General features: G+C 37.4%; 13 protein-coding genes and 1 long non-coding RNA gene across 17 annotated transcripts in view; 11 read left to right on the top strand and 3 right to left on the bottom strand.

Moving 5' to 3' along the window:
- The window catches only part of LOC132145346 (actin-binding protein WASF2-like), an 8,203-nt gene extending 2,823 nt beyond the window's left edge, over positions 1 to 5,380 (top strand). The window contains exons 3-8 of one of the 2 annotated variants that reach the window (XM_059556271.1): positions 415 to 568; positions 723 to 840; positions 978 to 1,102; positions 2,288 to 2,452; positions 2,551 to 2,999; positions 4,471 to 5,380. In XM_059556271.1, coding sequence (XP_059412254.1) covers positions 415 to 568; positions 723 to 840; positions 978 to 1,102; positions 2,288 to 2,452; positions 2,551 to 2,999; positions 4,471 to 4,628 — 1,169 coding nt within the window. In that variant the 3' untranslated portion in view covers positions 4,629 to 5,380. Of the gene's footprint in view, positions 1 to 414; positions 569 to 722; positions 841 to 977; positions 1,103 to 2,287; positions 2,456 to 2,550; positions 3,000 to 4,470 lie in introns of both variants that reach the window. The other variant, XM_059556270.1, reaches the window with a different exon arrangement.
- Positions 5,381 to 7,399: 2,019 nt separating this feature from the next.
- On the bottom strand, positions 7,400 to 10,578 carry gpr3 (G protein-coupled receptor 3). Its single transcript, XM_059555292.1, has 2 exons — positions 10,288 to 10,578; positions 7,400 to 8,950 (listed from the first exon to the last, which is right to left on the bottom strand). The coding sequence occupies exon 2, from the start codon at positions 8,946 to 8,948 to the stop codon at positions 7,968 to 7,970; it is 981 nt and encodes a 326-aa protein (XP_059411275.1). The 5' UTR covers positions 8,949 to 8,950; positions 10,288 to 10,578; the 3' UTR covers positions 7,400 to 7,967.
- A 4,074-nt stretch (positions 10,579 to 14,652) lies between these two features.
- On the top strand, positions 14,653 to 18,571 carry cd164l2 (CD164 sialomucin-like 2). Its single transcript, XM_059555291.1, has 6 exons — positions 14,653 to 14,746; positions 15,312 to 15,416; positions 16,993 to 17,070; positions 17,169 to 17,198; positions 17,721 to 17,874; positions 18,040 to 18,571. Exons 1-6 carry the CDS (start codon positions 14,671 to 14,673, stop codon positions 18,053 to 18,055), a joined length of 459 nt encoding a protein of 152 aa, XP_059411274.1. The 5' UTR covers positions 14,653 to 14,670; the 3' UTR covers positions 18,056 to 18,571.
- A 6,194-nt stretch (positions 18,572 to 24,765) lies between these two features.
- si:ch211-199g17.2 (uncharacterized) lies at positions 24,766 to 30,315 on the top strand. Of its 2 annotated transcripts, XM_059555289.1 has the most exons (11): positions 24,766 to 24,873; positions 24,952 to 25,009; positions 25,583 to 25,663; positions 25,769 to 25,859; positions 25,950 to 26,587; positions 26,722 to 26,880; positions 26,989 to 27,131; positions 27,302 to 27,415; positions 27,503 to 27,560; positions 27,674 to 27,757; positions 29,659 to 30,315. In XM_059555289.1, the coding sequence occupies exons 1-11, from the start codon at positions 24,823 to 24,825 to the stop codon at positions 30,243 to 30,245; spliced, it is 2,064 nt and encodes a 687-aa protein (XP_059411272.1). In that variant the 5' UTR covers positions 24,766 to 24,822; the 3' UTR covers positions 30,246 to 30,315. The 2 variants fall into 2 exon arrangements, with proteins under 2 accessions (XP_059411272.1, XP_059411271.1); XM_059555288.1 differs by having other exon boundaries at positions 25,769 to 26,587.
- Positions 30,316 to 32,659: 2,344 nt separating this feature from the next.
- On the top strand, positions 32,660 to 33,647 carry LOC132145345 (uncharacterized). The gene is made up of 3 exons (XR_009434459.1): positions 32,660 to 32,945; positions 33,238 to 33,330; positions 33,598 to 33,647. It is a non-coding gene; the product is annotated as an uncharacterized LOC132145345 (long non-coding RNA).
- Positions 33,648 to 34,628: 981 nt separating this feature from the next.
- On the bottom strand, positions 34,629 to 40,578 carry fam83hb (family with sequence similarity 83 member Hb). Its single transcript, XM_059556268.1, has 5 exons — positions 40,087 to 40,578; positions 39,503 to 39,667; positions 39,299 to 39,423; positions 36,397 to 39,202; positions 34,629 to 35,914 (listed from the first exon to the last, which is right to left on the bottom strand). Exons 1-5 carry the CDS (start codon positions 40,534 to 40,536, stop codon positions 35,894 to 35,896), a joined length of 3,567 nt encoding a protein of 1,188 aa, XP_059412251.1. The 5' UTR covers positions 40,537 to 40,578; the 3' UTR covers positions 34,629 to 35,893.
- Positions 40,579 to 53,326: 12,748 nt separating this feature from the next.
- On the top strand, positions 53,327 to 67,717 carry LOC132145343 (dyslexia-associated protein KIAA0319-like protein). Of its 2 annotated transcripts, none has more exons than XM_059556267.1 (21): positions 53,327 to 53,628; positions 55,017 to 55,143; positions 55,247 to 55,364; positions 57,123 to 57,439; positions 58,662 to 58,896; positions 59,060 to 59,158; positions 59,236 to 59,333; positions 59,430 to 59,517; positions 59,646 to 59,738; positions 62,056 to 62,188; positions 62,431 to 62,659; positions 62,758 to 62,881; positions 62,970 to 63,102; positions 63,911 to 64,059; positions 64,218 to 64,369; positions 65,087 to 65,225; positions 65,658 to 65,817; positions 66,052 to 66,194; positions 66,287 to 66,409; positions 66,506 to 66,596; positions 66,677 to 67,717. In XM_059556267.1, the coding sequence occupies exons 3-21, from the start codon at positions 55,268 to 55,270 to the stop codon at positions 66,960 to 66,962; spliced, it is 2,889 nt and encodes a 962-aa protein (XP_059412250.1). In that variant the 5' UTR covers positions 53,327 to 53,628; positions 55,017 to 55,143; positions 55,247 to 55,267; the 3' UTR covers positions 66,963 to 67,717. The 2 variants fall into 2 exon arrangements, with proteins under 2 accessions (XP_059412250.1, XP_059412249.1); XM_059556266.1 differs by having other exon boundaries at positions 54,997 to 55,143.
- A 1,417-nt stretch (positions 67,718 to 69,134) lies between these two features.
- On the top strand, positions 69,135 to 78,614 carry LOC132145340 (adenylyl cyclase-associated protein 1-like). The gene is made up of 13 exons (XM_059556264.1): positions 69,135 to 69,293; positions 71,931 to 72,035; positions 72,445 to 72,545; positions 72,643 to 72,720; positions 73,258 to 73,401; positions 74,681 to 74,766; positions 74,861 to 74,966; positions 75,049 to 75,223; positions 76,039 to 76,211; positions 76,467 to 76,590; positions 76,674 to 76,756; positions 77,200 to 77,343; positions 77,426 to 78,614. Exons 2-13 carry the CDS (start codon positions 71,933 to 71,935, stop codon positions 77,507 to 77,509), a joined length of 1,401 nt encoding a protein of 466 aa, XP_059412247.1. The 5' UTR covers positions 69,135 to 69,293; positions 71,931 to 71,932; the 3' UTR covers positions 77,510 to 78,614.
- Positions 78,615 to 78,913: 299 nt separating this feature from the next.
- Positions 78,914 to 83,206, bottom strand: LOC132145341 (palmitoyl-protein thioesterase 1-like). The gene is made up of 10 exons (XM_059556265.1): positions 83,076 to 83,206; positions 82,577 to 82,705; positions 81,581 to 81,690; positions 81,363 to 81,490; positions 81,196 to 81,266; positions 80,740 to 80,842; positions 80,545 to 80,635; positions 80,366 to 80,464; positions 80,225 to 80,296; positions 78,914 to 79,326 (listed from the first exon to the last, which is right to left on the bottom strand). The coding sequence occupies exons 2-10, from the start codon at positions 82,689 to 82,691 to the stop codon at positions 79,204 to 79,206; spliced, it is 912 nt and encodes a 303-aa protein (XP_059412248.1). The 5' UTR covers positions 82,692 to 82,705; positions 83,076 to 83,206; the 3' UTR covers positions 78,914 to 79,203.
- A 45-nt stretch (positions 83,207 to 83,251) lies between these two features.
- On the top strand, positions 83,252 to 89,122 carry LOC132145339 (sialin-like). Its single transcript, XM_059556263.1, has 11 exons — positions 83,252 to 83,436; positions 84,108 to 84,266; positions 84,855 to 85,075; positions 85,199 to 85,432; positions 85,530 to 85,704; positions 86,755 to 86,873; positions 87,113 to 87,274; positions 87,354 to 87,486; positions 88,143 to 88,290; positions 88,610 to 88,700; positions 88,808 to 89,122. The coding sequence occupies exons 2-11, from the start codon at positions 84,170 to 84,172 to the stop codon at positions 88,952 to 88,954; spliced, it is 1,527 nt and encodes a 508-aa protein (XP_059412246.1). The 5' UTR covers positions 83,252 to 83,436; positions 84,108 to 84,169; the 3' UTR covers positions 88,955 to 89,122.
- Positions 89,123 to 100,250: 11,128 nt separating this feature from the next.
- LOC132145337 (elongation factor 1-alpha) lies at positions 100,251 to 103,500 on the top strand. Its single transcript, XM_059556261.1, has 8 exons — positions 100,251 to 100,398; positions 101,031 to 101,187; positions 101,526 to 101,705; positions 101,793 to 102,089; positions 102,204 to 102,354; positions 102,432 to 102,688; positions 102,771 to 103,005; positions 103,090 to 103,500. Exons 2-8 carry the CDS (start codon positions 101,044 to 101,046, stop codon positions 103,212 to 103,214), a joined length of 1,389 nt encoding a protein of 462 aa, XP_059412244.1. The 5' UTR covers positions 100,251 to 100,398; positions 101,031 to 101,043; the 3' UTR covers positions 103,215 to 103,500.
- A 245-nt stretch (positions 103,501 to 103,745) lies between these two features.
- Positions 103,746 to 107,765, top strand: LOC132145338 (elongation factor 1-alpha-like). Its single transcript, XM_059556262.1, has 8 exons — positions 103,746 to 103,839; positions 104,540 to 104,695; positions 105,087 to 105,266; positions 105,385 to 105,681; positions 105,780 to 105,930; positions 106,673 to 106,929; positions 107,013 to 107,247; positions 107,349 to 107,765. The coding sequence occupies exons 2-8, from the start codon at positions 104,552 to 104,554 to the stop codon at positions 107,471 to 107,473; spliced, it is 1,389 nt and encodes a 462-aa protein (XP_059412245.1). The 5' UTR covers positions 103,746 to 103,839; positions 104,540 to 104,551; the 3' UTR covers positions 107,474 to 107,765.
- Positions 107,766 to 108,456: 691 nt separating this feature from the next.
- On the top strand, positions 108,457 to 112,453 carry LOC132145336 (cyclic GMP-AMP synthase). Its single transcript, XM_059556260.1, has 7 exons — positions 108,457 to 109,289; positions 109,750 to 109,851; positions 109,940 to 110,154; positions 110,663 to 110,891; positions 111,173 to 111,436; positions 111,530 to 111,629; positions 111,716 to 112,453. The coding sequence occupies exons 2-7, from the start codon at positions 109,830 to 109,832 to the stop codon at positions 112,215 to 112,217; spliced, it is 1,332 nt and encodes a 443-aa protein (XP_059412243.1). The 5' UTR covers positions 108,457 to 109,289; positions 109,750 to 109,829; the 3' UTR covers positions 112,218 to 112,453.
- Positions 112,454 to 124,584: 12,131 nt separating this feature from the next.
- Positions 124,585 to 126,805, top strand: LOC132144724 (large ribosomal subunit protein uL5). The gene is made up of 6 exons (XM_059555287.1): positions 124,585 to 124,678; positions 125,260 to 125,410; positions 125,539 to 125,645; positions 125,829 to 125,960; positions 126,493 to 126,603; positions 126,721 to 126,805. Exons 1-6 carry the CDS (start codon positions 124,673 to 124,675, stop codon positions 126,748 to 126,750), a joined length of 537 nt encoding a protein of 178 aa, XP_059411270.1. The 5' UTR covers positions 124,585 to 124,672; the 3' UTR covers positions 126,751 to 126,805.
- The last annotated feature ends 396 nt before the right edge of the window (positions 126,806 to 127,201 follow it).

The raw sequence follows: 127,201 nt of genomic DNA, 5'->3' as shown, positions 1-127,201 counted from the left end.
CTGTAATGTCATGCACAAAGCACAGTAGTGCGTCTATAGCTGTATCTGAATTCACTCCTGTTTGCTCATGTGGCATTTACTGTATTAATAGGCTGTATAAATAGTACATTAATTTTTCTGACGCACTTGATGGGTTCAATAAGCAACATGTCAAGAGCAGAGGCAAAATTAGTGGTTTTCCCCATCTACTCCCCTTTATCTCTTGGCGTCATAGTCATTACTATGGCAACACAGATTTGATATAACCATTTGCAAAATGGCAGTAGCCATAAATATCTAATCGGTGTGCGGTGTGAACAAAGCCTTAATTTGTGATTTTTGGAGCAATGATGCGAAATGAATTAATTACAAATGTCATTATCTGTCTTTGTTGCTTTCTTTTTACTTCCTCCTATTTTTGCTTTCTCGTTCCAGTTTCCCTTCAGGCCATTAACAGCCGCAAAGCCTTCCACTCCAATTTCATCCAGGATCAGCAGCTCTTCATTAGGGTGTCACTACCGCAGCCTATCCATGAGACCTATCTGACCTGCAGCCAGCCACCCCCCCTCAACAATCTGAGCTGTTACAGGTAAACACACCATCAGATCTGATGACCTCCATGTACTGACCACATAAAGGCATGTCAAACTCTTTATATTCATCAAAATATATTAATTGTATTTCTTCAGAATATGGTAATTTTGTTTCAGTATGAGGTGGTTAAAGTGTTTTCTGTTTTCCAGGGAGGATGGAAAGGAGGCTCTGAAGTTCTACACTGATCCGTCTTATTTCTTTGACCTCTGGAAAGAGAAAATGCTTCAAGATACCAAGGACATTATGAAAGAGAAACGCAAACATAAGGTGGGACATGAGAGTATGAAGCATGTGCACACATGTACAGCAACATGATATGTATCAGACGAAATATGATGATAAAATAAGAACCAGAATGCATGAGCTTCTGTAACGGTGTTTATTTCTGTGTTCATTGAGAGCAGAAGAAGAAAGATGACAACCTTAACCGAAGGAACTTGAACCCTCGAAAGATCAAAACCCGTAAAGATGAATGGGAACGCCGGAAAATGGGGGAGGAGTTTGTGGTCCCCAAAAACGATAGCATGGGGTAATGAAAACTAGGTCCAAACTGAATATATTTTAACTTCCAATTTGATGAACCAGTATTGCAGGGCTTCAGGCTGTGACTAAAACGCTCCAATTCTTTGTGACTCTATATTTCAAACTGGAAAAGACATTTAGTTTCCACTTTAAGTCAACCTTAGTTCCCAGGTCATCTACAAAATGGATTAAAATGCTGATAAAGTCAAGATAATGAAAATAGTTTCGCACCTAGGTTTTTTTCCTTATAGGAGCCAGTGGCTTCTTACTCTAATTCTTTTTTGTCTGGAGCCCTGATTATTGATTCTTAAATCCCAAGAACCTGACTTTTGGTCTATGTGCTTTTCAGTCTATGCTTAAAGTAAACATTATTTGAAGCATATCTTCCATTCCTTCAGTTTGTAACAGTCCAATCTTTCAAATTCTTTCAATTTTATACCAAATTCAATTTATCAAAGTCATTTTGAAGCTCTTTTTTTGTGGTGTGACAGATCACTGTAGCTGTTTCAGCTCAAGCAGCAGTGAACCGGTCGTCTCTTCCTCCTTTACCAGTTATGTTGAAAGTAACAGTATAACTTAAAATATCATGTTTCATGCAATCACTCAGTTTCAACCATGGAAAGAACAGCATGTCACATAATGCAGCATTTACTTCAGTGAAGCCATTCAGTGTCCTTAGTTTGTTAGTTAGCTAGAAAAAAATAATTTATTAGTCTTCATTATTTAAGTTCAAATAAATATTTTTTTTTTAACACCATTTAGATTTTTATATTTCAGGGAGTTGGAGTAGAAACATTTATTCAAATATGAAAAAAATGCAAAAATGTGCAATTTAAATGTTTGTATTAAACTATGTTTGTATTTTTTTTTTTTTAATGTTGATTATTATATACAAAATTAAATATACTGTATATGGACTCTTTTGTTAATTCTAACCTTTAATAGTAGTAATCTACCAACTGACAACATTCCCTTTTTAGGTTACAGCTTTAGTTGAGAGAGATTTTATTCCTGAAGTAGCATGTACTCTACCTGATATACATTATGTCCAAATCGAGCCTAAATCGACTCAAAAGCTTTTGAATAGAATTGGCTTGTAAAATCTGTCAATGCTATAGTATAACACAGCGTGACTGTTGGATGAAATGATTGATATGAATGATTAATATTTCTCTTTATGTGTCTTTAACAGCAATTCTTCAGAAGTGTTGAACGGCAGTATCGGCTCTGGTGATGATGGATTTAATCACACCGATGACTATTTGGAACAAAGCACTAACTCCTACATCTATGATCCCAACTCTCCTCTTCCACCTCCAGTGCAAGAGGACCTCCCCCCACCACCACCTCCAGACGTGTCGTGAGAGTCTTTAAATAGCTTACCATTTCTTTCTTTTTGAGCATCAATTGCAGATTGATTTTTGAGCTGACAAGCGTTTATCCTTCCTCTTGCAGGTATAATGATGTATCTGGTGGTCCTCCTTCGAAGCGTGGCAGTCTTTTAAGCCCCAGTCATCCACCTCCAGCTCCACCAGTAATGCCTTCTTCTCCAGGCCGTCCGACTGTTGCTCCTCCTATGGCACCACCACCACCTCCTGGTGGCATGAGCCCACCTCCGCCACCTCCAGGTTTTGATTCGACCCCTTCTCCTCCATTCCCCAACAATGCTGTTTCCATCCCACCTCCACCACCCATGGATGCCTGTAGTCCAGCTCCTCCACCGCCACCCATGGCAGGAGGACCACCTCCCCCTCCCCCTCCCCCTCCTCCTCCAGGTCCTCCTCCACCCTCTGCTCCAGCCCCACCTCCCTCAGGAGGAGTCTCTGCTCCGGCCGCACCCAAAGCCCAGCCTGCTCCGGCCCAGGGCGATGCTCGCAGCGACCTTCTTTCAGCTATCCGTCAAGGTAACATTACTGCATACATTCACACTCTTTAAAAGTTTAGGTGAAATCCAGTCATTCCAGTAGGAATCTGCACTAGAGTGAGGGCAAAAAAGTTCTCTAAGCAGATTTCAGATTGGTCGTGTGAATTCGCTGTGCAGATCACAAGACGTAAAAAATGTTTTATATATCTTTATTTATATTGACTGTGAACCTTTTTTTCTTAATTTTTTTTCTAATGTGAATGCTCTTTTAGTCTGCCTGAATTTACATTTTTTATGTTGGAGGTACAGACCAAGATAATGAGATTAGACTAGCATGAATTAAGTCCAGTTTTATTTCTAGAGTACGGAACAAGGCCAACCAAATTGCTGCACACAGTAAAATACAATAAGAGTAAACCGTGCAATACAATAAAGATTGAAAAATCAGTACAAAAATTAAAACCATATAAGAACCACACTTTGCTACATATTAAAAGGCTTATTAGACATTAATTGTCCGTGCATGCATGCTCCAAAAACAACGCACATTGGGTATTTTATCATTCAAATATTTGATTGCGCTTTACATCCCGATAGTTGACAGACTATAATTTGCAAAAAACCTGCAGCTGCATGATTATAACGTAATGTAAACATGCTGACTGTAAATTTACTGACTTGTTTACACCTGAAATGAATATGTTAAGGTGATTGATCTCAAGTAGCCAGAGCTAAATTTAGGTGTAAATGGGATATAAAAGGGCATTTGTAAGTCAGAAATTTTTCCCCATCGCATTTGTAGTGTGCGTGGACAGAAGTGAAGGGCTGCATTTCTTGTCTGTCTGTTTATTGTGCTAAAACAATGGCTTTAAACAACTTTGTTTAACTTAGCGAAATCTTATCACTGGAGGTTATTGTGATGCACTTAAATGGTTAGTTCCCCCAAAAATGAAAATTAGCCCATAAATGTATCACCCTCAAGTCATCCTAGGGTGTATATCACTTTCTTCTTTCAGACGAATCCAGTCGGAGTTCTATTAAAAATGGTCTCTGATATGTCAAGGTGTTTGATGCAACTCAGCGGTTGTTGCAGTGCATCAGTCCAAAAGAAGTTAAATAAAAATCGCCCATTTATTTAAAAAAAAAAAAGTGTCTCACACGGCTCCTGTGTACAACTGTTGGTGCAAGCTACATTAAAGTCATAATTACAGTTTGAGTATGGATATTTTTCTTACAAAAATGCATCGATTTGCTACAGAAGGCCTTAGTTCACTCCCCGGAGCCATGTGAGACACTTTATTTTTTTATTTTTTTTATTATATTTTAAAATCTTACTTTTGAACAGTAGCGTATGCATTGTATTTGAAGAGTAATTTCTTACTGAACACTTGTCTTACCTGAAACCGATACAGTAATAGCACAAGTTGACAAAGGATTCAGATCATTTCTACACATATGAAATGTTTATTAAAATGTCTCTGAGCTTGCTGTTATTGTGTCTGTGTGTGTAGGATTTAACCTGCGTAAAGTGGAGGAACAGCGAGAGCAGGAGAAGAGAGATCACAATGGCAATGATGTCGCAGCCATCCTGTCCCGCCGCATTGCCGTGGAGTGCAGCGACTCTGAGGATGATTCATCCGAATTTGATGATGATGAGTGGTCTGACTAAAGCTATCGCCCCACTCTTCGTCTCCTGTGTGATGACATTAAGATCATTCCTTTAAGACCTCACACTTCTCATATTGTTTACCTGCAGTGAGGCCAAACGCAAAAAAGGGGAAGAGGGCCAAAAAGTGTGTTTTTGTGTTTGTGTGTGTGTGTGTGTGTGTCCAAAGGGTTGAGTCTAATCTAAATGAGAGAGTGAATTATTTAGTTTATAAGCCTTCTCCTGTTTCAGAGCACCTGTGCCTCTGTATAATGTGGCCAAAGGTAAACCGAGACTGTGTGTGTACTTCCATACTTGGTGTGTGCTCCATCAGTATCGTTTCTATTAAAATCCCACATGATTGAACCTTACTCTGTATTAACTAATCAACTAAAGCCTTCCTTAAAGCAAGACTAGACACACTTTATAATGCAGATATTTAAAATAGTAAGATGGTTTTTTTTAATGATAGTTTTTGCACCTTAACTTTGTATTTCATTGGAGTACATATTCACGGTCCATGACCAAAAGTCGTTATCTGTTTAAATGGCATCCGGCTGTGTCTGTGCTGTTTTCAGAGCCTCACAGTACTACCAGTAGATTTTTCTTTAAGCCCAAGTGCCTGCTTCATAATGCCTGTGGTTTTAATGCCAAAGTTTTAGAACATATGCAAGATTTTGATATCAAAGAAAAGTGAGATTGTTTTATTTGATACATGTGGGTAATAATTATGAATTTTTTTTCTATCAGCAACTGAAATAAAATCTTAAATATAATACTGTGTCCGACTGTTACAAATGTTTTAGAAGAGTGTTGTGTGCATAGCTGAACTTTTTTTCTACATGTATGAGCTTGCATGTGCAGGGGCTTTTATAGACTTCAAACTGTACAGCTGCATACCTATTATGCTGCTTAGGCCACACAGGTGGTCTTGAGCTTAATTAGTAGTTTGAGAAATAATAATTTATAGTTCTCTATTATAGATCAGTGCATTTAACTTAATATATATAGATATTCATAGCAGTGTTATTTTAGTATATTAGAGATACTGGTAGTTATAGTTTTATTATACAGGTCCTTCTAAAAAAATTAGCATATTGTGATAAAGTTCATTATTTTCCATAATGTAATGATAAAAAATTAAACTTTCATATATTTTAGATTCATTGCACACCAACTGAAATATTTCAGGTCTTTTATTGTTTTAATACTGATGATTTTGGCATACAGCTCATGAAAACCCAAAATTCCTATCTCAAAAAATTAGCATATTTCATCCGACCAATAAAAGAAAAATGTTTTTAAAACAAAAAAAGGCAACCTTCAAATAATTATGTTCAGTTATGCACTCAATACTTGGTCGGGAATCCTTTTGCAGAAATGACTGCTTCAATGCGGCGTGGCATGGAGGCAATCAGCCTGTGGCACTGCTGAGGTGTTATGGAGGCCCAGGATGCTTCGATGGCGGCCTTAAGCTCATCCAGAGTGTTGGGTCTTGCGTCTCTCAACTTTCTCTTCACAATATCCCACAGATTCTCTATGGGGTTCAGGTCAGGAGAGTTGGCAGGCCAATTGAGCACAGTAATACCATGGTCAGTAAACCATTTACCAGTGGTTTTGGCACTGTGAGCAGGTGCCAGGTCGTGCTGAAAAACGAAATCTTCATCTCCATAAAGCTTTTCAGCAGATGGAAGCATCAAGTGCTCCAAAATCTCCTGATAGCTAGCTGCATTGACCCTGCCCTTGATAAAACACAGTGGACCAACACCAGCAGCTGACATGGCACCCCAGACCATCACTAACTGTGGGTACTTGACACTGGACTTCAGGCATTTTGCCATTTCCTTCTCCCCAGTCTTCCTCCAGACTCTGGCACCTTGATTTCCGAATGACATGCAAAATTTGCTTTCATCCGAAAAAAGTACTTTGGACCACTGAGCAACAGTCCAGTGCTGCTTCTCTGTAGCCCATTTCCTGCACACGCCTGTGCACGGTGGCTCTGGATGTTTCTACTCCAGACTCAGTCCACTGCTTCCGCAGGTCCCCCAAGGTCTGGAATCGGTCCTTCTCCACAATCTTCCTCAGGGTCCGGTCACCTCTTCTCGTTGTGCAGCGTTTTTTGCCACACTTTTTCCTTCCCACAGACTTCCCAATGAGGTGCCTTGATACAGCACTCTGGGAACAGCCTATTCGTTCAGAAATTTCTTTCTGTGTCTTACCCTCTCGTTTGAGGGTGTCAATGATGGCCTTCTGGACAGCAGTCAGGTCGGCAGTCTTACCCATGATTGCAGTTTTGAGTAATGAACCAGGCTGGGAGTTTTTAAAAGCCTCAGGAATCTTTTGCAGGTGTTTAGAGTTAATTAGTTGATTCAGATGATTAGGTTAATAGCTCGTTTAGAGAACCTTTTCATGATATGCTAATTTTTTGAGATAGGAATTTTGGGTTTTCATGAGCTGTATGCCAAAATCATCAGTATTAAAACAATAAAAGACCTGAAATATTTCAATAGGTGTGCAATGAATCTAAAATATATGAAAGTTTAATTTTTATCATTACATTATGGAAAATAATGAACTTTATCACAATATGCTAATTTTTTGAGAAGGACCTGTATATATAAATATATATTTCATTTCAAGTAATGGTAGAACTATAATAACCTTGAGTCAGCCAATTTATTTGGGTTAATACTTCAAATGAATCTTAATTTAAGTTAAAACCACAAAATTCCACACTAACAAAATGATCAAATGATTTTTTTTTTTTTTTTTTACAAAAAATACTACAGAAAATGTACAAAAGTTACAATTTATTCATTATAAACATATTCCATAAAACATCTCATTTGAACAATAAAACATTCATTCATACATTTGGACATTTTGTGCAACATTAATACATTGTAAGTGCAAACGACATTTATGATGTCTAAAAACATCAGTCAGACTAACAAATGGCAAATAATCTGATCATTAAATACAAACAAAATTCAAACAAGTTTCATATTAAAAGTCAAGTCGTTGTAAAGTGCAAATTATTTTTTTTCCATCAGTAAACTCTGAACTTCAGAGGATGTAAAATGAGGCACAAGTCTGAGACATTAAAGTGGACTGGAGGGTTTCTTCAAAACAGTGGCAGTCTTCTCAGAATAAAGTAAAAAAAAAAAAAAAGACTGTTACATTAACCCTTTTTAGCATTTCAAAAAATGATGCAGATTGACAGTGGTCGTGTTAACAGCACAGAGACAGGAGATTTGGCAACTGGCACAGTAATATTCCCAAACAGGAACAGATATAAAACTTGAAAACGGATTTTGTATGGCACCATAGAATCTTCCAAAGTGTTCAGGTGTACTCATGATGTTAGACATCACTGGGAGTGTGTGTGTTTTTGTTGGGTGTGTTAGGTAGACAGCAGCAGCAGGCTTGTCGCAGCACTCTCTGTATGTATGTGTTTCTGTAGGCATAGATCAGAGGGTTCAGCAGGGAGTTTCCTGTGACTGGAACCAATGTGGCGTAAGTATACAAAGCTGGAGACGATCCATCGGCCAAGAGACCATACAAGGCAAAGGGCATCCAGCAGCTGGCGAATGTGGCAAGGATGAGAGCGAGTGTGTGAACCCGACGGCGCGTGTGTGTGCGCGCAGATGGGAGTGTGTGTCTCTGGAGGGCGATTTGGTGCGAGTGGCGAAGTACGACCCGGCAGATACAAGCGTTGAGCTGCAGCATCAGGGCCAAGGTGAGCAGGAAGCCACCACACAGGGTCGCCAGGTGCACTCGGGTCAAAGGGCGAAGAACGCTACAGGATTCTCCATCGTGCAAGCAATTCCAGCCCATGGCAGGCAGGGCACCTTGAAGAGCGGCAAGAGTCCAGCAGATGGCCAGAGCGCAGCGTGTTTGCGTGTGTGTGCGCCGGGATCCGTAGGTCAGAGCGTGATGTAGTGAAAGGAAGCGGTCCAGAGTGATTCCCAACAGAGAGAACACGGATGCACTGAGTGCGCTTACTAACAGACCCACGCTGCCCAGCTCTAGAGCTTCTGAGTACACACACTGGCGAGACAGGAAGTGCAAAAGGAGTCCCACCCCTGTCAGGAAGTCCGCCCAGGCCAGGCTGCCAATTAGCAGGAACATAGGAGCCCGCAGAGATGGTGAGGAGAAGATAGTGGCCACGACGATTGCATTTTCACAGCAAATCAAGGCTCCTGATACGCACAAGGCCACGTCCCATGGAGTCATCGCTGTGGCCTCGAGGGGTTTAGGGGTGACATGGGAAGGGGTGAGTTCCAGCAGTTGGTTCATCGCCAAGATGACTTCTAAGCCCACTTCAGAGTCATTCAGGGCCATTACTGTGGGAGAGGGAGACAGATTTAGTCACACAATTCACAGCACGGTGACTGTCACGTATTCTGTTGAGCACTAGAGCTCCTGCTCTCCACTCCAAGGCCTGACCTCATAATGACATGCAGAGTAAGATGAACTGCAGTTAATAGCATCGTATTCAATCTGACATTCCTAGTCTGCACACTACGAGTACTACTGGAGATGCTGGAAAGGGCAAGAGCTAATGGAACACTTTATGAGTCAGTCTCCAAATGCATACATTGCACATTTGATTTAGATTACATTATAATTTTAATGTAAAAATAATATTTAATTATAATATATATAAGAATTCTGCACTAAAAACCTGTTACGTAATGTAATATAATGTAAATATAATATCATAATAGGTTTGGGGTTGGTAAGATTTTTGTTGTTGTTTTTAAAAAAGAAGTCTCTTATACTCAACATCACATAATATAGTGAAATATTAGATTAACCATTTTTTTAATATATTTTAAAATGTAATTTATTCCTATGATTGCAAAGCTGAATTCTCAGCAGCTGTTACTTCAGTCTTCTGTGTCACATGATCCTTCAGAAACCATTCTAATTTGCTGCTCAAAAAGCATTTCTTACTATAATAATTAAGATTGAAAACAGCTGCTGCTTTGTTTTCCTAAAATTCTAAACGACTTTGCTGTCACAGTAAAATATATTACTCATCAATTTCTATATTAATATAATACAACAAAATATTTTATCTTGTTTTTTATTTTATTTGTATATCAGGTAGCTTATTCATATTGGGTTGGTGAAGGTTACATTTTATTTTGTCGATTAACTGCATATTAAATTATTTTAGTGTTTTAGCATCATGTGGTATACCCATTGTTCACTGAAAGGCTAATTTTGAACTTTAACATGTAGCCTATTTGCCACCTATTATTATCATCATCCAGAACTATAAAGTGTTTAACTCATATTACAGTACTTATTCATGTAGCATTATCATTAATATTTATTCAAACAAACTTGCACTAATTACAAAAAAGTCAGAATTTCAGTAGGTTTTTAATAAGCAAACTAAAAATGTATAAGTATCTCCTGGATCCTGAAGGGTTAAACGTGCGCCTGGCTGGGAATCACCGTTTTGAAGTTCAGAGCAGATCTGAGCGCTCCTCAAGCAGCCTGATACAACATAACAAGTTATGTAAAATATACGCGCACCAATAACACCATCCCTTAACGTCTTTAATATTCTCGCTGAATTTTCATAGCGCTTTTCTGACATCAAAGCTAGTCACCTTGAATTTAACAATAATTTCAAGAGTATCTAAAAAGATGCATAAAACAGACTTACGGAAGCTGTAGAAGATTGCAAAGCTGACAGTTCTTCACGCCACCATCCAGCTGAAGGTCTCTTGGAGCTCGTGCTGAAATCTGAGATTGAGCTGCCAGTGAATCCCGGGGTCCGCTGAGGCGCGAGCAAATCCAGCTCTTTAGAAAACGATATCTTGCTCTTCTTGCACCGCGAGGTTTCTTCTTAGCTCCTCTGTATTCGTTCTATCGCTTCTGTATAACACTCAGCTCCGGTGGGCTGCGAGCTATACCTTCATCGATTCCCCTCTGACGTCACGATGATGAGGGGCGATTCTGCCCCGGCCGACCAATCAGGAGACTCTCAGGGACACCAGCCTCTGTCGTAATTTCATTCATAAAAATACCGCATTCTTTCACCCCGCCCACTGCGACGGCGGGAGAGAGGACAAAGTGTAATCAATCAACCTTGTTTAAGGCAGTACGTGCGTGGACCAAAATGCACTTGGACATCAGAAAAATCACTGATGATAAACATTGACCTAGTACGCTTATATCAGAATAGAATCAGCTTGCGTGTGATCGTGTGTGATTGAGAGGGAACGTGAGAGTGAGTCACTGCTGTCCAAGGTGCTGAAAAACTTGCACGTTTCGTTGATTGTGACGTAAGTTGTGCCGCACTATTGGTACGTGGCACAACTCTACGACACTCTTGGGCTAGTTACTCAAGGCTAATATATTACTCATTACATTACTCCTTTCAAAAGTAATATTGTTACTTATTACTTTCTGGCGACAGTAACTAGTTACGCTACTAGTTACATTACTTTTTCTTCACGCCCCACAGAACTGTGTATCTTCCACATAACATTATTCAAGAATGTTACTAACCACATATTTCGGCCTCATCATTTGACCAAAATCCACAATGGATCGCAGTCAGAGGTTATTACAAACACTCAATAGTAACATTCAAGTAGAAGTGTTGTATTTATCTCATTAATTGTCATGTGCAGCTTGAAGCTAATTGTAATTTCTCCGTTACACATATACGTTTATATTTCCTAATGCATTTTAGCAAATCACATAAGTTTGTAAGACACTGTTTAATTTTCCTTAAAGATTTTTAATTATAATAATATAATTTACCACATGCTGATCAGAGGGATGTGGTTGGGATATAAATAAATGCCAGAGTAAAGTAAAGCCACAACTTACACAACAGTGTTCAGATCATCTTTTTTCCTGACAAAATTAATATAATGCAATATTTCTGTCTGCTCAATGTAAGCTTTTCCATATTCCAAGCTTGCCTGCTGCATTGGGCACATGACGTGCATGTGAGAGTCGTGAAAATTATGAAAATAAATCTAGGAATTATTTGGATTTTAAATCAGCGGGTTGAGGCATCAAAAGTAACTAAGCTGTTTTATGGATGATAACTGTAATATTACTGAAATCTTATTAGTAATTAGTTACACTACTAGTTACTGCAAAAAGTCGGGTAATATACTCCTCTGATTATTATATTATATTATATTTCACATCTACCATATCCCACGTGTTCATCTATAACCTTGTATAAGTGACAAAGCTAAAATATAGCAAACAAGAACTCGAGCACACGCATCTGCCAATAGGCTTGTTTACCATTTTTATTTAAATGCTACTATTCGGATGATTGAAGGTTATAACTATGACATAATTTCCCCGCAGATGATGGAGATTATGGCGCTTCCCGGCAGATCTGGCGCGTGGGCGTCGCAGTGCTCGCGTGGCTCTGCATTTCAATGAAGCAGGTGGGCGAGCGCTACAATACTGGGGAACTCTCCTGTTCTCTATAAAAGGACACGCACTTCCGGTGGTCACCAGCTGGTAGATATTATAAGCAATACCCCCTTAAGCTTTCTGTGGTCGGGGAGAGTGTCTGCAAGTGTCAATTGAAGATACTGACTGAAGATACTGAACAATTTATCAAGGACTTCTAAGGCTGACTAAACTGGTGGCTTGTTGGGAAAACATAGTCTAATAATAATACATTTAAATTAACAGTATTATATATTATATGAAATAACTCAATCAACAAATCAAATGCATTAGTGAACACCAACAAGAAAGACTAGAACAACCTCCTTAAGGTAATTGCACCATGCTACATATATATATATATAATGCAGATTTATATATATATATATATATATATATATATATATATATATATATATGTATATATATAAACCATATATATATATATATATAATCCATATATATATATATATATAATCATAATAATTAATCCATTATAAACATAATCCATTATATATATATATATATACATATAATCCAAATAATTCCTAGACTCTCACATGCACGTCATGTGCCCAATGCATCAGGCAAGCTTGGAATATGGAAAAGCTTACATTGAGCAGACAGAAATATTGCATTATATTAATCAACAAATCAAATGCATTAGTGAACACCAACAAGACAGTTGGTGTTCACTAGAACAACCTCCTTAAGGTAATTGCACCATGCTACATGTTTCTAATGCAGATTCTCAGCTTTTCCAGCTGGTGCCTTTTTTGTATTTATTTTATCCATCCCTGCTAGTCTGTAGAAATCTTTTTTTTTGTAACAATTGTATGTTATGCAGTAATGCATTATTGGCCTCATACACTTAATGTGTCTCCAACTGATTCTGTGGGCTTATGTCAATCAGAGAATCAATTGAAAAGGATGTTTAGAAATAAGAGCACAGACACTGTTTATCATTCCACCGTTATATCTCCTTGAGCTCCTTTTTGGCGGGAAGTCAAAGTGTGTGCGCATGTACTGGGGGGTGTACTGCGGAATTTCTCGCAGTTACCTAATATCTGCAGAGCGCGTGCGCGGCTTTATCTCTCTGCACCTAGTTCTCCCTAGAGGAGGACACCCACTCTCTCTCTCTCTCTCTCTCTCTCTCTCTCTCTCTCTCTGTTCACACGGTTTGGCACTATTGATCTGTCTGTGTGTCATGAGACATTACAAAACAGTTTAAGGAGTGATGGTGTGGGTTAGGGAGATTCTCGGTGGGTTTTAATTGAATGGTGGGTAGGCACTGAATTTATTGCAAAAACAAATGCTGACCTGATTTGCATTGATCCCCAGATGTAGCAATGATAGTGGTGACTGTTTCCTCCTACACAAGCAGTAGTCCCGCACCTACATAAATATCATCGCCTCCGCTGCTTAGTTTATTATGCTGTGACTTTTAATTACAATTAAATACTGAGCATCCAGGAGCATGGCGAGGATGCAGAGGGATTGAAGGATAAATAGAAAGGATAACTTTTTATGTAACTATGCCAAACTCTGGCTCTCTTGCTCTGGCACTGTTCTGTTTGTTTTTCCTGGCTTAATATATATTACAAATGTTAAATAATTATGTTGTACAAAGCACAGATTTTGTTTAAATCTTCAAATGCCTAAATATATTACAAAATGTACTTGAGTGGAGCAAGAAAATGTAATTCCAATTTCAAAATGCATTTTAGGTAAAAACAAAATGTATTTTTTAAATGAATGTTGAACCTGAAAATATATTTATGCAAACACATTTTAATGTAACAATTGTACACATATTTTAAAATATATAAAAAAAAATTAATTATATATAAAATATTTAAGTGCATGGCATCCACACAGCCTTTTAGTCTTTTACACTACATTGCTTTCCCTAAAAACATTTTCTGAGCCACCAGAGAGACAGACAATCAGAAAGAAGGTCAGAAGAACCAGTATGGACATGCTGCTGACTGTCTATAATGATCTGGGCCACAGGAGACCTGCATCTTTTGGGAATTAGATGTGACACATTTCTGAAGCCTGCCTGTGAAAAGGCAGAATGTCTTCAGTGGTGTGGATATCAAGAAATGGTCATTTGCCATTTGGTTGCCATGTTACCTGTCTCACATTACACAGCTTCCAGTCTCGCTGAATCAGAGGGCATGACGTCAACACACACACACACACACACACGCACCACATGCTCCTCACAGTTCACAACGACCTTTCGTCTGGAGGACACAGGCATTTAGGTCTGGATATTTTCTTGACAGGAACATTTATGACTCCTACTCTTTAAGTTTTTAGTTTTACCCTTTCTGAGCTGAGGTAAAGTTGTTTGTGTTGTGAAAGTGTTTCACTTTCAACTTGTTGGCATCTAGTGCTTGTATCACACTTTAGTTACATTATTGTGGTAAGTGTTTCACAGAGTAAGTCTGACTAGAAAAAGTTAAGATTGTAAGACTGATTCAAAGATAAATTGTGTTTTACTTATAGGTTAAGTTGTTACTTTATTGTTAATTTATGTCAACATTTCCAGTTCGAAATGAGGAACTTTGTGCATGTGTTTATTACAGGAGGGATTATTGACGATTTTTTGAGAATGAGGTGTGTGTGGGCCGCACTCTGTGGGATTGTACTGCTAACACAGGTTATTATAACCAATTCACAAACCTCAGGTAAGTGTCACTACAATAATGAGCTTGTATATCAATGCTGAATAGCTTTAACTTAAAAAAAAAAAAAGCTTTTTAGCTAAAATATTTAAATCTGCATATCTAACCTACTTTGACAACTGGACTATTTAGCTATGATGTCTCGCAGCCATTATATTAAATTTCAACTTTTCTGTATTTTAATTTTAATTTTAAAGATTTTTGCTCATAAAAATAAATGTTTAAAAATCAACCTAATCTAAGTAAAATCTTATATGTGAGTTTTGAATAATCAGTTCTTGAATTAAAGCACAGTTTAAGAATCAAATTTTTAAAGTCAGAAGAAAAAAGACAGTATTAGTTAGAGGAGCAGGTCTTGTGGTAGATGTCCAGTCTGTTTTATTCTGCTGCATTTGAGTGCTGCTGAACAACACTTTTTGGTATCAATTCAGAAAAGCATTTCTCTCTTTTGTACAATGTGATTTATCTATAATTTATTTGATAACATTTCTTACTTTTTCTCTCAAACATATGTGAGTGTTAGGTGAGAATATAAGCTTACATCTTTAATCTCTTGACGGCCTCACAGATTCACCCATTGGTGACTGTTCTCAGTTTGGCTCGTGCAATGGCTGCATCAGCGGAGACCCGGCCCTCAACCTGACACGATGTGTGTGGAAAAGTTGTAATGACGGTAAAGAAACACATGTTGTGTATGAGTTTAAATGTATTCTCCGATGCAATGTCTCTGTTGTTTGTGCACACACACACACACACACGCACCGAGGATCCCACTGAAGGACATGTGATCCTGGCCACGGAGAGCCATCTCAGGAACAACCCGGTGAATTATTCAAGCACAGGCAGACATGCAGTTACAGCTGCCGTCCACACAGACATCAGTCTTAGTAAATAATTCAACACCATTATCTAACCTCCTGGAAATAAGTGTGAGGAGACATAAAGAGAGAGATGTTCAACAACAAGCAGCATCTTTTAGTCTATTCATGCTCTGTTGCCAAGGCAACCAACTCTGTAACCCAGTCTCTTTCTCTTTTAGACCCATATCTAAAATGCAGCTAGGTTTATGCTCACTTTGCTTTACATACTAAAATAACTAAATTACATTATAGTGCTTTCTACTTAACTACTTGTCAAATAAACAAAAACTTAACTTGAAATATTGATTAAATTTTTTATATCTGGGAATACTAAATTCATCATGTTTTCATTGTCATGTGACCTACCTGTTGTGTCATCGCTTCACTTTCATTTACAAATCCTCTCCTGTGGCCTCATGCAGTAGTAAACTGTCAGAAGCAGATGGTCATCCGGGAACTTTTCGCCTACTTTTTATGAATACTCTGACATATTGCTCTTTTCATATTCTATTTTTTCCCACCTATAAATATCTTCTAAGTATTTATGCAGCACATTCTGAGAGACACAAGGTTGTGCCAGTTGCCATCATTTGTAACGTGCAGTAAATGGTAAAATGAGTTTTATTTATGATTATGTTAATAATGTAAATTAAAGTAAAATGACTACAAGTAGCTATAGCGAACTGTTTTTGTATAGAGAAAAGTAACCGGTGTCACATATTTAAATTTAAAATGGCCTTTCCTGCGCTTACTTTAAAAATAAGGCCAGTTCTATTAAGTGTGACATGACATACAGCCAAATATGGTGACCCATACTCAGAATTCATGCATGCACGAATAATCTGCACAAATAATCAAGGAATGTAACTACAGAAGAGTCAAGTTTTAAATAAGTTAAAATATAAAAAGTCTTTGGTCATTTTTGAGTGCGATGCTAATGGTCTAATCAGATTCAATGATCTATGTTAAGCTAAGCTAAAAGTGCTAACACCAGACCTGGAGTTCGGCTGAATGGATATGAAAATGGTAAAACTCAACTGTTGGAAAATGAGCCTATTTTCATAAAAAGTGGAATTTTCCTTAAAATTTTTCACAGGAATGAAAGTGAGGCTGACTGAGGGGTAGAAGTACAGTGTTCATTGGATTATACTGCTGTTTAATACAAACATATTGTTTTGATTTTTTCTTTTTTTTTCTGAAGAAAAGCTGTCAGTAATAGTTTTGAAAGTTATTATGAAAATTACGTGATTTGGGATCTCAGTTTCATCTCCCTGACTTAGGGTCTATTGACCCATCAGAATCAAATGTTCCAGAGCGCTGTGTAATAAAGCAAATCAGTTCACTTATCTGACGGTGACTGAATGTCAGTATTATGTATTTCATTTTCAGGAAATGACACAAGATGCATGTCTGACACTGAAGACTTTGGAGGCTGCTCTGTCTACAATGAGACCAGCATGTGCCAAGGCAAGTAAAAATGTACGTATTTGCAAATGAATGTGTGTGTGTGTGTGTGTGTGTGTGTGTGTGCATATGCTCATGTGTATGTTTGTTTATTGTAGCAGATGGTGGGTCTGCTGATGGTGGCGGCAAAGGTGAGGCATTTGATTTTCACTATATAAATCCTATTATGCATATTTTGGTTGTTGATGCAGGAGAAAGAGATCAAATAGAAACAACAGAGTTAAGCTATCTTCTTACAAATACCAGCTCTCGCAAAATAACTTCTAGTATCACGAAAAAAGAAGACAAATTTAGCAAACATCTTTGCATATAAAGTATTTTACAGGGAATACGTTTCCGACCTCCTGTCCAAAAATCACTTAACCATGACAAAATATAGGCTACCTTTTATCTGTCAAATGAAGGAAAAATATTACATCAATAGAATATGAATATGAGTACAACTAGAATTACGAATATAAATGCATAATACTTGAGTAACTGAATAGGCTATATGAATAACATAATACAGTGATATGAGTATAGTGAAATAAAACAAAAAATAATAAGTCATAATAAGTATACTGAATGAATGAATATGAACAATAAGGAAACCGAACCTTATTGGAAACTCTGATACACCAGTTGTTGTTGTTTACTGAATTCTCATTTTCATGACACAACCCCTGGGTCAGGCCCTGATTTCTCTCAAGCATCATTTGACCTGTCCAGCTTCATTGGAGGAATCATCCTAGTGTTGGTGTTGCAGGCTGGGGCTTTTTTTGCCATGCGGTTCCTCAAAACGAAAGACAGCTCTTATGAAACTATGTGAGTAATAATCATTAACTGAATGTGAGCTTTTTCTTAATTGATTTTGTCCTTAAATTTGTAATGCAGTATGTAAGAACAACAAGGGCATTTATAGGGCGGAGGGATTTCTTCTGTATGTGTTGATCATTAACTGTGTAACTGTTTTGCCACCTTCTCTTACAGTGAACAACCTCAGTGAGAAAATGAGTCATGGACGGGTGAGAAAATTACAGAACAAAACACAAAGAAAAGCAGATACTCAAAGGACTGGATGTTGCATTGGGGAGAAGTCTATAGACACTGTTTTCTCTTTTTGCTTGTCCTAAAGCTTCATTAGCCTGTTAATTGCTTCACCATTTCACCATCACCATTTGTTAAATGACAAAAACTATTTTTGTGTGTACAGAAGGGAGAAATGTGAACAGAGAATGATATAGACATGTGGTATGACAAATATACTATGAAATTATTCACATTTGAGTGTGGCAATGTGATTATCTCATATCTGTTTAAGGTGATTGAAAACTCTGGTTTAGCTCTGTTTCTGTTCGTTACTTTGATTTTAAAGATTGTTGAACTATTTTATTTGATTTCTTGAATAATTGCATGCCCTTGTATCTGCTTTTTATTAAATGCTATGTTTTGTAGGTAGTTACCTGGACTTATGTAGCATTGAGATTGAATGTAAAATGAAGCAATAAAGTAATTAGACTCTGAATGTTATACAGTGTTAACCCTGTAGGTGTCAGTAGAACGAAATTTTTAAAAACCTAAACCTCTCTAGAGGATGCATCCATCACTTAAAAGAATGAACATATTTTGTGCTTTTGACAGTATCTTAAATGGTCCTTCGTTTATTTTATTTAATATATATATATATATGGTTGCTGACGTTTTTAACCATCAATTTAATAAGACGTGTTTTACAGTGCACATGACAGTCTGAATTTCAAATCTCATGCATCTGTATTCCTCACATTGGGCTCCTTCTCTCATTCTCTTGTATTGGATTAATAGACACTAATTCCACACACTTACCATGTATATGCATTCACTCTGTCCACACATTCAGAAAGAACACATGAAGAGTTCAGATGCATAAGCCTCTAAGTGTCATCTGAATTTGTCTTAAAATTTGCATTTTTCTCAGGTTCCTATATTTATGTTTAGTTATTTCACTTGTAATGACATTGAACAGAACCTATTAATTGGCATTAAAATGAAATAACTGATCCCACACATGAGATCCTGAGAAAAATGCTCGTTTTGAAAGCAAATTTCAGATGGGACTTAGAGGCTTTTGCATCTGAACTCTTCACATACTCTCACATACACACTGAATTCTGTGAAGGTGGTTTCCCTACAGTGATTCTGGCTGTAGGACTGCCAAATGACTGAAGAAACATTGTTAACATGATGATATAAAACTGTATGTCTTGTCTATCAGCACACTTTACTGAAACCACCAATCATCACAGTTATAACAAAACTATATAGAAGGTAAGACTGCTAGAATGTGACACTACTGCATTGCAGTAAATAGAACTTAAATGTTAATATGGAATCAAAACTAATTTGCACATACACTTTAACTGAAACAGTTTAATATCATTAATGAGAAGTTATACTTGGTAATAGATGCATGAAATTATACACAGGTACATGTAATTTCCACTCAGCTTGTACGGGCAATATTACCTGAGAGATAAAGAGAGAGCAAAAGACAGCTTTAGGTAAAAAAAAAAAAAAAGACAGAAAGACGTATATCTTTGACCTATGGCTATAGGCCTGTGGCTTTTAACCCAGCTAGGAAGCCAAAACTCAGATAGAAAGGACGAGAAGGAAACTGTCTTTGTTCATTTTCAAACTTACAGTTCGTTTTGTCACACAGCTTCTCTTTCACTTTTCTCATATCTTTCAGATATGCAGATGTCTGTTGTTTTTGCTCACTCTGTGAGGGGGTGGGGTGTGAGAACTGTCTAGACGAGAGACGAGAGCATAAGAGGAAAGCAGACATCTGCTCTGTACTACTGCTAATAAGCCAAATCGGTAAACACATGCTCTCTGACTACTGTCCTTTGCAATTCTTCAACACCAAAAGGTACTCTTTTAATCAAGGTATAGTCCAACAAGGTTTAAAATAAACTGCATTAAACTGTATAAGTCTTATAAGGATAAGGAAAAACTAATTATCAGATTATGATAAATAACATTACATATGGAACTAATGCAGTGTAAACCAAGCAGATGATCCAGACAGTCACAAAAAAAGTAAATTCAAGAACAGTTATCAGACAAAGCCTGATAATAATGATAATATAGTACCAAATAAATCAATCAAATAAGCATAAACGTTGTAAAACCAAAATTAAAAAGGAATGAAAACATAAATCAAATATGACCCATAATGTAAGTATAGATAAACAAGGAGGAAATATAGGAGAAATGCCAAAAGTCTTCTAAAATACATTAAGAAAACCAAACATTTTATAGGCTGTGCTACATGACAGGGAGAAAGAGATTCCCCACTGAACTATCTTAAACTTCTCTTGCAGTGTTTCAAAGCTGAAACATTCTTGCAGGTGTTTGTGATCATGTTTTTCTTCAGTCAAACTGATGTATTAAGCGTTTGTAGTTTTAATACTATTTATGAAATGGACATGTAATAAAATGTCTCCACCGAAAACATCTGAGCATCAACATAACATGAACATATGAATTGTACCATGTATGGAGATACAAGCAGGAGTATCTCTTAAGGATATAAAATAGGCATAAAAACACAAGATAAAACAAAATGTAACGATTACCTGATGATAATTTCTGTAAAAAAATAAATAAATAAATAAATACATTATTAAAGATCTAAGAAATCAATACAGTGAATATATTTTCTACAGTAAATGTATGATGAATATATGGTATTGAGTGAACATGTGGATATTTTAAATGAGAAAGATCAAATTAAACACCAGGCACCGGGAAAAGTGAGGAGTTACTCTGTTTATCTCTCACTCAGATAACATTGTTCTTTCATTGTTACTTTATGTCAGGTCTTAAAGAAACAAGAAAAGGAAAATATATATTTGTACAGCATATAAAAGTATGAAACACTTTTAATCAGAGAATAAAAGTAAACACAGATTATTAGGCAGGTTCATCAAAGGTAACATTGTTTACATTAACTGGCCAATAATCTGTGGTGGGATGATTGTTTTTTTTTTTTTTTTTTTTTTGAGAAACATGGGAGGATGGAGAAGACTCTCATGTCAAATAATCTTTGAAGTCAAAAAGTTACACTGCATTCTTGTAGAGCATAGTTGTAACCCTTCCTGAGATTTCATCACAAGTTCATATGAGGTCACCATTCCAACCAATCACATGCAAATAAAAAGCATCCAATCAAACGCACAACTAATAGCTCATGCAGGGTGGAGTGAAAGCTGTTTCATGACTGTTATTAGCACTTGTTTGGGCATTTATGGCTTGTTGGGGCTTATTGTTTCAGGCTGAAAACTGGAATGTTTCTGATTTGATGCCCACCAACCTCCAAATCATGCTCAGACTGACTGGCCTTTGGTTACTAAGTACTCAATGTTGTGCATGAGACCAGGAAATTATTTAGTTGTTTGTCACATACTTAAAATATCTTACAGTCTGTTTCTGTTTGTCCTCTCATAGCTGTAAACAATACCTGAAAACAAACACAGAAGTATCCCATTCAGGTTTGACGGTCATCAGGACAGACATCCACCAGCTAAAAAGAAGTGAATCAAAACGAGATAAAATGGAGAACAACACATCCACACTGAGTTTATAGAAACATTCTCTTCATGAATGCATACAGTATGAAGCAACCAATCAAGCTGACAAATCTGAAAGAGTAAGAGATATTTTTTGAGCTATTGACCTGCATGACTCTAGGCATAGTTGGAATTTATGTGTGGGGGTTCAAAAGCATTCCTCTTGGCCAGACCCCCATTCACCACCCAGATAAAACATGGCACGAATAAATACACTTAAAAAGACTTGAATGGATATTTTATTTAATAATACAGTTTGTAGCTTTTTTTTCCAACAGGATAGTTGCACCATCTGTTTTCTTCTACATTTCTGTATTAGCCACTGATCTATAACAGAGAACATATATAGATATATCGATCAGTGATTAGAGCCTGTTTTTCAGTTCAAATTCTGTTCAGGACACCTTATTCTTGTCTTCTTGTTATTATGTTTTGCCTGTGTAAGCAAGACTGAAAACATCTGTGTCTTAAGAATAGAAAAGAGAGAAGTGGTGCAAGCCTTCGAGACAGACGAAAGAAATGCTCAGAAGAAGTTTATAATGTACTGTGAGATTAAGGTGAAAACATACATTTAGATGAGGAATATATATAGCCCACACACACACATTTAGGAGATTCTTGTACTTAAGCCAAGAAGAGTTAGCAGCAGTAACCCCTTTCTTTAATCTCTTTAGGCTGCGAAGGTCACGTTGGCGTTCAGAGAGACAACACATTACTTTTGGATAGTTTATCACTTCCTCGGCCTTGAAGGGGAAGGAGCTCACACTGCAAGACACATTAAATAAGCAAAGACGTGCTTATTAATGTGAATTGTAAAGATTACGTATAAGATTAAAAAAACAAAAGCGAGAAATAGTGATACCTTAAATAACTATGTTATTTACTACAAATATACATAGATTTTTTTTTCTTCTTCTAGAAAATTCTAATTAGTTCATAATTTTTAAATACCCGCCTATTTTTAGCTCTTGGAAGTACAAAAGTTCAGTTTCCTCATTTCATTTCAGTGGAAAATGATTTACGAACATTTCAGTTTATGAATATTCACGAGGTTTTGCTGACGTGTTAATGAATATTCATGAGTCTACACACCTCCAAACCACGCAGCAAGCCTTTACACCTCACTTAAGAATAAAGTACAGGTAGGCCACCAAATTATCACTTTAACCCTTTGAAAAAAAACTTCTTAACCATTTTTGTTTGATAAGTTCAGAGTTTTTGTCGGACGAAATAGACAAGCTAATCGCACGTGCTTAGATGGTAGCGGGAGCTCTTTAGGAATCACAACTAAACGCGGTCACACTTTAAGGATACTTGATGTCTCTTTCTCGTATCGAAGAAATGTCGGCAGTTTCGTGTCATGTTTGGTTTATATCCATTTTCTCTCTGTTACTCAACTAAACGTTAGTACTATGAGTTAGAACAGATATAACGATGGGTTGCAGTTATTTTCTGACGGTTGCACTCACTAGACTTGCAAAAGTTGTAAATAAACATATACCTTACGTTCGCAAGGGAAAACTACTTAGTGACTAACGTTACATCATCATACTGTGTACTGTACAGTAACGTTTAACATAGTAAAACAGTACATATTATAGAAGATTTCATTCAGACATTGCCTCATTGGTGAGAGGAAATTGGCATGTTCCACTCAGTATAGAGTACTGTGAGATTCTGCTTGTGCACGTGAACATCTTGTGTTAAAGGACATTGTGTGATGAAAGTATGATGTGCTAAGATTTGAACCTTAATCTTGTTTCATGATATATGATTGCCCAAAGAAGTCAGTTATGCTTATTCAGCTATTATTTGCCAGACATTCCATTGCCTCACTTCCTCTCAGATGCTGTATAAAAGTGGCACCCAATGCACAATAAAGTTGAGCTTAGAATAAACTGCACCACTTGTGTGTCTCATTCTTTGGTTCCTGGTGCCAGCTCTCCTCTGCTCAGATAACCCAACCTGAACCAAAATTATATTTGCGATCTCGAAGGCAGATATAGCAAGTATAGGATGTTAGTATGCTATTCTGAATATACCTGTGGATAGTTTGAACGTTTAGCCGAACGTTACCTAGACACTGTTCTATTTTTTCTTTCTCTTTTTCGCCCTGTAGTTTCTCAGGAGTTTGTTTGTTGTCTTCACAGCAGCCCAGTTATGTTTGCTGCAAGCAGCCCAGGTTTGTTTTGTCAAAGTTTCCAGCACACTCCTGTAATTATATTTTACCATAGTTGTCCTCTATAATGTCCTAATAATTAAAATTGTACTGTATTGCGTTCCAGGGTGCCAGAGTCACCTGTACAATTCCATACGTTCATATCTCCACAATCAGAACAGAGCACAGCCCATCATTGGTAAGAGAGGGTCCATCATCTAAAATGATTAAGTTCCTGGATTTAAATAAACATCTAAACAAAAAAAATGAATTTGTGTGTGAACCTGTTTGAATGTTTCAGGTCTGAACTCCATCACAGAGGTTTTGGCATATAACCAGCCTGCATTGTACTTTTGTGATGTCTGCGTTTTGAGAATAACCAAGGCTGATATCAGGAACCACATCATGGGCAGCATCCACAGATACAATTACATTGCAAGTTATTGGTTATGAGATTTTTTATTTTATTTGTAAGATTTTCGACATGACATGACAGATTGCTGTGTTTTCATCTCTATTTTATGTAAGGGAATATGAAAAAATATAATTTACTTTTCTTTCATGTATTCTTACATTAAGTGCTTTTATTACATATGTTTTATTTATGTACGCTTACATTTATGCTTTGAGTTTAATTTTATTATGTGCAAATTTTTGTTTAGATTTAATGTGTTCTTCTTTTTTCTTTATTGAAGGATGTAGAAACTCTTTAATATATACACAGTTATCTTCTGCTTGCATTGACCCTTCCATGATACATGTGGAAGCTGTAATACCTTTAAGAAAATCTAATATCTAATATTTGCTTTTATGTTTTTCTTAGTTGCGGTTAGAAAATCTAGATACTTCATCTATGCTTCTTTAATATTTGTTTTTGTCTTCTGATTCTACTTGCAGTAGTTTTCCTATGTAATTTTTTTTTTTTTTTACTTTCTGTAACAGAAATCTCATGATGCACATGGGTGGACGTCTGATACAGACCTGACTCTTTTGGCTCGCCCTCTAATGGATATCGCAAAAAAGGTTGAAAAGAAGGAGGGAACAGGTGATATACAGGTAAAAAAAAGTATCAAAATCGTTTTCTTTTATATTAATATACAGTCTCCTCACTAACCTTCCAATTTCTCTGATAAGGTTCTGAATGTGGATGAAGTCATCTACAAGGAGATGGCATCATTGCCTGTCCCTAATGGTCTGTCTTTTATGTCCTATCTTATTGCTCCATTCAAAACGTGTGGAAAATAGCTGAAATTAATGAAAACGTTGAGTTTTATGTATATTTTCCATGCAAAACACTTTAAAACCACTTTAGCTGTTATTTAGATTTTTTGAGAATTAGGCACATGCAATATTGGACCCACCGGTGGGTCCCCAGAGTTGATGTGGTTTTAAGTAAAGAGCAGTCACCTCAGGAATATTTATCTGCACTTATTTTCAAATATGTTGTTTAAAGCTTAGTTATACAGCAGTTTAATGTTAATTATTCATTTAACATATGCATCTATCCAGAGTCACTAACAAATGAGATAAGAAACAGTAGTGATTGATCCAAGATTTAATCAAATATAATTTAGTATTACAATTAAGTTCACATGAGGTTTGATAATTTTCACCTTTTTTATGTCGCTTTAAATAAATTGGTGCTAAATGTTAGATTAAATTTACAATTTAAGGAAAGAAAACTGTTTAGTGGCACTTGGTGGTGATTTTTGACTTGTGTATCTTTATTAACCCTCATCACTTCTTCTTTTGTCAATTGTCTTAGCCTTTGCTCAGATGAAGAAGATCAAGGATCAGCGAAACCCTAATGCACCTAATTTGCTTGTTCACAACAGCCCGTCTGAAGGTGTGGATTCTGCAGTATGTTTAATATGACTTAATCTGTTTCATTATTATACTGTAGTACTTAGATACTGATATATGTTTGGTGTATTTTAATGTTCTTTGAAAGGTAAAGAAACCAGTGCTCAAGAGCAGCAAGACTCTGACAATATGAATGGGACTGCACAACGTTCAACTTTAGGATGTTTGGTCCCAACACAGTGTGTATCTACGACACCATTGAGGTCAAAGTGTTCAAGTTTGATTGAACCCCAACAAGTCTCAACCAATCCAATCACATCTCTCCATAGAACCGCAGGTCCTGTCAAACCATTATTCACATGTCAGGATTTATCTACACCTCAGAGTCTAGTGGATTCTCATGTTTCATCTAGAATACCTTTTCTAGAAAGCTCCCCAGCTCCAGTCATCAGCCAACACATAAATCAGTATCAACCAATCCCAGGCAGAAGCCTTCAAAGATACATAATGCCATCTGAAAACCAGTGTTATACTGAAGCAAGGACAATCTCTGTTGTAAGACCACCAAGACAGTATATCCCCATCAGAGTTCACTGCCAGAATGATATTGTGCATGCTGATGAAGATGATGGGAACAGTTCTGTCCAGTCATTTGGAGTTAGCTATGAATCATATCCAATGCACCTGGCCCAAACCATTCCATATGAAATCCAGAGGCAAACACCATCTCTTTCAGTGAGCCACATCATGGTACCAGAGTTAACCCAGGATCTATCAAACAGGCATGGATTTTTCAGGATTGAAAGCTCACCTGATAGTCCAGAGCCTGTCAGAGATGTGGAGATCGTTATCAAGCAGATAAGAACCCAAATGGTAACAGAAGGACTGGAACCGGCTACAACGCATGATTTAAGTCTGTCTGAGTCTAATTTAGAAGAACCAATCAACACCAGCTGGGACGTACATGGTAGTGTATATATATATATATATGTATATATATATATATATATATATGTATATATGTGTGTATACATATATATATATATGTGTATAAAATATCATTCTTTTTGGTGTTTGTGTAATTCTCATTTATATTGACAGAGGAGCCTCAATCATACACCTTAGCAGAAGAAAACACCTTTGTGTTCTCACAAAGTCCAATTGCCCAGTCTCCTCTTTCTCAGACTCAAAGTCCATCTGATCAGTTTCAATCAATAGAAGATTTTCTGGAAAACTACAATGGTCGAAAGCCTCTTATCGGTGAGTATATCTTCGTACTATGTAATCTAGCAGAATAATCACATACAAAAGATGATGCATTGATTTAAATTCACTGCACCAAACTGTGTGTGAGCATGTTTGTCACAGGTCTACAAGCTGTTATTAAGTGCCAGAGCGTGGATGGGAATCCACCTCCATGCTGTTACCTGTGTCAGCTGTGTTCTTTGAAGCTGAAGAAGAAAAAAATATTCAGCCACCTGACTGGCTGTGATCACCAGCGAAACTACTTAGTAAGTGTTTCTTTAGGTAGGAAAACTTACTCTCTTGCCAGCAACTGAATTAGTGAACTCTTCTTATCTATACATTACACAATTTGCACAGATATGCTATACAAAATATACAAAAATTCTGTTGCTAATTCACCATATTGTCGCTTATGCAAATGTCTTTGTGTCGCCAGAAAGCTCTCCATCCACAACTCTTGCCTAAAAAGCGTAAACACTGCAACACAAATGAGATGCTTGAGGATATTGCTATCCAGCTGGAGAAAGAGGATGGAAGAGGACATATAAAGGTACTACTTATGTTCATCTTGTTTTCATAGTCATAGAATTAGATGTGATTGTGCAGAGCTTTATGGTAACTTCATGTTGTTCTAAAGGTGATGAGGTTGTCTGCATGTCTTATTAGTGAGGTACTGGAAAAGGATTATCATTGGTGTAAGTACAGCAGATGAAAGCACAATACATGATTGTTATATTGTACTTCATCGGTGAGGGCCAAACCTGCCTCACTATATCATTTATTATATGCATCATTTCTTTATCAAAAGGCATGAGGGTGTTGAACTGTGGAGCCGATGTGGGGTGGAGATCAGGTCTGTTGTCTTTCAAGAAAGGAACTAGCAACACCACAGGTGAGTGAGTGAGTGAGTGTGTGTGTGTGTGTATATATATATATATATAGAGAGAGAGAGAGAGAGAGAGAGAGAGTGTGCGTCTACAGTCTTTCTTAGACAACCTAGGAAGTTGAAGAAGGTTTTGTAAGTTTCATTACAAGCTGTTCGCACAGTGGCAATAAAAAAGTGATGAATACATTCTTACATATATAGGTGCATCTCAATGTATTAGAATGTCGTGGAAAATTCATTTATTTCAGTAATTCAACTCAAATTGTGAAACTCGTGTCTTAAATAAATTCAGTGCACACAGACTGAAGTAGTTTAAGTCTTTGGTTCTTTTCATTGTGATGATGGCATTGTGATTTTCATTGGCTCACATTTAACAAAAACCCACCAATTCATGATCTCAACAAACCAGAATACTTCATAAGACCAATAAAAAAAAACATTTTTAGTGAATTGTTGGCCTTCTGGAAAGTATGTCCATTTACTATATATGTCCTCAATACTTGGTAGGGGCTCCTTTTGCTTTAATTACTGCCTCAATTCGGCATGGCATGGAGGTGATCAGTTTGTGGCACTGCTGAGTCTTCAGCTCATCTGCATTGTTTGGTCTCTTGTTTCTCATTTTCCTCTTGACACTAGCCCATAGATTCTCTGTGGGGTTCAGGTCTGGTGAGTTTGCTGGCCAGTCAAGCACACCAACACCATGGTCATTTAAACAACTTTTGGCAGTGTGGGCCGGTGCCATATCCTGCTGAAAAATGAAATCAGCATCTTAAAAAAGCTGGTCAGCAGAAGGAATCATGAAGTGCTCCAAGATTTCTTGGTAAACGGGTGCAGTGACTTTGGTTTTCAGAAAACACAATGGACCAGCACCAGCAGATGACATTGCAGCCCAAATCATCACAGACTGTGGGAACTTAACACTGGACTTCAAGCTACTTGGGCTATGAGCTATGAGCTTCTTCCTCAAGACTCTAGGACCTTGGTTTCCAAATGAAATACAAAACTTGCTCTCATCTGAAAAGAGGACTTTGGACCACTGGGCAACAGTCCAGTTCTTCTTCTCCTTAGCCCAGGTAAGACGCCTCTGACGTTGTGTGTGGTTCACCAAATTCCTTGACATGTCTGTGTGTGGTGGCTCAGTCAATTCCTTGTGAATTTCACTCAAATTCTTTAATTGATTTTGCTTGACAATCCTCATAAGGCTGTGGTTCTCTCGGTTGGTTGTTCATATTTTTCTTCCACACGTTTTCCATCCACTCACCTTACTTTTAACATGCTTGGATACAGCACTCTGTGAAAATCCAGCTTCTTTGGCAATGAATGTTAGTGGCTCACTCTCCTTGTGAAGGGTGTCAGTGATTGTCTTCTGGACAACTGTCAGATCAGCAGTCTTCCCCATGATTGTGTAGCCTAGTGAACCAAACTGAGAGTCCATTTTGAAGGCTCAGGAAACCTTTGCAGGTGTTTTGAGTTGATTCACTTAGCATGTCACCATATTCTAATTTGTTGAGGTTTTTGTTAAATGTGAACCAAAATCATCACAATTAGAAGAATCAAAGACTTAAACTACTTCAGTCTGTGTGCACTGAATTTATTTAATACACGAGTTTCACAATTTGAGTTGAATTACTGAAATAAATTAACCTTTCCATGACATTCTAATTTATTGAGATGCACCTGTAGCCTCTTTAAAATAGAAAAATTAATTGAAAACTGCTATTTTGCCCTAAACAAGCAATCTTAAAAAGGGAAAAGGTGCTCATTTATGGGTAGAGATTGTAATTAACACCAACACAATTGGATATCGAGTCCCTTATGATTATTTTCTACTGGAAAACAAAGCAAAAATAATTATAAAGAAAAATTATTAGAGGGAGATATTGATAGAGTTTCTTCTTTATCTCAAGGTCCCAGACAGACTCTTAAACGTCCAGCAGAGTCTATGCTGCCCCCTTCTGATGCACAGGCTTTAATAGCTCCAACCCATCAGATGTCCAAAAAAATGAAGAAGGGTCATCCTAAGAAAGTAGTATGTACAAACAAAGTTAAAGAGCCTGTTTTTAAGGTAAGCCTGTCACTGCAGGAGGGACCTGTTATCATTGAGAGAACATCTCTAAGAGAGACAACCACAGTGGCACCTGAGATCGAAGACCGAAGCCCTGCAACCACATGCACAGACAATGATGCACCGCCTTTAGCAGCTAACACACATTCTGAAGTTCAAATGAGCTTTCACAGCTGTACGTATGAGAAACAGTTCACAAATCCTGCTCATTATGCATACTCAGGGCAGTTTGACCAGTCTCAAGTTTTTCAATATCTCGAGCCTAATCTCAGACCTAGGGACTGTGGTCCAGTGGATGAGGTGGTCACTGTCACGTATGCTGATTGGCCGCTGCAGGACTGGTCCTGTACAAACAACCAGTGGATTGTAATGAGGCAAAACAGGGATGGAAGTGATTACTCTGAGTGTGCAAGTTACATGCAGTACTGATGAGAATGAGTCTTGAAACATCAACAAATAATAGTTTGAGCACTTTTTTGAGAAGATGCTGAGAAATGATTTAGCAACAGAATTAAAAAAAAAAAAAAATTCTCTCACTATTACAATATTTTTCTGTATTTTTTTACAGCCATGTTTCTGAAGCTGGTAAGAGGTGGGACCGAACCATTACTGAATTATTAAATCATTTTTTATTTAGTAAATTCAAAAAATGTAAAAGGGCTTCTACATAATATATAGATATTGCTTGTTCGTATCTTTAGTAATGCAGAACATGACACTGAATTTGTATGCTTTAATTTTTTTCTGTTCATAATGTATTGTTTTTTTTCATCAGTATTATTCATTTAACTTCATCCTCCATCAAAAATACATTATTTGTTAGTTACTTCCTGCTTTGGCTATATATATATATATATATATATATATATATATATATATATATATATATATAAATAATTCAAATTGCATTCAAAAGAGCATTGCTGTGTTCCACTTAACAGACATAAATATTTTCTGTGACCAGTGAATATATATATATATATCTGTTAACTTGGAATTAGTAACATTAACTTTGAATTAGTATTGAACAACAGATTTATTGTTTTCTGGTATACTGGCCTGTGTCACAGCTGAGGTCAGCAAGAAATACAAACACATGCATATATTACTGACTTCACAAGAAGGGTACCTCTCAGATTTAAGGAAAAAATATTTATAGGCATTCATAAACTAAATAGTTTGTTGTTTAAGTTATACATCTGAAATGTATTGACTTTGGTTCAAATGTATGCTTTAGGATCCAAAAAAGAATGTCTGTCTGGTTGTAACTACAAAACTACTTTTTTGTTAGTGTTTTTTTTTATGTTAGTGTTATCGATAATTAATATTCTTGTGATCAAGTTGTAGTAATTGATTTAGGGAGACATTCAGCAGTGTTGACTATTTGGTTCTGTTTAATCCAACAATGCTTTTGTCCTTAACAAGCATTACCTTTAATGCTGTTTCGCTCATTTTGTTTCTTTCACATGATGTATAAGTTAGTATTGTTGTTAGGCCAACATTTTGTCAGTATTTCTTAATTTGTGTCATGGCTGTAAGAATTTAATATAAAGTTCTTGTTATCACAAGTGTTGTTATAAAAATCATTTGTATTGTAAGTGATTGTTTTAACAGTAAATTCATATTTCTTCAATAAAATTATTTTCGCACACCTATAATCTGAATTGTATTATAATGTACTAGACATTATGTTGGCTAAATATTTTTTTGCTATACTAGAAAGGCTGCAGTCGTGAGTAGTCCAACTTGTTTAGTTTTTTGCAAAACAGGTTTTAGAAGAATTAATGAAATGCAGCATTTAAATGTATTTAACAGTACCATGTCTAACCAGGTGATGGCGCCAAATGGCCAGTTTACAAAAAGTGGAGAATGTGACAAGTGGAGTGAATTCTGTAATTGTTGTTAAATCGATATTTATTTTTTAAATGGATCAAAACGTAATTGATCGCATAATAATTTGTATTACAAAAACATTTTTAAATCAAACGGGTTTTTAAGACAACATGAGTATGTTTAAAATACAAATGCGCGTGAACAGCAGTTAACGTTAAACTGACTTTTTTAGTTTGTGAAATTAACGTTAACTTACCTCAGCAGTTGCTAACTGACCTCTAAAGAACCGCGTACAAACGAACGTTCCCCTCAGTATATTTACTCTAATATACTTACCCTACAAATGTGTATATATATATATATATATATATATATATATGTGTGTGTGTACTATTTATCAACTGGCGTCATAATGAGTGTGGTGCTTGGTGGGTTATTGTTTTGTTTGTTTTTGTGTATCGGTGTTGGCTAGTCAGCAAACTTAAGCAGGTTGAGTTTGACTTTCGAGTATTGCAGGTTGCTAAATGTTGTTTTTTGCAGAGTCGTCACTCAACATCGAAGATATTATAAAGACTCCAGAAAGCCCAGGTAGGACATGACTCATTAACGAGTTAAAATTCATTATTTTACATTACATATGTTAAAAATAATCCTATTAAACTGAGGAGTTTGTTACTGCTCACATTTTACCCCATTACATGGTGTGGGCCTAACCCATAAACCAAATCTTTTTTCTCTGTCCACTCAATGGGATTTAATGCCTTTGTATTTCTTATAAAAGCATTTGGTCTCTTTATAGGCAGGCGGGCAGAACCGAAACCAGCGGAGCTGTTGATCAAACTCAGGGAGCTGGCAAGCTGCAGCGAGGTCAATTAGCCTCTTTAGACGTTAAATCACTGTGTAAATCAACACATTTTATAAAGCAAAAATTAACACCCATATAAATTTAAGCAAAAAAACATTCTGAAGATGAAGTGAAGGAAACGGAAGGAGGAGGAAGATGCATGTATGTATACTCAAATGGCAAATGAGTATAATTTACACAGTGCCATTCATTTAAATGATGTAAAACAGTAAAGAGAAGCTTTTTTGTTGCAGTAACTGCTGAAGCTACAGTTGGAGGGAACACTGAATGAAAAGGAAGGTACTCTAGTCTAAAACCAAGCAATGACCCCATAAATTACATAAGCTTTGTTTTCAGATATATTTACAGTGTTAAAACAAATACTCTTGTCATTAAGAGTTACACAGATCTCTGCAGCTTAAATGTGAGGACCTCCAGCTAGAGGCACAAAGGTGAGCATACTTGGGCATCTATAAAACACTCATGGGACACTTTAAATGGGAACTGCTCACGTGCGAATCGCAGCACGAGTCACCAACATTGAGCTTTGGTCTCAGGTCATTGAGTCTTGTAAAGGGTGTGTAATGTATTCACTCGATACCTTACACAAATCATATTAAAATAGGATGACGTTGAGAGCAGCATTTTGTCAAATTTTTTTCTACTTTGTTAACGCAGAAATGTTTGAGACATACTAGAAGGCACCATTTTATTTGATTTACCATCTAACTTGTATCTCTTTAGGAAGCTTGAGCAGAACCATCATCTGAAAGAGGAAGCATTAAAGCAGTACTGCTTTCAGATCCAGGAGACCAAATTAAAGCACAGAAAGATTCGGTATGACTTACTGTTTTTAACAGAGAAGGGACATTTTTACATATTTGTTTACATATCAGAAATAGACATGAGATGCTGTGTCATTTCTTAGAATGCCAGAATGCCATTCCATGTATTGCCACATTCAAACTGATATGCTAAAACCCACCATTTCGGACATTACTGATGATATCATCAGGAATAAATGACAATTATAAAATATAAGAGCATGTTTTATTATCAAGAGAGACTGCTTTTGAAAGTCTAAATAATCTAATTTTATTTTAGGATTAAGTTTGAGAATCGGCTTCATCAATTAATGGAGCAGCATAAAAACCTGTTCAACGTCTTTGTAAGTGGCCTATGAGAATGGATATTGAACTAAATGCAACTGAGCTTTCTTTATTTTTAATTGTAAAATGGAGAGTGCTTTATTCATAGAACAATAGCTTTTATGTTCCTTTTTTCTTTTTCCAGACTCCACAAAGACTTCCAACAGAAATACAGTCTGCAGAGTACACCACTGAGCAGCTGTTGAAGGCTGGTACATTTTATTATTACTTTTGTTCCATTGCTTAGTTTTTATGGTCCTTTCCAGTACAACCAGTGTGTAGTTGCCTGCTAAGTGGGACATTTGATCTGTTCTGGTTTTATTCAGACGTAGAAGTCAAATTAATCCAGTCATTTTTCCAAAATCTTTCCAAAATGACTCATTTGGCCAGTCAACAAGACAATCACTGAATTCAGAATAGCATATTAGCAGACTACTCTGCTGTATAAAGTTATGGCAGACATATTAAGAGTACCATGATATTCTGAATTCAGCCATTTTTAACACATCCTAAAGCTAGAGTACTTGCAATGATGGGATCGCACAGGAATGTAACCTGATACTCAAGTGTCTGTGGACCTAGAATTTAACTCTTAACATTTGACTGACAGCCCTTAAACAAGAGACCAAAATCATCTTTACAGTAATCTGATTCTTTCTTGTGTGTTTCTGTGTCCATCCCTGCAGAACAACAGAAGCTGGAGCAGTTTACCAAGCTTCTGGACAGGTTAAGCCTCACCCAGAATGCAGAGATGCACATGGACACATTTGAAAAATCACCATGAATATCTCAAACTGCTTTTGCAAACTTAAACTGAGTATCTAATACCTTCCAAGAAATATGAATTTTACAAAGAAGCATCTTATATATTCTTTTCCATTCTGTTCCATTGTTCTAATTGAACTTGTTACCAACTGCTATTGTCAACAAATGCTTGTGAACAAACAATGTTTAAATCCAAAATCAAACCATTCTGTACCTAGAAAATGAAAGTTTCTTAAACCATTTATTTAGAATTTATAAGACACAATAAAAAAAAGTTTGTAAACAAGTCTAAATTCCCCAGGATTTGCATTTATATAAAATATGTACTGATGACACTCTTATCAAAATTCAATTCCATCATACTTCTAGATCAGATATTCCTCATTAGATCAGCTTCCAGTTTCCATAAATCATTCCTATGACACATCCAGAGAGCACTCTGGGAAATCTTTGGTGTTCAGTAATACCGTTCTGTCTTAATTACATTTTGCATTGACAAAATACAGGCTAAAGCCCAGTCCTGAGAATATCTTTATCAACCTAATATTTTACAGCTTCTCCTGACAACACAGTTCATGCAGGAATGTACAGGTATAGTATGAAACCATTGTACTGCAAGTTCTGATTGCCGGTGAAATACAATTAATTCAATTCCAAGCCTCACATCACTTTCTCGACTTTTCAGTCCACTTTCTTGATAGCACACTGTTGATAGAAGAAAGATGAATGAACAGGCCTCCTTTCATTTTAATACATTACTTACATACTTTCCAGTCATCTCTTGACAGTTTCAGGTTCCACATTTTCTCTGTTCTTTGCCTTCAAAAGTAGCATTGTCTATCAACCATCTATGGTTTCTTTTATGCCTGCGATCCATTGGCACATTCAGCGCCAAAGCATAATTTCAGCATGACATGTCCTGGGGCATTTGTGTGGTGTGCTTTAAAGAGGGTGTGTTTTGGTGCCTTCCGAGTAGCATATCTCAGCTTCTGCCCAGACATGTTAATTTCCTTTGGAAATTGTGCATGCATGTACATTTACATCATATAGAACTTATAAGGTCCAGTAGAAAAAGAAAAAGCTGAGAAGAGCCTCTTGAAGTTCGAACCCTCCTTTGGCCTGACTTGTGTTTCCATGTTCTGTAGGGATGATGTGTGATTACTGTTAAGAGGTTTGCCCTGATGCCTTATAAGGACAAAGTGAATCATCTGTGGGTTCAGATTGGCACGGAGCAGGGAGTATTTCTCCTGCTGCATCAAGAATCCTCATATTTGAGGTTGTGCTATTTTCGTGGTCAGTTTACATGACATCCATGGATCATGTACTGTAGATTACTAGTCATTTTGCAGACACTTTTATCTGAAGCGACTTACTTGCTTCTCTGTGTCTGTTCACAGGAGTATTGGGGATGTTTGGAACTTTTTTAGAATGGTTTCAGGTTCTCTTTACAGTTCTCTGTGAGGAATATTGGCCACTTCATCCATGTTTTATCCCAGGTTATTCCCCATCTGTTGAAGCAGAGTGAATGATATGTGAGTAAAACATCCTACTAATCTCTCATCCATCAGTCCACAAATAGTACAGGAGATTCTATAATAGTCTATTTCAATTATTTCTGTCAAATTAAAACAAATAAATGGAGGTTGCAAACAAACTCATATTTAAATGTTATGGCATATAAAAACACTGATTTACTTTTGACATTTTTTAAATTCTAGGCATACCACAAAATAATGTAGAGTCAAATAATACATAAACATATAAAAGGAAAAATATATTTGTCAATAAATATATCTAGACATTACATGCTACATTAACTGCTTTGCTCTGAAATGATAAACCTCCTATATAAGATTTAAGCAGAAATAAAATCTACGTTCACTACAAATATTGTATAAGGATCTCATGTGATTGATCTAATTAGACTTTGCTCTGCCTTCTCTACATTTCCCTGGTCCCAGCAACACTCTTCTCGGTTACAATAAAGTACCTCAAAACGACTGTAGACTTTCTTTTCCTTGCGCATGCTCTCTATTCTCTTCAGCAGATTGTCCCTCTCCTGTGGGTTGACTGGAGTTCGGCTGAACTGATTCCGGTTTTGAAATCTGAAGGATGAATTGGAAACTTCTTCCTTGCCCCCCTCGACTTTCCCAGACTCTTCAGTCAGCTGTCTATTTTTCTGGCTATTTGCAGAGATTTGCTCTAGGATCACCTTGGTATCATCCCTGAGGTTGCTGCTAAATATCACATTTGAGGTAGAGGACTGATAGCGCGATGGAGTCGGTTTAACATTGGGTTTGTTGTTCTCTTCTAAGGTTGAAGATGATATGGATTCAGATGGTTTCTCTTTATCTGAGGGCTCCTCTTTTATCTCAGGGACTGCTTTCATTGACTTGTCCTCTTGAGAGTTGGAAACTCCTGAGTGCTTCTTTTCTCCCTTTGGCCCAAGCAAACCCTTTAATCTCTGTGTTTGTTTCTTGAGGAAATCAAGGGCCTTTGTATCTTTGCCATCAGAGTTCCCAAGGTTTAGGGAGCTCAGGCTTTCTTTGGACTCTGCACGGGTGATGCCCGATGAACTGAGGCTGCGACACTTCTTAAGCTCACTCTTTTTAGCATCTGTTGCATCCGTAAGAATATCCTCGCCACATGAGATACGACGATGAGAAGTTTGAGAGGCTTTGAATGGTTTTAGGAACTTGGGTGATGGGAAAGGCCGAAGTGACTTTGTTGGTTCCTTCACAGGTTCCTTCACAGGCTCCTTCACAGGCTCTTTCTTTGCTGCATCAGCTGTGCTCTCCGTCAGAGTTTTGCTGTTAATGAGTGGCCTGTCCATACAGACTTCAGATGGTTTTGTTGCAATCACCAAGCGCTGTGGTACAGGATCTGTTAGCGTAATCGTTGACTCTTGAGTCTTTACAGAGGAATCCACTGAAGTAACAAGCACATTTGGTACTGTGGTTGCTGTATCAGTGAGGTCTGGCTTTTTCATGGTTGTTTCTGGACTTTTAGCACCCAAATCTAACTCTAATTTTGAGCCCTTTCTCTTTTCTTCCAAATTTTTGAAGTACTGAAGTCTGCTTGCTGGATCATTCATGTTTAGTACGGAAGTTGTTTGCTGAGATCTCGAAGGCTCTGTTGGCTGGGTAACTTTATTGTCCTCGGGTTCAGGGTTGTCAGGTTTCTCAGGTTTCTCCTTTTCTTTGATAGGCTCCTCTTTGACATCTGTGATCGTAGTCAGATCTCCTGTAGATGCATTTTTAACCTCTTTTTCTTCTGCTTTTTTATGCTTACTCCAGTCAAATGGCTCTCTTGACATCGACCTCCTCTTCTCCAAAATCTCTGCTACAATAGATGAGTATCGAACAGGCTCACTCTCATCTTTCTCCTCCTGTAACTCCCCACCAGACTTGGCTTGCGAGGAGCTGTGTTGCTCCAGCTTTGAGGAGCTGAAGATTAAAGAGGACCTTAATCTGGAGCTCCTTTGCAGCATTGGGTTAATTCGAGATCGAAAAGACTCATGCTTGGTAATGCTGATTTCCCTTGGTTCTGGCTCCTTCTCATTGTCTGTTGAAGAGGATAGTGATGAAGCTGAAATGGCTGGCTTTAATGTGTCAGTACTTGTGGGACCCAGGTCAGAGCTAAAGTCTTTCACTTGATTCCTATCTTGTATGATGGGTTTACCATAGCGTGGCCGCAAATCAAGGTTTGGCTTAGTTGGGATGTTTTGACGCTCTCTTAAATGAAGGCCTGGTCCCTCTGAGCCATAAACTCTGCTGTCATGTTGTTGATGTGGCTCATCAAAGGCATCTGGACCCATTGGCTGATGCAGGCCTTCCTCTCCTGCATCTTCGTAAGTGCTGAGATAAGAGTTGATTCTCCAGCTCCGCAATCCCTGCTTTGCACTGGGGTCCTGGGACTGCCGTACCTGCTCTCCAGTGGAGAACAACTGCTTGTGGTCAGGAGGATGGGGCTGAGTAGGCGAACTCTGACAGGCATATGCATGGCCTGCAGCAGGCCTCTTGTGGGTTTGTGGACCATAGCGTCCCCCTCCCGCGTTGTACTGTTTTTCTGAATCACTTTTGAGGTCATCAGAGGACAAAACATTCAGATTTCCTGGTGCTTCAAGTTCAGGAGGATATCCAGAATCAGATTGTTGATCTGTCTGGTACATGCCAAAGTTAAGACGGTCAAAGTGTCTGCGCTCAGAATCTGGTTCCATGCCCTCACTATGATAGTAATGTTGTTCTCGTTGGTAATGCGATTCCGTCTCCTCCAAGTTGTTCATTACACGCTGTTTCATATACTGCCGGGAGGAGGCGTAGGTCTCACGGGTGCCCTCAGCATAGCTATGCCTCTTAAAGGCATTCATTTCCAGCTGCCTGGAGGCTAACATTGAGCGTCCTGGATCCAAGAATGACTGTTGCATCTTGAACTGCTGCGATGCATATTTTGTGACCTGCATAGGACCTGCACCTGGTTCAAGTGTATGGCGGAATGGGTCCTCCCTCCGAAAAGGTAGTATGGATTCAAGACGTTCCCCAAATGGGTAACCAGTAAGTTCAGGCTGGCGAAGATATCCTCTGGGATTCCTTAGTGACTGAGTTCTTTTTATGCCAAACTGACTGCCAGGGTAACCACTTGTATTGTCTTGTGGCATGGGTACAAGGGCATTTTCAACTGTAAGAGGCTGAGACTGAGCAAACAAGATACGAAACTCCTCATCAAATGCGGCAACTAGTTCTCCAAGGAACAAATGGGCAATGCAGCGGTGGATCTTCTCAAAAGACCACATAAAACTGGAGAAAGAGAGAAAGAAATATGAATAGTATCATCTGTGCCACATATAAGTGAGCATGCATTAAATTTGAATTCTTATCTGCCACTGAGCTCACCTATAGTTTCCACTGATCACTGCTCTGCAGTCTGTCATAAGAAAACGGTCCATAACTTGACCTTTAAATGATTTTCCTGTGCGGCAGAAATAGGTAATGCCTGCCACTGTCCGTACCCGCATCAGCTGTAAGCAGTGAAGTCAACATTAAGTCTGCGTTTTCTTACAATTCAAACGTATGCTTGTTGAGGTAAACTGAACTTACATGAATCATGTCCAGATTCACTTTACAGCTAGCCACCATGTTAACAAAATGATGGGCATTTTGTTCATCCAGCAGAATGTAGACAGGCACGTGACGTGCTGCAGCATCCAAAAGGTCAGAGAATATATCAATATCTGTAAAAATATCCATCACCACTGCGATTACCTGTGAGAAAGAGGAAATAAACATGAAATTAGCAATAACGATTTTACATAATCCAAATATGGCACAAAATGATTAGTAATTTTTGATTATTTTGTAGTGACCAATATAACGGTTGTATTGGACTTTGTACCATCACAATCAGTAGTGATGTAACATAAGTCACATGTTTTCACTTTTTGAGGCCACTGCAAAAATGCCCTATTTGTTTATTTCATGAGCAATAACGAGTTACTGACATAAAATGAGTGGAATTTGGCTGATCATAGTCTTAATTTCATGTAAGTGTACATCATGTTAAACGAACGTATCAAAAATAAAATGTTAAAGAAAATATTTGTACTGATGATAATGATTATTGAGTGGATCTTTCATATTCTTGATTCCAGCCTGACATCATTTACAAATTTGAAAGCACTTACCTGATGAGCATTTTTGATGAGGTGCCGGGCCTGCTCCTTAATGCTGGGCCGCTCAGGGTCAGTAGGGTTTACCAACATTGTGACTTCCGTGGGCCCCACAAAACTATGTTGCTGCAGGGGCCAGCCAAGGTCTAGTCCTGGTGCATCCAAATCAGAATGCATTGGCCAGTAGGTGTCAGAAGACCCATCCTGATCTATTTCCCCATATGGCAGTTCTGGTAAATTTCCAGCACTCTGTGGTGATTGCACAGTGCTTTTAATATGCTCAATCTCCGACCTTGATAAAAAGTCAACTACATTAGCACTTTGTAAAAAGTTGTAATAGCCCTCAACATCCTCTTCCACCAGGGCATCAATAGCCATGCGATACTCTTCTCGGTAATGCGGACGCAAGTAATTGGGATCCAGGGGGTTGTCGCCAAATGAAGAACACTGTGAGCGGTGGGCCATGATGGAGCAAGGAAAACAACCTAAAAAAAAAATAATTTAAATAAATAAGCATATGGAATAATCTAAACAGCATATGTAAATTAATATGTCGGATCACACTTTATTCTAAGGTCAGATTCTCGCTATTAACAATTACTTGACAATAAACAATGAAACATTGACTATGACTTTTGCCTTAATAAACTACTAATTTGCTGCTTATTAGAAATGTGGTTGTTAAATTTAGATATTGGGTAAGATTATGGATTTAGAATATGATCATGCAGAATATGCGCTTCCTATGTAATAATAAACAGCCAATAAGTTAATAATAGGCATGCTAATAATTAACTTGTTAATAGTGAGAAATGGTCCCTCCCTATACTAAAGTGTTTCTAAATTTAGCTATTACATTTTCCCCCTTTGTTTAATAATTCTTCCAGAAAGTGTTTAATCTTTAGCACAAACATGTTTGTTGTAAGCTATTGAAGAAAACTACCTTTTAATAGCAGGATACAAAAACAAATATAAAATAGCACACTTTCTTTTGGAGATTTACCATGCAAAAGTTCCAGGAAGCACAAATTCTGCATGCCAAGTCAGTGTTTTAAATTTGCATGTCACATGTTGCATAACACAGATGTTAAATCACCAGTCAGTCAACAAAGGTATTATGAAATATTATTATGACCCCAAAAAAACATGCTAGTATTGATCGAGCTGCTGAAAAACTAGCTGCTCGACTCATTGTGTACATATGAAATTCCAAGCTGTTCTGTGATCTTCCAAACAATGACCCCTGAGCAAGGTCAGGCCCCAGTATGAAGGATTTTGTAGGTTGTGGTGCTTTTGTTTACATTTGTTTATATTTTAGATGTCACCATGGAAACAGTCAGCCTGTTGGCGAATGACTCATTGTGGCCAAGAGGGGAAGCTAAAAGACATCAACAAGGGAAAAACTTAAGAAACATGTGCCTGAATCAAAGAAGGGAGTGTTTTGCTGATGAACTTTTGAAAGAGACTCGCTGAGTTAACTATGCACATTAAAATCAGACTTTGAGCAGGTCGTAAATTAACTAAGACTAGCTGTGACTGATTCATAACATGTCCATTACATAATGTTAACTTCCTACATGCACAACAGATGCTTAAACATTCGCTAACAGAAATGTTATGGAATTGTATATATGTATATGTACATATATATTTGCATGTGCTCATGATTAGCTTTGATTATTATCAGTTTTCTTATCTAATCTGAAACATGCGCTGTCATCATGTTTCTTTCTGAGAGTTGACACCCAAACCATCATGTTGGAGTGGATTCAACCAAGATTACCAGAAAATGTACTGCTTCACTGTTAATGTCTCTTTTTATTAAAAACTGAACTTAATTTAAGCCTTTAATCTTTATTAAAATCTATTACTGTAATGATTGGCCGATAATTATAATTCAAGCTTATTTGTACTGGTTTTTCGCAAATGGATGGCAAAATGTGAAAAAAAAAAGAGACATGTTATGAAATTAGAGCAAAGAAACTTTGTACCTGCAGGTCTACACTGCAAGTGCCAATAGTCATGAATACATTTTATTTTTCAAGAAGATATGTTTTCACATACATGTCTGCACAGACATCATTCATGTACATAAAATTCTTTTTTAATTGAAGAAAAAGAACATAACGAGAAATTACCTATGCCGAAAATGTTTTACATTCCTGAGATAACCTTTACAATAGGGATTGAGACTGACATATAACAGCTAGTCAGTGTTTCCGTAGCTTACTTTTTGCAATAGTCTTAATCATTTTCAGCAAACAACAAGAGGTTTTTGCATAACCAAATATTGTTTCAAATGAACCCTTGACATTTTATGAATATTTGGCCCATTTTGAATTTCAATTACATTTACAGCTGCAATAATGTTTGTGATATTCACAGGCAGAATAAAGGGGCAATTCAGAAATACTGAATTTATATAAACTATTATATTTGGGAACTGACTTAATGTTTTATGTCATGTTGGTTATTTCCTGACATTAAAGTTTTTTTTTCTTTTGTCTATTGCTAACAGCCCATGTTGTATATATTTAACTGTGCATACTCATTTCCACAATTTTTACCTTAAAGGTATAGTTCACCCAAAAATGAAAATTCTGTCATTAATTACTCATCCTCATGTCAGTCCAAACCCATAAGACCTTCTTTCATCTTCAGAACACAAATTAAGATATTTTTTATTTATTCTAAGAGATCTCTGACCCTCCCATAGACCAATGTCCAGAAACATAGCAAGGATTTCAAATTACGGTTGAATCCCTGATGTCACATGGATTGTTTTACCAATCTCCTTGCTACTTTTCTGGATGTTGATCGTGTTAATTACATTGCTGTCTATGGGAGGGTCAGAGAGCTCTCAGAATGCATCAAAAATATCTTAAGTTGTGCTCTGAAGACGAACAAAGGTCTTATGGGTTTGGACTGACATGAGGATGAGTAATTAATGACAGAATTTTCCTTTTTGGGTGAACTATCCTTTAACATAAATTATGCCATCACCTAATCCTCACTCATATTAATATTTTGGAAATGCTAAATATTTAATAACGCTGTTAAATGTAATATTTGCAAATCTAAATGTTAAATATTAAATAATAACTGCAACATCAAATTTTTGTCAGTTCATATCCAACACAATTGTGACACTTAATCTAACATTTATTGATCTAAAGATATTTTATTCTCAGGCCTACATGGAAATCATGCTAGATTTACCCAAACTCCCAACCCAACACCCTCTTAGTAATTTCCCTATTAAAAGAGCTTCGTGTTTCGACAAGTGCAAAATTAAACTTGTCTTATAACTCAAGCGCAACCATCTGAAGGAAATTATGAAATATGACAGAGCACACGTCTGTTCATGGTGTGGTTCACCTGGGCCTCACCCACAAAAAGAATCAGTGCATGGATTTACACAGATAGATAATTTTAATATTTTGAGTTATGCAATGTTTTAAGACCATGAAGGCACTGTGAGGAGAGGGCATCCTGAACCAATCCCTAAGCAAAGTCCTACTTGATAACAAAGGAACAACTCTGTGCAGACACTGAACCATCACATTTCAAAGATCAATAGTAGACTTAAGTTCACTTAACCTTTAATAAAATACGTGTAATTCATTCATATATATATATATATATATATGTGTGTGTGTGTGTGTGTGTGTGTGTGAAAAAAACTGACATCATTTTCACACAGCTGTCAAAACTTCACTTCATCATGTTCAAAACGATTGTTCAAACAAGTGATATAATTCTCAATTGTTTTAATGTTTACTTCAGAAGTCTCTCAAATGGGCTGCTATAGTATGAAGAGTGTACACAGTTATAGAATAAACATAGCTTTTAGCTCAAGCTCGTAGAGAGTTTCTTCTGCGCTGTTAACGTTCATCTGCTCATTCACACTATGTGACTCGTCTTTCTGAAAGTTGAGACTTCTAGGTTGTTCTTACCTTCACGTTTGGAGTTACTTGCAGTCGCCGGTAAATAAACTTTTTTTCCGCTCCGAAAAAAGTCGGCTATTTTCACCCCCTGTTCAGCGCACGCATCCGCGGTACATTCCTGGTGTCGGTGAAACCCCACCCAAAGCTATTCAGCTTAAAGGCGAAAACCAGCCCTGGCGAAACCTGTTCGCGTTCGGCCGAGTCCTGCCCGCCGAGCGTCTAAGCCCCGTTAAAATAACACAACAGCACTCGGCTAGCGATGAACAACTCAACCCTTTGAAATTCAGTTGTGAAACTCCTCCCAACCATCGCCGGCGTCACCGCTCACCTAAAGGAGACAGTTACTAGAAAACCGACAACTATAAAGCCGAATACAATACGAATAAAGCCGAGTACGGCTTTTACATCAGACTTTGTTACAGTTGATCCATTTGCATAACCGGCAAAACACGAACAACTTTGCTCCGAGTTCCTCGAGCGCACTCCATATCCCAGCTCCCCCTGCGCGTCCACACGAGCAGACAAACAGATGGTGGATTGTTACTCACAGGACAAAGGCGCTCCCAGGTCATGATCACACTGCTAATGTTTAATGTGTATGTCTGGTGGTACAGAGGGTATAGAAGATAAATTATTAATTAATAGTAAATGATTTAAAACTTTATTTATGTAGAATAACGTGCCTCTAAAGATCACATCAAGTTGCTGTGCACATGTGTAAACAACTTTACTAAAGAGAGGCATCTTAAAATCATATTAAAATTTAATGAGTTGTTTTTATCACAGGATTTGTCCTAACATCAAATACACAGTAATTTCCTCTTCTTCTTTTTCCATAAATAATATATGATATTAAATATTATAAAATATTTTGTATTTACTCTATATATAAGCTTAGATTTTATAGTGGACATTATATTTTATTTGAAGTACTTTTAAAGGTTTTTCCCTAGGTTATGTGAGAACACATGTTTTTTTTTCAAGATTAGTATTTTGTTTTATTATTTTTACTTACATATACTGGAGACTTACATATACTGTATGTCTTAAATAATCAATATTTGTACAGTGATTTTGTATAGTGAACAACATATTAAACTGATTAAACCGTTGAAAATGTGTACAAATATTTGCACATATTCTTTTGAACAAACACATTATTTAATATACACCTGAATTTGAGCATCTGTGGTTAAATTAACTGTTAAACTGTCAACACTCTTACTAGTACATTATTACTGTTATTTATTTTAAATTTCAAATATAAAAAATTCTAATTAAAAAGGAAGGTTCCGCGCTCACTTTTTATTATACTAAAAGCACAGTGGATCAAAAAATTTTTTGATACTGAGTCTGCCTTGGTGAATTATATTTAAAAAAATATCAAAGTTATAAACATTAAAGGAATCACCTTTTCAGAGTGTAAATGTCACCAATTTTAATTTATGGATATATCAACATTTCATCAAAATAAACAGATATATTTTAGTTTTAAGTGAGACCAAAGTACAATTTGTTATGCAAGCTCTGTAGTGTCAAGACATCCCAAGAGCAATACACTACATATTTTATGAGGCTATAATGATTATTGGTTACTTTATTACAATTTGTAAGAGCACAATGCATATACATGGTGAGGGGTGGAGTATAGTTGGAGGATTTTGTCCCACCCTAGAAAGGAAAAGTCTTAAAGACAACCGCATTTTTGCAGACTTTCACCTTTACTGTGGGGAACCTTTCTTTGAATTCTGTGAAGATTTTTTGCCGTTTATATGTGTGAGGTCAGTTTCATGTCCCCTTCTTCAGGTTTATGATTGTGAGATTGATTCTGAATGTTGTAAGCTTGTCTGTATCTGACTGAACTAAGCAACTCAGGTAACTCAGGTGAGGGAGGGTGTGAGAAAGGGTGCGGCCCCCGAAGAATGTGCCAGCACAACTGAGAGACATTCACCACGCCCTAGGACACACTCATTCCTCAAACGCACACACACACCATCAGCATACTTACGCTTTCTTCTGTGTTCATAACCTTCACCACACTTACTTGAGGTCACACAAATCACATTGCAAAAAACCATTACTTAGTTGTACCACAAATGTGGTGTATTTCAAAGCTATCTTTTGAACACTCTCACACTCATACACACTCAATATTCAGCTGTCAAAAACATTTTATTCACTTTTAATTCAACTCAACTGTGAGGTGTCATATGTTTCCAGCAGTCCCGTAAACACGGAAGGGGAAAACATTAATACCTTTTTTTTTTAAAGTTTTTTTTTAATATTGTTAAAAACATGTTATCGTCCAGTCATTTTGACCTGGAGAGGATTTTCTTTTTCTTAAAAGTGCTAGTTAATGTTATCAAATTGGATGAAAATGTACAGATATTCTTTACACAAGGTATAACATTTTACCAAAAATTTGATGATTTTTGTACTTTTAGGATCTTTTACCCATCTTGTTACACTTGTGGTGTTCCTGGTCAAAAATGACGATCTATGCAAAATATCTTGTAATGTAAATCTTTCATTTATCTCATAAATATTTGATTCAGTCTTTTATCAGTTTGTTTTCTATCAATTAGGTCAGGTTTTGTATGTCTTTCTGATCGACTGTAGGCCTGATCTGAGATTATCAATTTTTGTGTGAACATTGCCAAAATGATCCACAAGTAATGTTTTTTGTTGTTGTTGTTGTTGTTCACTGAAATACTGAGGTGCATAAGATCAGATCAAAGAGGCCTACGACAAATCAGTTCCAAAAAAAAAAAACATTAAATCCCATATATATATAATTTTTTTTTTATTTCATTTTTGACCAAAATGATGTAACAGCACGGGTGGCAAAATCTGAAAATCTAAAATATGACTTTCCACATGATTGTGGCTTTAAAACCGAAGGGCTTTTTACTATTAGGACAAACAAAGGTCCACCTCCCAGCTAATTTTTTTATGATTTTTTTTATGAGTAGCCAATGTTGAAAGTTGTTTTTCTACAAACTCTGTCTCGTTTTATAGCCTAAACTAGTTTTAGCATGCCAGCATAATCTGCATTCATCCATTTGCTGAAGAGTGATCTTTAAAACAGTGCTCTGTTTTTCGAAACAAGGTGTCCTTTTGCTGTCTGGCAGAGTCCCACCCACAATTCCCCTCTCCTGCTGTAATATCACACCTGTGTATCATGTGACACAAGGCAGCTCTCTGTTGCTCTTAAACACACACAGATGCACATGAACAAACTTTTATTATTCAAATTAGTTATGCATAATCTAAACTGAGGAGGCTTTCTCTATTTTGTTTACTCACATGTGCATTTGTAATCACCACCACATTTCATTTTTTTGGTATAATTTGTCAATCGTATGTATTGAAGTCACCCATTTATATGAATAAATGTCCATTCACGTTTTATGTTCTTGTCTTTTTAATCATCGTTCGAGTGTGTGGCACATTGCTGATACATACTGATAAACTCAGGGGGGTGTGTGATCAAGGTTGAAACCCGTAAAGTAGCATATTTTCACATTATATGTCAAGTCCCTGAAGCTACAGAGCCATTTACAGTAGAATGCCTCAGCTCATTCAGCAATGATGTACACCTTGGGGCCTGGGCTGTGTCATGTTGAACTGTACTTTATTACCTCATCCAGCAGTCCATGTTCACCACCCAACCCAAACACAAAGACAAACAATCAGCCCATCCCGTCTGCTATCTTGAAAGGCTGTGTGTGCCTAAATTCCATAAATGATTCAGAAATAGTTGGACATCAAATTCAAGAACGTGAATGGTTATTACTGGATGCTGGCATGTTTAAGTACAGGATAATTATACAGTATATAAGACTCATATATAATTATTTACTGTCCAAGTTAATCATGTGTGGTGTCCCTGCTATACATGTGATATCAGCCAAATGCTTTAAATACCATCCAGTTATAAGCAGTAAATATATCTGAGTGTCTTAAGAATGGAACTAATTCATGTCAGTCTAGCCAGTAGACTGTTTCTGGAGTTCATTGCCATCAGGTTTTTAAGAGCAGCTGCTTTCAGCACACTATAGATAAAGAGTTTGTGGGAAGGAAGACTCTTGAAAGATTCTGCCACATAGTAAAAGTAGGAATATTTTTTTTTTGCTATTAGTCAAAGCAGATTGTTTGGACTAGCTTTAACAGTTAAATGCCGGTTTCACAGACGGGGCTTAGCTTAAACCAGGACTAGGCCTTAGTTAAATTAAGATATTTAAGTAGCTTTTATAAAAATGTGTGTGTGTGTGTGTGTATGTATATATATATATATATATATATATGTGTATATATATATATATGTATATATATATATATATATATGTGTATATATATATATATATGTGTATATATATATATATATATATATATGTATATATATATATATATATGTATATATATATATATATATGTATATATATATATATATATATGTATATATATATATATATGTATATATATATATATATATGTGTATATGTATATATATATGTATATGTATATATATATATATATATATATGTATATATATATATATGTATATATATATATATATATATGTATATATATGTATATATATATATATATGTATATATATGTATATATATATATATATGTATATATATATATATATATATATACATATACATATATATATATACATATACATATATACATATATATATACATATACATATATATATATATATATATATATATATATATATATATATATATATATATACAGCGTTCATAGAACATTCAAAGTAATGTTTTCATAATTTTTGCTAAAACGAAACAATCTCCTAATGTTTACACTAACATTCTCATAAACAAGAAGAAAGATTCTGAGAACATTCAGGAATAACTTTTTCCATTAATTATCAAAACATTCTTAGAACATTCAAGATGACAGACTGCAATCAGACAGTGACAGCCCTAGGCTCTGTGATACCTTGAGAAAGCTATGCAATTTCCCATCTTTACTCTTTGCCTCAGTTCCAGAGGCAGCTTTCTTAATACTTACACTGAGTAAATAAATAAGCAGAAATTTCATTTTGGGGTGAACTATTGTTTAACAATAATATGTCATCAGGAAAAACCTGCTTTCCCAAAGTCTTTGTTATACAAGATTCACTGCTCAAATACAATACCCAGCCCTGCCACCGGACATGCTTTTAATCTCCTGCTCTGTTCCTTTCACAGTGTAAATATCCTGCTGCTACAGTTGACCACCGGCATTTCACATGAGCTGTATGGTCAACGCAAAATATGCATAATATGGCTACACAAGAACAATATTTCCTCCCTTGCTGATCTGAGGTCATCATGTCACAAGTGACAGAGGGATATTTAGGCTTCAAGTGGTGAAACGGATCAATTCACTTGAGAAACTTGTTCTGTTGGATACAGAGATGGCCTAAGGGCTGTTTTGATGTCACTGATGTTTAGCCCTATTTTGACCTCTGATCTTGATGATGCTGTATCAGTTCTTGAAAGCCTCCAGATATCAAAGGGCTGTAAATCCCCCACACCCCAACTCATTCATGTCTACTTCCCCAGATGTTTCCTCAGGACATGCAGCATTCTGTCAGCTTCCTGTTTATACTTCCAGGATATTTCCATTTAGCGATAGCCTGAAAGAACAATATGCAAATACTCTATTTGGGCACACCTAATCATTCTTTTTTTATTACTATTTAAAAAAAAAACAGTAAAGTCCTTCAAAATATGAAATAACACAAGTGAAATATATAAATTCTGCAGAGTGCAGAATGTGAATGAATCAAAACAATCCATGGTTTTTCAAAACCAACCCTTTGCCTAGATTACACTCACTTGGCATTCTCTCAGTCAGTTCATGACAGCACTTTTTTTCCCTTTGCTATTTGGTCAAGCTTATTCCTATTAAATGATTTTAATGATATATATCTTTTTTTTTTCTTTTTTTTTTGTCATACATGGATACCATATACATTTGTCTACAAAGGTGATTTCACACAGCCCAAGTCCAAACCTTTACTCTTATATGATATAAAACCAGTCTTAAGTTGCATTGGGTATATTTGTAGCAATAGCCAAAAATACTTTGTATGGGTCAAAATGATAGATTTCTCTTTTATGCCAAAATTCATTAGGATATTAAGTAAAGATCATGTTCCATGACGATATTTCGCAAATTTCCTACCGTAAATATTTCAAAACTTTAAGTCCATTAATAATAAAAGACTTAATTTGGACAACTTTGAAGGTGATTTTCTCAATATTTGGATTTATTTTTATTTATTTATTTATTGCAAACTGAGATTCCAGATTTTCAAATAGTTGTATCTCAGCCAAATATTGTACTATCCTAAGAAAACATACATCAATTAAAAAACATTTATTCAGCTTTCAGATTATGTATAAATCTTTGATTGCAAGCCTTTGAACCTTTTGACTGGTTTTATGGTCCAGGGTCACTTATAGGTGCATCTAAAAAAAATTAATATAATGGAATATAATGGATTTATTTTTTTAATTTAATTTAAAAAAAGCTTACTTTCTCATATTCTAGAGCTATTGGACATCTTCCAAAGGCTGTGGTCCTCCCTGTTGCTTGTGCACCTTTTCGTACCACACATTTTCCTTCCAGTCAACTTTCTATGAATATATTTTGATACAGCACTCTGTGAACAGCCAGCTCTTTCAACAGTGACCTTCTGTTGCTTACCCTCCTTGAGGGTGTTGATGACTGTCTTCTGGACAACCGTCAAGTCAGTAGTCTTTCCCATAATTGTGGTTGCATGTTCTAAACTATCACAAGAGGTACCCACAAAATAAAGACTGTTGTTCTGAATTTTTGGACTGCAAATATCCAGTTTTTAAAAATTCAGCTTCAAGTTTTCAAGATGAAGAGGAAATTCGGAACATCAAATTCAATATTCTAAAATTCAATACACAGAAATTCGTACGGAAAGTAGGTCAGAGGTAATCCACAGGGAATCCACAGGAAAGAGCAGATGATCTCCTAAAAGTCAGTTGAAGCATTTTGACCAATTAGTAGTTTTCTGGCGTTCAGATCAGGTTGATCTACCTGATCATGAATTGCCCGGAGGTATCCTAAGTGATTCTTAAATATATATTATAATATTATATATATATATATATATATATATATATAGTACAGACCAAAAGTTTGGAAACATTACTATTTTTAATGTTTTTGAAAGAAGTTTCTTCTGCTCATCAAGCCTGCATTTATTTGATAAAAAATACAGAAAAAACAGTAATATTGTGAAATATTATTACAACTTAAAATAATAGTTTTCTATTTGAATATACTTAAAAAAATAATTTATTCCTGTGATGCAAAGCTGAATTTTCAGCATCATTACTCCAGCCTTCAGTGTCACATGTAACATCCAGTCTATCACATGATCATTTAGAAATCATTCTAATATTCTGATTCATTATGAGTGTTGGAAACAGTTCTGCTGTCTAATATATTTGATGAATAAAAGGTTAAAAAGAACTGCATTTATTCAAAATAAAATAAAAATTTTAATAATATATATTCTAATAATATATTTTCTTTACTATCACTTTTTATCAATTTAACACATCCTTGCTGAATAAAAGTATTGATTTTATTAAAAAAAAAAGAAAAAAAAATTACTGACCCCAAATTACTGACCAGTAGTGTATATTGTTATTACAAAATATTTATATTTTAAAAACAAAGCTTCTTTTTTTTTTTTTTTTTTTTTTTTTACTTTTTATTCATCAAAGTATCTTAAAAAAGTATCACATGTTCTGAAAATATTAAGCAGCAGAACTGTTTCCAACTTTGATAATGAATCATCATATTAGAATGATTTCTAAAGGATCATGTGATAATGATCCTAAAAATTCAGCTTTGCATCACAAAAATAAATGATAATTTAAAGTACAATAAATTTAAAAACAATTATTTTAAATTGTAATAATATATCACAATATTAATTTTTTTTCTTTATTTTTGATCAAATAAATACAGGCTTGATGAGCAGAAGAAACTTATTTCAAAAACATTAAAAATAGTAATGTTTCCAAACTTTTGGTCTGTACTGTATATATATATATATGTATATATATATATATATATATATATATATATATATATATATATAATCAATACTGTAATTTGTAATTTCACTGCAGATATTCTTTACAACTTAAAAGTACTTAAAAGTATGTAAACCTCCATTATGCAGTAACTTTAACAAATAAGCACAAGTCAACCTGCCATAGCAATCAAAACCACAGGGAGGCGCCAAAGGACTGCATACACGGATCCATGCAGAATAACTAATCACACCAAAATACAAATGTTTATAATAATTACGCATAGTCCAAGCTCTTTGCTTTGTTTCTTCAATCAGTCACATCCATATAGACATGGTTTTGTGCCGCATCCAGTGTAGGAAATATCACTGATTATAATCCATGGGCTCTGCTGTCTTTTTTGCTTTTGTGTCTTGTGTAGACACAGGGGCATTCTAATCACTTTCACAACAAATATACTTTAAAACAAACACAGAGACCTCTTAGACAAATGTTTCACATGCAGAGAACGCTAACCTAACATATAGGCCTAAATATAAACCATAAATGTTTAAGAATCACTTAGGATGCCTCTGGCTGGTGCACAATCAGGTAGATAAACCTGATCTGAATGCCAGAAAAATACTAATTGGCCAAAATCTGCTCTTCCCAGTGGATTGCCTCTGATATAATTTCTGTATGATTTGAATTTCTGCGTATTGAATTTTAGAAAATTGAATTTGATGTTCTGCATTTCCTCTTCATCTTGAATTTTTTTAGCTGCATTTTTAAAAACTTGTTATTTACAGTCAAAGAATTCAGAACAAAAATGTGCTGTTTGAAAATACACATCTATAAAACTCTGCTATTAAAAAATCAGGTGTGGAGAAATGACATCTGCAGTATGACGATTAAAAACGAACCTTTTGCGTAAAATAAAATAAAATAACCTGTATTTGTATTTATTATTTTATTTATTCATTAAAATTAAGCCATAATTACAAATAGCAGATATTAATCTTTCCTGAAAAACGTATAAAAATAAAATTTTATTTTCTAGGCATTACAGATTAATACATTTTTCTATATTATAACATTATGTTTTTTGTTATGTTTCATATTATGTTACCATAATATGTTTTAGACGTGAGAAATTAAAATCGGAAGTGACGTCTCGGAGATTGTTTGTCGGCCAAGTTTGTGAGTGGCGTCTTTATTGCCTTTTCAAATAAATAGCATTATTAGAACTCTTTTATACATCAGACTCTATTGATAACTTAATAAAGTCATGATTACGTTTCAAGTTTCAGTTCTGTTTTGCGCTCGAGCACTAACCTTTCAAAAGGAGAACTCGGAGTGCGGGGCGGAAGTGCGCTGTTTAGCTGAGCGCGGGTCTGTTTCCGTGTGGAAGTGTGATTGCGAGAGATTAATGACACAGACAGAGCGACATGAAAACAGGTCCTGCTGCTGCAAGGGTCTAAATGTGATTTTGCGCTACAGAAATCTGACTGACATTGAGCAGGTGAGTGAAAGTGTTTTACTCTGGGTGTCACCGAGCGCAATAATATAGCAGTAAACACAGAGTCGTGCGATGATGTTCGCTCATTCGTGAGTGATTTCATATCCAGTGGTAACCAAGACTAAACAGCTGTCAGCAACCTGTCAACGAGTTCACCACTGGTGATCACCAAAAACTGCAAATACGCACGAGCTCCAACCAATCATACATGAATATCCGCTAAATAAACAATGTCGACGAGATGTGACATTTTGGGGGTTATGCAGTATGCAGCTGTGCGCAATGTGAGCGTTTCCCAGTTGCAGCTGACATAGTGAGTTATATTTAAAATCTCAGTTAGATTTAGAACCGAAACGCCAATTTTTGGATATAATTTAAACCGCGAAGGTGATTAAATGTCATCCTTTAAACTGTTTCTCGACATCTTTAAATTCCTGGTCGCTCAGTTAAATGACATTGTTTTGTCGGAACGGAAAAATAAACCCCGAAGGGTTTAGCACTAATGAATCCGTTTACCCAGTGTGTTTTACTGTATTTGTGTTGGCTAAGAGAATGCCTGTGATGACTGTGTGCCAGCCCGGATCTTTACACCTGCTCGCTTCCTTGACTTCTTCTTTCTGTCTCCTTTATCTGAGTGTTCTGCTGAATCTCTTGGTATTACTTTGAAATTAATAAACGACAGATGTTTATTAGAAACATCTGTCGTTTTCATGTAGAAAAAAAGTATAATGTGTCAAAGAAATAGTTCATTTCTTTCCTCAATGAAAAACAAAAATGCAGCGTGACAGCTTCAGTCACCTTTCGCTTTCATTCAATGTAAAATAAAATAATGAAAAAGGAAAGCAAATGTCATTCTGTCAATCATCTCCTTTTGTGTTTAATTTGAGATCAAAAGGCATAAAGGTTTGGAACAATATGCTGGTGATTAAATGACAAAATCATATTTTTTGATATTTAAAATTTGGGAATGTAATTTTTCATAAATTTTCTCCAAAATTAGTCAAATGCAGTTGCAGTTCCTCATATTAGCTGTGACATCTTCCTAGCCTGACTTTAAATGACTTTTTAGTGTCTGTGTGTGTGTGTGTGTGTATATGAAAACTAATATTATTTTATTTTTAATTTTTTTTTTTTTCATTTATTTATTTCTGTAAATGTGATATCACCAAATTGTTCTTTTATTTTATGCTGTATTTCTGTATTGTGTATTGCTGGGTTTTCAAAAATAATGATGCAAAAGTTTGAATTCGATAGGACACTTAAGGTACATAGTAGGCTGATTTTAACCTATGTATATATATATAAGCATAACTTAGCATAAAGATAAGATTTACAGATTTTATTTTGTTTAATATGAATTTTTGGTTACAGAAATCCCTGTATTTACACAGTGCTGTGGTGCCATGCGGCTGTGGCTTCAGGATCTGTTTGTGTGGACGACTTTTCATCTGTTTGCTCACATTACACATCATTTACCTCCCTGTATTGCTGGGCTTTCTGTAACATTTTTAGGGGAAGGTATGACAAACATTCTAAGTAAATTTACATGCAACTTTCAGTTTTTGTTTAACATAGTTCAGATAAAATGGCTGTATAAGTTTGGTGTCTTTTTCTTTCCAAGGTCCTCTTGCTTAGTTGGAAGATGTCCAATGCGGAGCCAAGGATGCACAGGTGGAAATGGCCCGTCACGGTTACCTCTCTGTACCTGGGCTGTCTTTGTTTTCTCTGCTCAGTCTCTGGTAAGCAGGTCCTGTTGATTTTTTTTCCTGGAGGTTTGTGACCTCTGTATGAAATAACTCAAAATCAGTGACAGAAGAGTGAGAAGACAAAAGTGTGCGAACAGTTATAGAAAGATATTAAAACAACACAGCTAAAAATATTCTAGTCAGCATCATTAATCGACTAGTTGAATGTTGGACAAATAATAGTCTACTGTTGGGACCATTGTTAGCATGTTTGAGTATATAGGCTATTTGTGACTTGTAGCAGTCATGAGGGATGCTGTTGATTTGGAGGGAAGCATAATGGACACTCTGTTTCTTTTCACAAAAAGGGGGAAATTGCACAACAGGCCCACAGTCCCCCACCCCAGAGAAAACTGCAAGGGTGGGGCTGTGTCTTGCAGTTCAAGTTTCATTGGCTAGCCCATAATAAGCAACCCTCTGTTGTCATGGTTATAGTTTTTGTCTTTATAGACAAAACAGTGGTTACGTTTACATGCACACTTTTTGGTTCAATCAAACTGAATTCATTACGATTGATTGAATCTGATTGTAGTGTTTACATGGATGCTAAAAAATGTGATAGGGTTGATGTGCGGGTTTATATGTCACAAGGAAGGGGGTGGATGTCTAACTGGACTGACTTCCTGGATCTTGTCAGTGCAGTTAGTTGCGCTGTATGATAAACAGCCTTGTCTTGTGGTGGCATGGCCCGGCAGTTGAGCTTATGTGGGGAAATCTGTCCATTAAAAAGCCATTTCTATGCCATATGAATTGTATATAATTTCCAGTGTTTTGGCCAATATTAGATATTTTGTTAATTTTAGCATTATCTGTCTATATTGAATATATGTTTAGGTGTGTATGCTTAATTCCTGTTTTTAACTGTCATAATCTAATGTTCACTTAAAATTTAAAAAACTAATTATTATTATTAATAGTACATTATTATTAAATATTTAATGTTATTTTTTAAGACAGTTTTTTTTCCCATTTAATATTTACAATGAATATGCATATTTTATATTGTACATTATAATGTTGTGGTGACTAAATCACTTTAAAATGAGAGATTTGATTAGTTCATTTATTATTTGGACAAAATAGAATAGAGTTCAGACTAGAGAATAGAGAATAGACATTTATCAGTTAACAGACAATATACATACAATATATATATATATATATATATATATATATATATATATATATATTTTATATCTGTCAATTTAATATATTTATCATCCAATACTGGATATTTAATTATTCTTCATGCTTATTTGGTCTTTTTTTTTGTCAATTTTGATTATCTTTGCCATCATCTAATGCTCAGTTATATTTTTTTATAACACAAATTTATATATATATTTTATATAATTATTTTATTGAACTTAAAAATATTTTGCATGAATTATTTAATTTAATATTAAGTAATTAAAATGATTAAAAACTACTTAATGTAATAGCGAACCTCAAAATGAAAATGCATTATAATGTTGAAGTAACTAAAATCACCTGTGGCATTTTTAAACACATTTCTAGATTTAGAAATCTATCAGATTTCTATTTATTTATTTAGACAAAATAGTGTATTATATCAGCCATTTATCGGTTATTGGCCACAAACTAAAAAAAATAATTATTAGCATACAGTCCAAAACATTCATACTGTATTCCCATAGTTTTGTAATATTTAGTATTCTATTTTTTTTTCTCAGGTCTGTTTTGCCCTTGTTGACCATTGTTATTGCTATGTACTGTATGTCCTTCTCTCAGGGGTTTCGGGCAGCGTGTGCAGAGTAACGGGTGGTGTACTGGGTATCCACTGGAACAGTGTGATTGGTCTGGGCTGGCAGCCACTGGCAATGGACAGGGGAGGGCCACGGTGCTGGGAATCCTGCTGTTTGAGGCCCTCCTGTGGTGCTGTGTGGAGTCTCGGTGGAAGATGTGTATTACTGGCCTGCGCTAAAAAAAAGGGCTGCACCATTACATCACTTCCTCAGCCAGATAGAAAATCACTGGGACTTCTGCAGCAGCTGAACAAGAGCATGCGCAGGAATCCTCGAAATGCTGAGGATATCAGAGTAATCAGGGTAACGGAGTATATAAACTGTATTATATGATCTCAGAGGACTTCAGCAGTGGGTCTGCATACAGCTGTTCTAATAAATGTTACAATTTTAGAATTAAAATTAGAATGCTTTATTGTCATTGTACACAAGATACAATGAAATTGCAGAGCTTCTGCACAAGGTGCATAACACACAATAGACGAAAGAAACAATAAAAAAAAAGAAAAGTGAAGATATTGCACTGAAAGGAAAGATATGTATATTTGTTATGACCCTTATTCTAATGTTGATGAATTCAGATGATCGGAGTTAGTAAATGAGACTCACTATCCTAAAGTATAAAATGTCCACTTTAACTGTTGATTTGCAGCATATGTAAACTGTCTGATATTGAATAGTTAACTGTGCATGCTCATTTCCCATACTTTTACATTTGGACAGATTGCCACTGACATAATGCTTGTTTAAAGTTATCTTTTTAAATTTTTTAGTTTTTTATTATTATTATTTTTATTTAATTATAAATCTAATTTGACTAAATATTTAATAAAAAAATAAGTAACACTGTTAAATATAATAGCAAATATATGGATTTTTTTATGTATTAATGAACATTCAATTCAATTCAGTTGTACATTATATTATTGTGGTGACTTGTTTTAGGGATTTTCTTATTCCAACAGAATAGTATAGAATTTTAATGCCACTGTCATAAAAAGCATAATATTTTGCACAATAACTTGATTTGCAGATATATATATTAAATTAAATTACATTAAATTAATGCATTTAGCAGACGCTTTTATCCAAAGCGACTTACAGTGCATTCATGCTATCAATTTTTACATATCATATCATGTGTTCCCGGGGAATCGAACCCCCAACCATGCGGTTGATAACACAGTGCTCTACCAATTGAGCTGGATATTTAATTGTGCATTCTTATTTCCCATATTTTTAGATTACCTTTGCTGTTATCTACTTCAAAAAAATTATCACTTAATAGTTTTTAATTATTTTTATGATTCATACTAATCTTGCAATTGATTCTAGTGAAAGTAAATGATGTAATAACTAATTAATATGCATTTTTATACTGTACATTATAATGTTGTGGTGACTTGTGGCATAAAAAAAAGTGGTATGGAATTTTAATATCACTGCCGTAAAGCATAATTTTGCACTCTTATCTTTTAATTTGTACTATATTACTGTGAACTAACTGATATTTTCACTCTCACAGGAAATAGATCAGGGCCTGTCTGTGAAACCCACAGCACCAGCTCTTCCACATACAGGCAGTGAGACCACCGTCCAGTCCACCAGTGGCAGTGGAGAACAAGTAGCTCTCTCAGCATCCGAGCATAATTCAACACTGGATTCAGACACTGTGGATCATTCAGCATTGAACAACAGTAATCAGTCACCGCAGTCCACGTCTGACACCCGTTCAGTGGCTCCACCAACTACATCAGCTGGTACAACATTCTCTCTATAATTGTGTTATTGATCTGCATGCATTTACAATCTGTCTTGTCAATTTTACAAAGTAAATGAAAAAGAAAAACAAAATCATTTACAAAGCAGACTTATGTGTAATGCATTTAAACCTTGTGTAATGTCATTTGTTTTAAATAACAGTGCGAGAGCTGTTCGTGTCTGCTGGTAAAAATGTGGAGGTCACTTTACCGCGCAATGAGGTGGAGCTGAATGCTTTCGTAGTGCCAGCACCCCCTTCAGGTACTGCTCAGCATACGCCATTGCAGTTAGTTCCTCCTCCTTCATCTTTGTAACAATTTCTCTGGTAATTCCTTTAGGGGCTAACTATGACTTTAATTGGCATTTGAGGACGCATCCAAAAGATTACAGTGGAGAAATGGAAGATAAACACAGCAAGACACTTAAGCTCAGTAAAGTACATAAAAAAATTATTTTATTCTTTTATTGTCTAAAAGGCTTGACTTTTTAATATTCTAGACTTTCCTAATATTCTGAACAATGTTTCCCTTAGCTGACAGTGGGTCTCTATGAGTTTGAAGTGGTAGTGGACGGTGACGGTGCTCATGGGGAGGGATACGTCAACGTTACTGTCAATCCAGGTAACTTTAGTATTTGATGTACCTGCTAATTGTACCGGATTCAGTTTTCAGAGTTGTGCTCTGTTTGGGCAGCCTGTATAAATGTCACATAAAATATGTATAAGTCCTGTGTTTCTTGCTTTCTATAGAGCCACGGGTTAATAAGCCACCTGTTGCAGTGGTTTCTCCAAAGTACCAGGAAATCTCTCTGCCTACAAGCTCCACTGTGATTGACGGCAGTCGTGCGTATCAGATTATTAATGTTGTTTTATCCTTACAATAGCATGTTATACTTCATTGTATTATTTAGTTTTTTTAAATGTACACTACCTTTCAAAGTTTACTATATATATATATATATATATATAGTACAGACCAAAAGTTTGGACACACCTTCTCATTCAAAGAGTTTTCTTTATTTTCATGACTATGAAAATTGTAGATTCACACTGAAAACTATGAATTAACACATGTGGAATTATATACATAACAAAAAAGTGTGAAACAACTGAAAATATGTCATATTCTAGGTTCTTCAAAGTAGCCACCTTTTGCTTTGATTACTGCTTTGCACACTCTTGGCATTCTCTTGATGAGCTTCAAGAGGTAGTCACCTGAAATGGTCTTCCAACAGTCTTGAAGGAGTTCCCCGAGAGATGCTTAGCACTTGTTGACCCTTTTGCCTTCTGTCTGTGGTCCAGCTCACCCCTAAACCATCTCGATTGGGTTCAGGTCCGGTGACTGTGAAAGTGAAAGTGACATGACATTCAGCCAAGTATGGTGACCCATACTCAGAATTTGTGCTCTGCATTTAACCCATCCGATGTGCACACACACAGAGCAGTGAACACACACACACACTGTGAGCACACACCCAGAGCAGTGGGCAGCCATTTATGCTGCGGCGCCCGGGGAGCAGTTGGGGGTTCGATGCCTTGCTCAAGGGCACCTAAGTCATGGTATTGAAGGTGGTGAGAGAACTGTACATGCACTCCCCCACCCACAATTCCTGCCAGCCTGGGACTCGAACTCACAACCTTTCGATTGGGAGTCCGAGTCTCTAACCATTAGGCCACGACTTCCTGTGGAGGCCAGGTCATCTGGCGCAGCACCCCATCACTCTCCTTCTTGGTCAAATAGCCCTTACACAGCCTGGAGGTGTGTTTGGGGTCATTGTTCTGTTGAAAAATAAATGATGGTCCAACTAAACGCAAACCGGATGGAATATCATGCCGCTGCAAGATGCTGTGGTAGCAATGCTGGTCCAGTTTGCCTTCAATTTTGAATAAATCCCCAACAGTGTCACCAGCAAAGCACCCCCACACCATCACACCTCCTCCTCCATGCTTCACGGTGGGAACCAGGCATGTAGAGTCCATCCGTTCACCTTTTCTGCGTCGCACAAAGACAGGTCTCCTCTTAACAGTTGTTCTAGAGAGGTGTGTGCTGCTAGAACTCCGTGTGCCATTGACCTGGTCTCTAATCTGAGCTGCTGTTAACCTGCGATTTCTGAGGCTGGTGACTCGGATGAACTTATCCTCCGCAGCAGAGGTGACTCTTGGTCTTCCTTTCCTGGGGCGGTCCGCATGTGAGCCAGTTTCTTTGTAGCGCTTGATGGTTTTTGTGACTGCACTTGGGGACACTTTCAAAGTTTTCCCAATTTTTCGGACTGACTGACCTTCATTTCTTAAAGTAATGATGGCCACTCGTTTTCCTGTACTTAGCTGTTTTTTTCTTGCCATAATACAAATTCTAACAGTCTATTCAGTAGGACTATCAGCTGTGTATCCACCTGACTTCTGCACAACACAACTGATGGTCCCATCAGGCAAGAAATCACACTTATTAAACCTGACAGGGCACACCTGTGAAGGGAAAACCATTTCAGGTGACTACCTCTTGAAGCTCATCAAGAGAATGCCAAGAGTGTGCAAAACAGTAATCAAAGCAAAAGGTGGCTACTTTGAAGAACCTAGAATATGACATCAGTTGTTTCACACTTTTTTGTTATGTATATAATTCCATATATAATTCCACGTGTTAATTCATAGTTTTGATGCCTTCAGCGTGAATCTACAATTTTCATAGACATGAAAATAAAGAAAACTCTTTGAATGAGAAGGTGTGTCCAAACTTTTGGTCTGTACTGTATATATATATATATATATATATATATATATATATATATATATATATATATATTAGTAGAAAACAGTTCTGCAAATTAATGCAAATTAGAGCTAAGGTTTAACCTAGAGCTGCACTATCAGTAAAAAAGAAAGAATATTGAGGAGAGGTTTATTAGTTTTGAAACATGCAGTGACCGGTTTAATGTTTATAATGAGATTGTGAAAATAACACATAAATTTAGTTTATTAATATACGTTTTATCAAGCAGAATATCAGAAAAATTGCAGTTACAATATCACTGGAAATAAATGCTAAACCGAGTAGCCCTAGTTTGAACACATTGCTAAATTTAACTCTTTAAAATTCTCTGTGATGGCAAATATATCTAATCTAATCTGTCTGTGGTCATAAATGTCTTGTGTTTCTCAGAGAGTACCGATGATGATAAAGTGGTATCGTGGCATTGGGAGGAGGTGAAGGGGCCGCTCAGAGAGGAAAAAGCCTCGGGTGATACTGCTATTCTCACTCTCTCCAGCCTGGTTCCTGGTAACTACACCTTCAGGTATGTTTTATCCAGCTTTTCATGCACATTATGGCCTGTTCGAAATCTTTTCTTGTGGCCTCCCTGGAAACATTTTGAGCTCAAAGCTCAGGAAGTAATCGAAGAGCCACTGTAAAACCTGGCAAACCAGTCTGTCCTTGGGCAAACTATTTAAAAAAAAAAAACGCTCAAATATAAATAACACTTGACTCACAAGTTTGTTTTGGAAAAGTGTTATGCTATATCTATTTTTCCTCCAACAGTCTTACAGTGACTGACTCGGATGGAGCTCAGAATTCAACCCAAGCCATGTTGTTAGTCAACAAGGCCACGGACTACAGGCCTACAGCAAATGCAGGACCCAACCAAGTGATCACCCTACCACGCAACTATATTACACTGTATGGCAACCAAAGTACTGATGACCACGAGAATCTGTCCTACGAATGGTCACTCAGTCCTGAAAGCAAGGGCAAGGTGGTGGAGATGCAGGTACTTGAGAAACACAATGCTATTTCGAATGCCATTTATGTTTATTATGTTTGCCAACCAGTGGATTGGTGAGCACACCTTTGTTTTGTTCTCCATAGGGTGTGAGAACACCCATTCTGCAGCTGTCTGCTATGCAGGAGGGTGACTACACCTTTCAGCTAACCGTCACTGACTCATCTGGCCAGCAAGACACGGCTCAGGTCACTGTCATTGTCCAGCCAGGTATCTTTTTAAATACAGAGCACTGATTCACATCTGTTTTTGAGGCTGCTATTTGTGCTTGAGCACACTATATGTGAAATCCCTCCAGAAAATAACAAGCCACCTGTTGCGGATGCTGGTCCAGACAAAGAGCTGACGCTGCCTGTTGATCGTACCACGCTGGACGGCAGCAAGAGCAGCGATGACCAAAAAATTGCCACGTACCACTGGACACAGACCAAGTCAGTTACACATACACTCTCCCTCCATGTAATGTTCTTGTGTATGTTTCTTATTGTATCCATTGGCGTTCCTATTATTTTTCTTTTTCTTCCGCTCTTGAGTCTGTGGCAGCCCATGCTGGCAAAAAGTTAGCAAAAGCTTTTTGATCACCCATCCATTCTTAAAAACCGCATAAACAGTTTCAACGAAAAGCTCACCAAATCAGAATTGAGGTTATATCTCTCCAATGCTTTGTCATATTCATGCCAAACTTGGTATGTTTTATGAAACCCATGAACTGAGGCTACTTGCAGTTTCTGCGCAGCACCACCTAGTGGTAGGGAGATATAGAAAATCACAAAACTTGTGATTTGGTGCTGCATGCCGAGTCGAACATGCCGAATTTTCCTTTGTGGGTGTCAGCTGCTTTTTTTTGTCATAAAAATTTTTTGTCATAAAATGCTATATTTTAAGAATGCATTGGTGTATCATTACAAAACTTTGTATTTGTCTTTGGCCCTATGTCCTGATGGTACTCAAAAAGTTTTGTATCAAAAGTTAAAATGACATTTCCAAAAATACTAATTACTCTTGAGTTTTCTGCTACAACCCATGTTTACTGACCAGCCAATAAAAATGTGACATAGTTGCACAGGCATCATCATCGTACAGTCTACATTCATTTCATACCCAAGTTTATTAGATCCATGTTGCACAATGTGACATGCAGTGATCTTATAGGATTGCTAAAATCGTGCAGTGTGTAGAAGGCGTAATGTAATTACTTCAACTGTACACTCCTGGTTTTATTTTTTGATGGTGTTACAGGGGCCCAGAAGGGGTGAAAATTGATAATGCAGACACTGCAGTTGCTGTGGTGATCGGTCTGCAGGAGGGCGAGTACATTTTCACATTGACAGTGACAGATGAAAGAATGCTGGAGAATTCTGATACAGTCTCTGTCATTGTCAGAGAAGGTGTGTGTCCTTAGTTAAATCCAGGAAGGTTTTATGTGGGTGTTAGTAGGCTTTGTTAGAAGACTTGTTCATGCAGTTTATGTGCTTAAGTCCACCATAAACCTGTTCTGTGGTTGTCTGTCTGTAATAATAGAAATAGTTTTCTTTTTTTAAATCAGAGGATGATCAGCCACCAGTTGCCAAAGTGGTGTCCAGTCCTCTGATCACTCTTCCCATCCGTACAGCATTTCTGGATGGTTCACGATCATTGGATGATAAGGGCAGCATCAGCTACCTCTGGACCCGGGAAGACAGCAGCCCAGCTGCAGGGGTCAGTACTGTTCAGTTAGGGATGGGATGGTATGAAAATTTAATATCACGATTATAGTGACTAAAATTATCACGATTATCAATATTATCACGGTTTTGTTGAAACGAGATGAAAGTGTTCAAAAATAGTTGATGCTCACACTGAAAACATTTCAGCAAGTTTTATATTTAATAATCAACAAACAACTAATAAAACAAGCAACTCTATGCACTTAATTTAAAGAAAGATTAAATTCTGTGGCATTTCCTACCTTACAATGAAAAGTGTAGAAGCATAGAAAAGCATAGAAAAGTCACTGACTTTCGCCATTCCTTCTCGAAAAAAAAACAAAAAAAACATTGTGCGCTGCGCTTGCGTCAGACTGTTGCTGGCTGGACATGATTTAATAGTGAGTTATTAAAACCGCGATAATCAAACACGGTTTTAATGATAATTCATTTTTAAACGATATTACTAACCTTCAGCACATTTTATCACGGTTATCAATAAAACCGGTTATCGTCCCATCCCTATGTTCAGTATAGTACATTCACATGACATTCATGAATATTCAAGCAGTCCCACTGTTTGTTCACTACTGTGTGGTAGTGTCAAAACAAGAGAGACCAGTTCATTTGGTGTAGTTTGTTCCTTAAAGGTATGGTCACTTCACCTGAATGAGGAGTCATATATAAGGACCACAGTGACTTTGGGACCTCTGTTTTTTTTCTCCTCCAGGATGTCCTGAATAACTCTGACCATCAGGCAGTGCTTTTTCTTGGTAATCTGGTGGAAGGGAAGTACACTTTCACTCTGACTGTAACTGACAGTAAGGGAAAGACCAGTACCGATAGAGGCACTGTAGAGGTTCGACCAGGTCAGTATGCTTTGCTTGTAAAAGATAATTACATAAAATGAATATTTTTTATAACATTGCATTAACATTTTTCAAATTTGTGAAATGTAAAGTACTGGTACTTTTACAGTGTTGCTTTAAAACCTCATCATAAAGCTCATAAATAATAATATATATACATTTTTTATTAATTTAAGCAACCACTGTTTACTTTAATGATTAATACTTGAAGGCTATATGTCGTTGTTTTAATGTAATAATTATTATTAAAATAAAAGAGTATGATCAGTAATGTTCAAATCTGTTTTGGCTGTCGTAGTGAATTGTGGTAATTCACAGGCATCGCTATCTCTTACTGAAATTCTGATACTTTGACTAGTTTCTCCTAAGCTAAATGAGGCAATAATAAATAAAATGAATATTAAATGATATTACTTTCTTACTGTTCCTCAGATGTTTACGAGCGGGACTTGGTGGAGCTGATCCTGGAAGTTGCTGTGGCTCAGGTGTCCCGCAGACAGAAGGATATGCTCATCAGACAGGTTGGCGTCCTTCTGGGTGTCCTGGACAGTGACATCACAGTGCGAGAGATTAGCGCCTTCAATGAGCACAGGTCAGTCCAGCTTAACACACGTTTAGGCTTCACAGACAGTGCTAAACTTAATGCCCACCTCTGATCTGATTAAATTGCTTCACGGCACTGAAAAGAAAATACTGAAGAATTTCTCATTTTACAATACTCATGCATAGGTTCATATAAATAAATGGAACATTAGGTTTGAAATAAATGTTTATAATCATGTTTCAGTGATAAACATATATGGGATGATACAACTTACTTTTACAGCACTCGCTTGGTATTTCTGGTGTCTGGAGGACCTGGACGACCTCCATTGGCCGGCCATAGTGTTGCTATGGAACTACGCAACAAATTTCGCAAGCAAAAAAATGAATTCCTTATCTTTAAGGCCCGACGAGTGGACACCGTTAGTGAGTATTCATTAAATGGTTCATTAACTCATGTTTGTAATGTAGCAGTGCCCAGCGCGGTTTTTTTTATTGCCGATCTGATCTTTCCCCAGTCTGCCAGCTGAACTGCTCCAGTCACGGGGAATGTGATTCCTTCACCAGACGCTGTGTGTGCCACCCGTTCTGGATGGAGAATTTATTCAATACTTATTTTTGGGATGACGAGAGCAATTGTGGTGAGGATACAATAAGTAAAACATTGTGGAGGGAAGCTGTTGGTTCACATGAGGTTTGAAGGTCTGTTTATGTTGTTGTTATGGTGTTTCTTTTAGAATGGAGTGTATTATATGTGACGATAGCCTCGTTCATGATCGTGGTTGCTGTCGCCACTGTAATATGGGGTATCGTGTGCTGCTGTCGAAGGTAAGAGTTTGGCGGTTATTTATCATTTTTTTAATTCAAGGTTTATTGTTTATTAAAACTCTGCATGATGTCTTGAGCAGACGGAAAAGCAAAGTAAGACGAAAGAGCCGCTATAAAATGCTGGAGGGGGATGATCAGGAGTCTCTGGAATTACAGTTACCAAGACCAGGTCGCTTAAAGACAGTTCCTGCTTCCACATCTTCTGCACTCATGCACTCTGATTCTGATCTGGAAAGTGATGATGGTCAGGCAGGAATCCCCTGGTCTGATCGAGAGCGTGGAAAACTCCTTCCACCCCAAAACGGATCTCTGCATAATGGCCAAGGTCCTCATAAACCTAAAAAACTAAGAGAGGAGCTGCTTTAGCACACAAACCAAACCTGTTGTATCGCACCAACGCACTGTTCACCCCTCATCCACGACACCCATCATCACTTTAATTCAGGAGGGACTTGCAGGACGTCACGAATGATGACCTCTGCACCTGCTTCCCTGGGCTGAACCACAGCTCAGTCTGAGCCAAAATGAAAATGCATTTAAACCTGAATGGTGAAAAAAGACAAAGCTGTAGAGCCATGCACCTCAAAAAGACAAAAAGAATGTACCTGCTTTACTGTAGAGAAAGACAAGTGATATATGTTCCTGCTGAACCTGGAAAGGGTTGGGCATTTAAAAGTAGCTCTCTGATAAACTTTTCCCCACCAGAATGTCACATCACACCGCGGATAACTGAGCCTGCCTCACTGTCCCCTTTCTACAAAGCTTCCTGATATGACAGGCAGCTTGTCACATCCAAACACTGCCTGGCATGTCTATAAATTTTTATATTTTTACTTGTGGTAATAATGCAGAAAGTGAGTCCTACAGCACCCACTAATGCCATGTGGTATGACTGCATGAGAAGGCAAGATTTCGCTTCCCTCGTTCATTTTTATGGTTTGCATGTATCAAATTGAGATGTGCGTGTGCTACCCTACGGTTTTTTGTGGCTGAATGTCAAAAGTGTTTTTGCCCCTTTTCCACTTTAAACACCAGCAAAAGTGGCATCTGCAGCATAAATAGCCATGCTTGTCAGAGGTTTACGGAGGGGTATCAAACACTGGAAAATGCATTGGATATTGCAATGAATATGACAGGATGGGGTCTGGCTGGCTTACTCAAACTGGAATTGGCACTAGTTAATAAGTCATGTTTTTGTTACACTTGGTTTGGTTTGCGTTAGTATTGCATTTTAATCTCTTTACATTTTTTGTTTTTTTTGGTTCATCAGAAATCAGAACTTAGTTTTAAAGTAATTTCAGCTCAGCCATTTGAGACAAGACGCTTCAGTTACAGTGTACCCTGATGGTTTGTTATGAAAGAGCTGAATGTCATCTAGACAATGTGTGTGCGAATCCCCCCCCCCCCCACATGTCTGAGTCTTTCACATTTTGAATGCATGAGGAGGAAAATGAAGGGATTTTTTTTTTTAAACCATGCTTTTTTTTCATGCTGTTTTTAATGAAGAATTCCCTGGTTCATGTGATTTGTTCTAACAGCTGAAGTAAATAAAAACATATATTTAAAGCTGTCTTGTGTTTTGTTATATATGATTTCTGTTCTGAATTTTAGGACTTACACCAAAGCCTCTTATGATTGAACACAATTTTTGCAAACCTTACCTTAAAGGGCAGTGTTTAGGAAAGCAAGAACCAAACCTCATGTTTACTTCTTAAAATGGAGCTTTAACTCATCTGAGACCAAATTAGATTCCATCTGCCTATGTTTTTAATTTTAATTACTGTGATCTAAGTGGATGAGCACGCAATTTGTCATCTGCAGAAAAAAAGGAACCAAGTGCAGTTATTTTCTGACAGTATTTTCATTTTGAGGTAACCTTTTTCTTTCAATGTTAACAGTGTAACACAATGAGGAAAATAAGTTACACTTTATATTAAACTGTCCTTTTAAAAGCGTAATGTACAATGTTTGTAATTTAGCATTTTTGTACAATAGGAAGTACATGCAACATGCATAACAAGAGCACCAATTTAACATTTTGGAAATTAGTCTGAAATGCCCTATCTTAAAGCACACTGACCAACTATTGAAAACTGTCCATTTATTACTAGCCAGTGAAAGAAGGCACTTGTGATTCCATGCACTGTTCGAGCAGATCAAAACTGTGGCATTCACACTTCCTGCTCGACCAGCAAGCATCTGTACTGAATCCCAGATTTCTTCCCCTCCGGCTCTAAAAATATTGTTGGCCATGACTTCAAAAATGCCAGTGAACAATAAGTAAAACTAAAAAAAACACGCACTTTCACTATTATTACATAATTATGTCACATTTTTTAAGTGGTAGAATGGGGAATTTGTTCTATGAATATTAGGCTACATCTAATCACCTAGACAGACTCAACTCATAATAATACTAATAATAATAAACAAACACATCTTCGTGCTCGGTCTCGAGTCTTCCTGTTCCTGCTTCACTCTCTATCATCACTTCATCACACACTCGTTCTCTCTCTCCTTTGTCCTTATAAGGAAGTGGAGCAGCTGGTGGAGTTTGGGCGGAAACGGCGCGCGGTGACAGCTGGGAGCTTCAGCACGCTCATACAGGAAGACGTCGCAGACGGGGAGCCCGCAATACACCCATTCAACATCAAAGACTAAAGCCAGGACCACTGTAACATTTCTCAGACGGTGACGGTAAGAAGAAAAGTCCGAATGCATTGTTAGATATCTGTGTTAAGCGAAATCTTTTCTAGACACAAATCATGACAACTGAAACAGATTTTGCTCGCGCATAATATTGCCATAAGCGATGAATCCTCGCAGTTGCATTAGGCCTTATGAATAAAACGTGTTTTGTCACACAACTGCATGTTTGCAGAATTCATAACAGCAGTATAATGCGTCGGTGGGAAAGTTCCTGGTCTTGCAGAGCTCAGCGCCCAGTGATGGGAAGTCTGATTCGATTATGCGAATCGGTTCTTTCGAGCAGTTCGTTTCAAAGAACCGATTCGAAAATTCTGTGTTTCTTTTGCGTCATTCTCAAGCCATTGCATGTTTTTATAAAATGCATTTAATGACAATAGCTCTGTTTCGCTTGCGTGTTTGTAACACTCTCGTGCAATCAAGTCTAAAACTATTTCCAGTACGTTTATTTATAGATATTTTTTTTCAAAGTCTTGTGAATCATTTCAAGTGATTCACTAAAAAGATCCGACTCAAAAGAATACAAAAAATTTGCTACAGCGCAAATGAAGGAAGTGGGGCGTGCGTCAAGTACAGGAACTCTGAACGATCGCCACATTGTTTCCGTCTTCACATTATTTTCTATAAACAGTCGCTCTTTATTGTCTGACTGAACGCGCGACAATGTTGTCCCTGCTGACCCGATTATTCAGTCAAATCACATCACATCAAATCTCTTGGCTTGCTTCTTGCCTCGTATCCTATTGTAATCTCATTAATGGCTTGATTGCTTGTCAAGAAAGCCATTGGACTTTTGGTAGTGTCGTGAATGAATATGGCACATCTCACCCCGCGCTATGCCAAGAATGGATGTGATATGGACTAGTTTTACTAGTCCTGAAGCATTAATTACCTGTTTTCATGTCCAGAAGCACAGCTTGCACCCGTATGCTTGGCGTTTCAGTGATGCATCTGAATCTACTGTAGTTTTCTTAACTTGTTTTGGTGTGCTTCTATTCAGGGTGTTCCCTGCATGAATGTAGAGCAGGTGTTAATGCAGTGCCTCTAAACTGAAGCACAGAAGCTTCATCTGGGTTTGAAATGAACATCCACTAACACGCTCACAAGAAAGTTTAAGTTTTTCATAAATTATGTCCTCCAACATTAGAGGGTCGCACACAGTACAACAAGGGCCATGTCTTTAAAATGCATATTTAAAATTACAATGAGGATTTTGTTTTTATTTCTATTTTAGTTCATCTTTATGGTATTCACAAACAAAGAGTGACTCACTCCACCATTGACTGATTCAGAATCAGCTTTAAAAAAGAATTTGCTTAAATCTTAGCAGGGATTTTGATAATCTGGCTTCTATAATAGTTTTGACTAAAGCTAACATTTAGTAGCCAAATTGGCTGGTGGGCAAATGTTCATTTTAAACCCAAATGATGAGCAGTTCAGATCATCGCACTGATTTTCCTGCGTCTATAGGTGGCTGGTTTTTCAATAGTTGTTGCCTCCCTGAAATTGTTTACCTGAGGCAAGGCGATTTGACTACTCTAATTTGAATGTGTATATTTTCTTATAATGTGAAAAAAGGGGAGAAGAGAAATTTGAATGTAGTTTGACTCCAGTCTGCTTTTCTTTTATTTGGCAAAAACTAAAGTTTCATTTGCTCCTGTGTTTTTGTTTCCTCAAAGGTGAACGTACGTCTGTGATTTTATTCCTGTGTGAACAAATGTTTTGTTCATTCCAGTTGCCTGAACATTTGAAAACAACAGCCACAGCTGCTTGTGGTCACAGATGAACCCTTTATTGTTTTTAGTATTGTTAACTAGCTTACTCAATCTTTCACATATTCTCAAAACTAGTGCAATTTAATGTATCCGACATGAACTTCACTGGTAATAGTTTTCTGCTGTTGTTATAATACAGTCTTGGGAAATGTGTGATTCTTGAAGGAGTTAAAAATAAGTGGGATTTTTCCCTTGTGCAAGCTCTCATTATTAAAGGCAGGTGATTACGTGCTCGTATGGATTCCCTTTACATTTCCCAGAAGAGCTATTCAGGTGAAAGAAGGAGTGAGTCAGTGAGCCAGATTCACGTATCAGGTTTCAGTTTTGTAATGCTACCTGTTTAGTGTGCTTGCATGTGAAGGGGCAATAAAGACAGACTTGCCCTTTGAAAGTTGCCCAGAGAAGGCCAACAAGGTCTACTTCCTCTTTTTTGTTGTATTTTTAGAGGTTTGGCACATTTTCTTTTCTCTCAATTGCAGATTTCTTTCTTCCTGTAGCATTTTTGTGGGACAACATGTTGTGTCACGTCCTGCATTCTCTTCAGGCTCTGCACATTGCGCATATGTTTTCTATCTGTTGACTTTTTATGCACACTTCCACTGTTGATTTTATTGTTAATTTTACTGTGAACAATGAGTTGTAGAAGAAGTCAGAATAAAAATTATAGTCGTTGGCATAAAAATAAAATTCACCCTGTCTATTTTCTCTCTGATGACATATGCTAGACTTGTCATTTCATTAAAACCTTACTAACAATTGACCACAAGCTCACAATCACATCTGATTACAGTGATTTCTGTACAACCTTGTTGTTTCAGTAATCTTTGAGCTGTCTCTCTTTCTCACCAATCAGGCATGGCAGAGCTGGCAGGTCTAGTGCAACGTTTGGAGGTGGCTGTGGGCCGTCTGGAGGCCATGTCCTGTTCTGGGGGTGGAGGCGGCCCTGCTGCATCTGGAGGTATTAAGAAAAATGCAAACCAGATATATCTGGCAATAATTAGCAGTGCCTAGTGCAAAAGGGGAGTTTGCGAGTTAGCAATTTGAAGATTTAAGCTTTGCCGTGTAAATTTGTCTCCCCTCAAATTATGCAGTTTGTTGAAGATGCATGAACTATTACTTGAGTAATATTACTGTTCTCTTACTAACCATTTGAACATTGACATGGACTAAAAAGCCCATAGACTCTATATAAAACATTATCATAATTATGAGTGGGATTTCTTTTGGCTTAGTCCTGTAAATTACTGTCTTTTTAGAGCTCTGAAGTAAGTGCATGGTGAAACTTGCTTGCGGATGGAATCTGGAATAGTTGTATTGTGTCTGTTTAGGATATGGTGTAATTCTGTTCTTGTTTCTCTTCTCTTCAGCGGTTTCGGTGTATGTTGAAGCCTATGACAACTTGATCTCTGGCCCTGTGGCTCAGTACACTGCCCTCAGTCAGAAGATAGGGGGTGACGTCCAGAAGCATGTGCGTACCGCAGCGCTGTCATTATAGTTCCTGAACACTGGCACACATTGATAAAGACTCCACTCCATGTGTCTTATCCTTTTGTTTTGTGTCATAGGCTGAGTTGATGAAGCAGGCCTTTTCCTGTCAAAGACAGCTTCTGGTCATTGCCTCCAACTCTCAGAAACCTTCTGATGTAAGTGTCCCTGCACTTTTTTTTCCCCAGAGTCTTTTATGCTCAAGGCTACATTATGTGTAACAAAAAGACATTAAAAACACTAATATTGTAAAAAATTATTACAAATTAAAATTAGTTTTCTATTTTGATATATTTTTAATAAGTGATGGCAAAACTGAATCTTTTAGCAGTCATTACTCCAGTCTTCAGTGTCACATGACCCTTCTGAAATTCTTCTAATATGCTGATTTGTTACTCAAAACAATATTTCTAATCAATGTTGAAAACCGTTGTTCTGCTTAATATTTTAGTGTAGACTGTGATACATTTTTCCAGATTTGAATAGAAAGTTCAGTTAAAGTCTTTATTATAAAAGTAAATAAGTAAAAATAAATAGTATTAAAGTAAATCTCTTTACTGTCACTGATCAAATTAATGCATCATTGCGTAATGAGTATTAATTTCTAACAAAAAAGGTAGTATTTTGAAAGGTAGTGTATCTTTAATCCCATCTGTCTGTTCCTCTCTCATTTCCTCTCTTTCTGTGTTCTGTAGTCTGTCTTGACCTTTCTGTTGGCCCCCGTGTCTAAAGTGATCCAGGAGGTGCAGGCGTTCCGTGAGAAGAACCGCTCCTCGCCTCTCTTCAACCACCTCTCTGCTGTCAGCGAGAGTGTTCCCGCCCTCGGCTGGGTTGCCATGGTAAGGTGGAGGGTGGAGCCTGGGATCGTCAGCACTGAGGCCCCATCCACACAGAGATGTGTTTTGCTGTATACGCATAAATGTTGTATCGTTTAGGCGTTTTGTCCACACGGATCTGCGTTTTGGGAGAGTGAAACCAATATATATTTTTTAAAACTAGTTCCCAGAGTGGATAAATCTGGAAATGCCACCCTTGCGTTTTCTTGTGGACCGCGAATCCGTATATTTTCTGAAACTATGACGTCATCAGCCCACGTCTCACCCCAGTCAGACACCGCTACTTCACGTAACAGCAACAAAAACATGAACAAACACTGTACAATTGTCTTTTTATCAACTAACATTAACACCGATTAATGTATTGTTCCATGTTCGTTTGTATACCGTGCGCAAGGTTTATGCACCTAGTCAAAGTCTTCTCCGTTTTTATTGTATCTCTGTGGCAGAATTACAGCGCCACATACAGGTCTGGCATATATACTACATTGTTTTTATACTACATTGGTTTCGTGTGGATGCAGATATTTCTTGAGACAGGGAAAGACTGGATGGGTAAAGATCTGGCTTTGTGTGGACATAGCCTGAGTGTTGCAGTTTTTGTAGTTGTGTGTTGTTTCTGTCTGATATTAAATCAATTATGGGACTTTGTGTTAGGGAAGTGTACTCTAACCAATCAGTTTCCTTATTCTCAAGTGTTAGAATTTCCCTACATTTGAAAATACCTCTGTTAAACTGACACCATTTTCAGATGTGTTTTTTAAGGGATGCTGCTTACGTGGGATTGAAGTCTAAAACCAAATTACAAAGAAATTTTATAATGTACAATAAGGAATATTTATGATTGTGCTCTATTTCTAGATTAAATGAAAGCAATTTTTTTTTTATGAATTAATAAAATGAAATTAAAATGAATTAATAAAAATATATAGTTTACAAATTTTTTCATGGAAATTAATATAATTTGTAATGGAAAAAATTGTTATATAAATATAATTATTTATAAACTAGAAGATAGTAGCACAAGTAATCTCAGACTGATTGGATGTACCTTGATTTTAAAGCACCAGGTCTTATAATCAAAGCAACATTTTAACTTTTTTTTTTTTTTTTTTTTCACAGTTAGCCAACAACGTTGGTGCATAAATGTTCCTAAATCCTTCTCATCAGACTTTTGAACCCCACGGCATATGCACAAGAAACAAAAGTCATAATCCGTGTGTATTTGGAATGTTCATTAATTTCTTTCAATAAACAATCTTTTTCTTTCTAAATGTGTTAGGCACCAAAGCCAGGCCCCTATGTGAAGGAGATGCAGGATGCTGCCACGTTTTACACAAACCGTGTGCTCAAGGATTACAAGGAAAAGTATGTGTCTGTCTGCGATTTAAAGCAGCTTGTCTAAACGCCAGCAAATGGCATATCAGTCATTTTCCCATCTGCCTTATTGTCTTATTTTTAGAGATAAGATGCATGTGGAATGGGTCAATGCCTATGTGTCCATTTGGACTGAGCTGCAGGCCTACATCAAGCAGCACCACACGACTGGACTGAGCTGGAGCAAGACTGTGAGTCACGTTCTTGTGTGTTCGGTTTGTCCCACATGCTTCTATAAATTAATTTCCCAAATTAAGCATTTTGGTTTCTCAGGGTCCAGTGGCTTCAGCCTCTGGAGGCGCCCCGAGTGGAGGAGCACCAGCCCCACCTCCCCCAGGTCCTCCTCCACCCCCCATGGACTTGGGCAGATCATCAGGTGGAGACTCTGGAGCAACCAATCGCAATGCTCTCTTTGCCTCCCTCAACAAGGGAGCTGATATTACTAAAGGTATTAAATGGATCCCTAACTTGATGTAGTACTACAAATGGGAAAATAGGTTTAAAATGTGTCCAGTAGAGCCTACAGCGCCCAAAACATTCAGTGACACTTTTATTGCTTTTTAAATGGAAGGGTCATTGCTAAAACTTTAAACAGTCCCTTTGTCTAATTGGAAATGATGCAGATTGTTTCACTTGATGTTCTGTAATGGGAGCATCAGTGTGTGTGTATATGTTATAAAGGTCAGTGCAGACTTCATGATACAAAAGGGCACAGTTAGTGCTATCACTTGTGGTAAGACTGTAGGGTGTCTCATTTGTCTTTTTTTTTATTTATTTATAGTTTTTTAATAATAGCCATCATAACAGTGTTATTTTAGTAGCATTGCAACATTTTTAGCATTTTGAACCAGTTTTTCTTTTTATTTTTCAGTTTGTTTTATAATTTCAGTTAATTTTAAATGTTACTTAAAGTTTTACTTATTTTTAGTACATGAAGTTAATCTAAAATGAAAAAATATCTTGTTGTTGGAACCTGATATAAAGGTGTTTTTTTTTTTTTTTCAGTTAATGTTTGTCTTATTTGTGCATTGGGCAAATGTTTTTTTTTTTTTTTTTTTTTTTTTCAAATACTTTTATTATTTCTCACAATGAAGTTAACCAACAAGTACCCAATATACTACTTTCATCCTCATCCTTACAAACATAGCAATACAAATAACTGAGTCCACAAGCAATCTATAAGTAGTCCGTAGAAACAGTCAAATGTCTCTTGTTTGTCCAAATCAGTGGTTGTATATATAATATCTTTTGACCCTCTTTAAGGACTGAAGCATGTGTCTGATGACCAGAAGACGCACAAGAATCCTGAGCTCAAAGCTAAAGGAGCTCCTGTGCCTTCTGGGCCCAAACCCTTCGCTGCTCGGCCCACAGCAGCCGCCAGCCCGGCCCGCACTCTGCCCCCAGTGCTGGAGCTGGATGGAAAGAAATGGAAAGTGGTGAGTGAGTCAGTACGCCTGTTATAGTCTGTGTATGCAGCTCAAATTATTTTTGGAAATACCATTCTGATAGCTATTTTCCATCTCAATCCTAGATATGTTTACTTTATACATGCCAGTAGAAAAGATACTAAGCAAAGTTTTGCTGTTTTAGTACTGAACTAAACAGACGGGGGAATTTCTGTGAAGACATGACACTGTTTAGCCAGTATATTTCACTTCTTGTGCTGATTCTCTCTTGTGCTTTTTCTACAGGAAAATCAGGAAGGCGCCCAGGGCCTTGTGATCAGTGACACAGAACTGAAGCAGGTGGTTTATGCCTTCAAGTGCAACAACAGCACTTTACAGGTGAAGGGGAAGATCAACTCCATTACTTTGGGTATGTACGCACTAATACTCCAGTCTTCACTTTGTTTTTATATAGGTGGAAATTTTAGACAGAAGTTTTTGTTGTCTTTTCAGATAACTGTAGGAAATTGGGTCTGGTCTTTGACGATGTTGTGGGTATTGTTGAGGTGATCAACTGCAAAGATGTTAAGGTCCAGGTGTGTATGCTTGTGCTTTGTACTCTTCTCATTATAAATGTAAAGTATCTGCAGTATCATTTAAGCATTTAAAGTGTCTTGGATTTCTTTTGTAATTATCATTTTAATTTGATCCTGAATGAATTTACACTTTTTTTTTTTTTTTTTAACCACAGAATAAAAAAAACAATTGTAAAATATAAACTCAGAATTGCAAGATAAAAATTGTGGGTTAAAAAGTCAAAAGTTACTGTGCGTAATTACACAAATGCGTTTGAAATAAAAATAAAAAAGGCTACTTAAAATAGTGCAACTGATCGCACTGATGTTTTCTTGAAAATATGAATTTTGATTAAAGGTCTTTAATTCTCTTAAACTCCCAGATATCTTGATATTGACTCTTTCTCTCTCTTATTACTCTGTGCATCTGTATCTTGAGTCATTGTTCTTCTGTTGATTTCCAGGTTATGGGTAAGGTGCCAACCATCTCCATCAACAAGACAGATGGCTGCCATGTGTACTTGAGCAAGGACTCTCTGTCATGTGAAATCGTCAGCGCTAAGAGCTCAGAGATGAACGTGCTGGTGCCCAAAAAGGATGGAGAATACGTAAGTAATGGAGTGAATCATCTATGATTATAAAGATTATAAGAATAGGAGTAATTGCTTTCCTGTTTCCGTTTTATTCCAGACTGAGATCCCAGTCCCTGAACAATTCAAAACTGTGTGGGACGGTAACAAGCTGGTCACCACAGCAACCGAAATTGCGGGATAAAGGACCAGCCTGTATGAGACCACCCCCATTCCAGTGTCCTACCTGACTGACCAACGCGCTTAAACTACAACGTAGTATGAAATGCCAACCAGGTCCACTCTCCTATCAGCCAATCACAGCAGCAATCATATCTTCCTTCAGCTAATGACATGACTGCTTGCTTACCACAAGCACTTGCTCAGTCAGTGGCAGGTCTCCATTCTCTTCTATTCCATTGATTTAAAACATTAGCACTTGAAAAGAATTGCCAACAGTTGAGGTGTTTTCATGTTTTGTTTTGTTGTTGTCTTGCAGCCATACTAAGCAAAATAAAATGGCCAACATGAGGAAGCAAGTCATTTTAATCAAAATTTGTATTTTTGACTTTTTTTTCATTTGCATTTTCTGCTCGGGGGGGGCAGGTGTTTGGGGCGGGGGGTCATTCCGTTTTCTGTTTAACATATGCAATTCAGATCTGAAGCACATAAATGACCTGCTACAGACCACAAATGCAGACATTTACTGTAACCTTATTATTATTATTTTTTTCTAGGTATAATTAGAATCAAGATGTGTCAAATCTTACAGGACCAATTGGCGGCCTTGCAGGATTCACAATTATATTTCCAATCGTGACACTGAAACAATGTTGCAAAAAAACAGTAGTTGCTTTAGGAATTCTCATTTCGCTCTTTGTATTCCAGAGCACATGCACATTCCGTGTAATATAAATAAATGAACATTCCATGGTTCATGACGGAGAGGTGTGGAAAGTGTTTTGATATCTTGAGTGTTCTTGGCACAAACTGGAGATGAGGCAGAGAAGGACACACAGCGTAATGTTGTGATGCTCACAGTACTGTCCATGTCTGATATCTGATGACTATCTGCTGTACAGATATTATATTTACACGACCGGTGTCCACCTCTTGCTCTCATCACATGCTTTAACTAGTTTAGGCTTTAATTCCAACCTCTTAATCTTTACTTTCCATATTACTGAGGCAATGAGTATGGAATCTATTTTGTATCGTTTGTCTTTTTTTTTTTTTGTCTTTATTTGGCCGATAATTAGTACTGGAGAACAAACATCATTAAAACTGTTTCAATAAATAACAACACTTTATTCTGAGTCTTTGGTGTGCTTCATTGTATGTAATTGGCAGATACATTTTGTTGCAAGAGTCCAGCATCTTCCATTTTATGGTTTAAGATTTCCATAAAGGTGATGTGGGACAGAACACAGAGTTTCTGAAAACAGGATATATTTGGTCCTGTTGTCTGGCTCAAGCTATAGCACCAGTTTACAACTATTTGTTTTGCGAAGTATGTTTTAAGTTTGATGCATTTTAATATTAATCTCTTAATAATTAGTGTAATGGTACACTCTTTATGTGATTCATAAATACAACATAGGCCAAAGGGTTTTTAAGATTCAAAAGTTTTATTCTCTAACCAAAATGAACTGAAAAATAGTACAGAATTAGAACAAATTAAAATTTGGATTGTAACAAGGATGTTTTTTTTCCTGATTAAATCAATCAAATAAAAATCAGATCAGTGCAATAAAACAAGCAAGACTGGCTTCATTTCTGTATATAAGACATTGTATAAGACTCAAAGGCAGTAGTTAGGAACATGGTAAAGTCAGCAGACACTGGACTGTGTGTGTATGTGTGTGAACTCCCTCATTAGGATTAAGCCTGTTACTGTATTTAGCGTAGGAAGGGAAGTAGCTTTTCATTAAACCATTCTCGGGTGAACTGCAGGTGATCTCCATCATAGGCAAGAAACACAAGCTTCCCTGCAGAATCCATCGCAGCCAAACCCAGGCGATCCTGACCAAACAAAATAAAGGTAGATCAATCTCATATTTATATATATATATATATATAAACAGTACAGACCAAAAGTTTGGAATCATTACTATTTTTAATGTTTTTGAAAGAAGTTTCTTCTGCTCATCAAGCCTGCATTTATTTGATCAAAAATACAGAAAAAACATTAATATTGTGAAATATTATTACAACTTAAAATAATAGTTTTCTATTTGAATATACTTAAAAAAAACAGTTCTGCTGTCTAATATATTTGATGAATAAAAGGTTAAAAAGAACTGCATTTATTCAAAATAAAAAAAAAATTCTAATAATATATTTTCTTTACTATCACTTTTTATCAATTTAACAGATCCTTGCTGAATAAAAGTATTGATTTTATTTAAAAAGAAAAAAACAATTACTGACCCCAAATTACTGATCAGTAGTGTATATTGTTATTACAAAATATTTATATTTTAAAAACATAGCTTCTTTTTTTTACTTTTTATTCATCAAAGTATCCTAAAAAAGTATCACATGTTCTGAAAAAAATATTAAGCAGCAGAACTGTTTCCAACTTTGATAATGAATCATCATATTAGAATGATTTCTAAAGGATCATGTGATGATGATCCTAAAAATTCAGCTTTGCATCACAGAAATAAATTATAATTTAAAGTATAATAAATTTAAAAACAATTATTTTAAATTGTAATAATACATCACAATATTACATTTTTTTTTCTGTATTTCTGTACAAATAAATGCAGGCTTGATGAGCAGAAGAAACTTCTTTCAAAAACATTAAAAATAGAAATGTTTCCTTTTGGTCTGTACTGTATATATATATATATAAATATATATATATATATATATATATGGGTTAAATGTGTATAATGAGGAAGATTTAGTTTACCTCTGTATAAATAGCACTTTCCTGTAATGTTTCCAGCTCTTTGTCTTGACCAGGTTTATAGAAGCCAAACCACTGATAAAGACAATTCAATTAGTAATGGTTCAGTCCTCTTCTAATTCAATAAAAGAGAGGCTAATGTACCTCAGAATCCACGGGATCTACCATAGTGTCCTTCAGGAACTTAACCATGACAAACTTGTTCAGAGACATGAGATTTTTCTTGTAGGTCTCATTCACCACCTGACAGAAATAAAATTCAATTACACCACATGTACAAATATATCTATTTAAAAAAAATTCTCCCTTATCCTGTGGCTTACCCGCTCCTGATTGATGTCAGCAAGAAAGAGGCTGTGCTTTTTATACAAGTCATCATCGAGGGGATCATGCCAGTATTGTGCCTGCACCAAGCTAAAATCAAATGACAATCAATTTTCTTCACTAGTGAATGTTCAGATGTGTTACTGAAATCATGAAATGGTCTGTTGAGAAGCCAAAAGCAGCCATGCACGCACTGTTTTTGAACTACATCGGTGTAGGCTCCTGAGTTTAACATCTTGCGAATCCAGTCACAGATATGAGAGCTTTCACCAGGGCATCGTGGAAGACCAAATACTCCTGTGAAAGAAGAAATTAGTCACTCAAGTTTTAGTTAAATAAAGCAACAAAAACAACTATTTTATTAATTGCTAACATTTTTTATAAGAATTATTAATTAATATCATTTTTAAAATCTTACCAAATGGTAGCTCACATATAATTTGACATGCTGTATTGTGACTGCAAATGTTATAACCTTTTCTCAAGTTATTTTATTTTACTCATTAATTTCATTTCCTGAAGCAACATAACTTGTGAAATCAAAACAGGGACGTTGTGCCACAGTGCTAACCATTTTTAGGAACAAATGTACTGCTATTTTTAAAAAGTACATCAGCCAAAGAGTGAGCAGAGCACGTCTGTCATATTACCTTGATGCTGCCCACCGACTGAGATGAGGTTCTTCATTGGGGGATCTGGACAGCGCTGTGCAACCGCCCGTCTTACGAAACATTAAACAAGATAGAAAGGTAAAACAACATGGATAAGACTTCCGAGAATCCCTTGCATGCACTGGTCTGAATAAATAACCCCTTACAGAAACTGTGACCCCTGGGAGAAGCCCATTGCATTGTAGCCTCCCTTCAGTTTGGGGTCCTGAGACAGCTGATCACATACAAAAGAAACCTGCTCATTAACATCCATGAAAAAGCCATTTTCAGTGTCCTGTAAAAAAAAAAAACAAAGCTAAATCAGACCTTTTTATTTCAAACGACAACAGGAATGAGAAGAATGGAGGATGTGGAACTGCTTTACCTGTACGACAGTCTTGCCGATCATCAGGGAAAGCACATATATTCCTGGGACTTCTGCTTCCATCATCTTCTTTATTGCACCCATGCTCAGTGGATTGCAACAACTGTCTCCTGCAAAGACAAGTGAACAAATATCAGTGATAAATAGCAATGATCTCAGTAGGTGTGTTTCTGTTAATCTGGTAAATGTTTCCATAGGTCATAGTGTTTATTAGAGAGACAATTTAATGTTAATATTATAAATAAGCAGTTTTCAATCATCAGTTATGTACTACAGATGATCACGATAGCCCCCCAAAATGTTAGATTAAATGAAATAATTAGGAGATATTTTACAGTATGGAATTGTGTTTTAATAATGAGGAGTAATGTGGAGTACAAACAAATAAAATGTCAAGCAATTATACATTTAAAAAAAGACTTGAAAAAATTTAAGTCACTTAATACACTACCATTCACAAGTTTAGGGTCAGGTTTTTCTTTTTGAAAGATATTAATACTTGTGTCCTTAAAGGATGCACTTAATACATAAAAAATAATCCTGAAAAACAAATCTACCACAGTTTCCACAAAAATATCCAGTCTCCAGCCTTATAAATGTAAACATCTCAATATTTTGAGGAAACTGTAATACATTTGATTATCTAATATAACGTTCAAAAGAACAGCGTTTATTTTAAAAAAAAAATATTAGGTAATATTATAAATGTCTTTACTACCAATTTTAATTAATTTAATGCATTGTTGCTAAATAGGAGTATTAATTTATTGAAAATAAAATAAAACTGACCCCAAACTTTTGATGTTTAGTGTATGTGTATGAAAAAATGTGATATGAAAAATATGATGCATGCAAAATGTTAGTGTCCGTTTTTATTGCTAAAACAAGCCAGCGTATACACAAACACCATTCTGTATACTACCCTAATGATTGACACTATTTAGTGACTCGGGCCTGTTATTTATTAGCTCAAGAGCGGATGTGTGTCTCACTCACCCATGCCGTGCCATATCACCAGAGGGACTGTGGCATTATCTCCCCACGAGGAGCCACACAGCAGCAGCAGACACCCAGACACAGAGATGAGGCGAAGAGCCGCGGATAAACCCATGCTTGAGTCCGATCCTGAAGATGTGAACACATTTAAGTTACATCCCTGTTCGCAGAAAACACTTACAGGAAGGGAAAGCACTGAAATAAGGAAGTGAAGAAGTAAAGTTGTCACCCACAATTAATTGAAGGGGCTTTCTGCGACACGCTTTTAAAATGTCAAAAATATTTCCCCATAGTGCACAAACATATCGAAAGTAAGAAGCTAAAAATAAACAGTTTCATCGCAATTTAACCATAAATGCCTTCGAAATCGTTTCCCTTTTCAGCATTTGCAATTATACAACCGGGAGCCTTAATAATGCTAAGCTCAGAATTGCTATAAACATGTTTATAAATGCTTAAATACACAAATATTTTCGGTTACAAGCCATGGTGTACTTACTGCGATAACTTTCTGTTCATTCAATCACATGAAAACACAGTTTACGTCAAAACAAATGCGTTTATGGCTGCAGACTTGTATGTCACAGCATTAAACCTGACACAGTCAGTCAGTCGCTCCAGAGTGTTTAGATTATGATGCTTTCCAGAGCAGGAGGTCTCAAGATGTCACGTGATCAACCAGCAGCCAGAGAACAGTCAAACCGGGAATTGTAGTGGTTTTCCTGAAAAACATTAAAACATTTTGCACTTCTAGAAGTAATGAACGGTTTATATGGCTATGGAGAGTTCGAAAAAGAATCATCTTTTTTCTCAATCATCCAGCGACTGAATCTTACATCTGTTTAGGAAGCACGTTAATGGTAAGAATGAACAAAAATAGCACCATATGTAAAATTTTGTATTTGTATTAATAATATTATTTGTGTATATAACGTAATATTTAAATTAAAATACAACCCTTTGTATCATGTTTTTACATTGAACTGAAGGTTTTTTTCCCATGTATCTCATTTCATCTGCTGAGTCTAGTAGAGACAATAGAGGGACCTAAAACTAGCTCTTCAAGGGTAAAAGAACTGAATTCCATCAAACCTTCTTTTTTCACTATTTAAACAAGAAATATTCGAAACATATTACAGCTTTCAAATGAGGAGATAGAGTAGTTGTGCAATATAACCTCTGAATAGCAATAAATTATTTTACAGGCCATAGAAAAGATCTGAAAAAAAAAAATCTTGAAAGCTGAAACAGACACATTTGCATAATGAATGATGACAGGAAAATTGGTATTTGACATGATGGATGGTCCAAACAGAATAGGAAGACTAACAGAAAATGGACTGCTGATATCAAGCACTGATTAGTAGAACTAAACAGCAATTTATGAAAACTGAATAAATACAGCATTGATCCCACGATTGTTGATTAGTTGTTGATGAAACGGTGCCTCATATTTATTGAAGCATATGGATTCTGACAAAACACAAATGAGATGAATTGCATGTTTGAAAATGTCTTGTTTGTGTTTCAGGATTTGTGTATGTCATACTTAAACTAACTCAAGTACAGTCCAAAACTTACACCTTTCCAATAATGGCAGTTCAAAGTGGTTACTCCATTAACTCGACCGCGGATGACCATGACAGCGACACTGCACCACTTCTAGAGAAGGAAGTGGAAAAAATCACAGGTTGGTCTACAGTTTGTTCCTCCTGCATCTGCATGAAATGTGGTGCTTTGTTTTGTGCATTTAATAGGTCTTGTCACACATATGCTACTATTCAAATGTTTGGGGTGCTAAGAATTTGTTTATTTTTTTTATGCTTTTGAAAGAAATCCCTTACCAAATCAACTCACCAATGTTGCCATTATTTTTTGCAAAATACAGGTTTCTAGTTTAATATATTTAAAAATGTAATTTGTTTCTATTTTCTTCGTATATTACTTTTTTGTATTATCAATGTTGGAAACAGTCGTGCTACGTAGTATTTTTGTGGAAATGTGATAATTTTTTCCAGTATTTAATGTGCCCTCGCTGAATAAGAGTATTAATATCTTTCAAAAAGAAAAAAAATCTTGTGCACCTTAAACTTTTGAAGGGTAGTGTGCTAAGTGACTATGATCTTTACCAATTTTATATATATATATATATATATATATATATATATATATATATATATATATAAATATATATATATATATATATATATATATATATATGTATATGTATGTGTGTGTAACTATTTAAAATTTCAGAATGTGTTTGTATGTGTGACAGTGCCTCCCAAATGCTGCTCTGTACGATGCAATCTGGCTGCTATGATGTTCTTTGGCTTTGCTGTGGTCTATGGTCTACGTGTAAATCTCAGTGTTGCCATGGTTGCTATGGTTAATGACACCAGTAACCAGTCATCACCCAATAGCAATATATCGAACGAGTGTCCAGTATCCACCCATTCACTTGACAACAACAGCCAAAGTTCAGAACAGCCAGATGGGGTAAGAATAAACTGCATGCAGCATTTCGTGCACCAAACCTGGTGGATCTTCACGTGTCACGCATTTTTATAACTTAAAATACTTGGTTCTTGTTTGTCTCTTTATTTCATTTTCTTTTCCTAGATTCCAAGATACCAATGGGATCCCAAGATGCAGGGAATGCTGCTCAGTGCTTTCTTTTTTGGATACCTGTTTACTCAGATCCCGGGAGGCTACCTTTCAGGACGCTTTGGAGGAAGCCTGTTCCTTGGTGGTGGTGTGCTTGGAACAGCCGTCCTCACTCTCCTCACTCCACTGTCAGCACAACTTGGAGCCAAGTGGCTGTTTGCCTTGCGTGCACTTGAGGGATTTGGGGAGGTTGGGGACATTTTTAATAGCAAAAAATGCTCCACAATGATTTTCAAATAGAGGATCTTTGAATTTGAGTCTGTATCTTTTCTTTTTGTTTGTCTAGGGTGTGACTTTTCCTGCCATGATGGCGATGTGGGCCCGCTGGGCTCCTCCACTGGAGCGGGCTCGTCTGATGACGTTCTCAGGTGCAGGCTCTAGCTTTGGGGCCTTTGTGGCTCTTCCTCTCACTGGCTTCGTCTGCCATAGTCTGGGGTGGCCAGCGGTCTTCTACTCCTGCGGTGAGGGAAAATGACTTTTAACTTATGGATGCATTTATATACATAATAGTGTGGGGTCTGGAAGATTTTTGTTTGATTGTTTTGAAAGAAATTCATATATAAATTCTGCAAGTATTCAGAACTTGATCAAAAGTGACAATAAAGACATTAATAATACATAAATGCTGTTCTTTCTATTCATCAAAGACTCCTGAAAAAATATAGGACTATTTCCACAAACGTATTAAGCAGCACAACAGTTTTTTTTTAATATTGATAATAATAAGAAATGTTTCTTGAAAACAATTGAATGATTTCTGAAGGATTAAATGACACTGAAGAATGCAGATTTTATTTATTAATTTTTTTATTTAATTAATATTTTTACATATTATACAATTTAATTAATAAATCGTAAGAACATTTCAAAATAATACTATTTTACTGTATTTTTGATTAAATAAATGCAGCCTTAGTAGCATAAGGGACTCTCAAAAATGATTAAAAAAAATCTTACTGACCTGAGTAATTTATTGGTGTAGCATCTAGTCCAAGCAAAATGCTTGAAAGTAATTATTTTATATATGTGACCGTGGACCACAAAATCAGTCATAAGGGTCAGTTTTTTTAAATTTGATTTATACATCATCTGAAAGCTGAAGAAAAGCTTTCCATTGATATATGGTTTGTTAGGATCGGACAATATTTGGCTGAATCTGAGGGTGCAAAAAAATCTAAACTTTAAATTTGTCCCAAGTTCTTAGCGATGCATATGACTAATCAAAAATTAAGTTTTGATATATTCATAATAGGACATTTACAAAATATCTTTATGGAACATGATCTTTACTTGATTCTTGGCATAAACGAAAAATGTATAATACCCATATTTGACCCATACAATGTATTATTGGATATTGCTACAAATATACCCCAGTGACTTAAGACTGGTTTTGAGCTCTGGGGTCATATATGATATATGAAAATGCTTAACAGTCCTTACTATTGTCTTCATATTTCATGTAATATAATAGCATTGTATCTTATACATTAAAGTGTTTTTACCACCAGGAGGTGTCGGGTGCCTCTGGGCAGTGTTTTGGTTTATCTTGGTGTCAGATGAACCCCGAACTCACCCAAGAATTAGTGACAGAGAGAAAGATTACATAATTAACTCAATAGGTTCACAGGTATGAGCAAATTTTATTTATATTATTAGAATTTTTGACGATGTATACAGTTGGTGTCATTCTTTATTCAAGTAAATAATTCATGCTAAATGTAAATAAATAACTATATGTGAATATCTATTAGAATATGTTATTGAATTTAAAAGGAATCCTCAAATGACATGGATTTAGAGGTTTAGATCTGCAGGCACACAAAACACAGATCTGCAATATTGATTTGATATTTTCTCTGTTTTTAGGGGATGCCTCATGGTTGGTCAGTGCCTGTATTATCTATGCTGTTCTCTGTGCCTCTTTGGGCCATAATCATCTCACAGATGTGCTCTAACTGGTCTTATTACACTCTCCTCACCTCACTTCCTACCTACATGGACACTGTGCTCCACTTTGATTTGCGACAGGTGAGACAGGTTGGATATTTCAAATAAATCTGCCTGGTTTGAATCCTGTCTCACTCTCTTTGACTGTTTTGTCGATCAGAATTCGTTCCTCTCCGCTCTGCCGTACCTGGCTGGATGGCTGTTCTCAGTGGGCTCAGGGGTGCTTGCAGACAACCTCCTGGAGAGGGAGCTCCTGAGTGTCACAGCTGTCCGTAAACTCTTCACTTTCATTGGTATAAATAACAAATATCTTATATACAACATATTTATGATGACAGAGTGCATGTATAAAGTGTGGAAAATAGAATAGTTACGTGGTCAAAAATGTGGAATTATTACATTTGAAATGTGTTTTAAACACTCTTATGCTTGTCAAGGCTGCATTTACTTACACAGGAAAAATGGAAATATTGTACTTTGTAATGTATTGAAACATTATTACAATTTTAAAATGTATTTTTTCATTAGCCATCACTCCAGTTTTCAGAAATGCTGATTTGGTGCTCAAGAAACATTTTAATGCTAAAAACAGTTCTGTTGCTTAATATTTTTATTGAAACTGTGATGACTTTAGGATTCTTTGATGGAAAATAACCCATTTAGTTGAAATACAAAGCTTTTGTCACATTATAAATGTCTTTACTGTCACGTTTAATTAATTGAATACATCCAGGCTAGATAAAAGTATTTCTTTATTTTTTTTCAATCTTACTTTCCTCAGACTTTTTAATGATAGTCTATCACAGTTTCTATAAAAAAATTAAGAATCAAATCTTCAAATTGACAATAATAAGATCAGCATATTAGAATGATTTCTGAAGAACAACTTGACACTGAAGTATTTCAGTTTAATAGTGTTTTTAATATTTTGATGTTTTGTGTCCCATAGGTCTGTTTCTTCCCGCTGTTTTCCTGCTTGCTGTAGGCTTCACGGGTTGTAGCGGTGTGCTGGCTGTGACATTTCTCACTTTGTCCAGTGCATTTGGGGGTTTCAGTGCTGCTGGTGTCTTCATTAACCAGATTGACATTGCTCCACGGTACAAAACCAAGACTCTCGGACTGGTTTATATGTCACAAATAGTCGGTCTGCTCAAGTAGGCCCTGTAGAGCTGTTGATTACATCCCTTTGTGGGCCAACTCAGAAGGACACTTTACTTTAGGTTCCCTTTAGTATTTCTTATGGGTTTTTGAATTTTTATTAAAAAATAATGTTTGAATGGTCATCTGAGTTATAGGACTACAAACTGAACAGCTCTGTGCTAAAACTGATGCCCATCAGTCTATCCATTAACTTACCTTTACAAAGTTCACTTTTATTGCAATAGTAATATCTTCTTTTATACTGTTTTCTTCCAGGTACGCAGGTACACTTCTAGGAATCACAAACACTTTTGCGACCATCCCTGGAGTTCTTGCACCAATTGTAGTGGGTTACTTGACCAAAGATGTAAGCTGTGTTCTTTACTTTACAGTGTAACTGCAGTAGTTTACAAAGAATTCATCAGCAAAAGCTGACATTTTCATATGTTCTCCCTTCTTTTGTTTTGCGAGCAGTACTCAGTTACAGGATGGAGACACGTGTTCTGGTTGTCTGCAGGGGTGAGCGCCTTTGGAGCCATCTTTTACGTGATCTTTGGCACTGGAAAGATTCAGAGCTGGGCGAGGACAGATGAGGAATCTGACACAGATACACACAATTAAACATTCCAGTTGACCAATTCAGAGGGATATGAGTTTTATCCTATACTCAACACATGCTACCAGTCAGAAGTTTGGACAGACTTCATACTTTTTCATGATTTAAAAAAAAAAGAAGTGTTATTCTAAAGACCAATATAAAATATTTATGTATATTTATATATATATATATATATATTTTTTTTTTTTTTTTAATAAATGGACCAGATAGTGACATTTTTAAATCAGTACATAATTCCCATACATGTTACTTTAAAGTTATGATTACTGTTAAAAAAACAAAAAAACAACAACAACAAAAAAAAAGAGTAGCATGTCCAAACTTCTGACTTTGATAGAATTAATAATATTTCACTCAGGGTTTTAAAGGGAAAATTTGAAGTGCCTTACAATGTGTAGTTTATTAGTCGGGCAATATTTATTAATTGCTGAACAGTTCAGAATTAATCATAATACAATGGAATGGAAAATTCAGAGTAATTCCATGTCTTCATTTCATTCAATCTTAATCTCATTGAATTAAAAAAATATACTCTGGACTTTATACTAACTTTCAAGCAAGTGTAATGTTTACTACGGTGGTGAAACAGAATAGATTTAGGGGTTTTATCTAAATTTAATTACATTTGAAAATACTTGTTAATAAGCACTTGAATGCATTAATAATGAATTTTCTTACTTCTTGGTACCAGTGCTGTTCAGGTCATTTTAAACTTGCTAATGAAGTAACTGTAGTCCATTAATTGTGTCATTCAGTTCAGCACTCAGTTTATTACAGATTTACTGACAGATACAGTCAGACATGCTTTATTATTGTTTTGAAACTAGTCTTTCTTCAAGTTGAAATGTTTAATGAATTTAAGTTTTTGATGATTACATTAAGATAATGCACAGTTTAATTTTTACATTTTTGGTAAGCAAGTGCTCTTTTTTTTTCTTTTTTTTTTAACAAGCTTTTACAATAAGTTTGACTTCATGTTTATTAAAAACACTCAAAGTGTCATACATTAATCACAATGGCCAGCACTTTTTCTTTTTCTGAAATGGCATGAATATCTCAATGCTGAAAATTGCCCAGTATTACTATTTCATTTTTTTTAAATAAGTTGTAATGTCTACCAGAGAGATCGAGTCTACCCGGATGAAATATAAGGCAAAAGAAAAGAACTCGAGGCGATCAGAAAGTTGTTCCACAAGCCTTTATAGGTGTTTGTACAGCATACTCTTCTCACACACATGTGAAAGGGCGAGTACAAAACAGGAAATAAAATACTCTGGTAACGTAACAAAACAGAAACAAAAGAAGTTGAACACAAGTGCTGTGATAATCATCGGTAGAGCAACCATCTCTCTCTCTGTACGTGCGCGCTCATGGAACAGCATTCGCGCGTACAGCAAAACATATTTAAAAGAACATTCACCTAAATAACATAAAACATTATGTGGCCATTACAGATCCCCCCCAGCCAGATAAGGCTGTCCCCAGCCGTACACGACTAAGTATTACAACATTTTGAACAACCTCAAACATGAAAAGTTGACAAAATAGCATAACCATACAGGGGCATGTAATAAGGTTCACACTGGCATACATGACAGCACGTATTGACCAAAGTACATAGTTTGCAGTGGCAAATCTGAGAGAAACAACTATAGCATGTAACAAATTATAAAACATTGAAAATGTTTAAATTTTTTCCCCACTTTTCCCCATTTTCGACAAATCAACCAAAACTTTCACTTTTCCCACTTAAAGCAATCTTTTTTGTTGACTTTACAGAAGTCGAGAAAATATAATGTACCCACAAACACAATCAACATATTATTTAAGGTCAAGTCTGTCTGTGTGGTATACGTTAGTCCTCCTATTAGTTGACCAGTCTGAGGTGTTTTGTGGTGCACATCGAGGTCTCAAGTCATAGCGACGTCTGTTTGGATTTTTACCATCAACAGCCAAGTCATCATCTGAGTTGCAACTTCGGCTCGTATGTCAGGCAAAGAGTTAACACTGTCCACACTTCCTGACTGATCACGATGACTGGTTGACACAGGCCAATTATCTTCATCGTCCAGTTGTAGGTCAGTCAAGGTCATGGTGGTAGCACCGCCATTGAATTCATCATGCACAACATTCCTATCATCAATTGATGCTTCTGGAATGGAAACCTCTGTGGGCACAGTCTCAGCTTCGCAAGATGTGTCCCAAGTACGAAAGGGCAGCATGTTTGCAACATGAAATACCCCAGCATCTGCTGCTGTACTCAAGTCTGTGAGCCTGTAATTCACCTCAGACAGCTTTTGTGTGACACGATATTGGCCTGTATATACAGGGGCCAACTTAGCAGTGAAGTTCGCCAGAGCATCTGAACGAGGATGAGTCTTCACTCTTACGAGCTCATCCACTGAGTAAGAAACAGGTCGACGTCTCCGGTCATAGTACTTCTTCCTCTTGGCATGGCTTTCTGCCAAAATGGACCTAGCATGATCATGTGCCTCTCTGATCGAAGACTCCAAGCTCTCAGGGTAAGGAATACCTGGTTCATCCATCCCATCACTGTTTGGCTGAGTAATGATGTCAAGAGGAGTAGTCAATTCACGTCCGTACAACAACATAGATGGACTATGGCCAATGCTTTCATGTGGTGCAGTTCTCAAGGCAAAGCAAATTTGGGGCAGGTAACGATCCCATGCCGTGTGCTTGGTGCCGACATAAGCACGGATGGCAGTCTTCAGTGACCGATTCACCCTTTCAGTTGCATTTGTTTGGGGGTGATACGCAGTCGTAAGTCTTTGTTCTGACCCCAGAGTGGTGAGTGCATGATTGTAGAGTTCACTAACAAATTGAGCCCCTCTATCCTAGATTAGGTAAGTGGGCGTGCCATGCCGTGCAAAGACCTCACTAAGTAACTTGCTGGTGGCAACTTGGGCTGTTGCTTCTCTTACCGGGCTAACCTCCACCCACTTCGAAAAGTAGTCCACGAAAACCAAAATGTACGCATTCCTGCAGGGTGTGCACGGCAAGGGACCCACGAAGTCCACACCCGTATACTCCCAAGGTCTTTGTGGGCATATAAGGACCATAAGCCCAGCAGGTTTCCTTTGGCTTGGTTTCGTGAATTGACAGACAGTACAGGAGGCTACATATTTTTTTGCGTCCGATGACAACTTTGGCCAATAAAATCGCATCTTGAGCCTCGCAATTGTTTTAGTCATTCCCAAGTGTCCAGCCAGTGGGTGATCATGGTAATATTCCATCAGACTCCTTTTAATGGCAGTAGGTGCATACAGCTTAAGGCGTTTCATGGGGTGAAGATTACAGGATACTCTGTTATCCACAAAGTACAGGAGTCTGTCCTGAATAACATACTGAGATATCTCTTCACCATTCCTGCCATCTTGACCCTCCAACATTCGCAGCAGCTGTCCTGTAACTGTATCGTTGATCTGCATTTGCCTGAGGTGCTCCCGATCTGAAAAAATTACAGGGGGTAAAATAAGTAGATCAAGGCCCCCAATAATGGCATAATCAGGGAGAACCTCCAAAGGTGCACTGCAGGACGGGGCAGGGTTACGAGAAAGCGCATCCGGCACTTTATTACTTGTCCCAGGCCTATGGACAATATCAAAGTCAAAGTCCTGTAATCGGAGAGACCATCTAGCCAGCCGGCCAGAGAGGTTCGGACGAGACATCAGCCATCTCAAGGAGCTGTGACCTGAGAAAATTGTCACATGAAGTCCTTCTAAATATGGCCTGAAGTGTTCAAGGGCCCAGATGACAGCCAAACACTCCTTTTCTGGAGTAGAATATGGTCTCTCAGTCTTATGAATTGCTCGGCTCATGTAGGCCACTACCACATCTCTGCCGTTGTCATCTCTCTGCATGAGCGCGGCACCGAGTCCAGCATCACATGCACCTGCATGGATAAAGAAAGTCAGGAAATTTCAAGACAGGTGCGGAAGTCAGCTTGTCCTTGAGAAAATCCATGGCAGCCTGACATTCACTTGTCCACTTAAAGGGAACATCCAATCTGGTAAGAGCAAAAAGGGGCTCTGCATGGCGGGCATAATCATGAATGAAGCGTCTGTAATAGCTGGTCAGTCCTAGAAACTGTCTGACTTGCTTAACATTAGTAGGGCTTACGAATTCAGTTACAGCCTTTACTTTGTCTTTATTGGGCCGGACACCATCCGTAGTGACACTGTACCCAAGAAAAGTGAGTTCACTCCTGCAGAACTGGCATTTCTCAAGCTTAACAGACAACCCCGCAGATTCCAGCCTGTTAAGAACTTCTTTCAGGTCAACAAGGTACTGTTCAAAGGTAGGTGACACTACCACAATATCGTCATAGTAGACAGCACAGGACTTATAAATGAGACCCGCAAGGACAGAGTTCATTAGTCTTTGGAATGTGGCGGGCGCGTTGCACAATCCAAAGGGCAAGACCCGAAACTGAAATAGCCCACAGTGGGAGATGAAAGCAGTCTTCTGTTTTGAGTTCTCCACCAATGCAACCTGCCAGTAACCTCTAGCCAGGTCAATAGTGGTAATGAAAGCACCTCTAGCCAGAAAGTCAAGAGATTCATCAATCCTCGGGAGAGGATAGGAGTCTTTGATTGTGAGCTTATTAAGAGCACGGTAATCAACACAGAATCTTGGCTCCCCTGACTGTTTCGGGACAATTACAATTGGAGCAGCCCAAGGACCAGAAGCAGGTTAAATTATTCCTTCCTTTAGCATGTCCTTGATTTGAGATTCGATGAGTTCCTTTTTAGCAGGAGAAGTGCGATAGGGGGCAAGGTGAACTGGCCTTGCCTCACCTGTGTTGACCTCCACAAGGGTGTTGCATCCTAAATGTCCATCGAACAACCCACTGAAGGTGTCCAGCAGCTTAGTCAATTTGTATTTCTGTTCGTTATTCAGGGATGCTTCCTCGACTTTCGTGGACAAGGTAGAAGAACTGACCCCTAAGCACAACAAATTAGGACTAGGCATCATTAGGTCTGCACCCTCAAACTCATCAAGGGGCACTGGCTCATCTCCAAGCACCACCGTCCTGGATGGAACATGGAGAGTGACCGAAGATCTCAAAATTAAATCCATTCCAAGAACAATAGGAGAAGAAAGACTTTGGAGAACAGCAAAACGATGATAGAAGCGCTGACCCATGAAACCCAAATACAACCAGATGACACCCAGTGGGCAACAGGATGCGCCATCCGCAAGCTGAATAGGAGGTGCAGACAATGGTTTCACTCATGTGTTCCCCCCAGGAATAGTCTGGACAACCACAGATTGTACTGCCGATAGGGAAGCACCAGTGTCAAGAGTGGCATCAAAAGCTTTTCCATAAAGATTAACCTTTACTCTGAACGAGGTATTCCAATGAGACAAGGAAACAACATCCTACATATGGCATAAAGTAGGCTGATTATTTATGGAAGCATCAGGAAAACAAGGCACAATTACCTACTGGAGGGAGGATTGTCCCGTCTGAATGTCCTCCCTCCCCTGAAGTTTCCCCTCAGGTTCAAGCCAGAGATTACTTTCACATTTCCAAAAGCCTGGTCAGAGCCATCAGATTCAGGTTCTATATTAGCATCACCTGACATGTTCAGAGACTCCATAGGAGGCAACTGCTGCTCCACTTTCTGATTACAGTTTGGGCAAGTACGAGTGGTGAAACCAGGTAAGGAGCATTTAAAGCAATGAGCATTTCTTGAGGGCGCACCGCTAGCCCGTAATTGAGGCGGACATCCCACACTTGGACCAAGGACTGCATGCAGCTCGTGAGCCCTCAAGAGAAGGTCGATGACTGACAGTATTGGTGTGCCATAAAGAGCGACTCTGTATTTCTCAAGCACATATTTCCTTATCAAGTCAATTTGCTCCTGTTGGGGTGGAGGGTGTTGAGCTTACGAAACTCACCCAACATGTGAGCAACGAAAGTCGGCAGTGGCTCATCAGGCAATTGCATACGGTCTAAAATGCCCCTTAGAATACGCTCTTGATTGTCCGAAGGCAGAAAGACTGTCCTAAAAAACTCACAGAACTGAGCCCAGGTAGTCACATGAGTGCTAAGGATGGTAAACCATTTTTTTGGCTCTTTTGACAGGAAACGTGGGAGCTCAAGGAGAATTTGGTAAACATTGGTGCATGACTGTAAGAGACACCAACTGGCACTGACCTTGAAATCATCGACGGAGCTTGAGCCACACCGTACGGCATTGAGCTGGCCAAGGGAGCTGGATGTGGAGTAGCAGGTTCTTTATGTTCCCGTTGCGCTAAACGGTCCAGCATGCCTTTTTGGAGATCAATCAATTCATGAAGGCACCGCTGCAACAGTGCCACCTCTGCTTTTAACATCTGGACTTGGTCCTTTAAAACTCCCAATAGAATGCTGCGACTCCCTCTGCTGTGGACTGACAGTGGGCTGGTCAGTTAGGTCAAACTGCAAGTCAGAGTGAGTAGCCATGTAGTACAAAGCGCATTCACAATAACGCTATGTAAATAAAAACTAAAAAAAAACAGCAAATTTCCAAATATTATAGTCAAAGCAATAATAGCTTATGTATTCCCCCCAAAAACAGTGATATATATTAAATTACATCAATTCACCCTTCCTTTTTAACTAAACCTGCTAGATACTTTGCATAAGTGTTATATAGCAATGTGATCTACATCAAGAGAAATTCAGAAAAAGATGGAGAAAGCACACAAAATTTTCAAAGAAATTAAATTTCTGCTGGCACCATCGAATTTAACCCCACCTATTTTCCTAGAAAAAACTATAGTCCACAAGTGTTGGATTTAAATAAACAGATGGCTATGCTCCAGAAAAACTCAAATCAAATAATATTCCACAGGCACTGGCTGCACAGATGAACGATTAGAGAAAAACAATGTCTTATCCGTTATATTCTGACACAGTGCAATGCAATTCAGTTCACATTTAACAGGTCAGCAAAAATTTAGAAAAACACCCAAAAGTCAACATAAACTCACAAAGTAGTCCATGGCGGCCAGTCCACGAAGAAAAATACAAACTGTCAGCCACTGAAACGCCTTCACAGTGCCAACTGCCCAGTCTACACTGTTAGCAAGCAAGCAAGCTAGTCTGCACGACCCGGTGGCTGCAATGAAAACCTCTTCCAAACAAAAACAGCGCAAAAAAAAAAACGAATATCCCCGTAGATAAACACAAGATGGTAGGTCAGAATCCAATCGTTCGGGCGCCAATTTGTAACGTCTACCAGAGAGATCAAGTCTACCTGGATGAAATAGAAGGCAAAAGAAATTGTAAATTGTAAATGAAATATGTACATGCACCCTTTCCGTATCTTTTGTGTGTGAAAATAAATGAGCACTCTTTAGTCCAGCATACCATGTGGACAAAAATAAGACTGGTAGAGTAATAAAATAACCTTTCTTGTATTACAGTTTTAATAACTGTTCAAATGAGCAAAGAATTTGCTTTATTAACTTGATCTTGCCCTAGAAAACCCTGTTATTTGTTTCATATTACTGTAGAATAAAGACATGGTCAAGGAAACAGTAAGGTGAACTGTAGTTCTTTAGTTGTTTTTTTTTTTTGGTAACTACATACTTTTTTTTTCTTCAACAATTGTGAACCGAATAGGAATTGCTTCCTTTCATTCATGGACATTTGCATTTTCAACAAAGGTATGAGACAGACCCATGGGGTTCTCACACAGTTCCTTGACCCCCACTCATTTGCATTACACCTTAAAAATGCAAAACACATTTTTGAGGGGATTTGCAAGTGTAAGTTTATTGCCTTGAGGGGGAGGTGGAGGATTTCTGCATTTAATTTTAACAGTTTTTCGTTGTTTTAAAAAGCCTTTAGGTTGGTCTTATATTCATGAATACATTTTAAGGTTATTTCATTTCAAGTTATTTTAGGTTTAAAATACTTATTAAATGCTATGTTGTTTTTACAACAGTTTTAGAACTAGAGTACAATTATTTAATTGAATGTTAAATCATGTAGCCTATTTCAAAACTGATCTAAAGCTAGAGGTCTTAAGGATTTTTTAAACAGCTTTAGCACTTCTGAAGGTGCACAGCATTGCTATCATCAAAATACTTTTTAATTTACATTACATTTGCATCTATCCATTTAGCAGATATTTTGGTCCAGACTGACTTATGATCATTTGAAATATCAGTATTGTTGCAATACGAAATTTCAAGAGTAAACTTTAATACACAGCTATCTTGCAGTGAGGCCTGCTCTGTGTTTGAGCCTTGAGGGAAAAGTGATCAGGCCTTTCCTTCTGTATTGCATGACCAAACAGAGAACTCATGTCAAACATGGTCATTGATTCATGGCACAAAGTCCCCATGCCCTCCCCCACACTTGTTGAGTGCCTGAGATAGAAACCAAATGGCAGTTATCTGGACAAATAGATATTAAGCCTGTTAGCACTGCACTGCTACATGAACCTGGTAAACAGGCCAGACCAGATCAAGAGTCACCACAGTATACAAAAAGACAAATGTTTGAAGCAGGGCAGGATATGCTGAGGTGTGTTTGTAAGTCGGGTTGGGACTTTAGACAGCTGTGCTGTGAATAGTAATCATCTTTGGTGGGTGTGTGTGTGAAGAAAATAAGAAAGAAAGGTGGGAATCAATGCAGTTCACATAGCGCAATCATATGTCAGCTTTTTTTCCCCTCAAATGCTGTGGCATCTCTTTTTGACATCACTCTTGTCATATGACTAGATATGTTGCTTACTGCATAATTTTATTTACTTCATTTTCTAGTATTACTGGTAAAGAAGACCATGATAATGACTGAAGAAACTTGTCAAAGGATTTGTTTGAATATTTGCTTGATCTGTAGGTTTTGGGTTGATGTAATCAGAGTTGTTCAGTGTTTTTTGTTCAAGTTGCCTGGAACTTCTTCATTTTACATTTACATACATTTATGCATTTAGCAGATGCTTTTATCCAAAGTGACTTACAGTGCATTCAGGCTATAAATTTTTATATTTTTACCAGTATGTGTGTTCCCTGGAAACTGAACCCACAACCTTTTGCGCTGCTAACACAATGCTCAACTACTGAGCCAAAGGAGCGCTCACTTTTTTTAAAAACTTTTTCATTTTACATTTATTTCAAAATTATATACTTACAGCTATTACTAGGTCTGGTATACAAAGCAGTACAGAAACAAAATGGCATTTTTTAAATAATTTTTTTGACATTTTACATTAATATAAATTTAATGAGCATTTCACGATTGTTTATTTATTTTTATGTTTTTTTTTTAATTGTTATAATGTGCAGTGTACAATGTATTGTTGAGATCTTTTTGTAGACACAAATTATATTAAATTCCATTATGCTCCTGTACTTTCACACACTTTACTACAACTGATGCATTTAGAAAAAAATAGTTTATACTGTACTGGCCTGCATGTTGTCTCATTATTATTATTAATGTACATAATTCATATTTTTATTTATTGTCTATTGACTAAGCAAACCATTGCTTGCATTAAGGACATTGGCCAAGGACAATGACAACAGTACACTGTTAATGCAATTAAGGCTGAGTATATTTTACTCAAACAGAAAATCAATCCATATCACAGTTCTCTGAGTAATCTTTTTGAAGTGGGTTATGTGTAACCAGTAGTGGAAATGCCTCTATTATTATTATTATTATGATTATTATTATTATTATATTTGGTTTTTTTTTAATAATTATTTAAAATACTTTTATTATATCTGTTGTGTCCCCATTTTGCTTTTACGACTGCTGCAATTCTGAGCTGCATGAGCTCCACAAGTTTATGTAAAACTGGATGATCATGTTTTGCAACATGATTTGAGAATAAGCCAAAGTGCGAATTGTGCTTCAATGGAGGCAAAACCATCAGACTGTCTGTACAAAGGAGTTTTCATGTAACAAAGAATCTGAAATAGATGCAGAATCTTCTATGGTTTTTCTAACAATTATTTTGTCCATTCTATGATGTTTTAAAACTATAATACTTAATTTATAAGCAGGTGTAAGTATTTTTTTTATTATTATTTTTTTATTTTAATGAGGTTCCTGACTTTTAGACTCCACTGCATGCTGAACTGGTTGTCACAGTATATGTCGTCTGACTGTGTGTGTGTGTGTGTGTGTGTCTGTGCTGCTGCTCTTGACTGAAAATAGCAGCTGTCGACCGAGCATCTGTTACCTAGAGGTAGAGAGAGTTGATCGGAGGTTCAGGGGGAGATGTCAGCTCTTTGAAATAAGCCTATGCGTAATGTAAGGCACTGAAGGCCTGTAAGGCACTGAGAGGAAGATTCCCCATTAAAGATTCCCCACACTCTAAAAACAAAGAATTCTGAATGCATGAAATGCATACAAACTAAGGGAAATTAGGAAAGTTTCACTGCCTCTCCTGGGCTTATGTTTCAAAATAGGATAGTTTGAATCTCACTGTTCAGCAAATAGTCCTATCTGATTGCATTTGAATCTGAATAGATGATCCACTGGGTGGAGATGCATCTGAGACAACAGACCTGGGTGCCCTTATCAACTTTGAGCTGCTAGTGAATTGCTAACTAATCTGCATACAGACTAGGCTGATCACATTGTCTCCGGGGTGAAAGACCATTTGTTTCAAAGAATAAAATAAAATTCTGATTTCTTCACATTCTTCTAAAACTGCTGTGAATAAAAACATGTGAACAAAGATGTCATGATTGTGAGAATAAGCACAAAGATGAGAAAGAAATGAGAAAATCAACAGCTTGCTGGTTATGAATATATTTTTGTACACACAGTAAACTCCGTGTTGCATAAAATTAAACTTCGCAGCTACTTTGACCAAAACCAGAGAATTAAATGTGAACTAGTATAGTTCAGAAGTAAATCTGATAAAATGATTCATTTTAAACCAAATTCAATCAGTGATAGGCTACATAATGCAGTTGAATTTTTATAGTTTTGATTTTCGTCATTCATCATAAGGAGATCAAAAATGTAAACGTGATAAGCATCTTGTGACAATCTAAATTTAAAACGGTAAGACTTTAAAAAGACAAAATTGTAGAATACATTAACAGTCACGTTAAAAAATTATTACGTATCATGCTATTTTGTAGATTTGTAGCTGGTTATATGCGGTATGTATTCAGACATATATTTTCCCATTATGTTTATCGCAACACAACTCAAATATTTATAAAATATATATTATTTCATACCGTCAACCAGATGCTCAGTGAAACAAATAGTGACGCAGTTTGTCGAGGCGGGGAGAATTTGTGTCGATTGTGTGTGATTTGCGGGTCTGTCAGGGAGGAGAGGAGGGGGGGTTACAGTCCTCCTCCCGTGTATAAAATCTCCAACCATTGCGTTTTCTTCCTCTTTCTGTTACCTGGCATAGGGGAGCAGCAGCTCAGGAGATAGCTCTCAATCTTGGTGAGTACTTTCTGTATTGGTCAGGCCTTGGCTTTTACGCTAATAAGTTCTATTTTAGAAACTTTTGAAGGATTTTCTTCAGGTTGACCGTGTTTTGACATTTTCAGTGTTGTTAAAGTTACTCTTTGTGCTGTAATCACTTTTGGTTTCTACAATCGTTTTCTTTCTGGTGATGTGTTCGTAAAAGTGACTTCTTTTTAATTAGTAGTGTATTTAGAGGAGATGGACTTGAATTTAACTCTTCCATTTTTTTTTGTCGTGTAACAAAGTCCATCTCTCAAAGAATGGAAACCGGCAGAAGAACAAAGGCCGAGAGACTTAAAGTCACGGGACCGTTAAAAGCCTTCCGCACATTCTCGCATCCAACAACTGTTATCAGTGACTGGAGAGCCAGCTGTCTGCATCCTTATGGATTCCTTTCAGACATTTTGGATTTTTTCCTGTAACTTAATATCGCGTCACTCTAAAGAAACACGTGTCGCAGTTGCCTTATGGTGAAGTAGGCCGGTTTAATCCAGGGCCTATTACTATCTATTGCTCGTTACAAAATCCCCGCTCAAAAGTTTTAATGATGGAAAGCCTGTGTTTTACCCATGCATCTTTTTTCAACGTTATTCTTTTTTTAAATACAGGAACTAATCAATCATGGGAAAGGAAAAGACCCACATTAACATCGTGGTTATTGGCCACGTCGACTCCGGGAAGTCCACCACCACCGGACATTTGATCTACAAATGCGGTGGAATCGACAAGAGAACCATCGAGAAGTTTGAGAAGGAAGCTGCTGAGGTGAGGGAGACTTAAACACTTGTAGTGGATGCTTCGTGAATTTTGTTAATTGATTGCGGCAGAAGTGAGTAACAAGAGCCAAAATGGCGGCTGTAGCACGCGTTCCTGTGCTAAAGCCGGTTGGGTGTGGAGTGGGCGGTGCTTCACTATGACGTTGCAGATTCTGTAATGGCGCCTAATAGGCCGCGCAACATGTGTGCTTGTCCCCATTCAAGCTTCAAGCATTTGTTTTAATAGTTAAACATTTAAAGCCACTTGTGACTTTTAAAGCTTAAATGCCTTGTATAGAAAATTCTAAATGACAATACTTCCCTTTATTTAATTTGTCTGCAAAATAGATGGGCAAGGGCTCCTTCAAGTATGCCTGGGTTCTGGACAAACTGAAGGCCGAGCGCGAGCGTGGTATCACCATTGACATTGCTCTCTGGAAATTTGAGACTAGCAAGTACTATGTCACCATCATTGATGCCCCTGGCCACAGAGATTTCATCAAGAACATGATCACTGGTACTTCTCAGGTATTACCACTTTCTACTCGCACAGAACTCTTTTGTAATTTAGGAGGCTGAGGTCTAACTTTTTCTTCCTCCCTCCCTTCCTTCCAGGCTGACTGTGCAGTGCTGATTGTTGCTGGTGGTGTTGGTGAGTTCGAGGCTGGTATCTCCAAGAACGGACAGACCCGTGAGCATGCCCTCCTGGCTTTCACTCTGGGAGTGAAACAGCTTATTGTTGGAGTCAACAAGATGGACTCCACCGAGCCCCCCTACAGCCAGGCCCGTTTTGAGGAAATCACTAAGGAAGTCAGCGCCTACATCAAGAAAATCGGATACAACCCTGCCAGTGTTGCCTTCGTCCCAATTTCTGGATGGCATGGTGACAACATGCTGGAGGCCAGCTCAAACGTAAGGTTTTTTTTTTTTTTTATGCAACTTCACAGTGGGAAATAAGTTCATATGTGGAACACCTCTGCTAGTGTTCACGCCACATCTTAGTTGACAATTTTTGTCTGTTTTTAGATGGGTTGGTTCAAGGGATGGAAGATTGAGCGCAAGGAGGGTAATGCTAGCGGTGTTACTCTCCTTGATGCCCTGGATGCCATTTTGCCACCCAGCCGTCCCACCGACAAGCCCCTCCGTCTGCCACTTCAGGATGTCTACAAAATTGGAGGTTCGTGTATATAACATGAAGCTATCAAAGCTCTAAAGTAAAACACTTGAATTGGTTTAACCTTCTCAACTTCTCAGGTATTGGAACAGTGCCTGTGGGTCGTGTGGAGACTGGTGTCCTCAAGCCTGGTATGGTTGTGACCTTTGCCCCTGCCAACCTGACCACTGAGGTAAAATCCGTTGAGATGCACCATGAGTCTCTTGCTGAGGCCACTCCTGGTGACAACGTTGGCTTCAACGTTAAGAACGTGTCTGTCAAGGATATCCGTCGTGGCAACGTGGCTGGAGACAGCAAGAACGACCCCCCTATGGAAGCCGGCAGCTTCAATGCTCAGGTTAGGCTTTCCCCTGTCATCTTGGTCCCCAAGTCACTTGAATTGCAGAGTTGTTTGAATGCTAAATTGTATCTGTGTTTAGGTCATCATCCTGAACCACCCTGGTCAGATCTCTCAGGGCTATGCCCCTGTGCTGGACTGCCACACTGCTCACATTGCCTGCAAGTTTGCTGAGCTCAAGGAGAAGATCGATCGTCGTTCTGGCAAAAAGCTTGAGGACAACCCCAAGGCTCTCAAATCTGGAGATGCTGCCATTGTTGAAATGATCCCTGGCAAGCCCATGTGTGTGGAGAGCTTCTCTACCTACCCTCCTCTTGGTAAGTTCACGGCATGCCATTCGACACTTGCATCCATACCCTGCACTTTTGTAGGCTTCTGTACTAATCGCTCTCCATCCACAGGTCGCTTTGCTGTGCGTGACATGAGGCAGACCGTTGCTGTTGGTGTCATCAAGAGCGTTGAGAAGAAAGTTGGCGGTTCTGGCAAGGTCACAAAATCTGCACAGAAGGCTGCCAAGACCAAATGAATTTCCCTTCGAGTTCCAAAGGTTGTGGTATGCTCTTCCCAACCTCCTGAAATTTCTCTAAATCTGGGCACTCTACTTAAGGACTGGCTTATGCTGATTAAAACCCATCGGAAAAGTTTTCGCAGGAAAGGAAACCAACTTGGATTTAAGTGTGGCTCCATTTATTGACTGAGAGTGCCTCTTTCAGTTGTTAAATTTATGTTGATGGTTTAGAACTGCACCTGATGCCACAGTAAAATTTGGAAAAAAGCTGCTGAATAAACTAATAAAGGTATTAAAAATTGAAGTTGCGCTTTGTCTCCTGTCATCAGTGGGGGAACTGGGTGGGATTTTTGGGATCTGCAACTGAAATCCGATTTGTCATGGTCCTTGCAGCTGTTTTAACACGTGTTGCAGCCGGGTTTCTTCTACAGTGTGCCCACTTTACTGATGTCTTCTCCTCCAATCACAAATAGTGAGTGCGGAGTAAAGCTGCCAATGGTACCCCACATCCGAGCAGTATCCATGTATCTAGGTGTTTTTTCATATCCCACCCCTTTCTGAACCTGTATAAATTTAGACGGGCAGTGTGACTCGGTCCTTTTTCTCCAGTCTGCTCTGGGCTGTCTGTAGTGCTTTTAGTCGGGTAAGTTTATTACGGCTTCATTTTATTGTTTTAATCTTAAGAATAGCTAGGCTGTAAAGGAAAAGCCCACAAATGCATTTAAGATCATAAGGTGGTCTAATTTGTTTTCAGGGTAGCTGATTCAGAACGGGTTCATTTAACTTCCAGGTTTCTATGATTTCTCATAACTCGTTCCCACTTATACACGTAGAGAGCACAAACTTGTTGGTAAAGCTGGAGAGAACATGGCTGGTGCTGTCATTCCAGTCCTTCAACATGGAGGACACGAAGTGAACGGAGGGAGGGCTGGGTGTTGCCAGATCTGGCGAAAAGAAGCTCGACTTAAAATGGAAACGAGCCATTTATGTAACCTAAATGCGGGGTTTTCTAATTCCGTCCCAGAAAATAAATGCATTAAAACTGTTGTTCGTCTCGAACGCTGTGAACACTTTAACAGCTGCAACTAATAGTAAATCATTTTATGCTATGTAAACCGAGCTCTTGCAAAATTGCGACTATATCAACCCGCCACATAACGTCGTTATATTATTTATACTTTAAATTATAACAGGCGGACATGGCAACACCGCCGGTCCCGCTCGTTGACGCAGAGATTACCCCACGCCCCATGATCCGGTTTCATCGCTCATGTGCTTATTTATTGCCAGAAATCCTTGAACGGAAATGCTTAAACTAAACTCAGCAATGTCTTTCCCCACAGTAAATTTACAACATGGGTAAGGAAAAGACTCATATTAACATCGTGGTTATCGGCCACGTCGATTCTGGCAAGTCCACGACCACCGGACATCTCATCTACAAATGTGGAGGCATCGATAAGAGAACCATCGAGAAGTTTGAGAAAGAAGCCGCTGAGGTACGTCATCACAGCCGGGTGACTTTCGATGACTAATGTCTCTCGATGACGAATATATTCTGGGCGTGTCTTTTTAAACACCATGTGTTGTGAGCGACATCTACAGTTCAGTTTTACTGGGCTCAGTCTGTTCAAAATGTCCAAACTGAGCATATGCTTGCAATGTATTTTACAAAAACATAGTCATTAATGATAAAATAGAGTTGTAATTAATACATCACTTACAGATGTTTTGTTTGAAAAGATGTTAGTATTCTATAAGCTATTTTCCTTTATCTATCTATCTATCTATCTATCTATCTATCTATCTGTCAGCCTCTATATTATTATTTTATCCATTCTGTCTCACAAACATCTCAAATATGCTTCTGAATATTTTTTCTGCATCAAGATGGGCAAGGGCTCCTTCAAGTACGCCTGGGTTCTGGACAAACTGAAGGCCGAGCGCGAGCGTGGTATTACCATTGATATTTCTCTCTGGAAATTTGAGACTAGCAAGTACTATGTCACCATCATTGATGCCCCTGGCCACAGAGATTTCATCAAGAACATGATCACTGGTACTTCTCAGGTAGGTTTTTTTTTTAATGCCAACAAATCTATCACAGATTACTGTGTCTGTGTGTAATGATTTAATTGTTGCATTATTATTATTGTTTAAATGTTGTGATTTTATTAATTCCTTCCAGGCTGACTGTGCCGTGTTGATTGTCGCTGCTGGTGTTGGTGAGTTCGAGGCTGGTATCTCCAAGAACGGACAGACCCGTGAGCATGCCCTGCTTGCCTACACTCTGGGAGTGAAACAGCTTATTGTTGGAGTCAACAAGATGGACTCCACCGAGCCCCCCTACAGCCAGAAGCGTTATGAGGAAATCACTAAGGAAGTCAGTGCATACATCAAGAAGATCGGTTACAACCCTGCCACTGTTGCCTTCGTCCCAATTTCTGGATGGCATGGTGACAACATGCTGGAGCCCAGCACAAACGTGAGCATCTGCTGCTTTTTCCTGAAGGTTTTCTTTAGGGTTTGTGATCACGGCGATTGTTCATGGTTTTTGGTTTCTATTTTCTCTATGGATAATAGATGACCTGGTTCAAGGGATGGAAGATCGAGAGGAAGGAAGGTGCTGCCAGCGGTGTTACTCTTCTCGAGGCCCTGGACTCCATCCTGCCACCCAGTCGGCCCACCGACAAGCCCCTCCGTCTGCCTCTGCAGGATGTGTATAAGATTGGAGGTAAGCATTAACCATCAACCAGGGTTATTATAGGTAGGAATTTTATTTTTTTATATATTTAAGTGATTTTATTTGTCTTTGGTTCTGAATTTGTAGTTTTTTGTTTTAGTTTTCTAGTTTTGTGTTTTGTAATTTCATCAGTTTTAGTATTTTAGCTCTGCCATAGTTAATACGCCAAATTAGTACAATTCTAAAATGCTTTCATGTTTTTAGTACAGTCTAGTGTTATTGCAGTGATTCTCAAATGTATCCAAAGAAAACTTCCAAGAGGCGTCTTATTTTAAAGAGAATCCCTCAACAATTGTTTTTCTTTTAAAACATTGGATACCTGTAAATATGAGTAAGGGATTTCTAGATCTGGGAAAGTCATGTAAATTAATAAAATCTTTAAACTCCATGGGCATACTTGTACTTTTTTTTTTTTATCCTCTTGTTTAATCCTTATTCAGTAAATTACAAACACTATTTTCATGTTTAATGCAGACAGGTTGAAAATTGTATAGTATAACAGTGGAAAAAAAACTAAAGTGATTTATAGTTAGTTTTGAAGTAATACATTTAAGTTTAGTCTCAGTGTTTCCCAATTTTTTATTTTTTTTTATTTTACTGAACGAAGGTGCTTGCTTTTAGATTTAGTGTTCATTAACAATAACAACACAGCCTCCAAACTCATTCACAGTTCTCTCTAATGAGAACCCAACCTCTGCCACTCATTCAAACACTGTCTGTGTGTTTCCCTCAGGGATTGGAACTGTGCCTGTTGGACGTGTTGAGACTGGAACTCTGAAAGCTGGTATGGTTGTGACCTTTGCCCCTGCCAACCTGACCACTGAGGTCAAGTCCGTTGAGATGCACCATGAGTCTCTTGCCGAGGCTCTCCCTGGTGACAACGTTGGCTTCAACGTTAAGAACGTGTCTGTCAAGGACATCCGCCGTGGTAATGTGACTGGAGACAGCAAGAACGACCCCCCTATGGAGGCTGCAAACTTCACCGCTCAGGTTAGATATAACTAATAATAGAATATTATCTGCATGATCTACATAATGTCAGGTGCTTTATAATGTACCCCTCTTTCTTGCAGGTCATCATCCTGAACCACCCTGGTCAGATCTCTCAAGGCTATGCCCCTGTGCTGGACTGCCACACTGCTCACATTGCATGCAAGTTTTCTGAGCTCAAGGAGAAGATCGACCGTCGTTCTGGCAAGAAGCTTGAGGACAACCCCAAGGCTCTCAAATCTGGAGATGCTGCCATTATTCTTATGGTCCCTGGCAAGCCCATGTGTGTGGAGAGCTTCTCTCAGTACCCACCACTGGGTATGTGTCAACATTTATGTTGCCATGAAAATTATATATTGAACATCAATTAAAGGTTCTGCTTTAATTGAACTCCTTCCTATTTCACTACTACTTTTCAGGTCGTTTTGCTGTGCGTGACATGAGACAGACCGTCGCTGTTGGTGTCATCAAGGCCGTTGACAAGAAAACCTCCACTGCTGGCAAGGTGACCAAGTCTGCTCAGAAGGCTGCCAAAGCCAAATGAATCAGCGCATCTGACACCCAGCAAGCCTCATTGAAATCCTACACTGCAATGTCTCAGAACCTGAGCACGGTTTTAAAGGACTGGCTTAAGCTGATAAAAACCCACCGTAAAAGCTTCAGAAGGAAAGGAGGAAACCATGTATTTCTGAACACCTTAGGAGAAAACCATTATAAAAATAAACAGTGATCATTCATCATTTTGTGCCATTATTCTTTCTAGTAGAGGTCAAAGCATAATGAATGGGTTTTATTGTAAGTGCATTCATAAATAAATTCTTCTTGAACATGATAAATATGATTAAGATTCTTTTCTTTTTTTACACATTTGAATTCTGAATCTTTCAGTGTAATTACATTTACAATTTACAATATATTACATTTAATTATATAATTATATAATTACATTTAATTATTACACAATTTACAGTAAATTACATTTAATTATATAAATTACATTTAATTATATCGCAATTGCACCATCAAGTTAGGCACATCAACCATAACTCCTTCAAAAATAGCCAGAAACCTTGGAGTTATGATTGATGATCAGCTGACTTTCTCAGACCACATTGATAAAACTGGCCGGATCCTGCAGATTTGCTTTATTCAAAATCAAGAAGATCAGGCCCTTTCTTTCAGAACATGCAACACAACTCCTTGTTCAAGTTCTTGTTCTGTCCAGGCTGGACTATTGCATTGCTCTATTAGCAGGTCTTCCAGCCAGTTCTATCAAACCTTTACAATTAATCCTATTATATTACCCTAAATAATAATGCTCACATAAAATTCAAGGCATTGACATTTGCCTACAAAACTACCACTGGCTCTGCACCCCTTTACCTAAATTCATTACTTCTGACTTATGTGCCCTCTAGAAGCTTGCATTCTGCAAGTGAACGTCGCTTGATTGTGCCATCCCAAAGAAGCACAAAGCCCTTGCTATGTGTACTGCGTAAATAAAATTGAGACTTGTTATAGCACTTGTATATCATTGCTCTTTTGTTGTTTTTAATTGCTTTTATTGTCCTCATTTGTAAGTCGCTTTGGATAAAAGCGTCTGCTAAATGACTAAATGTAAATGTATAACGAACACTAATAGAAATAATGCTGAAAGAAAAGAAAATACACATTTTAGATTTAAAACTTAAAATAAATATCAATAAAAATATACCCGTGGCAAATAACTGAAATAAGTTTAAACTGAACTACTCAAATATCTAAAATTATAACTAAAACAGAAATAAAAGCAAAAGAATTCAAATTATTACTAAAAATAAAAGCTAATTCAAAATTTTAAATATTATAATAGCATCTAAATACAAAAATAGCACTGTTATGTACACACAGTGCACTTTTAGGCTAAAATCTCATATTGTTTATATTGTTAAAAAACATTTATTCATACTTTTGTTTAGTAAAATTCAGCCATCTGTTTTAATTCAACAAACAGTCTGTTGTATCCCTTAAAGTCTTAAGAACATAATCGCCATTTCATCAACTTCTGAGGGTTAACCATATACACTTCGGTCAGCACATAACAAAGGCATTTGTACAGTTAGACATTGCTTTCAGCTGATAAAATACGTCTGTGCACACTACACCTGAGTGACACCTGCTGACACACAAGAATCTAGCATGCAAACATCAAAGATCTGTTCCTTAAGTTTCGGTTTTATATCACCGGAATGAAGTCACACCCAGAAACTTTTACTGTAAAGCAAAAGATCATCTGATGTGGCAGGGAGGAGCTTAGAATCAATATACACTTGTGTTGTATTTCTGTGTGAGTAGATCATATTCTCTAGACCAGGAAGTGGGTAAGTCTGGATTCACGTGTATCATAAACTAGTATGCTGGTGAAAATGTAAATAGGTGAAGAATAGATCAAAATCTTTGTCACAAAGTTACCTTGCTTTAACTTTGCTGTAAGTTTTAGTAAATGCTGTGTAATTTTTCTGTTCTTGTTGCAAAATACAGATATAAATATTGTCCATCAAAGCATCCCTGATGTTTTTATCAGTTTGGAATGTCTTTTGTTTTATATTCCCTTTTTAAGCTTGAGCGTTCCGTTTACGTTTATACTCTTAAAATGTACGAAAGTCATACAACGGTGTAAAGCTCTCAGGTGTTGCACAATTGTCTGTAAAAAAAAACCCACTGAGTTGATAGTCAATTATTCTCTATGTGTATGGGTTTAACTGATTTTTATTGTTTTATCTATGGAGAAATACTAACACATTTCCATACAATTTTCTTTTGAATTTACTCTGTATTCAGATTTTAGGCTGGACTGAATATCAAAACAGAGGATCTGAAGACCACTGTATATCTGCCCTTGGGTTTTTCACAGCTCTATTATGGAAAGCCAGAGGAGATCATGTAATGTGGAGGATCTTTACTAGGTTGCTCTTTGAGTTAATGTTTGTATCTATGTACATTTGTTTATACTTGTTCTGTTATCATAAAGTTGGAGATGATTCTACCATTTCACCCGAGCTGGACCGCTTGATCAGGCAGAGAGGTCGAGATCTACGGCTGCGCAAGCTTGACCAGCAGAATGCTGTGAAGATAGTTAACCATCTAATGGACAGCTTGCTGGAATTCCTGAAGAATAATGAGGATCAGCCCTTCTTCAGGGAGGTCTCAGTTCTCACCAGTGGAAGCTATTATGAGTTGGTGAAGGTAAAAAATCTGAATGATTATTTTGAGAAAAATCAGCTAGTAGCGTCAAATAGAAAGAGTTGCCCAAGTTTGTATCAGATATGGTCTATTTTTAATATACAGTAAATTGAGCAGAAGTGACAGTAAAGTAAATTATAATGTTACAAATTATTCAGTGTTCACATGATTTAAAAATGTTCAGCTATTTCAAAAAACACTCTGTTGAACTTTTTAATAACTTTTTAAGAACCTTCGTCTACACACACACACACACACACACACACACACAAAACAGTTTTCAACAATGATAATAATAAGGAAAGTTTCTTGAGCGGCAAATTAGCATATTTCACTGATTTCTGAAGGATCATGTGACACTGAAGACTTCTTTCAAAATCGTTTAAAAAATCTTACCGACCTCAAACTTCTGAACGCTAGTGCAATAATCCTCCACATCTAGAAGAACAAAGATTGACTAAAATGATTATTGAAATAATGGAATGACAAAATATAATTCTATCACCAACAGATCAACAAACCCAATGAGTTTGACATTATGCTGAAACTGAAAGGCCCAAGGCTTGTACTCTCAGAACTGGAAGAATATCAAGGACTGTTTTATAAGATAAAGCTTTGCAAAGCCACACGAACTGAAATCCAGCACTTTCTTCTGGAAGATGAACGAACCGTCTCAGCAACCAAAATCAAAGCAGAAATGAACCGCTTGGTCCGCAAATTCATTAGCAATCATTTTCAAGGTGCGTTTTATTGATCTTTCTCTCAACACCATGTCATGTTCAGATAGCTTTTTATGCTCTACAATTAAAAAATTTGGGGTAAGATTTTTAATTATTTGAAAGTGTATTTGATGCAAAAATGAAGTAAAAAGATTTTAAAATATTCAGCAATTTCTCCAGTCTGTGTAACAGTATCCCTCAGAAATCATTCTAATATGCTGATTTGCTGCTCAAGAAAAAACATAAAACATCTTGACCTCAAATTTTCGAAAGGTATATAACCTTCTGCCACCCGTTTACAGGTGAAGGTTGGGTGATACGCAGAAATCTAATAAATTCACCGGCAGTGACCCTTGAATTTAAGGCGAAAGAGAATGAGGATGATGTGATGTCTGTGGACATTGTTCCTACTCTTGAGGTGCCACAAGGTTGGCCACAAGCAGCACGGGCAGGCCCCAATATAGACAAATGGCTTGGAAAAAAAAGTCGTCGCCAATTTTTAAGTAAGGCTGTGTATTTTGTCCCAAAGAGACCAAAAGGAAGAAACCTCAAAGATGACGCCAAAGGTATGCGGGCACAACACCTAAAAATTCAGTCATTACAAAAAATGTCTTTCTTTCCTTAGCATAAAGGATTTATATATTTGAATTTGTTTTCAGAGAGCTGGCGAATATCATTCTCTCACATTGAAAAAGAGATGATGCATTATCATGGCAATAAGAAGACGTGCTGTGAGACTCATTCCAATAGGTGTTGTCGGTATGAGCGAACACTCATTTTTATAGCTGGTTATGTTATAGATTCATGTTATGATGCCCCTAAGATTTTTCTCTTCTTTCTTATAGGAAACTTTGTTTGCGGCTTCTGAAGTGTCTGATTGAGGGACTGAAGCAGCAGTATCCCAAAGAGCTTGAGCCTCTGTGTTCCTACCATGGGAAAACAGCCTTCTTCCACATCCTTTCAGACAGAGTGCACGATACCCTTTGGTCTCCAGGCCAGCTGTCCATCTCCTTCATGAAGCTCTTTGGATACTTTGAGCAATGTGCACTGAATGGTTCACTACCCCACTTCTTCGTCCGCGAACATAATCTTTTCTCCCCACCTGCATTTCCCAAGCGAGCTCTTTTATTTCTGACCAATGTTCTGAGGGAACAAAGAGAATTGGGGCTCCCTGTTCTGAAGGTCCCAAGTCCTACCTCTGCTCTTGTTCCTGACACTGATGCTGTGATTCACCCAATCAGTGGCACAGAGAGTATTGTGGCTTCTGAGCGTTCTTTTAAGCATGTATATGTATGCTTAATGGTTGTCATTGTGTGTGTAGGAATCGGATGTGTATTTCAAAAATGAATGATGACTGATGTTTTTTTTTTTTAATCCTCTCCAGATATGGAGAGGTAATCATTTGCGCAATATAAAATGATTGCAAACATTTCTAGTGAAAATTATGTAAAAGATCATCCATTTATGTCATATGCTTAAATTATTTTCTGTGTGTTTTATCAGAAATGTACAGCCATATATCCATGAGAAATAAAATTGGAGGAAAAAAATAAAACACTTTTAATTAAATCCAAGAAAAGACAGCTTATATGAACTGGATGTGAAGTCTGATTTCATACATGTATGTTTTGCTGTGCTAAGGACTGAATTAGCAATTTAGACCTTCAGAGTAGTGCCATATTTCCTTTGTGACAGGAATGGAAACAAGGGATAAGTAGTAGTGTTTTTCTTTAACAGCATATTGGTCGTACAGCTGACTAAATGTCTTTAATATATATATATATATATTGGACAAAAATTTCATAAAACAATTTTGAAACATTTGAGTTGAGGAAATAAGACATAGGACATTAATACAGTGTGTTCTATTGTAAAGACTGTTAGTCTATATGTTTTCATCCACATTAAATCAAATTCAGTGTCTAACTTCACTGTTAGACTTTGCCGTAATTTTACAGTAACTTACCGCAAAAAAGCCCAGTAAAATACCATTTATATTAGTTACGGTAAACTACTGTAATATGCACTGCATTGTGGGTATTTTGTATGAATTTTACAGTAACTTACTGTATATGGTCATTTACAGTACTTTACTGTTTACGCAAAAGCAGTAGTGCTACTGTAAATGAAGAAGACAGATATCTATACATACAATTAAGTTGTATGCCTTTTTGTATGCAAATTGCCTTTGTCATTGTGTCCACAACTTGTATTACTCATAGGGCTATATGCATATTGTATTAATGTTTTAGGCCTATTAAAATGTCATATGATAATGTTTTATAGTTTTTTCCGTCTTGTTCTGCAGATGAAAATCATAAAATTATTCTCATTTCACACACTGGATGTTAATTTTAATAGTAGCATTTTCTCCAATAAAAAAACAACAACAACAACAACAATAATAATAATAATAATAATAATAATAATAATAATAATAAACGGAGCAGAAACAATAGGGTCCTCTCACCATCGGTGCTCGGGCCCTAATAATAATAGTAATCGACAGCTGGTTCCCATACAGGCAAATTAGGCATTTTTTGTTTTATTTTCATTCCAGGTATAAGAGCACAGGTGTGGTGATATTTAAATAACAACAATAATAATAATAATAATAACTTTGCTTAGACCTCACAAATTTTAAATTGTTGCTCACGTGCAAAGCCTGCGCAACAACCTGGCAGAATGTAAACTGATGTTTGTGTGACGTGTCGAGTGCGCGCAAAACTGACGTCTGTCAGAGTGGATCGCTACTAGAAGCCAGCTGCAAGTTTTTCTGAGGTAAGTACTTTTTACTTAACAAATTTATTTTATAAGTTACTTTTACAACGTAAACCATTACCAATATCAATTAAATATAGCTAAATTTATGAAGAAAGTAAATAATACAATCTAATAGGCTATTATTAACACGACAGTCTGAAGGAACTTTTAGTTTTCCTCAAAAACTGCCGCTTTCATATCCCATTATGTCATACAGTTGACTGACTGCTTTTAGATGGACCCAATGTAGTATTTTCACAATGGTTTTCCGTATTTTTTAAGACCAGTTATGGTATATTTTACTCGTCATTTAAATGAATGCCGTTAAATGTGTGTGACGTTAGGCTATTTAAAGTAACGTTGGCGCGAATTCTCAAACGCACTCTCTCGCAGTCTCTCTCCCCCAGTCCACTGCAAGCAAGAGCACACTCAATTGATACTGAAATAATGTATTGGCGCAACAGATTTGGCAAGCGCTCCAGCTCCAGTGTATATTAGTGCTTATTTGTGTTCACTCTCTGGTGAATGGCAAATGAATCTTACAACGCATTTTGCAGCGGTGAGCATCAATGTAGCCATTCACAGACATAACGTTAGTTGTCTGGTCTCTTGAACGCAATGACCTATCAAAGGTGTTCAAGTTAGTCAGAATCTACTCACTGCTCACAACGCCATTTTAATTCAGTGCCGAATTATGCAGGCTCGCGAATCCTCTCATCAACAAAGTCTAGACACGATGTAAGAGGTTTATTGGACCGACAGCAAATTGAATGCTGCAAACTGTCTGGTTCACCGTGCGATTCACTCTGCACGTGACAGAAATATGACATGTTAAAATAGTAACGCTTTTAAAGCAATGTAAAGGCAGACCAATAGATTAATTGAAAAATATTCATTGCAAAATATTTTAGATATTCTATGCTGATTATTGGTAAAACTGATTTTCTTCTCCCTTTTTTCAGTGTTGATTGTCATCTGATTGTGTAAGTGATCCCAGATCTGTGATTTAACATCTTCATATAGTCATTACCCATGAATCATTGACGAAAAATAATGTTTCTTCTTTTTCTCTTTTCCCTGTGTCATCAGGAGCTAACTACAGCCCAAAGGCTCTTTTAAGAGCCACAAGCACTGAGGATCTTTGGCTTTGTAAGTATGTTTTGACTATCAGTTCAGATGCATTAACATATTGTAATGCATAACTTAGGGCTTTACACTTACATTTCTTTTTAGGAGCACTTAGGTATTTTTTTTATTTATTTAACCTTAATAAAAATTAAATAAAAAATAAAGTAAAACCCTGCCCTCTATTTAATATTCCGTTTCACATGGAAATACTTCACAACACTGGAGAAAAGTTGTTTGCAACTTTCTGTTCACTGGGACTTTAATGAGGCTCAGAAGGGGCATGAATGCATTTAAATTTATGATAACAATATGTTATGAGATTAATGTTTTAAATAGAAGGTTTAAAATAGTGGGTCATTGACTCACTAGATTTGTTTGAAAACGCAGATTCATTCATAAACGAAACACCGCTGTGTAGTAGTGGGAAGTTTGGATAATTTTACTGACTCGGATATTTGAGTCTCGTTCAGCAAAATTAAAGAATCTTTTTCGAGTCATTTCGTTCATTTCAGAATAATATAAATAAAATGGCATGCAATGCAGCCAAAGCCAAATTATAAGAAACCAAAATGTTTTATTAATTGATTAGTTGTTGGGTCAATTTGTCCCTCCCGGTCAAATATTGCGAACTTTCTGCAAACAGCAACAACAATTTTAAGTTGTCAGTGCTGGCAAATGACCATGGTATAAGCGGGATTATCCATGGCTAGCTATGCATTAAATGATTTAGGGTCATTTCGGTTTGGGTGGTTCTTTGCCTCCATGTCATTAAAATTGATAAATGCACAGGGCCGCTTTTAAAGATGACTACTGTATGTGTTAATATGAACATTTAAGACCTGTGTTTGTTTTTAGATTCTTTGTCAGGATCAATCCTGAAGAGGGCACAAAGTGCACTGCAAAATTCGGTAAAAGCCGAAAGACAGGTGGAACTGTACAGAGAAAAGTTGCAGCCATCAACTCCCGGGTAGCAACATTCCTGCAGAGGCTTACGGAATTTGAATGGAAGACTGCAAATTAGGTAAGTTTCTAATGCAGGGCTGGACTGGGACAAAAATTTGGCCCAGACAGGCCACCACAATCAGTCAAACACCAGTACACAATCTTTGCAGTTCCATTAAATATTTGTCGCTACTGTACTCAGGGTGCCTGTATGGAGCCAAAAGAGTCTCAATAAAGATAAATGCACACACTAGAAGAAGAATGAGCTTTATTGCCAGGTATGTTCACACATACGAGGAATTTGTTTTCGTGACAGAGCTCCGCAGTGCAACATAACAGCGACAGAACAAAAAACACAATAAGGAATAAAAAATACAAAAAAATACAAATAGGTGGGTAAGGATTGACAATATACAAATTGACAATGTATGGCAGGTATATTAAAAAGAGCATTTATGTATGTACATGTATATTATGTGGAAAAATTGTAACTGTACGCTAAGTATGTGTGTTTGGATAAATAAGTGTATGTGTATATAAATATAAATATAAGTAGTATAGTGTGTTCCATGTATGTACATGTATATTATGTGCAAAAGATTTACGTGTACGCTAAGTATGTGTGTTGGATAAAAAGTGTAGTGTATATAAATATAAATAGTGTAGTGTGTCCCACAGTTATTATCAGCTGTTCATAAGATGGATTGCCTGAGGGAAGAAACTGTTCCTGTGTCTGGTCGTTCTGGTGCTCAGTGCTCTGTAGCGTCGACCAGATGGCAACAGTTCAAAGAGGGAGTGTGCTGGATGTGAGGGGTCCAGAGTGATTTTAACAGCCCTTTTGCTCACTCTGGATAAGTACAGTTCTTGAATAGATGGGAGGGTTGTACCGATAATTCGCTCAGCAGTCCGGACTACCCTCTGTAGTCTTCTGAGGTCCGATTTAGAAGCTGAGCGGAACCAGACAGTTACTGAAGTGCAGAGGATGGATTCGATGATGGTGGAGTAGAACTGTTTCAGCAGATCCTGTGGCAGGTTAAACTTCCTCAGCTGGCGAAGGAAGTACAACCTCTGCTGGGCCTTTTTCACAATGGAGTCAATGTGAATGTCCCACTTCAGGTCCTGAGAGATAGTGGTGCCCAGGAACCTGAATGACTCCACTGCAGTCACAGTGCTGTTCATGATGGTGAGTGGGGGGAGTGCAGGGGGGTTTCTCCTGAAGTCCACGATCATCTCCACTGTTTTGAGCGTGTTAAGCTCCAGGTTGTTGAGACTGCACCACACAGCCAGCTCTTTAACCTCCTGTCTGTAAGCAGACTCGTCACCGTCCTGAATGAGGCCGATGAGTGTGGTGTCATCTGCAAACTTCAGGAGCTTGACAGAGGGGTCCTTAGATGTGCAGTCATTAGTGTACAGGGAGAAGAGCAGTGGGGAGAGAACACAGCCCTGGGGAGCTCCGGTGCTGATTGTACGGGTGCTGGATGTGTATTTTCCCAGCCTCACTAGCTGCTGCCTGTCTGTCAGGAAGCTGTTGATCCACTGACAGACGGAGGTGGGCACGGAGAGCTGAGTTAGTTTGGGCAGGAGGAGGTTTGGGATGATCGTGTTGAAGGCAGAGCTGAAGTCCACAAACAGGATCCTCACATAGGTCCCCGGTCTGTCTAGGTGTTGCAGAACATAATGCAGTCCGATGTTTACTGCATCGTCCACAGACCTGTTTGCTCTGTAGGCAAACTGAAGAGGATCCAGCAAGGGTCCAGTGATGTCCTTCAGGTGGGCCAGCACCAGTTTTTCAAATGACTTCATGACTACAGACGTTAGAGCCACAGGCCTGTAGTCATTTAGTCCTGTAATTTTGGATTTCTTTGGGATGGGGATGATGGTGGAGCGTTTGAAGCATGAAGGGACTTCGCACAGCTCCAGCGATCTGTTGAAGATCTTTGTGAAGATGGGGGCCAGCTGGTCAGCACAGGATTTCAGACAGGCTGGTGTAACACAATCTGGGCCTGGTGCTTTTTTCCTTTTCCGCTTCCTGAAGACCTGGCGCACCGCATCCTCGCTGATCTGTATTGCAGGTGTGGGGGAGAGGGGGGATGCAGGAGGTGTGAATGGTGAGAGCGCTTGATTGGAGAGGTGTTCAGGATGGGTTGCAGGAGTTGTGAGTGGTGTGAACAGTTGTTTGGAGAGGCATTCAGGGTTGGTTGCAGGAGTTGTGAATGGTGAGAGCGGTTGATTGGAGAGGTGATCAGGATGGGTTGCAGGAGCTGTTAATGGTGTGAACGGTTGTGTGGAGAGGCATTCAGGGTTGGTTGCAGGAGCTGTGAATGGTGTGAACGTTTGTTTGGAGAGGCATTCAGGGTTGGTTGCAGGAGTTGTTATTGGTGTGAACGGTTGTGTGGAGAGGTGTTCAGGGCAGGTGATGGGTGTTCTTTCAAACCTGCAGTAAAACCCGTTCAGATCGTCTGCCAGTCGTTGATTTTCCACAGTGCTGGGGGGTGGTGTCTTGTAATTGGTGATCTTCTTTAGGCTTTTCCACACTGATGCGGAGTCGTTCGAAGTGAACTGAGTCCTTATTTTTTCAGAATAATTCCTCTCTGCCACTTTGATCTCCTTTTCCAGTGTGTATTTAGCCTGTTTATACAAGACATTGTCCCCCTTCACGTAAGCATCTTCTTTGGCCTGACGGAGCTGTCTGAGTTTTGCAGTGAACCACGGTTTGTCATTGTTGTAATTTAGTTGAGTCTTGGTAGGAATACACATATCCTCACAGAAACTGATATATGATGTTACGGTCTCTGTGAGTTCGTCCAGATCGGTGGCAGCAGCTTCAAAAACACTCCAATCAGTGAGGTCAAAACAAGATTGTAAATCCTGCTCTGCTACATTAGTCCATCTTTTTACAGTCCTTAATACAGGTTTAGCTGATTTTAGTTTCTGCCTGTAGGTCGGTATAAGATGAACCAGAAGGTGATCAGAATGTCCCAAAGCTGCTCGTGGAACAGAGTGAAATGCATCCTTTATTGTTGTGTAACAGTGATCCAATATATTACTGTCTCTTGTGGGACAAGTAACATGCTGTCTGTATTTTGGCAGTTCACGGGAGAGATTGGCTTTATTAAAGTCCCCAAGAATGATTAAAACAGAGTCTGGGTGTTGTTGTTCTGTCTCTGTGATCTGCTCAGCGAGTTTCTGTAAAGCTGAGCTCACGTGCGCTTGAGGAGGGATGTAAACACTAACCAGAATGAACGAATGAAACTCCCGCGGCGAATAGAACGGCTTGCAGTTAATGAAGAGCGTTTCGAGATTTGAGCAGCACGTCTTCTTTAACACAGTTACATCTGTACACCACCGTTCATTGATGTAAAAGCATGTCCCGCCGCCGCGCGATTTCCCCGTTGATTCTGCGTCGCGATCCGCTCTAAACAGCTGAAAGTCCGGCAGATGGACCGCGCTGTCCGGTATGGTGTCATTCAGCCAAGTTTCCGTGAAACACAGAGCAGCAGAGTGGGAGAAATCTTTATTTGTCCGAGAGAGCAGAAGCAGTTCGTCCGTTTTGTTGGGTAGAGAGCGGAGATTTGCCAGATGGATGCTAGGCAACGGCGTTCGAAATCCGCGTTTTCTGAGTCTCACGAGCGCTCCCGCTCGCTTTCCCCGCCTGCGCGTCCTCTTGAAGCGTGTGATCAGGGCAGCCGCTCCGCCGACAAGAATGTCCAGCAAAACATCACAATAGTCGAAAACCGGTGAAATATCGGGAGATGTGTGTTGCCGAATATCCAGCAATTCGTCCCTGGTGAAACTGATTGCAGGAATATAACTAAAGACAGGACAAACTAACAAAAACACAAAAACAACTGCAGAGCACGTCACGGAGGCAGCCATCCTGTATCGGCGCCACTCAGAGGCGCCACTACATTCACATATGCACACACAGGATTCATACATGCACACACATGATTCATAAATACAAACACAGGATACACAAATGCGCACAAAATTTACAAATGCACACACAAAATTTAAAAAGCACAGAAGATTCACAAATGCATACAAAATTCAGAAATGCACACAAAATTCAGAAATACACACACAATTCAGAAATGCAAACAACATTTACAAATGCGCTCAAGATTCACAAATGCACAGGACAAGATTCAGAAATTTATTTCTGATGCACACACACATATATCTTGATTTACAAACTGCTTGCGGTCTGTGAACTTCACTGCCTTTTTTTAAACAGGGAATGATCTGCAACCAATCAGATATCTCCCTTGTTTTAGCCAATCACAAGAACGCACTCCACGGGGGATTGTTTACTTATAAGCCAATCACATGAACACGTTCACACAGCGCGATATGCCTGTGGTGCAGCATATTATAGCCTACTTATTTATGAAATTGTATGAAAATACAGATGTTTAGATTACAATTCAGGTTTATTTTTTATTATTTTTTACAAAATATAAATTTAAAAATGTCTCAATACATGTAGCCCAGTGACTGCAGAAAAAAAGTTAACCATGGATTCATAAATTTGCAATAAGCAATTATTTCATTTTATTGAAATATTTTAATGAAAGTTAAAAAAAAATTACACCTTTTTGAATATTTAAATATATCTAAATATTCTTTTGGATGCAATATAGAAGTCACTTTAATTATAATATTCGGTTCTTACATGAAGAGAGAGTCAGTGGTCCACTGCGAGAGGAAAGTGACTCTCCGACTGCGAAAAGTGGGTCTCCGGCTGCGTGAGGAAAGTGAGTCGTTCGCTGCGAGAGGAAAGTGAATCGTTCGCTGAGGAAAGTGAGTTGCTCTTTGAGTGAGGAAAGTGAGTCGTTCGCTGCGTGAGGAAAGTGAGTCGTTCGCTGCATGACTCGTGAGGAAAGTGAATCGTTCGCTGCGTGAGGAAAGTGAGTCGTTCGCTGCGAGAGGAAAGTGAGTCGTTCGCTGCATGACTCGTGAGGAAAGTGAATCGTTCGCTGCGTGAGGAAAGTGAGTCGTTCGCTGCGAGAGGAAAGTGACTCTCCGGCTGCGGAAAGTGAGTCTCCTGCTGCGCAAAGTGAGTGTCCGGCTGCGCAAAGTGGGTCGCCGGCTGCGTGAGGAAAGTGAGTCGTTCGCTGCGAGAGGAAAGTGACTCTCCGGCTGCGCAAAGTGGGTCGCCGGCTGCGTGAGGTAAGTGAGTAGTTCGCTGAGGAAAGTGAGTCGTTCGCTGCGTGAGGAAAGTGAGTAGTTCGCTGATTGGCTTATAAGTAAACAATCCCCCACGTGGGGTGCATTCTTGTGATTGGCTAAAACAAGGGAGATATCTGATTGGTTGCAGATCATTCCCTGTTTAAAAAAAGGCATTTGTGTGTCGAGCCAAGTCAGGGGAGTCTCAAAATTCACACACAAATGCAGTGAAGTTCACAGACCGCAAGCAGTTTGTAAATCAAGATATATGTGTGTGTGCATCAGAAATACATTTCTGAATCTTGTCCTGTGCATTTGTGAATCTTGAGCGCATTTGTAAATGTTTTTTGCATTTCTGAATTGTGTGTGTATTTCTGAATTTTGTGTGCATTTCTGAATTTTGTATGCATTTGTGAACCTTCTTTGCTTTTTAAATTTTATGTGTGCATTTGTGAATTTTGTGCGCATTTGTGTATCCTGTGTGTGTATTTATGAATTATGTGTGTGCATGTATGAATCCTATGTGTGCATATGTGAATGTAGTGTGTGCATTTATCTTTATTGAGACTCTTTTGGCTCCATATGCCTGTGGATCCTTTAAAAGTCTTAATGTCTTAAATTTGTTAATGAAAAGATAAGGCCTTAATCAGCGTCAAAATGTCTTAAATCCAGGTTTCAAAGGTCTTAAAATGCAACCACAGAGAAGATTAACATTTTATTTGCACTTGTTGCTTTCTGAAATGTTAAATCCATGTCAATGCATTGCGTGTTATGACTGCTTAAAGTTACTGATGCATTTGAACAATAAAGAAATGTGGGTAAATGAGAAAAAGGCAAAATGCAAAAATGTAAGTTATTAAAATTGCAATAAACCATGCAAGATATCTCAATTTAGCACCTGCATACTGACAGGCAGCACTTTGTGCACACTCATTCGAAGAGTGAGCACACAGTCTGTCAACATTCGAGCACCCATTTCAGTTCTGTGCTTTTACAGATCAAATACACATATGTATGTGTCAAAATGCATGACATGAATAGTATTCACGTAAGCCCAGAAATTGAATAGTCCACAATCATGTCTTAAGTGAACGTAAATAATAGGGAAAAAATTGGATGCATGTAAGTAATTATTTTGGATCTGTGCATTCTGTCTTAAAGTAACAGTAGCCTATATACAGTATACTGATGCTGTTTGCCATTGCAATCAAACAACAAAAGACAAAGAGAATCACTCACTACTCTTGACCCGATAGCTTTACTATCCCCCCAAACCTCTACACAGTAGTAAGTGCTCTGGACAAGTGGACTTGTTGATTCGACTGGCACTCTTGGGATAATAGGTGGCAGTGGACTACAAAATCTCCATAAGTAGAAGTACAAGTAATATTTAAAGAAAAAGCTCTGTTAAGAAATTAAATCAAGGTAAAAAGATAACTGTGAACTACACACCAATAGAAAAGCAAATAATATAACCTTTTAAAGTGAAAGGTGGAGACAGATTGAGAAATGTGAGAATGATAATTAGGTGAAAGGATCACAGTTCTGCTATTTTTAATATAGGAAAATGTAAAGCGATAGTTGCATAGTGTACACTTACTTATTGTCTATTATGTAAATTAAAAAAACTCGACAATCTTTCCAAATTTTTACGAGAATCGTGTAATTCCTTTGCCCAAAAGAAGAGAAAGCTTTAAAAAAATAAAAAATATGTAATTTACTCACTCTTATGTTGTTCCAAACCTGAATGAATTTATTTATTCTGTTGAACATAAAAGATCATATTTTGAACAATATTGGTAACCAAATAGTCCTTTGAATTCTATGGTATGAAAAAATTAAATACTATGGAAGTCAATGGGGACCTGTTCATTTCTTAGAGACAAAACATGTAAAATTAATATCACATGTGCGGTGCTACCAAATCTGGTGCTGGTGCTACAATCTGTAGAACTTGCTGTGTGAGTGTGTTATTCCAAGGATGTAATTGTTTTGTTTTGTTTTCTTTATTTATTTATTTTCCCCTTTCTCCCTGTTTCTCTATCTACTTCCCATATGCAGAAAGGAATTGATGCCACCTGACACCAGTGATCTGCTGTGATTGGAGGAGTGGAAGTTTGGAACTGTTTTGAAGTGTATTTTTGATTGTGAATTATTTTTTATTTTATTTGTTTTGTTTTGTAACTTAGTTTTGTTTTAATTAGATGATTTGTTTATAATAAAATATTTTGTTTGACAAAAAAGCACAATAAACAATATGTTGATGTACATGGACTCAAGTCACTTTTTTTGGAATTGGTTAAATTCAATAGCATTAATGTAAAATATAAATATTAAAATATTATTATTATTAAAATAAAATAAAATGACTAATATACTGTTAAATGAAGGGAATCATACTGTAAAATGAAATCACGGTAAGGGCATCTTACTGTAAAGTTAAATCACGGTAAGAGCATCTTACTGTAAAATTAAATTGCGGTAAGGGCATCTTACTGTAAAATGAAATCGCGGTAAGAGCATCTTACTGTAAAATTACATTGCGGTAAGGGCATCTTACCGTAAAACACATTTACAGGTAAGCTACTGTAAAGGGGAACTTACAGTAACTTACTGGCAATAGTGCTGCCAGTAAGTTACCGCAAAAATACGATAAAAAGTCTAACAGTGTTGACTAAGGTCTATGACCTTAAAGACAGTTCTCTCTGGACTTTAGTCTGAGTAGATGTGGAACGGCCCACTTTACAGGAAAGACATGCAAATGTTTGCTTTAACGGTATTGTATTTACCAAGATTCATAAAAGTGCAACAAAATAAGCGGCTTTTTTTCTGTGCAGCAGGGATGGACTAAAATATTAAAACTACAGTTTTCTTCTTGTCCAAAATTATTTTTCAAAGATGCAAATAAAAGAAATTGGAGTACGCTTTACAAGAAAATACTATTTCAGGTTTTTTTTCTTCTTCAAAATTGTATGTTTATTTCAGTGTTACAATGTTTCAATGTTACTTGTCATTTCCTTGTAATTTTTGGGGAAGTTTTCTAGCTATTTCTGAGTGGAAATGGTTTCGACAGTTTTTTTTTCAGTAGGCTATATCATTTGTTATTTTGAGTAAGTATGTAAGTAGCCTATTTAACTTTGTATTTTTGATGACAGCCTGATGGATTTAATAACAGCGAAACTGCATTATTTTGCATGTCTCTCTTTGTTAACACACCGATTCAGATATTCAGCTCGTTAGAAGTGAGCTCTGTGCATGAACTGTGTTCTGATTGACATGGTCATATGGTGTTCATTGCTCAAGTTCAAAACTTTATTTTCTTTTGCAAAACTTTATTTGTTTGCGTATATATAAGGCGTTATATTGACTCCATTGTTGTACACTTCGCAGGGCGTCTGAAGCCATGAGAGAAACATACAAAATATGCAGAGCAGAGCAGGCGGCGCGAGGAATACAATTGAGAGAACCAATGCGCTAACGTTACATAGTCCTGTTTCATGAACATGATTTAAAACAGAATTTCCAATTCCGAGCCGAGTGATCTATGATAGGCTTTCCTAACACTGAAAACTATTTTCCCTTCACCAATTTATATATTCCCCTATATTCTGAACTCTTAAGCAACTGTGTAAGTGACTCATATTAAATCTGGTCTTTGACTTCAATTTTGGAGTCTTTGAATATTACCCAAAGTTCGCTCCGTAGCGCAAAGCATGCTGGGATGTGTAGTTCTGCGGACTCAAAACGCAGCATAAATGCTCTGCGCCGGAAGTGTTTCGTTCTCTTCTTAGTAATCAAACATGGCGGTGAGTACAAGAAAAATTGTGATCATGAAAGAGTATCATTAAAATCAACAAACATCTGCTTGTCGGCATGCAATAATCACGTAAAGCACACTGTTATTAGTCCCTGCCGCTGTGAAATACAGAAGGATGGCAGTATTTGTGGCCAGAATGATTAGATGCGGCAGATATCGGAGTTAGCTTTACAGTGTGCTGTAGAGCAGAGACGACAGGTCCCTGACTAGCTTAGTTACTTCTGTGCTTCCAATGCTGCCTGTACTGTTTCTGTGGAACCGAGAGGTTCCGGTTGAATAACCGGCATCTTCGTTGTATGAAAAGTGAAATGTTGATAGTTTGTTTGCTTATATTGCCATACTAGCAGCTTTCCGAATGGTGAATATGTCCGGGCATGTTCATCTCGGACCCATGGTGATAATGTAGTAGCTATTGGTTCGTTAGAGCTTTTCTCTTGTTTAGTACTTCATTTTTAAGAGCTATGGTTTTACTTTTGTTACATCTTCAGCCTGACATTGTGGGAGCTGGTGAGGTTTGTGAGAAACCCGGTTTCATGACAGCTAATTATTTGGCTGTGAATCGTTGAACAGGACCAGGGTGAGAAGAAGGAGAACCCCATGAGGGAGCTGCGCATCCGCAAGCTGTGCCTGAACATCTGTGTGGGGGAGAGCGGGGACAGACTGACCCGTGCTGCCAAGGTGCTGGAACAGCTGACGGGACAGACTCCTGTCTTCTCCAAGGGTAGGTGGATGTCAGATCTTTTGCTACTGGTTGAAGATGATTGCACTTTGTTATATCTTATGAATGTGGATTTATATTCATTCGTGTTTAAGTTGTGCCATGCATTAAGTCTAATTGTCTCCCGCCAGCCCGCTACACTGTGCGATCCTTCGGTATCCGTAGAAATGAAAAGATTGCAGTCCACTGCACTGTCCGTGGAGCCAAGGCTGAGGAAATCCTGGAGAAGGGACTGAAGGTGAGAGGAATCTGTAGTTAATGGAAACAGGCTGCTTATCTGTTGTGCTAAAATAAGCCAGGGCTGTAGCTCACTCATAGTGCATGCATAATGGGTTCTTTAAATGTCATGTTTTGTTTATGGATACTGTCTTGTTTGTAAGCAGTTGTTAATTTATTTGTTTGTGTGTGTCTGTATGTGTAGGTGCGTGAGTACGAGTTGAGAAAGAACAACTTCTCAGACACAGGAAACTTCGGCTTTGGTATCCAGGAACACATTGATTTGGGCATCAAGTACGACCCAAGCATTGGTATCTACGGCTTGGACTTTTATGTGGTGAGTTGCATTTTATTGATCCAGAAGGGTCACATTTATGCATCTATTTACATTATAGCTGCAGAATCATATTAATTTCCTGTTTGGTTAAGGAGTTTTATTTTAAGTGATCTTGTTCTGCCACTATACTTGCTCATCTGAGTATCCATTTTAATACCAGCTGTACTGTAGGTGGATTTTAGGAAGCACTTTTCCCTTCATGATGAGCTTTAGGCGGTCTGAAACTGAATTAAAGCAATAAGTCTTAAGAAACTGTGATGTGGATTGATTTTAGGTAACATGGAACAGAGCAGAATGGTTCTCGGGCAACACCGATTCAGTTTTGTTGTATTACTGATGTAATAAGTTCACAGTTGACTGTATATACAATATTTTACAATGGCTTCAAAAGCAGCTCAGCCAGTAATAAGTCCAGAATCATCCATATTATAAGTTATTTTACTAATGCGTGGCGGTTGTGGTGCAATACCTTTAATATCATGGTTATTTGGGCAGCTAGGAATAAGCAGTCCTAATTCTGTGTTTGCTGTAGGTTCTTGGTAGACCTGGTTTCAGCATTGCCGACAAAAAGAGGAAGAAGGGACGCATCGGCGCCAAGCACCGTATCTGCAAAGAGGAGGCAATGCGCTGGTTCCAACAGAAGGTGTTTAAAAAATTGATACCTATGTTGATTTAGTTTCCAAACAGTCTTCTTGCGCAAACGTACAAACTTTTTTTCCTCTATATCCCTAAATTTGCTTACGCTTTTTTTCTTTTTCAGTATGATGGCATCATCCTCCCTGGCAAGTAAAGGACCACCTTTTTCCCCCAATTTGTAACAAAGAAATAAAAGAAAAGCCCAAATATCATGCTGTCCATTCGTCTTTATTTGTGGTATGACACTGGTGTTGCTCACTTCACATAGTTTGTGTTAGTGTGGCATGTGACAAAGTTATCAATTAAGTACATGAAATGACTTTTGTTGAAATTTTAGCAAGTTATTTTAAAACTGAAATATCAGCTGCATTTAAGTGGTACAAATTGTAGGAAGTACTTTTTGCCAGATTTGTGATCTTGGGTGTCACCTTTTTTTTTTTTTTTTTTTTTTTTTTTTTAATATAATAATCTAGACACTTGTGTGGTAGTGTTAAATTAATTTTGAAGTACATTTCATTACAAATACAGTAGTTTCTGATAGTTGAGGGCTGGATGGTGATTATGTTGCAGTGAATAGTGAAAAAAAGAGAAGTTTTTTCTTTAAC

This window comes from Carassius carassius, chromosome 8 (assembly GCF_963082965.1).
Source record: "Carassius carassius chromosome 8, fCarCar2.1, whole genome shotgun sequence".
In the NCBI taxonomy this organism is placed as follows: Eukaryota; Metazoa; Chordata; class Actinopteri; order Cypriniformes; family Cyprinidae; genus Carassius; species Carassius carassius.
Note: the sequence above shows the minus strand (reverse complement) of the source record. Positions and strands in the feature narration are given on the sequence as shown.

Bases quoted from the DNA above. Each gene is read 5' to 3' on its own strand.
- fam83hb (XM_059556268.1), bottom strand. From the start codon at position 40,536: ATGGCCCACCGCTCACAGTGTTCTTCATTTGGCGACAACCCCCTGGAT. The intron at 39,203-39,298 runs GTGAGCTCAGTG...CTCTTTCTCCAG, and splicing joins GTGATCAGTGGAAACTATAG to TTTTATGTGGTCTTTTGAGA. The intron at 35,915-36,396 runs GTACTTTATTGT...CTGCTTCAACAG, and splicing joins AAGTCTACAGTCGTTTTGAG to ATGGGGAATAACCTGGGATA.
- LOC132145341 (XM_059556265.1), bottom strand. From the start codon at position 82,691: ATGGGTTTATCCGCGGCTCTTCGCCTCATCTCTGTGTCTGGGTGTCTG. The intron at 81,267-81,362 runs GTAAGGGGTTAT...ATGTTTCGTAAG, and splicing joins TCCCAGGGGTCACAGTTTCT to ACGGGCGGTTGCACAGCGCT. The intron at 80,297-80,365 runs GTACATTAGCCT...TGTCTTTATCAG, and splicing joins TAGATCCCGTGGATTCTGAG to TGGTTTGGCTTCTATAAACC.
- LOC132145340 (XM_059556264.1), top strand. From the start codon at position 71,933: ATGGCAGAGCTGGCAGGTCTAGTGCAACGTTTGGAGGTGGCTGTGGGC. The intron at 74,767-74,860 runs GTATGTGTCTGT...TCTTATTTTTAG, and splicing joins CTCAAGGATTACAAGGAAAA to AGATAAGATGCATGTGGAAT. The intron at 77,344-77,425 runs GTAAGTAATGGA...GTTTTATTCCAG, and splicing joins CCAAAAAGGATGGAGAATAC to ACTGAGATCCCAGTCCCTGA.
- LOC132145336 (XM_059556260.1), top strand. From the start codon at position 109,830: ATGGAAAGCCAGAGGAGATCAT. The intron at 110,892-111,172 runs GTGCGTTTTATT...ACCCGTTTACAG, and splicing joins CATTAGCAATCATTTTCAAG to GTGAAGGTTGGGTGATACGC. The intron at 111,437-111,529 runs GTATGCGGGCAC...ATTTGTTTTCAG, and splicing joins CCTCAAAGATGACGCCAAAG to AGAGCTGGCGAATATCATTC.
- si:ch211-199g17.2 (XM_059555288.1), top strand. From the start codon at position 24,823: ATGGATATCGCAAAAAAGGTTGAAAAGAAGGAGGGAACAGGTGATATA. The intron at 24,874-24,951 runs GTAAAAAAAAGT...TTCTCTGATAAG, and splicing joins AGGGAACAGGTGATATACAG to GTTCTGAATGTGGATGAAGT. The intron at 27,416-27,502 runs GTACTACTTATG...GTTGTTCTAAAG, and splicing joins ATGGAAGAGGACATATAAAG to GTGATGAGGTTGTCTGCATG.
- LOC132145337 (XM_059556261.1), top strand. From the start codon at position 101,044: ATGGGAAAGGAAAAGACCCACATTAACATCGTGGTTATTGGCCACGTC. The intron at 101,188-101,525 runs GTGAGGGAGACT...TCTGCAAAATAG, and splicing joins TTGAGAAGGAAGCTGCTGAG to ATGGGCAAGGGCTCCTTCAA. The intron at 102,355-102,431 runs GTTCGTGTATAT...TCAACTTCTCAG, and splicing joins GGATGTCTACAAAATTGGAG to GTATTGGAACAGTGCCTGTG.
- gpr3 (XM_059555292.1), bottom strand. From the start codon at position 8,948: ATGGCCCTGAATGACTCTGAAGTGGGCTTAGAAGTCATCTTGGCGATG.
- LOC132145338 (XM_059556262.1), top strand. From the start codon at position 104,552: ATGGGTAAGGAAAAGACTCATATTAACATCGTGGTTATCGGCCACGTC. The intron at 106,930-107,012 runs GTTAGATATAAC...TCTTTCTTGCAG, and splicing joins CTGCAAACTTCACCGCTCAG to GTCATCATCCTGAACCACCC. The intron at 107,248-107,348 runs GTATGTGTCAAC...ACTACTTTTCAG, and splicing joins CTCTCAGTACCCACCACTGG to GTCGTTTTGCTGTGCGTGAC.
- LOC132145343 (XM_059556267.1), top strand. From the start codon at position 55,268: ATGTCCAATGCGGAGCCAAGGATGCACAGGTGGAAATGGCCCGTCACG. The intron at 63,103-63,910 runs GTCAGTTACACA...ATGGTGTTACAG, and splicing joins TACCACTGGACACAGACCAA to GGGCCCAGAAGGGGTGAAAA. The intron at 64,060-64,217 runs GTGTGTGTCCTT...TTTTTAAATCAG, and splicing joins CTCTGTCATTGTCAGAGAAG to AGGATGATCAGCCACCAGTT.
- cd164l2 (XM_059555291.1), top strand. From the start codon at position 14,671: ATGAGGTGTGTGTGGGCCGCACTCTGTGGGATTGTACTGCTAACACAG. The intron at 14,747-15,311 runs GTAAGTGTCACT...ACGGCCTCACAG, and splicing joins AACCAATTCACAAACCTCAG to ATTCACCCATTGGTGACTGT. The intron at 17,199-17,720 runs GTGAGGCATTTG...ATTCTCATTTTC, and splicing joins TGCTGATGGTGGCGGCAAAG to ATGACACAACCCCTGGGTCA.
- LOC132144724 (XM_059555287.1), top strand. The intron at 125,961-126,492 runs GTGAGTTGCATT...TGTTTGCTGTAG, and splicing joins ACGGCTTGGACTTTTATGTG to GTTCTTGGTAGACCTGGTTT. The intron at 126,604-126,720 runs GTGTTTAAAAAA...TTTCTTTTTCAG, and splicing joins TGCGCTGGTTCCAACAGAAG to TATGATGGCATCATCCTCCC.
- LOC132145339 (XM_059556263.1), top strand. From the start codon at position 84,170: ATGGCAGTTCAAAGTGGTTACTCCATTAACTCGACCGCGGATGACCAT. The intron at 84,267-84,854 runs GTTGGTCTACAG...TATGTGTGACAG, and splicing joins GGAAGTGGAAAAAATCACAG to TGCCTCCCAAATGCTGCTCT. The intron at 87,275-87,353 runs GTGAGACAGGTT...TTTGTCGATCAG, and splicing joins TCCACTTTGATTTGCGACAG to AATTCGTTCCTCTCCGCTCT.